This window comes from Hibiscus syriacus, unplaced genomic scaffold, assembly GCF_006381635.1.
Source record: "Hibiscus syriacus cultivar Baekdansim isolate YM2019G1 unplaced genomic scaffold, ASM638163v2 tig00111942_pilon, whole genome shotgun sequence".
Lineage (NCBI taxonomy): Eukaryota > Viridiplantae > Streptophyta > Magnoliopsida > Malvales > Malvaceae > Hibiscus > Hibiscus syriacus.
The window spans coordinates 322,938-467,116 of NW_024063218.1; the positions used below are offsets into that span (position 1 = coordinate 322,938).

Below are 144,179 nucleotides of genomic sequence, written 5' to 3' on the forward strand. Positions count from 1 at the left end.
GTTCCATGTTATTTCAAATTTACAAATCGGTAATCACGTTGATTATATACTTAAGTATTTCTCAATCTCCATTCGGCTTTTTAAACATAATGGAATTCTCATTACAGGATTGATGATTGCCACAAGTTATAATAAAACCAAAAGACACAAGTTAAGGTATCTTTGACATGGAACAACTATACGTACCATTATGCTCTGACAGACACGTATTGGTTTAAAAACTTTGAATTTCAACCGTGGATTGCGGTTTAGAAAACCTTGATCGGACTGTCTAAAAAGGTTCTGTGAAAAAACCCCATCAATATTGTTGCACGTGTCCTGTCTAAATAATCCCATTACACGTGTCCTTATGACGAGCAATTGTAAACATATAGAAAAGAATTTAGTACTGTATAAGCAGAGTGGATTGACTTGTATCTCTTAGATTAGGTAGGTATAGTTGAAGGTGGACCCTTTTCTTCAATGTGTAGCTCAACTCCGGACTTACATTACCTGCACGAGGGCGACACGTGCATGTTTTCTTCTTAATATTAAACTGTAATATACATACTCTATATCATATGTGGACGTGCATGCAAATGACGTGGCCACCGATTCACCAACATGATTTGGTCTGCTAAGATATCCCCCGACAATATTAAAAATTCAACCACGAACAAGGTTCTGCAATTTTGAGAATCCACGTCTACCTAAAAACAATACATGGTTTTGCATGCCAAGGGAACCAATTAAGGTTGGATTTGTTAAGATACCATTTGAATGGGCAATATGATCTATTAGAATGTTGTGATTACTAATCTTCCGGATAAGATGATGTTAATTAAACTACTAAAGAAGTATAAGTATTTGAAGTTTATTAGAGTTGCCTAATTATAGAGTTATGATTAGAGTCGTCGTCATAAATCGTGGATGAACCTATTAATGGATCGAGGTGCTAGTTGATATATACATATTTATTTTATATAAAAATATTAAAAATAAAATAATATTATATTGAAAATAATTAGTCGAATATGGGGAAGGCCGACTATGCACAAAGCCCCAAAGATGTTACTCTAAGGTCAACTATTATAGAGAGATGAGAAGGATATTTGGTGTAAGATGTTGCAAGTTGGGGTGGCGAACAAAGATATGACCCTAAATTATATTAAGGAATCGAAGCTGCCCTACTAGTGGTGGACTAAAAAATTTAGAAATAGTGCTTAAAAATTTTAATACTCGATTTTTCAGTATAATAGGTATACAAAATTTCTTATTTTTTATCTTTTAATATATTAAACTATATTTAAAAATGAGTATGCATTTGATTCATATGACCGATATGCACCCGTCCCTATGCCCCACAACTAGTGGCGTGATGACAGGACATTCGAAAGAGAGAATTTCTTGATCAACACTACCCCCTTTCTGAGTTTCAAGACACATTCATGTGCATAATGAGTAACATGTCTAATCAAGATAAGGGTGGAAATTGGGAGGAGTTTTTAACAGGGTTGAGGGGGGGGGGGGGAATATAGTTTTGCTAGTTTGGTCTTGTAAGTTTCTCTTCAATGGAAGGATTTTGGTTTATAATCATAGTGAGAGAGATTAGCTGGCGGATGAGCTTAGATAGCTGAACTGTTGAATATGATTGGATGGAAGCACAATGTAACCATTTTTTCTACACAAGAAAGGTGGTGGTTGGCTGAATGGAAGATGATTGATTCTGATGTACGGTAATTTAATGTAAATTAAAAATATAATGATTTTAGTATACAATTTAAAATATGATAAAACTCATAATATTTTAAGTTAGACGTTATTTAAAATGTTACTATATTTGTAATATTTTATATTGAATCTAAAATATAACGAAAAAAATAATATTTTTAATTGTCAACAAAAAATATTATAAAAAAGAAAAATTTAGACTATGTCAAACGTAAAATGTTATGATTTTTATCGTTTTTCGACTATGTCCAAGTGTACCCTTTTTAGACTTAAAATTTAAGTTTTCGTCCTTAAACTTCCCTGGAAGATGGGCCATTTTCCCTTCTGTGGCCAAGAACATATTTATATATATATTAACAATTTCAATAATCTATTATATTTTTAATAATATGAGTGATTATAATGTAATACCTGTTTAGAATATTTTTTAATTTTTGACAATTCATACATATTCTGTAGACATAATTATTCGAACTTAATATCTTTAGAAAGAATAATATTTTTATTAATTATTGAAATCATTTGATGCGATAACAATATACTATAATAAATTCTTGAAATTTGACAAATGCTAATATTTAATACATTTTCAAATAAAATATAAATAAATTTTAAAAATTATAATTTTAGTATATACTTTCAGATAATCTTTATAAACTATAAAATTACGATCATTTGTTATTTAGCTTTGGATGAAGTACTCTTACATCTCATCATGACGTTAAATTACCAAAACCGACCTCATCGTTCTAATTGTGTTTACGATCATTTGTGTTTACCGGATATTATTATTATTAGGGTGTAAAAGAGCCAGGTTCGAGTAATATTGAGTTTGATTAGACTCGAAAATTTGAGAGTCTAAAATTTTCAATCTCGAATTGAACTTAAATCATGAACTGAAGCTCGTAAAAGCTCGAAATAAAAAAATCTTTAACTTAACTCGATTGAAACCTCAAACTCGAACTTAAACCTTAAATATATGAAAATTTTATACTGCATTTTTTTTTAAAAATTCAACACATAAATATTATTAATAATTTATTTTTTAAATAATAAAATCTTAATATATTATATTTTCGAGTTGTTTATGAACTTTTGAGTTGAGTATCAAGTAGCTCGTTTCGGCTCGTTAAGAACTCAAGTTGGGCTCAAGCTCAAATTGAGTTCATTTGAGTCAGGTATTTATCAAATTTTGATCGAATCAATTTCGAGTAACTCACAATCTATCTCGTCTCGTATACATCCCTACTCACTATTTTCCAGAGGGTGATTAACTGATCATGTTGATCCATCGGCTACGGTTGAGATCCATCGTGCAATTTAAACGTGTAAAGTTAAAAATATCACTAAATTTTCAGATGTTAATTTTTAAAAATTATAAAATTAATATTACCATTTTATTATAAAATAGATAATATGACGTTATTATCTTCGACGTACAATCAAATGTCACATTATAAATGAGAAAAAAATTGGTCGGTCCTTTTTCCTATTTCCCCGTCCTTGATTAATTATTGATAGTTGATTTTCTTCCTTCTTCCTCTTTTCACTTTTTTAATTTATCATATTTTTATCGAGTTTTTATTTTTACACATTTAAATTATGTTATTCAATTTTCGTATGAAAACAATTGATGACTTTGTCTATTTTATAATACACTCTTTGTCTATTTTTATAGCATATCTTCTTTCAATATATTTTTTAAATAAATAAAAAAAACAATCCAATTCATTTTCTAAAAATATGAAGAAAAAAAATACTATTATCCAGAGATTTTATAGAATACAATGGTTGAGCCACCAACTAAGATTTAATGAAGAATATTTTTGGAGTGAACTAGTTTGGGATAAATAGAAATGACCATCCAGCTCAGAGCACAAGGTTCTTAACTTTGAGGTCGTGGGATCGAGTCCCACGGAGGGCATTTCATAATTCGAAGATCTCTTACGGAAGCTGCTCTCAACCTAGTGTTGGGGGTAGCCTACTATCTTACCCCCCCTTACCTCATACATATGGGAAAAAGGAACAACCATTTATTTTAGTTTGGGATAAATAATCGTAGCCGTCCAAATAAGAAGGAAATTTAGAATGAAGATACCATGTTTGTTTGTTTGTTCACAGAGTTCCAACTTCCAAGTTCCAACCAACAAGATTTGGTCCTCTCTTAAGTCTTAAGGGCTATACTGTATAGTTCAATTACCTGTCCGACCACAATTTCAGTTTTTTCTTCTATATCATTATTATTAGGCAAATTATATAAATAGCACGAACTAATTTATCTCTGTGTTTAAAGAAATCATTGTTGTTCTTAAAGATCATAGGTTTGAGCACTAACGACTGCGGTAGGGTGATTGAGCATTCATTATTAAATGATTAAGAGTATTTTAAACAGATATTACTTTGTAATCACATTATCTTAATATATATATAATTGAATATTGGTTTATATATCGATTTTTTTCATGAAACTATTGTTGGAAAAATTATTGAATGAATTGATGCTATTTATAGCTAATTAATAATAAGTCATGTCGCTTGATGAATGAACTTAATTTTTGGTTTAAAGTCGCATCCATTCAATCATATCTATTCAACAATTCTCTTCGTGAAAAGATTAAATCCTTTCATGAAAATGTTAAGCATTTTTCATCAAAAGGATAAGTCATTTAATTGAAAGATCAAGTCATTTCATCGAAATATCTTAACCCTTCAATTCATCTCATCCTCTCTCTCTATATATATGCTACTTAAGGCACAATTCTAAAACACAACACAACACAAGTTACAAAGACAACTTTGAGACACAATTCACAAAGTTGAATTATGGTAACACTTAGAAAGTTCATTCCAAATTCGTTCTTTCCGGTGATAGAGAAAGGCAAGATTGTGTTCGACTGATCACTACGGTTGTGTTTACTGTTGTGATCGTTTGTTGTTGTATCTTGTGAGACCGACGTCCAACGTTACTCAAAGCACCGAGGAGAATACGAATCTGTCTTAAGGAAACTATTCATACATGCCTCAACAAAAATCATTCTTTGATTTATCATACTCTACGAGTAAACAAATCACGTTCCTCTATTTTAATTCTTATTTATTTTTCTTCGTACGATTATATAATTATATTTATTAATATTATTATTTTATCTCGGATTAACCATTTTTTCTAACAACTATAAATTAATATGATTGTTTCACTAAATTTTAATTTTGCATGTAATTATATTTTTGTTACATCTCCTTTATGCAACATTATTGGTTTAACTCTCATTGTTTGATCGACTCCATTGACCTACGTACATTGTGGTACTAGTTTTCGGCTGCATGAGGGGTTCAGTCCGTGGCTCAATGGCCCACTGGGCCGGTGCTCTATGCATTGAAATTTGTTTTTACTTTTACCTCAATAATTTATCTTTTTTTTGGTTAACCATGATGTCGCTTCAAATTAGTACACAATCACAGTGGTTGCATTCGAAATCTTAGTGATGTGTGCATCAAGAATGGGTCTTTGGCATTGTGGAGTTTAAGTATGTGAGATTAGGATTTACAGCAGATTCTGATTTGGAGACATAATAAAAATTGAAAATTTAGCTTAGATTTTCAAGACTATTTCAAAGAAGCCACTAGATTCTGTCTTGTTTTGTTTTGGTATTTAACGATGTAATGTAGATTGGTCTTAATATTCTTAGTTTGGTCAGACATGATCCTCCATGAATCCTCTCAAATCTACAGTTGCCCTTAAAAAAAGGGCTAAAAGTTAAACCTTGTGCTTCTTCAGTTTTTCAGGTTAAAGCACCTTTTAAGTTTTACCATTGACGGGGACCAAAAAATAGACGAAAATCCAACCACTAGATGAAGAGATAATTTAGTTAATATTTTTAATTTAATATTATAAAATTAGTTTATTAAAAAGAATATATGTACTTTTATATTTATTGAAAAAATAATAAAAATGATATTTATATTTTAATTCCTAGGTGCAATGGTAAACTTCCACCAGGTGCAATGGGGTTCCCACTTGTCGGTGAGACTCTTCGGTTCTTCGCCCCTTACTCGACTTTCGATATCGCTCCCTTCGTCAAAGAGAGGATGAAATGGTAAAAAATAATCAATCGATCTCCATCACTCTTCCATTCTTGTCATGTTAATTGTTGCTGTTACTTGCAGGTATGGGCCGATATTCGAGGCTAGCTTAGTGGGGCGACCGAAACCCCCGTGGAAGCACCTTGAAAATTTTGATCAAAATGAAAATAGCACTTCTGCACTAAATGCCCATATATTTACTACACAACTGGCATTGTGGTTGGTTGTTAAAAACGACAACGAGTCACGGCCACGGCCACGACCACCACCCCGAGAATTATGAAGATCATCATGAGAATCTAAAATAATACGCCCACCATAGCCGTTTCCCATTCGGTTATCATCATGAGAAGCAAAATTAGCTTGAACCAATCCATTATCATTGAAGAACTCTTTATGCCTTGCCTCACAGTCAAGAAGCATATTAGTGAGATTGGACAACGCCACTGTCTCCTTCGAAGAAATGGCAATAATTGATTCAAAATCAACAGGTAACCCAGCCAAAACAACATTGACCTGCTCTTGTTCAGTGAAAACAACTTGTCATAGATGGGCTTGATATTGGCTAGAAATTCACTCACCAAGAGATTCTACTTTTTTTTTAGAATGAAGAGAGTGCCTCAAGGCAGAAAACTTGGAACTTGAATGAGCTCCAAAAAAAGAGACTGCTCTTCCAAATTTCACCAACAGTCCTGAAGACAATCAGATGTAGAAGAACCTGCGACAAAGCAGTTTAGAGACCAGAAAGCAAGAAGCTTATCCTACTTACGATGCACCAAAAACTAAGGATTCTCAACCATCAACCCATCATATGTGGGGAGAAACTGCTCGGGAGGCTGAAGATCATCAGAAACAAACATCAACACGCCATATCTATCCACAATCAATAGCACTTGATGTTTCCAAATAATGAAATTATTTTTTGAAAGTTTCACAATGTCCAACTTAGGAAGATATTGAACAACCACTATGAAGGAAGACGAATCAGCCATGAAAGAGCAAAGAACTGTCACATGAAGCAAAAAAGAATAATTACGCAGTGTGAAACCACAAGGATATGATGGCGAAAGATACCATGATAGAGTAGCAAAAGAGAGGCGGCACTCTCATAGATTTAATTAATAATCCTGGAATATTCTCAAAGAGAATCAGGCCATATCTATAAGAAAGTAAGCTCAGTCATGGATTGATTAACAGAGATCTAACAAACCTAACAACTCTAACCATAACCATATAACAAAACTCATAGGTGCAGCACATAACAACCTAGTTGCACTCAGCTAATTACTCGTGACAGAATAGAACGTATAATCGGATATAATTGAACGTGTCGACCGACCCGGATCTCAATCATTTCGTCTTCCAGCAAGAGGGACAACTGTTTCAGAGTTGGTATCCTGATACATTCACAGAGATCTTTGGACGTCAGAATGTGGGTTCCTTGCATGGTTTCATGTACAAGTACCTTAAGAATAATCTCTTTGGTCCTGAAAGCCTTCAAAAGATGTTACCTGAAGTTGAGAACACGGCTTGCAGAATGTTACAACGCCGGTCAAGCCAAGGATCAGTTGAATTAAAAGAAACAGCTGCTAGTGTAATTCAACATTTATATACCTCATTCATGGTTCATCATCCGTGTAAGTTTCTGGTCGAGTCTAAAACAATAACTCGGTCTTCTTTTGCATATGATATTTGATCTGACTGCCAAAAAGCTTTTAAGTTATGACCGAGACGATTCGTCGGTGAATCTGAGGGGGAATTTTGTTGCATTCATCCAGGGATTAATCTCATTTTCATTGGCTATTCCTGGAACAGCTTATCACAAATGTTTACAGGTACAATACTGGTTTATATATACCAATTTCCTAGCACCAGTTAAGACTTATGGAACTACAGGGAAGGGCAAATGCAATGAAAATGCTGAAGGACTTGCTAAACGAAGGGCGGTCTATGCCCTGTAAGCAGCAAACTGACTTTTTCGATTTCGTCATCGAAGAACTTCAGAAAGAGGGAACGATACTCAACGAGGCGATTGCTCTGGATTTGATGTTCGTGCTTCTATTCGCCAGCTTCGAAACCACGTCCCTAGCTCTAACTTTAGCTGTTAAATTCCTTTCTGATAATCCTTCTGTGCTGAACAAGTTAACAGTATGTGACATCCTTTAAAGCTAAAATCCTTTATCTGAAAAATCCTCTTCCCACCAAACACACACTTAGTATTTCCACATTACAGAATGAGCATGAGGCAGTTCTACGAAACCGGGAAAATACCGAAACCGGGATTAAATGGAGAGAATACAAATCGATGACATATACCTTCCAGGTGAGACAGTTGCAGTTAAAACAAATCTGTCATTTGCAATCAGGCTGTTTTATGTCCATACTGACAAGTACAAGTTGCATGCAGCTCATCAATGAAACAGTTAGACTGGCAAATATAGTTCCGGAAATCTTCAGAAAAACACCAAGGGAAATCCATTTCAAAGGTAGCATTAAAACAAATCACTCTCCAATTTCTAGCCATTCAATTAATACGAAAACTAACACATATCGATAAAAATGCAGGATATACCATTCCGGCAGGTTGGGCGGTAATGGTCTGTCCCCCGGCCACCTCAATCCCGAAAAATACCAAGATCCCCTCATCTTCAATCCATCAAGATGGGAGGTGTGTGAATACTGTAAATTGTGTCTTCCATAACCTGCGAGATCGATCCGAAAAGAAATCTGACATAAAATTTACTTTTGAGCTCAAAAAAGACTGTAACATGTAACTGCAGGGAACAGAAATACACGGAGCCTCAAGGAATTTCATGGCATTTGGTGGTGGCATGAGTTTTTGTGTAGGAACAGACTTCACTAAAGTGCAGATGGCCGTATTTCTTCATTGTCTGATTACAAAATACAGGTAATAGCATGCTGCTACATACTAAAACATGTTCTGTAACTGCTCTGCACTGATCAGTCGATAGAAACTCATCGAGATTCCGAACCCTTTCAGGTGGGATCCGATCGAAGGAGAAAATATAGTCCGAACTCCAGGTTTACAATTTCCGGATGGATTTCACGTTCAGCTCACGGAGAAACTGGAATGGAGTAACTTTACCAAAACAAGGCAGAAAAATGCTTCAACATCTTGTATTATTCTTAAATCTTGTGTTTTCTTTTCATTATCAAATCAATATTTTAAAGAGAAGAGATGCACACATAGTGCATCCATTTAGAAAACTCGGAATGCATTTATAACTAACATTTTTGTGCATAGACTTTTATCAAGTAAATGAGCAAATGTACACAGATTATAAACTTAAAACTATATACCTTGCAACAACAGTGCTACCTCGTTATCATTAGTTAAAGGGAATGTTTGTTATTAATATAGGTTTCAGGCTCGAGTACGAGAGATTGTAAGATATTTGAGCATTATTGTTTAATGGTTGAGAGCACTAATAGATGCATGTACTTATGTCCACTCTGAAATCTGAATTTTTTTATATTAGTTGTACATTTTATTGAAGGTGTCCACCCTGAAATTTGCTTTTTTTTATATTAGTTGTTCATTTTACTAAAGGTGTCTACCCTAAAATTTTATTTGTGTATGCCCCATACGAATTTTTATTATTATTAATATATATGTGCTCACTCTGAAAAAAAATTATGGATCCGTCACTAGTTAAGAATTTTTAATACAGATAATATCACTTATATTCATCCTAGATTAATAAAAAAAAACTATTATACTTTAAAACTAAAATAAAACAAAAACGTATAATACAAATGAGTTTAACGTTGGAGTGGAGTAAAAAGTGAGTAATTATTAAGACAAAACTGAAATATGGCGTGTGTAAGAAGTGCAGCTAACATTATTTGTCGATAAAAACCTCCAAACGGCGGGTCATGAAGTGCACATTCGTAAAATTTTGTCTGAGCTGGTGTCATGGTGAAAAAATGTGGATCATAATCCGCGCCTTCACGTGATTTTATCCGAACTAAAACCACGATGGTAAAACGCGGATCATGAAGTGCGCCTTTGCTTTAAATCTCAACCGTCCCGACTTAAATACCACTCAACTCCCGTCCCCTCACCTACAAATACATCTCATCCAACACTCATACGACACAAAAAACACTCTATTTATTCATTTTATATATCGTTCCATTAAGTTTTAAGTAAGTAAATTATCGTTTTTAGAAGCTAATTTTTTATTATATTATAATCATTTAATAATTTTTTATTATATTATATTTTATTGTATTATTTTTTTATTACTTTCTGCAGTTATAAAATGGTAGGCGAGTTGTTGTGTTTAGATGAAAATCATATATCGAGTCATTTTGCCAATACGATAATAATTTTAAATTCTATTATTTTATTTATTATAAATGTTTTATTCATTTATTTTTTAGTATTAATTTATATTTTAATTTGTATACTATTTAGTTAATTAGGTGAATGACCGTATATTAAATCCATTTATCTAAATTAGAGATATTGAGTCGTGTCTTGCCGTATTTAGTTGAGGCTGGATTCGGTTACATAGCGAAATATGAAGGACACTGTGACCTTGAATCCAACCTTATTTCTGCCTTGATTGAGAGGTGGAGACCAAAGATACACATATTTCATCTTCATTGTCTGGGAGTGCACTATTATGTTGGAGGATGTTTCATTACATTTGGGGCTTTCGATAGATGGATTGTTATTTCTGGTGTGGCGGATGGTGATTGGCATTCCTTGTGCAAGTTGTATCTTGGAGGTATCCCGTCTAATTTCAACGGTTGTCGAATACCGTTATCATGGTTGGCTAGAAATTTTCGACAGTTGAGTGACAACTATTCCGAGGAACATGTTCAAATATTTTCCCAATCTTGCATATTGCAACTCATAGGAGGGATCTTGATGCCCGATAAATCTCGTAACCAAGTTCATTGTTTATGGTTTCGTTATCTCGCAAGTTTTTGAGTTGATGGCTCATTCTGTTGGGGCTCCATGGTTTTGACATCTTTGTATAGAGAAATATGTCGAGTCACTGATTATTGAAAAAATTATCGTCATTGTTGAGGTAATTTCAATACTAAGTTTGTATATAAATAATATTTTGAGTATATAATGATTTTTTACACTAAATAGGTGGTCATCTATAAGGAAAGATCACCGTGATATACCAGATGAATTGGAAGAAAATCGGTTGCTCATTGATCACCGTGATTTACCTTTAATTATCGTTATATAATTAGAATATTGTTTTGATAAAAATTATATATATTTGTTTTAGTTTTAATGAGCTCCTTATTTTATTGAAAAAATGAGGCGTTGCATCCCACCTCACTTGAGTGGCCCATTAGATGTATGGATGGTGGTGGTCCCTCTGATATGTTATGTTATTGTCGAGTGACATCCTATTGATCACGTGCTCCGCCAATTTAGTTTCGTACAATCTATTCATCAAGCATATAGTAATCTCGCCAATATGCATAACATCGATAAACGTGGCAAAAAAGAAGTCAACTAGATGATGAAGCATATCGAGCGGGTAATGATTTTGGAGGATCGTCGTTGACGCATTCCTCATAGGGAACCAATTTACGTGGATTATTATTCGGCTGCGGATGACTATTATCAGTGGTTAAACACGAACGGGAAGTCGTTCCTACTTTCTGAGGAAGCACGAGGTAGGAGCATTCGTCGGCATCGAGAAAACCGTCCACCGTCACAACATTATCGTCCCATGACTCGTGGACGGAGAACAGGAACTTCTGACTTGTCCTCAGCTGCAGCACTGTAACCATTACAACAATCACTGACTTATATTCTACAGCTGTTTCAGATGGTACCACAATTATTTCAAATGACACTGCAACTGTTTTCGATGCCATCACAACCATTTCATATGTCGCCACTACAGGGTTTTATGACTCTTCTTGGCATATATACTCCCACGCTTATAGATCCAGCATAGTCTTCATATACTACTTATTTGGCGGGTTATGCTTCACCAGAGACACAAAAACCTCCGACTCAGTTTTTGTATTCATCGATGTCGATGTTTTTGCAGTTTTCTATGAGCGTTGCTACAGTTTTCTATGAGCGGTGCTACAGTTTTCTATGAGCAGTTAGTCTTACACCTCAAGGTCTTTATTCTATAGAGGTGCTACATCGTTATACGTCCCTCATCAACAAAATATAGCCTGATGATGTTGAGAGTGAGGAAGAAGATCAACTTATACGAAGAAATCCACATCGAAATAGACAACCATTACCCTGTGGAACACATCAAGACACAACCATCGATAAACTTGTTTTTATTTATTTTGTTTCTTAATGTTTTTATTATTTAATTATTTGAATTGTAACGTTTGTATTTAATTATTTTTAGTGTTTTTATTATTTAGTTTGTAATTTTTTTAATTTAATTATCACTTGAATAGCTCATCACTTGAGTAGCACATTAATTAAAAGTAAAGGAAAATGAAATAACACAAACCGATGCTTCATAAACAACGATTACATCGTCACAACATCAACAATTACGTAATGATAAAAGAGATTGACATTTTTTCCTATTATGACCTAGGTTTCTACAATGCCCGCAACTTTTGTTTTTTTTGGACGTCTCTCGAATATCCATATCACAATGAATTCGAGTGGATTTTGAACGAACTGCCACCCTTAATAAGGACGAAACTGGTACAATCGGAAGCCAATTCTGAACCTCATCTGTCTTTCTCATTACCTATGGGGAAACTCAAATTCATATACCTTAAATACTTTTGAAAGTCGGTAAACGAGATCTACAAAATGGTTATAGTTTAGACGAGTATAAGAGTAAGCTATTATGACATGGGAGCATGTATACTTCAGAGCTTGAAAAAACCCAATTCTATAGAGGTGCTACATCGTTATACGTCCCTCATCAGCAAAATGTAGCTACTGATGATGTTGAGAGTGAGGAAGAAGGTAAACTTATACGAAGAAATCCACATCGAAATAGACAACCATCACCCTGTGGAATACATAAAGACACAACCATCGATAAACTTGTTTTTATTTATTTTGTTTCTTAATGTTTTTATTTAATTATGGAATTTTTATTAATTTTGTTTCTTAATGTTTTTATTATTTAATTATTTGAATTGTAACGTTTGTATTTAATTGTTTTTAGTGTTTTTATTATTTAGTTTGTAATTTTTTTAAATTTAATTATCACTTGAGTATCTCATCACTTGAGTAGCACATTAATTAAAAGTAAAGGAAAATGAAATAACACAAACCGATGATTCATAAACAACGATTACATCGTCACAACATCAACAATTATGTGATGATAAAAGAGATTAACATTTTTTCATATTATGACCTATGTTTCTACAATGCCCGCAACTTTTGTTTTTTTGACGTCTCTCGAATATCCATATCACAATGAATTCGAGTGGATTTTGAACAAACTGCCACCCTTAATAAGCATGTCCCCTGAGCTTTGCAAAAAACTCTGCCAAACAAAAATAAGTCATTTTAACCAAAGCTATTACTGGTAAATGGCACGTCCCATTTAAGGTTGAATTTATAGCATCAACCAAGTTGGTTATTATGTGTCCATATCGATATCCACCATCGTATGATTTGTCCACATTTCTTTGTTGATTAGGCTGAAGTAATTGTATCATTTCTCGTTTTTTCCTCGCAAATCTTGAAGCATGAACTCAAACGTCTTGAGATATGATAGCATATTGTTACCGTCTTAGTAAAATGTTTCGAGATATGATATCGCTTTCTATTTTATAACCGTAAAAAATAATACAAAATAATTAATACAATAACATTTAATCAAATAATTAAATACAAAATAAATATAATATAATAAAAAATAATTTTACCTTCTAAAAACTATAACAAAATCTACTTAACTTAATAGAAGGAAGAATGTAAAAATAATTTTGGTGTGATTTGATGTTTGCATTACGGGGTATTTATATGAGAGGGGATGAGTGAATAACCGAGAGAGTTAAGACTAATGTAATAATAGAGTGTGCAATAATTTAAAGCGAATAATGGAAGACACGGCTAATGATTCGCGCCTTCTCTGCACGTGTTAGATTTCTTAGCAAATGTGCTCTTTATGATTCACGCCTTTGCTAAGTGGCACCAATTTGGACAAAACCCCGCAAAAGCGCGCTTCATGATCCGTACTTTTTCACTGTGGTGCCGACTCAGACAAAACCTTACGAAGATGAATCTCATGATCTACGCTTTTTCAAAAAGGATGTTAAATTGATAATATTTAGAGAAAAATATCTGACAGATAATATTTAATTTTTAGAGTGTTATTTAGATAAAATTACCCGTTTCACCATCGTCAATTCTCCATATGTCATCTATCCATCTCCACCATTCCTTAGAACCCTAACTATCTAAATCCCCTTGGGGAAAAAAGAAAAAAACCCCGTAAATCTCTTTTGTTTCTAGATCTAACTGTTTTTTTTGGTTTAATTCTAGGACTTTTTATTTTATTTTGAGAATCACCAAAAATGGGTTCAACGAATCCAACGAACCAATGAACAGAAAATTTTAAATTATTTAAATTAAAATCTTATTTTACAACTCGAATTTGATTTAAAATTTTTTCGACTCGAATTAAATTTATAAAATTCTAATCCAATCAATTTTTGAAGTTTTAATTTAAATTTAATTATAAATATTTATAATTTTATTTCATTCCAATTTAAATAATTTTCTATAACTATATATATATATATATATATATAACACAAATATATTTCTTCATATTTTTTTTATGTGATTTACATATATTATATAAAATCTAAAAACTCAATTTAAACTTAAAAATAAATTCATTAATTACTAAAAATTTCGAGTTATTCAAATTATATTTTACAACTTTATTTAAATTTGATTTTTTTGAGTTAAATTAAATTTATAAAATTACAAATTAAAATAAATTCAAGTCAATACTTTTTAAATCAAATTAAATCAAAATTTTGATTTTTTAAATCGAATCAAATTTTACTCTCTATCTCAATCAATAGGGTTACCATCTTAGATGATGGCCCTCCCTTCTCGTCGCACGACATTGTTGGATCCCATTACATATACGGCTTTTGCTTCACAACATCGCTCTCCTCTAGAACTGGGAGTATCACATTCCAGAACAAACAAATGCTTCCTCACCCCACGTGTCATGTTCCAAACACCTCGAAGAACACTCCCTTAGGACCACGTTCCTCCTCCATCTTCATCCACACCGTCCAATGCTTCAAAATCAAATAGCTTTATATACCGTTGATCCTTTCACAAGCTCCAGCCACGTCGATGCTTTGATCATGACCTTTTCTATCCACGGTTATTCTTTAACCTCATATCCAGGCTCAACATCCTGCTGCCGTACTTGATTTTTATTATGATCCTCATCCTTATTTTATCTCCTCACGCGCTTAGCTCCTATGGAAACTCCGAATAACTTCGGCGTCACATCTTCCGCTGACGCCGTTGCCTCCTCCGGACTACTGTCTTCTGTGTTACTAGCCAATTTTCTCGTTAATAATAGATCTAGCGCCTTCCCTTCTGCCAAATCTGAATGATTCTCAAAGTTACCTGAACCATGGTTGGTCATCAAAGTTAATATATTGTTAATCAACCCCTTCAACCGATTCAACTCATTGCTCAGCTGCATGTTTTCTTTTCTAAGCCTCTCGTTCTCCTCTAAGAGCTCCGGTCTAGTCGTGCACCTCGTGATCCGGTGCACAATGGTAGCTACGGGAGGCGAGTTCGAAGAGATTACCTGCTCATCGACCGAGTTCGAGGGGTATACCTTACAAGGAACGCCCGGAGCGGTCACCGTCGCCGAAGCAGGAGCAAAAGCAGTCGTTATTTTACGGCGCTGAATGTCTCGGAGAAGTTCCTTCTCGCCTCTTCGAAAACAATCGTTAGCGAACTCCCATCGGTCCGGCACTACCTTCCTAAATCCCTAAAATAGTAACGATAATCATAAAATAATTTAATTTCTCACGACGATAAAATTATACTTTTTGATATCATCAATTTTGAAGACTTACATATGTGTTGAGTTGGCGTACGAAGCTGGAGAAGTTGTTATGTTTGAAGTATTTAGGGAGCAAATCACGAGCGAATTCCGCGGACTGCCAAACGATGAAAGCCGATCCATCTTCGTTCCATGAAATCAAGTCATCAACGAAGGGATCGTCGACTAGCTGATAGGTTTTCATAAGGAACGGAGTCGGTAAAGATCGCTGCGAGTCGGCGGCAAAACCGGCTGCGGGTTCGCAGGCCATAAGGTTCGGTCCTCTCGAAAGAGAGAATATTCCTCCGCCTCTCCTTTAGTTCCTGAACTGCTGCTGATAAATAAAAATAACAGCGTACGTTTTAGCCGAGAAAGTTATTGGGAGATAAAATAAATAAATGAACAAAGAAATATCTTGGATGCTTCTAGCTGAAAATATCCACTTTAGTCGTCCAAATCCAACACTAAAATTCATTTATTTATTCAGATTCACAGAAACGGAAACAGTTTCCCGCTGCTGTGATATTTTTATATAGTTGATGAACAAATATTACAACATCAACCCGTTTCTTCCGCCAATCATAAAGAAATACATCAAAAGAAATTGAAATGTTCAAATCTAACAGGGAGAATAAGTGGATGTCAAAATATTTTAATATTCATACCTGGAAAGAAAGCAAAATTTTTCCCATCAACCAAACAAGTAACAAGAAACCTGGCTCGCGCGGTCACACACCGTTGAATCAAAGGTTTTCAACACAATATAGAGTTGAAAGCTGGCATGTTGTGTGAGAGGGGGGAAATGGGAGGCTAGGTTTTGTTATTTCTAGAAGGTTCCGGGTGGAGTAAATGATAAGAGAAGAGAATAATGGAGCAGAATTTGAGAAGGAAAAACGAGATGAGGAAACTTATTAAAACAAAAGAGGGGGAAAAAAAGGAAGAAATTATTATTTTTCAACACCTCTCAACTTCATTTATGTCAATGATTAATTAGAAAACCTAATTTCTTTTTCCATATATCAACTTCATTTATGAGGATCATAATTAATTAAAAAATTACATTATTTATTTTTTATATTTTAAATATATTTAATTAAATATTTTAATGTATAAATCAATTTATTTCAATAATTAAAAGAATTATTTCGGTTTTAACCTAAGGTTTTGAGATGAACTTTTCTTTGATGGGTATATAAAGGATACTTTAGACTTGGAGAGCCCAAAAACAAGGTTAAACGAACCACCTAAGACATAGGTGCCAACTAAATTCTACAGTTGTGAGTAATTTGAGTTCGATTTAATTAAAAAATTTTACATTTGACTTAAATTGATTTGGTTTAAATTTAAATTTGATTCGAGATCTTAAGATTTAAGATGACTCTGTTTTTAATATTTTTAGAATGCTGATTGCTTTACTTTTGAGAATGATTTGTTGTAATATGTTGTTTGGTGTATTTGTGGGTTGTTACTTTAGTTCTAATATATCAATGTATTTATGAATTTTTACCTTAGAATTTAAACTTTGAAATTGCTTCACATATATATTTTTAATTTTTAATTTATTATTTTTTAATTCATGTTTATATTAAATTTTATATATTATTAATAACAAGTTAAAAATTTTAACGAGTTTAACTAGTAACGAATCGAGTATGAGTCTTGCAGTTTTCAAATCGAATTAAACATTGTTTACCTTGTGATCAATTCGATCAATAATCATCCCTAAAATCAACAGTTATTTGAAAGATTTAAGGATTTTTTTTTTAATTTAAAACAGTAGAACAGTTATTGGTTGTCGTAGAATGAAGCAACCATAGAGCAAAATCACCAGCCAATTCTCTTGCAAAGCTTATAGCCAGATAAGACCGCACAGATTGCCATTACTATAAATGTTGCGAAGGACATGGTGGTCGATACTACGGCTCCCTTCCGAAGTGGTGTGCCTCGCTCAACCTGTCGAATGATCGGCACCGCCACTGAAGCCGATGACACGAGAAGGTAACCCACCAACTGTTTACATAGCAACCCCGTAAATTAGCAAGTGAAAATGGTAGAGATATGTGACGGGGGAATGCACTTGCCTGATCAAGGACGAAGCTTACATAATCTGAGGCCTTATCTGAGATCAGAATGCCTCTGTGAGCAATGTCACAAACGCCTTTAAACAGCTGTAAAGCAGCGTATAGTAAAGCTATACTGGCTACGATGAAGCAGTATCTACACCGAGACAAACAAACAACCATCTCCGGTGATCTGAAATACTATGTCGTAATCTTGTGAATAATTAAAGGCAAAATTAGGTTGTGCTTACATTAATTCAGGGTAGTCAGTGAAGCTAAGAGATGGTTGGTGCTTCTTCTTTGTAGAAGGGGCAGCGAGTATGAGAGCCGAGATAAAGGAGAAAAGAAGCACCGAGAACCGAAGGAGGAGAGTCGAGTGATGATTTATGGAAGATCTGGAGCTCCACCCTGTAGAAGCCACGGAGAAAGAGAACGGCGAAGGGGTTGGAAAGGGCTGCCGCTGCTGAGCCTGAGAATTGAATGTCACAGGTGAATCAGCCGGCGTGATCCTACGAGCAATCGCCAAAACATATTCTCTTTTCTTCTTTCACTGCTTCCCCTGTCTTCTCCATTCTTCGGTTGAGATTTGACAAACTTTCTCAAGCCTGATTGTTCTGGGTAATATTGTGGAGACTCTTCGATTTGTTTCTTTGAGTTGGATTTTTGTGAATATGAAGTTGATGTTGACTGAGATTTTTATGGGAAATTTCCTGTTGGTCGTGGTTGGTAGATAGCAGCGCACGCCTAGTGAGACAAACAAGCTTACACAAGCTTGTTAAATAGTTTAATGGCTGAAAGGGATTTGTATTGGTCAATTTAAAACCTTCTGTTTAAATCCAGAAATGATAAAATATCTCACAAAGACTTCTGCATGTAGTCAAGATTTTTATAATTACTATAGATTCAACGCATCATGTTTGGGCTTGTCTCCACATAAAACGGTAAATCGATGTGGGAATTTGATGCGGTTGTTGATGGTACTCTGTCCATGCTATCCGAATGCTGTCAGGTATTGTACTTTTTGATCTCTGATTTTAATTTTAATTTTAAATTGTAATTTGGTTTCAGATTTATTTAAAATAAATGCAATCTCCCTTGCATCGTTAAGATCCGCAATGAGTGCTCCTACACAGTATGGGCGGCAGCCTCTCCCGGCGGTGGTCGTCGCTTAGTTCCGTTCCAAAGTGGGACAATCAACATGCCTGCTGGCACGCCCACGGCTCATATATGGGGTCGAACCAATTGTAATATCGATGGCAGTGGTAGGGGTCGTTGCCAAACCGGCGACTGTGGTGGACTCCTACAGTGCCAAGGCCGGGGTGCTCTACCGAATACCCTGGCCGAAATACGACTTAATCTATATCAAAACTTGGATTTCTACCATATTTCCCTAGTTGATGGTTTCAACATCCCCATGGTGTTTGGTCCGACTAGCGGCGGTTGTCACAATATCCGGGGCATCGCGGACATCGACGGGCAGAGTCCGAGTGTGTTAAGGGCTCCCGGTGGGTGCAACAACCCATGCAGTGTTTAAGACCAACGAATACTGTTGTACTCAAGGGCCCGGAAGCTGTAATGCGACGGATTTCTCGAGGTTTTTCAAGATGCGGAGCCCCGATTCATACAGTTACCCACAGGATGGTCCTTCGAGCACCTTTACTTGCCCTGGATGGTGCCAATTACAGAGTTCTGTTTTTCCCCAGAGGCTTGACTCATCTGGAGATGGTTGGAAGCAAGAGCCGAGAAGAGTAAAGGGATTGTATTTGGCCTTTGATTTCCAAATGATGATCAACCTGTTGTTGTATTTGTACGTACCTTTATGTCGGATGTGTGTTTGCCTGATGCAAAAGCAAAACAAGAAAGCTTATGACGACTCAGAAATCGCCATTGATGCTGTATTAATGTACTACTACTATTTTAGGGTTTCAATGTCACAAGTTATTGCTGCTTTCATAGAAATTTCGAAGTCCTACGTATTTCGTGGCACTTACGCATACTGTATAGGTATATTTATATATATATATATATATATATTATATATATTTATATATATATATATATATTTATTTATTAAAAATATGGTGTTTATATATATTCATTTTGTCTTCGGTCGTCTTTGAGATCTAACCTTACTAAACCCGCTCACGTTATATAAAGTTTGAAGACTTTCTTAAAGTTCATTCTTCACTCGAAAGTAGTGTTTTGAAAATCGGATCGGTCGGTTCAATCGGAAACCTCTGCCTAGTCCGTCCATTTTATCCTGGTTGAACCGGTTCTAGTGAACCGTAAGAAACCGTTCGAATTGGCTTTGAACCGCTCAAACCGGATCAGACCGTGAATCGGTTCAACCTAAATTTTTTGATTTTTTATTAAATGTTTTTGGTATTTTTAATTAATTTTTTAAATAATTATGACATCGTCCGGTTCTTACGACCGGTTAAATTAATGAACCGGTAGCACAACCGATTCGTTGACCGATCCAGTTCTAAAAACCATGTTCGAAAGTGTTCCAGCAAGATACTACTTACTTGTGGTGCAATGTTTCCTTGCACATATTGTCTAGTCAAACTAGCTAGCGTTTATATTTCAATAGTTTATTACACACTATTTAGAGTTATTTTTATCATATACCCTTAAATTCAGATTTATATTCTAATTTGATCCTCAAAGTTTTGAATGTTTTATTTTCATCCTCAAATTATAACCATCACTTTAAATAATTAGTCCATAAACTTTTGAACATTCCAATTTTATCCCCAAACTACCACTCCCATTCTAAATTGGTCTATAATTTAATCCCCAAACTACCACTCCCATTCTAAATTGGTCTATAAACTTTTGAATCTTCCAAATTTATCCCAAAAATCATCCTGACATTTAATTAGTTTCAACATAAGCTTAACATAAATTTTATTTCCTTAAAATGAATTGATCGTTAAAAAATATGGGTACCATTTTAGAATGAGTATCATATTTTGAAGATGAAATTAAAATATTCAAAAGTTTGAGAACTGGTTTAGAATGAACGTTGTAGTTTAAGGATGAAATTATAATATTTAAAAATTTAAGAATCAATTTAAAATAAAAATCATAATTTGAGGACGTATAATACAATTTAATTCATTATTTATAGTGAAGTTGATCGTTTGAAGGGTATAATGGTTTATTTTTAGGTGGTTATTTAATTTTTTTTAAAATATTTTCATTTCTGTAGAATCTAAATTTTTAATTTTAATTAATTTAAATTGAACTAACGAAAAGAATGGTCAGAGTCGTCAAAGTTAATATCAACTATGTTGTCTATTTGTCAATACTAACGTTAATTGTATTATCTTTTTATTTAAAAAAAATGTATTATCTTTTTATTAATATTGACATTAATTATATTATTATTTTTAGATAAAAAATCCATGAATCTTGAGAAAATTAGTCTTTGAACCCACAAAGCATGAAAAAACCTAATCTCTACAACCCACAAATCTTGAAATAAGCTATAGGCTTTAACGCCCTCAAAACCTTAGAAAGGCCCAAGTCCATGCTGTCCACAAACCCTATGCTTTGATATTAAAAACATTAATTTAGTTTTCTAAAACATTACTAGAAACATATTTGTTTAATTATTGATATCAAATTTATTGATCAAATAATTTCGATTAATACTATAAAAGTTACTACAGTAACAACGTTTTTAGTTTAATTTATGACATTCACACTATTAATTTTTTTTCACCAAATCAGAATCATATTTTAATATTTATATTGATTATCTCTCTCTATATATATTTAATTTTTTATATTAATGGAATTATATGATATTATCGAGGGTGATTGAATGTGTTAACCGATTTGTAATGAAGATAGGTAATAATTCCGATTTACTAATCCACTTAGGAGCATCACGGAAATCCAATAAAGACAGTGGAATGGTCCGATTTCTATATCCTATGCAGCAGTGTCCGTGTTTGCGACGGCCGTCTACCTCAGATTCAGAGGCATCCCCACTGCTCATACAGTGGAATGGTCCATGCAGGAGCATATATTCATGAACTGGAGAAGGGAAATTTTTACAGAACTCAAGACCCTGACGAGGCATTGGTTTATTTCCTTCCATTTAGTGTTGTCATGCTGCTTCATTACCTCTATAATCCCGGAAACTTCAAAACCGATGCCATTGGACGGGTTGTCGTGGACTATGTCGATGTCATTGCCAGTAAACATCCTTACTGGAACCGGACTCTCGGTGCGGATCATTTCATGCTCTCCTGCCATGATTGGGTAAGCAATTGTTCCTTTCAAGCCTAGGAAACTCTACATGATTGTTTTTGCTTGATTTTTCCTTTTTTTGGGCAGGGGCCACGAGCATCATCCTATGTGCCACACTTGTTCCATAAATCCATTAGAGTTCTATGTAATGCAAATACTTCCGAAGGATTTAATCCATCTAAAGATACCTCATTCCCAGAAATCAATCTCTTAACAGTTGAAGTGGAAGGGCTATTAGGAGGCCCTTCTCCGTCTTGTCGGTCTATTCTTGCTTTCTTCGTCGGACGTCTCCACGGCTACATCCGGTACCTCCTCCCGAACGAATGGAAAGACTAACGGGACCCTGATGTCCAAGTATTCGACCAACTCCCCACGGGGGTTTCTTACATGTCGAAGCTGAAGGACAGCCGGTTTTGCCTATGTCCGAGAGGATACGAAGTGGCTAGCCCGAGAATCGTGGAAATTTTAAAAATAATAAAAATTGGTTACTAATGTTTTAAAAAAAAATTCGTTTTCTCTATTAAAATTTTAAATATAATAAATTGATCACTAACGTTATTGATTTGTTATAATTAAGGTGGGTGATGGAAAGTTTAACTGGCCTATTAACCTCTCGCTTGAACTGTTGACTATCACGCTCAAGAGTCTACTGAACGAGTTGGCAAACCTCGACTTCATATTTCTTTACCGTCTTTATTGAAAATCTGTCATCTTGAGTGAGGTAAAAGAAGCTTCCACCGCCACAAATAGCTAGCATGCAATCAGAAGGATCCACTTGGACTCCCTCAAATGTCTACAAGAAACCCAAAACGAATCCACTCATCAATTTAACAAAAAGAAATTGAAACAAATACAGAAGGCAAAAAACCATTTAAACATATCAATGAATATTTGTTTGCAGTCGAGTGAGCTCATTCCCAGGAACACCTTTATCCTCAAAATAAACCGACGAGCTTTGATCCTTGAATTGGAAACCTTGTCCAGAATGTTAGGAAAATAAACCGAGTACAAGTAATTTCCCTATAACCAGATTAGTGAGAATGCGAAATAAAAGCGGAAAAATAATACCCGAAAATTGATAACGGAGTTCAGCCAATTGTGCTTACGTCTCCGGACTGCTGCAGTCTTTTACTAAGAGAGAAAATTTACAAGTGTTTACAAAACACTAACTACTCACAAGAAGCTCTTTAGTATAGGAAGAGAAAGAAATGTTTTGGGATGATTTGAAGCTAAATGGGTAAGGGTATTTATAGTAGAAACTTAGGGACTAATCTTTGAAAATACCCTAAAGTGCAATGACTAAATGAATTTACCCATTCCTATTTTCAACAAACACCAAATTTTACCAAACTTTGAAAAACATTTTCAAAGAAACATTACCAAACTTGAAAAAAAACATTTTCAAAGTTGGTTGCCAAACTTGAAACTTTTAACAATCTCCACTTGAAGACTGATTTTAATATGTCTTCACACCTTGATCATGCAGCAGCATGTCTGGTCTTGTTATTCTGCATGCCAACTGAAGTTGAACACAACTTCAGTTTATCCGTAGTCACCGTCTTTGTCACATGTCTGCCGGATTTTGAGCTCCACTAATCTTTTTCAAGTTTCAAAATCCCATCTTCCAGAAGAGACCGGATAAAATGATATCTCAATTGTATGTGCTTTGTCCTGGAATGAAAAGACGGATTCTTTGCTAGATGGATAGCACTTTGACTGTCGCAATACAAGATATTGTTTTCTTGTTTCTTGCCTAACTCTTCCAAGAAACTTTGGAGCCAAACCATCTCCTTGCTGGCTTCCGTAACAGCGACATATTCTGCTTCAGTTGTGGAGAGAGCAACTATCTTCTGTAGTTGAGAAACCCAACTCACTGCAGTTCCTCCTAGAGTATAGACATACCCTGTAGTGCTCCTTCTGATGTCGACATTTCCGGCTAAGTCAGCATCTACATAGCCAACATGCCAGTTAAGATTTCCATCACCCACGGTTATTAACATCGAGTAACTGATAATAAATCGATAACATTAGTGATTAATTTGTTATTTTTGAAATTTTAGTAGGAAAAACAAAATTTTACTCAAATATTGATGAATATTTATGTAATTTACCCAAAATAAATAAAGCGTTAAATTAGATGCCGTTAGAAAGTGAAAGCGAAATTATTCCTATTAAACCATAAATATCTACTTTATAAATTAAATGAAAATTGTGTTATTATTATTAGATGCCGTAGCAACCCATTGTGTTGCTTCATTCATCCTTTCCTTCTGCTGACTATTTAGAGGTTCCAATTGCCCAAAAAAAGTGTTTACCATTAAACTATATAATGGATTAATAATAAAAAAACTATATAAAGGAGTATGGAGTTTTAATAGGTTCAATTAATTAAAAATTAACCTAAAAATTATATATTATATACAACGGGGCAACTTTAGGCTTACAAGTCTAAGGGGAGAGTTAACCCCTAACTAAATGTACAATACAAGGCTTAATTCTTATTTTAACCGAAATTCTGATTTTATATTTATTTAATTAATTTAGTTTCTCTACTTTTAAGGATCTTTGTACATTTTTATAAAAGTTTAAATTTTCAGCTACATTTTTTATTTTTATGTTGTTAATATTTTTATATTATCATGTTATTAAAATATGTTAGTTTTCAAAGAAAAAGTTAAATTCTGATAAAATAGAAACATATCTTGTGAAAATAATAGTAAAATAAAAATGACCAAAATAGTCAATAAGACAGTACACAAGATTAAAGGTGGCCTAATCTTCATCAAGATTTCGAAGTGATCAAGATCAAAGGCCGGCTGTCTATGCTTATATAAACCCTCTTCTCCAATGAACAAATCCCCGACTAAAAGCCAACCATGAGCTACTTAGCCATTTCCCAAATCTCCTCCATCCTCTTCTTCTCCATCCTTTTCGTTTCCGCCCATGCAGCTGTCTTCGAGATCCGCAATGATTGTTCCTACACTGTGTGGGCGGCAGCCTCTCCCGGTGGTGGTCGTCGCCTAAACCCTTCTCAAAGTTGGACCATCAATGTGCCTGCCGGCACTTCCATGGCTCGTATATGGGGTCGAACCAATTGCAATTTCGATGGCAGTGGTAGGGGTCGTTGCCAAACCGGTGACTGTGGTGGACTCCTACAGTGCAAAGGCTGGGGTGCTCCTCCCAACACCCTGGCGGAGTACGCGCTTAACCAATTTGGAAACATGGATTTCTACGACATTTCGCTCGTTGATGGTTTCAACATCCCCATGGTGTTTGGTCCGACTAGCGGCGGTTGTCGGTGGGTGCAATAATCCGTGCACGGTGTTTAAGACCAACGAATATTGTTGCACACAAGGGCAGGGAACCTGCGGTCCAACGCGTTTCTCGAGGTTTTTCAAGCAACGGTGCCCTGATGCGTACAGTTATCCTCAGGATGATCCTACGAGCACCTTTACTTGCCGTGGTGGTGCCAATTACAGGGTTGTGTTTTGCCCCAGAGGCTAGCCTCATCTGTAGATGGTCGGAAGCAAGAGCCAAGAAGAGTGAAGGGTTGCTCCGCGCTTTGGAATAAAACTAAAAAGTTACGATAATGAACCTGTTGTTGTGTTTGTACGCTGGATGTGTTTGTGTTTGCCGTAAGAGCAATAAATAAATAAATAAAAATAAAAATAATCCTTATGTTTTACAATGAATCTGGGTTTCACGAAACAAAATTTTATAAATTGTTACTGTGTCGATGAAAATTTCCACGTAGTTGATGACAGAGTTTGGCAGATCAAAAGTATAATTTATTAATACTAACCAAAATAGTAGAGGATTAGCTATGAATACAATTCAAAACTATTTATTAACTATTAATAAATAGTGGCCAAAATTCTACTCTATAGCACAACCCCTCGAACGCCTTACAATTTACTTCCCCACCCCACCCCACCTCACCCCCCCAAAAAAAAAGAAACAATTTACTACTGCTGATTGGAAAAATGGGGTTACGATGATTGTTGGTAGTTTATTTTTTTAGATTTGGATAGAGAACTGCTGCTAATGATTTTATAAAAAAATAATAAGTTCAAGACAACGAGTAATATCAGGATGAAGGGAATAAGAGAAAGTTTCCGGCCTTTTCTCCCTTCATACATGCTAATGATTAGATGTTGACCCATTGATTATGAGAGTTATAAATGATAATGGTTATTCCTAAGTTAACAGGTTAAAGATTAATAGATACAATTAATCTGATGATTCACTTGGATCTCTCAATAATCATGATATGAGAGAGTAGTAAATCGAAAGATGTGAAAACTTGAAGATTCTGCTCAGCGCCGAAAACTTTGATTGAATTTTTTTCTACTAATTTTATAAATAAAAAATGACAGTAAAAGTATAACTTTTGAAGGAGAGCCGAAGAATATATATAGGGTTGAGATTCAATTATATAGTATAAAACTAAAAAGTTTTATATAATTTTAAGATTATTGGATGAAATGAAATGAAATTTTAAGATTAATAATAAAAAATAAGAAGATATTTATTAAAAAAATACTCTCCGCCTTTAATTTTCCTCGACAGAAAGATGTAATTGTAAAATTAAACACTGGGTGTAAGCAAACCAATTTTTTGATCACGTGCTTCACTGATTTGTAGACTTTTTTACACGTCATTATTCCAAGTCTCCATCTTGTTTCCCTAAAGAAATTGCATCATAACAGTACTTTTGTGGTATATTTCCCCCCCCCAGGGGCAAAATGCCAGAATAATGCATGTGGGGAATATTTTTTCCCCAACTAATGCCCTTTGCCTATTATTTCCCCAAATGGGGTGAAATATACAGTGCTTAATGTGGTTCTTTGGAAAGCTCGGCGTCTTTAGGGTTAATTTTTCCATGATTGTTTTCTCGGCGTCTTTAGGGTTATAAAACTATGGGGAATGCTCGGCGTCTTCAAGCAATTTGCCGTGGGATATCTCGGCGTCTTCTGCATGCTACAAGGAATGCCAAGGTGGATCTCTCGGCGTCTTCACCTGTCGTCTGATGGGAATGCTCGTGCATGCATTCTGGGGCTGAACGTCTTCATCTCTGGATGCATGCAGAGTTGATTTAACAGTTGAATATAATAATAGGAGTGCTCGGCGTCTTTAGTTAATAGGGTTACAGGGGCGTTTGATTTCCCGGCGTCTTAAGCTATACATGGAGAATATTTGGTTGCAGGTGGTCGTGATATCTCGGCTTCTTCTTCTTCCGAGATTCGTTCTGCATGCGCTGTCTTCTTGTGTCCGAAGCGTGAGATTCGTCTGAAACGTGAGATTCGTCTGAAGCAAGTTGGTTTACTCGAAGTCTTCAATTACTTGTTATAAAATAGGGGTGGGTATTGTATTTCATTGCATGCAGTTTGTTGTAACTTACAGAAGCAAGTGAGGGATTTTTTTTTTTGCATTAGATTCAATTGAAGCTGCTGCTTGAAGTGATATTGGAGATTTTTGTTGGTTCGGTAATTTTTCGAGCTTTGGTTTAACGTCGTTCAAAAACACGTAAGTTCTTTCTCGTTTCCCATGCAAACTCTGTTTTTTTCGTGTTGAAAGAATGCTCATATATGTTAGGAGAATGATACATTTAAATTTTGTTCATGAGACCATAATAATGTAATTTAGAGTACTAATGATAATTTAAAATTAGAAAATGTAAGTTTGATGATTAGGTATACAGAAAATTAAGTTTGAGTATTATTGTTAATTTAAATTTTCGTGTAATTTTTAGTTGTATTTTTATATAATAATTATTAGAATTTTTATTTTGATTTAGTGGGAAAAAAAATTCCCATTATGTAATCCTGATATTTTTACCGTAATAATAATGTATTTAAGTATTTTTTATAAAACAATTGTTAACATAATTTATTTTATTATTTATAGTTTTGTAAATAATTAATTTTCATTACATTATTAATGTAATTTATTCTGAATATCTATATTTTTACGTGTAGAGAATGAGCAACAAATTTTTCACGATTGTCCATTACAATGGACATATGATGGAAAATGAGGTCGGAGTTATTTTTCAGTCTGAAACACCTATAAATATGATGTTTTAAAAGGGACATCACATTTGCAGAGATCAAGGAGAGGATAGAAAGAAAAATACGTGCTAAAGTTGATGGTTTGAGGTACAGATTTATGGTATGTCCCAATCCGGTCAGGTATGCTGCAGTACCACTTGAAGAAGACGATGATATTATAACTATGGTTGAATTACATGACTCAACAAATATTCCAATTATTGAGTTATTTGTTGAGTTGTGTAATATATCTAATGTGCCGGGTCATCAATAAATGCGGTTGAAACTTCATCTCAAATGGGTTTCGAGAGTCATTTCGATAACCCAACATATAGGTCGATGAACAGCTTTGCGGCGATGTTGGAAAGCGCAAATGAAGTTGGTGGAACATCTGGAGCCGCAGAGTATGATGCTGAAAACCGCTGGGAAGAAATACTTGAAGATTCCAGTGAAGATGAAGAAACTGAGGAACCTCTTTTGGCTGAGGATGATGCCATTCCATGGTGATGAAGCTATATCAATATTGATGAATATTCGACATCGTATGAACCTACCCCTCACATGTAGGAGATTGATTATGAAGCAATGAGGGCACCTGAATTCCCGGAGATGCCACATTTAACTTCAGGCTATATGATTGAATTGTCCGATAACTCTGGTGAATTAGCAGTTGGGAAGCAATATAGAGGAAAAAAAGAAGCTACACTAGCGATTAAAGAGTATTGCATAAGAGGCCATGTAGATTGCAAGACTGCAGAGTCCAACAGAAAACTTTGTACGCAAAGTGTGTTAAATATGGGCCCGAGTGTAAATGGTGATCAGAGTGTCCAAAATGCAGAGGCAAGATGCTTGGGTCATCACAAGGTACAATGGTCCACACACATGTTTGCAAAACTCTATCGAACAAGACCACCGACTACTGGACTCCGATGTAATTTGTCAATATGTGAAGGTTTTGGTTGAACAAAATCCAAGGATCCCTTGCTCGGTGTTAGCTGCATCTATTCGAGACCAGTTCGGATACAATGTAAATACAAACCCGTGTGGCATGCGAAGGAGAAGGCAAGGAGGTTGATATATGGCGATTGGGATACATCATACAATGAGTTACCTGATTTGTTACGAGCTATGAAACAATTCATACCTGGAACCATCGTGAAGTCTCAGACCATGCCTGCATACGACCGAGAAGATCAACTTGTTCAAGGGAAGAGAATATTCCATATACTCTTTTGGGCATTCAAGTCTTGCATAGAAGGTTTTCCATTTTGCAAACGTATGGTCCAAATAGATGGTACGTGGTTATACGGTCAATACAAACATATATTATTGATAGCAGTTGCGCAGGATGGTCAACGAAATATATCCCAATTGCATTCGCCATCGTTGAAGGAGAGACAACAGAGGCTTGGGACTTCTTTCTCAATAATCTACGTAAGTATGTCGTCCGAGAAGAAGGAGTTTCCTTGATATCCGATTGAGGAACTGGCCTTTTGGCAGCAATTGAACGACCAGGAAGTCGTTGGACACCTCCGCACGCATATCCCGCATATGTATCCGTCATATTGGTAGAATTGTATTGAGAAGTTTCATAACGGCCGTATTCGTAGGGAGATAGTCAGCATGGGTAAGTTTTATTTTCAGCATTTGTACTCATTTATGTGTTTGTTTATAAATTGACTTTAACACAATATCTATTTGAAACAGGATATGAACTACGCCAACCAAATTTTGACAAGAGATTGGAGGATTTGAAGGCCATAGATGAGCGTGTTTGGAAATGGGCGTCGAAAATCGAGCGGGAGAAGTGGTCGCAAGCATACGATTGTGGTCGGAGATACGGACACATGACTACAAACCTTGCTGAGGCCATTAATTCAGTACTAAAAGGTACACGACATCTCCCAATAGCGAGTGTGGTGAAAGAGACATACTTTAGGTTGGCTAAAGTTTGGTCTGATAAAGGGAAAGAGATCGAGTGTCTGATAAATCGAGGTAAAATCTGGGCTCCGGCGGTGGTAGAAGCAATGGAAGCAAATGAGCGTATGGCAACCTCAATGTTTGTTCATGACTTCGATCGAATTGGACATACTTTTTTGTCATCGCATGCATACGTCGCAACGAAGGAGCAGATCGAGAATCATTTACTGTTAATTTCGACAAAGATGGTGTGATTGTGGCCGCTTTCAGGCGTGGAGATATCCGTGTGCTCATGCAGTCGCTGCATGTATGCATACTGGAATCAATTCATACACTTATGTTGATGAGTGCTTTCACCTACAGAGGATATTAAATATATACAACCATGAGTTCAGACCGATCCCAAATGAATCTTATTGGGACAATCGCGATCATGATGAATGGTTGCCAAATCCACTACTTCGTAGAAGTCCAACGGGTCGACCGGAATCTACTCGTATTCATACCAGTATGGATATACATATTAGAGAGAAAGGCCAACCGAAGAGGTGTGGATTGTGTAGAGGTGAAGGGCATTCAAAAAGAAATTGTCCAAACCTTCCACAGTATAGACCTCAGCAGTAATCTTATTATTTATAAATTTTATATTATATGCGATTCAATTACTCGAGTACATATTTAATAATAATTATTTAAATTTAATTATTTAACTTTAATGATTAATAATAATTATTTAACTTTAATGATTTAATAATAATTACTTTAATGATTTAACTTTAATGATTTAATAATAATTATTTTAATGATTTAACTTTAATGATTTAATAATAATTACTTTAATGATTTAATGATTTAATGATTTAATGATTTAATGATTTAATAATAATTACTTTAATGATTTAACTTTAATGATTTAATAATAATTACTTTAATGATTTAATGATTAATGATTTAATGATTTAATGATTTAATGATTAATGATTTAATAATAATTACTTTAATGATTTAATGATTTAATGATTTAATGATTTAATGATTTAATGATTTAATAATAATTACTTAATGATTAATGATTTAATGATTTAATGATTTAATGATTTAATAATAATTACTTTAATGATTTAACTTTAATGATTTAATAATAATTACTTTAATGATTTAATGATTTAATGATTTAATAATAATTATTTTAATGATTTAATGATTTAATGATTTAATGATTTAATAATAATTACTTTAATGATTTAATGATTTAATGATTTAATGATTTAATGATTAATAATTACTTTAATGATTTAATGATTTAATGATTTAATGATTTAATGATTTAATGATTTAATGATTTAATAATAATTACTTTAATGATTTAACTTTAATGATTTAATAATAATTACTTTAATGATTTAATGATTTAATGATTTAATAATAATTATTTTAATGATTTAATGATTTAATGATTTGATGATTTAATAATAATTACTTTAATGATTTAATTTTAATAATTTAATAATAATTACTTAATTTTAATGATTTAATTTTAATGATTTAATAATAATACTTGACTTTAATGATTTATATTTACTGATATAATAATAGTAAATATATTCGATTCAATTACTTTAATTTGATACAAATAATTAAAATAAGGATTACAACTCTTGTCGGTGTCGGGGTGTTGTTGAGTAATAATGTCGAGGCCCACGTCGGTTTCGTTGTTGTCGTTGCACTTGTTCAGGAGTTTGTTCAGCATAACCAACCTGCTCATTCATCGAGGGCATAGGTTCTGGTGTTGTAAATACATGCCCACCACCACTATGCTCTCCCTCTGAGGACAAACACTCGTACTTGTGATCATAGATGTCATCTGATCAAAATCATTTGTTGCCTTAAACATAGGAGGGAACATGAGTGATTGATGAGGAACATGCTGAGGAGTGTAGGGCGTAACACCAGAATCACCAACCATTTGACTAAATGATCTTGTGTGATCAAAAGATTCTGGTGGGATATTATCCATTGTCTCTTGTTCTGCTCCCGGTGAGAAGAACTCCCACTCCCACTCCCAGTCCTTCTTGGTTTCTCGGGTTTACGAATTTTTTGGTATACTCTATAATTGTCGCCTTTCTCTGATCGTTGTCAAGAACGGCTTTCCATGTTCCCAAAAATAATTCAGGTAATCCGAACTCTTGAAGTCAAAGTCATCTGGTTGTATGGGAGTGAGCGTTGGCAAGTATGAACCCCTGTTGTTCCAATGATTGATATGGTTAGCATGCCTCACCGACCAATCCTCACCGATCCTACCCGCCCATCTAATCGATGGAGAGCATCATGATTCTCTGGAATGACTGGAATATGTTGGTGGAAGCCGAACTGCCTCAACACTCTATCGGCAAATTGGAACTCCACAAACATGAAATGGATCAATGGTGTAACAGCACACCAATATTCACAACCCTCCCAGACATGTTGCGGTACGCACGACATAATTTCTTGATCATGGTACGACCTCCAAATAAACTATAAAATAAAATTATATAGTTATTATTTAATTAAATAATTATAAAAATCACAAATTAATAAATAACAATATTATAATATAAACATAATATGTATAAATTCACTTATTAATTTTATATACCTCAACTTTGCATTTGATGTCAATCTTAAACCTAAACTCTTTCACGTTGTTGTGCGCCAACCCCGTTCTTTCTATTTTATGCCTCCATCTGTATACCAATCAAAATAAAATTTTGTAATTATTTTTCATTTACAAAATTTTTTTTATTAATTAAAGATAAAATATTTTAAATCAATAAATTACCTTCCGGCAAGAGGAAAGTCAACTGCAGTTCGGCTAATCGGTGTTAACCATGGAATTCTGTACCACGCCCACGATTGTAATAACATCGTGCATCCGCCGATTTCAGTCGTGTACGCATCATTAACAATTAATGATGCCTTGCACATCTCGCGATACAAGAATGCCAATATTGCTGATCCCCAACTATATTGACGGGTCATAAAGAAGTTCTCCAAAAACGGAAGATATTGTATATGGACAAGATTACTAGATTTATCTGGCATCAAGATTCCGCCGATCAAACGTAATATATATGCTCGAGTTGCATATATAATGTCTCGCTCACTACATTGTGGATCGAGCTTAAACTCATTTGCCAACCAGGATAATCTCAGCCGTGACCCTTTTGCTACATCTTTGTCTGGTACCTTCCCAAGGTAACACTCACATATTGCAAACATGTCAAGATCTGTATTTCCAACCACTGCCATTCCATTTGTAGGAACCCCTAGTTGTAAAGCCACATCCTCCAAAGTGATCGTACATTCACCACATGGAAGATGAAAAGTATGAGTTTCTGGTCTCCACCTTTCAATTAATGCACTTATCAAACCGGGGATCAACCGAAATTCTCTTACAAAAGCAACATCATAAAAACCCACTGTTTTCAAATTATCAACAATACGTTGATCTGGCATCTCACAGTTGATAAGTAGAGGACGAAGGACTCGTTGTTCGTCATCCTGCAATTTAGTAGTCATTGTAATTAGAATTAATACACCGTTCTCAAATAAAAAAAATAAGTCGATCATATTACCAGTTCTCCCAAATTACTCGAATGTGTCGACCATCTAGCCTCAAAGAACATTTTCTTCGGCCATGTTTCAACAAATCTAGACAAAAAAAATTAAATATTACACTCAATTATTACATTGTTTTATTCAAATAATCAATTGCATGTTATCTACTTTAATAAAAATAAACATCAATATAAAATGATCCCTAATTACTATTTGCTTCTCAACATTTTCAAACTTTGCAATTTAATCACTAAATTTATAAATTCTTTCAAATTTAACCAATTAAGCATATTAATACTAAATTCAAGCATAGTATACCAACTTTTTATAATTTACTCTAATTTCTTAAATTCCTCAAATTTTGCAAAACGATCCCTAATTACTATTTGGTTCTCAACATTTTCAAAGTTAGCAATTTAATCCATAAATTTTAAATTCTTTCTAATTTAACCAATTAAGCATACTATACTAAATTCCAGCATAGTATAGCAACTTTTAATAATTTACTCTTTTTCCTTAAATTCCTTAAATTTTACAAAATGATCCCTAAAACTTTACAATGTTCCAAAATGGTCCCAACCTTATTTCAAATTATGTAACACATATAAATTATTATTTCAGAGTGTAACAACATATAATCACAAATTAATAAACTTATGAAACTAAAATTATGAGATCAATATGAAACCATAAACCTTTAAAATAAGAATCAAATGAGATATAGGGCTTGAGTTTAAATTACCTCAGGCTATGCTTTGTGATCTTACTGCTGATCAATCTCCCTCTCAAGCTCTCACTGCTTCTGTAATTGTGAATTGCCTCAGCCCCAAACTCTCACATTGCCTCAGCCTCAGCCCGAGCATCTCTTATAAACACATTCGTAACTCATCCATATTTATTTGTTAAGAAGACGCCGAGCTATCCAGCTTTCCATGCAAAGACGCCGAGAAATCCTTACCTAAATGTAAAGAAGACGCCGAGAAATCCATCAGTTGCATGCCCCCCACATGCAGACGTGCAGGACCCCCACATGCAGACGTGCAGCCTTGCAGGACCCAGGACCCGTGATTTCTCCTTGCAGAACCCGTGCTCTCTCCTTGCAGAACCCGTGATTCTCACGTCCAGTCCCATGCACAGCACTGAAGACGCCGAGAGTTCCTATGAAGAATCCAACTGAAGACGCCGAGAGATCATGCACAGCTCCCACGCTTCCACATCTGCTGAAGACGCCGGGATATCCAAGCTGAAGACGACGACAGCCTAAAGACGCCGAGCTTTCCAAAGAACCACATTAAGCACTGTATATTTCACCCCATTTGGGGAAATAATAGGCAAAGGGCATTAGTTGGGGAAAAAATATTCCCCACATGCATTATTCTGGCATTTTTGCCCCCCCCAATTATATGAAATACATACTTTAATTTATTTCCTTCAATAAGTGAATTTAAATTGCTTGGCATCTTAAGGACAGGATCACATTGCTCAATCAGTCGATTGTATTACAAATTTACAAATAATTTATCATATTTAGAACTGTGTGTATATATATATATATGTTGAGACTTTTCTGTGCACAAATTATATTGCCAACTAGCTAGCATTTAAATTTCAAGAATGTCTAACGCATGATCAATCGTCAATTTGATCATTTGATGATTAAGACAATGACAGCTACCCAATATTCAAAAGTTTTGAAAATTACCATTTTGTTTGTGAATGGTGTTAATTGAGATGTTTATGTTGATAATAATTATTCATTTTCCTTGTAAATAATCTTAAAAAGATAAATGATCAACTATTTTTATTATTTTTCTCTCAATTCGTATTTTTATATAATATGATTATTATAGATACAGATTTATATGGTAAATTATTTCAAAATATATATATACTGCTCTCCTTGGTATGTAGGAAAAAAAGAAAAGAAAAGAAAGAGGAGTGGAACCTCACGAGCCTAACGCACATGGTTGTTAACTATTTTCCTATACATGTAAACAACCACGTCTAATAAATTATTGAATTCACTTGGTCGGTTTATGTCTCATTTTTTTAAATTAATCACTAATATCTAATTTATTGACCGACTGATCCAGATCGGATACTGCAGAGGTAAGGACGACCCTCCCAACCTAGTTTGCTCTATTCGCAAACGCCAAGATTCGAATCATTGACTTTATTTAAGAGACCTAGTGCCTCATCCAACTAGACCAACTGATTGTTGGTATGTCTCATTTTTTTTTAATTAAGTTGATTGAATTTTTTAGAATCTTCCATGTGTTAATATATTCACACATATTTTTATTGTTTAGTAACTAATTCACGCTCTTTGGTTGATTTTAAGAAAAAAGATTGGTTAATGATGAGACAGTAACTTTTTTATGTTCTCTCTATTTATTCAATACAATTATTAGTTAAAAAAGAATTATGATCATTTAACTATAGTAGTAATTAATATATAGTCAAATTGTAATTCAACAGAAATGACTATTCAGTGCAAATGCAAACGTGAGAAGAAAGTCGTACCAGAAGGGAAAAAGACTTGAAAGTTCTTTGTGCATGTACACAGATCGTGAGTGTTTGCATGTGTCGCCGATCCGTATGCAATCTTCATCCTCTACAACCTGCAGTGCTATTTTCTGATTCGAATTACAGGTATATCTTTCAACCCCATTTTTAATGCTGTCTTCCTGAAGAGCGAAGGTGGTCTTTGCAAGCCAATTGATTGGGAGAACTGGTTGGCCAGCTCAACCAGAGTTGTTTTATCCCTCCCAATTTCTCTGATTGAGTTATAATAACCAAGCCAAGAATGATATGCCTCTTCTTTGACACTACCATCAATCTTCGCCATTGAAAACTCCAGCTGCAACAACCATTACAAACTTAAAGCTACTTCTGATAGATGAAGAGTAATACTTTAAAAATTAGATGCAGACCTTTTGTTTGGCATCTGGCTCCATATCCGGTAAAGATAGTTTCTCGAGAGTCAAGTCCTTAATTTCATCCAAGAAATACTCTTCCCATGGTGAAATCAGTAAGATACCTTCTCCATCCTTGCCTTCCCGTCCTGTTCTTCCTAGGCGGTGTATATATTGCTCTCGCTCAGAAGGAATTCCCACCTGGAATACAATATATGTATTTGATAACCAGAAAGTTCCTTAACTTTCGGGAATTAATTAAACCGTGGAAGAAGCTAAAAAGGTGCAAGAGATCTTATCATTTACAGGATTTCTCATCATGATCCAATAATATCATACTTAGAAGGTGAAGCATAAATGTATTTATGCATGTGTTTCAAAAATTTGAACTGCATGATAAGCCAGTCAAATGCTCAAGGTTTAGGTTCAAATGTACCTGAATAACCAAAGTGACATCAGGGTAATCCATTCCTCGCGCCGAAACATCAGATGTAACAAGAATTAATCTCTTAGATTCCCTAAATTCATCAGAGATGCGAGTTCGAGCAAACTGTTTCTGGCCATCACTAGACTGCTCCTCACCTCCAATTACACCAGTAAAGTCATGATCAAAGCGGTGATAACATTTTTGCACCACATGGCCAAACTTACCACACAATTGGCACTGAGGTCTGTTAGAACTCCGTCCTCGGCCTCGACCCCGATAATCGCCACCTTGATAGTCTCGATTTTGACCTGAACATAATTGTGAAGCATCGCTCTCTTTAACTTCCACTTCAACATTATTTACCTCCTTAGGTAAAATGGTCAAGTTAGCCATAGCATCTTCATGTAGGAATACTTTCTGTCGAGCCTCACAATATATTAACATATCAGTCAAAGTTTCTAAAGACAGACTATCACGAGACGCAATAGCGATGATCGACTCAAACTCCATTGAGAGACCAACAAGAACAACACTCACATGTTCTTGCTCAGTAATAATACTGCCAGAAACATTAAGTAAATCACATATTGACTTAATCTTTACAAGACACTCACTAATAGTCAGTCCAGATTTCCTTTGAGTATGTAAGCTATGTCTAAGGGATGAGATCTTGGCAGCAGATCGAGCACCAAACAATCGAGAGATAGCAGACCATATGGAAGAGCTTGTTGTAAGGCCAGTAAGATGAGGCTCTCAAAACCTTGTTAAAGAAGGAAAATCAAGAAGATACATCTCTAGTTACAACACAGCTTATTTATAGCTTTATGAGCTTACTCAACTGAACTGAAACAGAAGCATAACAGCTTAAACAGAAGCATAACAGCTTGAAACAGAAAACTCAACTACCTATCACTAACTAACTCATAACAACTTGTAAGCTCATAGGGAGAGCGTTGGGGATAGAGTTTGAAGGTCCGAATGAGATTTTAGTCCGGGAGATTGTAGCAGCGGAGGAATTGGAAGGCGTATCCCAATCGCTATCTATCACCTTTTAATTGAAATTGGAGGGTGAAGTTTCGGGATGAAGATTTTATCCTGAAATAAAAGAGGTTCGATGGGCTGATTCAAGATTACTAGCATGGCATGTTAGCTTTGTGGCAGCGTTGAGGAGAATTTGGCTGGTCAGAAACGAATTTGTTTTTAGGGAGAAAAGAGTAAAACTTAAAGACGTTGTGTGTACAGTTAAAATGCTAGCTTTGGTTTGGTGTAAGACACTCAAGGAGTTTTATAATCTTGATGAGGAACGGTGGTGGAGTGCTAAGAGCAGAATATGCAGAATATAATTTGGCAGTCTCCGGAAATGGGGCAAATGAAGTTTTAATGTGGACCGGTCTGCTACTAAAGAGGCAACGGGTTGCGGAGGAATGCTAAGAAATTCTGAGGGGCATGTGGTGGCAATGTTTTTCGGACCTGTTTCAGACATTTATACTGAATTTACAGAGTTGGTAGCTATTAAACTTGCATTAGAATTATTTTGCGAATCTAAGTGGCTGAGGGAGGTGAATTTGATTGTTGAATCTGATTCTTCAGTAGTATTAAACTGGATACAATCTTATTCCGGTTGACCTTGGAAGTGGGGAGCAGTTTTTGAAGAAATTGATGGGATGGTTTTGAAGATAAAGGGTGTTAGATTTGAGTTCACACCGTGACTTAGCAACAACATGGCCGATCACCTCGTAAAAATTGGATCGAGAAGAAATGTTTTGTTTAAAGCTTCTTGGTAAGATAGCAGGTTGAATTTAAATGTAAGTCCGTGGTCTGGTCCTGTTTCGCTTGAATGTTAAGCAGGGGTTGTTTTTTTTTACAAAATGGTTAGTTAAGCAGGGTTAGACAGGTTGTTCCTAGGCAGAGCTTTGTAGATTGAATATGTGGAAGTGTTGCTTATTTTGATCCTTGGCTGTTCATGTTTTCTGCAGATCGGTTGTTTTAGTCCCTAACTGTGGAGTACTCTTTTCCCTCAAATAGGTTTAGGGGGGTTTTTAATGAGGCTCTTAGTTGGGGATGTGATTACTATCTCTAAGAGTAATAAAAAATTTTGGTTTTGCTGAGCAAAAAAAAACTTGTAAGCTCATAGGAACCTATTGCAATACGCACTTAATCAAATATTAAAACTTGGATTTCTACGATATTTCCCTAGTTGATGGTTTCAACATCCCCATGGTGTTTGGCTCGAATAGCGGCGGTTGTCACAATATTCGGGGCACCGCGGACATCAACGAGCAGTGTCCGAGTGTGTTAAAAATTTGATCCTAAGAGTTTTGAATGTTTTATTTTTCATCCTCAAATTATAACCATCACTTTAAATAATTAGTCCTTAAACTTTTGAACATTCCAATTTTATCCCAGAACTATCACTCCCATTCTAAATTGATCTATAAACTTTTGAATCTTCCAAATTTATCCCAAAATTCATCCTAACATGTAATTAGTTTCAACATAAGCTTAACATAAATTTTATTTCCTTAAAATGAATTGATCGTTCAAAATTATGGGCACCGATTTAGAATGAGTATCATATTTTGAAGATGAAATTAAAATATTCAAAAGTTTGAGAACTGGTTTAGAATGAACGTTGTAGTTTAAGGATGAAATTATAATATTTAAAAGTTTAAGAATCAATTTAAAATAAAAATCATAATCTGAGGACGTGTAATACAATTTAATTCATTATTTATAGTGAAGTTGATCGTTTGAAGGGTAAGAGAGGGCATAATGGTTTATTTTAGGTGGTTATTTAATTTTTTTTAAATATTTTCATTTCTGTAGAATCTAAATTTTTAATTTTAATTAATTTAAATTGAACTAACGAAAAGAATGGTAAGAGTCGTCAAAGTTAATATCAACTATGTTGTCTTTTTGTCAATACTAACGTTAATTGTATTATCTTTTTCTTTCGAAAATATGTATTATCTTTTTATTAATATTGACATTAATTATTTTATTATTTTTTAGATTAAAAAATCCATGAATCTTGAGAAAATTAATCTTCGAACCTACAAGGCATGAAAAGGCCATAGCTTCTAACGCCAACAAATCTAGAGAAACCCTACAATCTCCAACCCCAAATACCCGAGGAAAGGTTTATTTTGACATTGGGAAAGGCCATGATCTCGAGGTAAAATTGGCCTAAAATTATTTAGATATTTACTATATTTATTATAGTGACTTATAACTCATAACGAGTTTTAATGAAATACATTTTTTATTCAAATTTTAATATTTTTTTATTTTATTGGAATTCGTCACGTTGACATGACAAGTTTAAATAAAAAGATATTATTTAGACAAACTCGTCACATTGCACTATAATTTTTACCGTAGATTGCAAAATAAATTTCGAATTAGTCTATTAAGCCAATTAATTTTTCCGTCTGGCCTAATGGAAAAAAAAAACCTAATCTCTACCCAAAAATCTTGAAATAAGCTATAGGCATTAACGCCCTCTAAACCTAAGAAAGGCTCATTTTCATGTTGTCCACAAACATATTTGTTTAATTATTGATATCGAATTATTGATCAAATAATTTAGATTAATATTATAAAAAGTTACTACAGAAACAACATTTTAATTTAATTTATGACAATCACACTATTAATTTTTTTTCACTGAGTCAGAATCATATTTTAATATTTATATTGATTATCTCTCTCTATATATTTAATTTTTTTTAGATTAATGGAATTATATGATATTATCGAGGGTGATTGAATGTGATAACCGATTTGTAGTGAAGATAGGTAACAATTCCGATTTACCAATCCACTTAGGAGCATCACGGAAATCCAATAAAGACAGAGGAATGGTCCGATTTCTATATCCTATGAAGCTAGTGTCCGTGTTTGCGTCTACCTCAGATTCAGAGGCATCCCTACTGCTCATACAGTGGAATGGTCCATGCAGGAGCATATATTCATCGGAAAGGAGGTTCATTCATGAACTGGATGTCGTAACCGGTTTTCGTCCGGGCACGAAATATTTATTTGGCGAGAAAATTGATGTGAATAAATGGTTTTGAAAATAATTTGGGAGTCGTCATCGGCCTTTTGGATCAGGTAGGTCGAATACCTAAAAAATTATATTTTAAAAGAGTTTTTAAGAAAACATCAGTTAAAAGATAAATTGATCTGCGTTTTAACCAAAAATTCGTTCTTTTTAATAATAAAAAGGGATTCGTGGTCGGTTACGTTTAGGGAAGGATTAGCACCCCTACAATGCCCAAAATTGGTACTTTTTAATTATAAATTGTCTCTATTATTAAAATTTTAAAAATTCAAAAATATATTTAATTTATAATTCTATTATTATAAAAAATATTTATTTATTTAAAAATATCCGAAAAGAACTTCTAGGTGCCTTAAGACAGCTCTTTTCTTTGATATTGATAAATATTAATTTAAATTATATTGTTTACTTTTTAATTTTAAAATATCAGAATAGGACATCCAGTTGTATTAAGACTGTCCTTTTCTTCGATATTAAAAATAAATATTTAAAAATTACTATTTATTATATATTTATGGATATAAAAATATTTAACAATATAATAAAATAAAAATACAAATACTACTAAAACAATATATTTAAAAACAATAAATGAAAACATATAAAATAATTGACTAAATTATAATAAAAATAAAATTAAAAATCTAATTCATAATTAATCAAAATTATAGGGATTTAATATGTTATTTCCTTATTTTATGTATTTGGTGACTAAAATAAAATTATCTAAAATTCGGATATTAGAATCAAATAAATTAAAAATATAAACTAGGGATTAAAATATTATTTATTAAAATTAAGGGATTAAATCTGTAATTTATCCTAAATATATTATTTTAATATGAAGGACTAAAATAAAAGAAATTAAAATTCGAAGACTGAATTAAAAATATTATAAATTTAATTTAGTGACTAAAATGGAATTCTACAAAACCTGAAGGGTCATGGACGGGGTTTACTAAAACGCACAGTTTCACTATAAAACGGCGTCGTTTCATCTCGGGTATAAATACCCTATAACCGGCTTCTCCCTTAAGCCATTTTCTCATTTCTTCATTTCTTTTTCTCTCTCTAATAGAGAGAAAATTTTTCTCTCCTCTCTCTCTTCAAACTCCGCCTGGAGGGAGCCTGATTACAGGCCGGTCGTCGTATCCCGGTGCCGACGACCACGCCGGCCACCGTGAATGGTGGCCGGAATTTGGAAATAGCTTAAGCGAAGCCCTATTTCTCCTTAAGCACAAATCTAACTTCTATTTCTCTAAAATCCCTCTCAATAGCAGTAGATCTAAACAAAACCGAAGGGTTCTACCTTCGCTTAAACGGCGGTTTGGCAACGTTTGGCTTCCGAGGGCAACAAAGGCTTCAAGGGTAAGTCTCCTTCTTCTCTTTTTCTTTGGTTTGCTGCTGTGGTTGCTATTCGTTGTTGTTGTATCTCTCCCTCTGTTTTTTTTTCTTGTTGTTGGCTGTCTGTTTTTGGTTATCTCCGATTCTTCCTCCTTTTCCTTTTTTTTTGTTGCAGGTGTGATCGATGGCTTTTATAGCCATCGATGATGTGGCTCTCGGACTGGTCAGAGGAATGAAGTTTGGTGAGTCACCGAGCTACATGGTGACTCACCATAGAGCTCGACATGTGGAGGGGCAGTTGGCTTCTGGAGGTTTCTGGCGAAGCGGCGACTTCGTGGCGTGGCACTGGCAGCTGGCTGAGACGCCGACGTGGGGCGGCTGGACTGCATCAGGGCCTTTGGATCTACGGCGGCTGGGACTTAGATACAAACCCTAAATGGGTTTAGGGTTACATATTTGGGCTTTTGGGTTGGGCCGGATTTGGCCCGTTTGTAATAATAATTAATAATAATATTAGTAATAAATAATAAAATTAGTAATTATAATATAATAATAATAATTATAATAATAATAATAATAATAATAATAATAATAATAATAATATTTAAATGAAAAATGAGTATCTTCAGCTGCCCCTCTTTGCTCATTCTTGTGTTAACAAGAATAGAGCAAAGACGAAAAGATAATAAGTTTTTCATTTGACTTAACTTGGATCATAATGTAGATATTGAATAAATTCTTCTCTCTCTCCAGATGAGTTCCTCTCATTATGAACTTTCTGCTGGGGATGATGATGACCTCCTTTTTTTCTGTGATAGAGTCATTCAAAGGTTGAATAAGCTCTTGATGAGTTCTTCTCATTATGAACTTCTTCCTCCTTCTTCAGATGACGAGTTCTTCTCATTATGAACTCTACCTGGCAATGTTGATCCATCAAATGATGAATTCAAGCAAAGGTTTGAACAAATTCTTCTCATTATGAATTTCTTCTTCTTTATTCAGATGAGTTCTTCTCATTATGAACCTTCTCTGGCAATGATAATCCATCAAGTGATGAATTCAAACAAAAGGTTGAACAAATTCTTCTCATTATGAATTTCTTCTTCCTTCTTCAGATGAGTTCTTCTCATTATGAACCTTCTCTGGCAATGATAATCCATCAAGTGATGAATTCAAACAAAAGGTTGAACAATTCTTCTCATTATGAATTTCTTCTTCCTTCTTCAGATGAGTTCTTCTCATTATGAACCTTCTCTGGCAATGATAATCCATCAAGTGATGAATTCAAACAAAAGGTTGAACAAATTCTTCTCATTATGAATTTCTTCTTCCTTCTTCAGATGAGTTCTTCTCATTATGAACCTTCTCTGGCAATGATAATCCATCAAGTGATGAATTCAAACAAAAGGTTGAACAAATTCTTCTCATTATGAATTTCTTCTTCCTTCTTCAGATGAGTTCTTCTCATTATGAACCTTCTCTGGCAATGATAATCCATCAAGTGATGAATTCAAACAAAAGGTTGAACAAATTCTTCTCATTATGAATTTCTTCTTCCTTCTTCAGATGAGTTCTTCTCATTATGAACCTTCTCTGGCAATGATAATCCATCAAGTGATGAATTCAAACAAAAGGTTGAACAAATTCTTCTCATTATGAATTTCTTCTTCCTTCTTCAGATGAGTTCTTCTCATTATGAACCTTCTCTGGCAATGATAATCCATCAGATGATGGATTTGAACAAAAGGTTGGTTCTTCTCATTATGAACCTTCTCTGGCAATGATAATCCATCAGATGATGGATTTGAACAAAAGGTTGAACAAATTCTTCTCATTATGAATTTCTTTTTCCTTCTTCAGATGAGTTCTTCTCATTATGAACCTTCTCTGGCAATGATAATCCATCAGGTGATGAATTCAAACAAAAGGTTGAACAAATTCTTCTCATTATGAATTTTTTCTTCCTTCTTCAGATGAGTTCTTCTCATTATGAACCTTCTCTGGCAATGATAATCCATCAGATGATGGATTTGAACAAAAGGTTGGTTCTTCTCATTATGAACCTTCTCTGGCAATGATAATCCATCAGATGATGGATTTGAACAAAAGGTTGAACAAATTATTCTCATTATGAATTTCTTCTTCCTTCTTCAGATGAGTTCTTCTCATTATGAACCTTCTCTGGCAATGATGATCCATCAGATGATGGATTTGAACAAAAGGTTGAACAAATTCTTCTCATTATGAATTTATTCTTCCTTCTTCAGATGAGTTCTTCTCATTATGAACCTTTTCTGGAAAAGCTGATCCATCATATGATGGATTTGAATCTTTGCTAAAATTTTGAAATTCCTGTCAAATATTCAACATGGATAAAATGAATGAAAATGCTCCTATTTTGCAAATGTCTAAATATGATGCATGAATGTTGATGCAATCTTCATTTGACTTCAAAATGGTGAACTCGGTTTTCCTCCAATTCATCATTTATTGCCAGGGTCACCTCTGGATATCAGTGTAGCAACTTATGCTATCAAGCTTGCATTTCTGAAGAACTATCTGATCAACTTGTATCTTTATGTATTCTTTGCTTCATGAAAGTCTCAGAAGAATTGTTTATTTGTGGAACTCTTGTCGTAGTCAGAATTATGACCTTAGTGCCCCATTTTGTCTTGGATAAAACCAACTTTATTTGTTTGGACTTGTGTAGAAATCCCATAAAGTTTTCATCTTTGAAAAGAGAATCTGTCATCTTTAAAAAGAGAATCTACCATCTTTTGAAGAGTGTAGATGTAGATATGCCTGACTCAGCAAGGATTAATTAAGAGAGTAGAGTCTGTTCGATTTGACTCTTGAAACATATCACAAGGAGGATTTATTCCAATTCCTTTCATGTCTCCACATCTAATTGGATCTCGAACAAAGCAACTCAAACCATATCATGTAAAGATGTTTAACAACAACCTATTGTTTGATCTTAGTTGGCTCCAATAGTTTCTTGTTGTTAAAATTTCAGCTCTCCTTCTGTGGAAAGAAATCTTCATCATATCTCAACTTCTAATCTTGGGGTTGAAGAAGACAGACTTCATCTTGGATCAAAAATGGAAACCATATGATCACAACATTGGTTCAACATCAGAATAACTGGTTCGTAAAACATTTGACAACACATGCATCATCTCATGTGGTTTCTACTCAGATGTAAAACATTTGACAACATATTCATCCTTTTCTGTGTATTCTGCTCAGATGTCTCATCATTGAAGCTCTTTGCCTAGTGTTCAAAGTTTTTGTATAATGTCACAAGATCACTTGAGAACAAAACTCAATGGGAATACAAGAGAAATGTTAGTATGACCAAAAAAGTTGGTCAAATTCACAAAATGTTCTGGTGTCGAATTGAATAGGAGATACTAATTGCTCTTGATATTATCTCAGGCAAGGGAAAGTATAATACTGATCACATTTTTTTCCATAATGAGCGTTGTAGGAAGTAGAAACACATCAACTATAGGATCCACGTACAGAAAAAGGTCCAGGGAATTCTTGCTGCTGGGTATGAAACGCGCATGATAAAACCCAATAGATGGAAAATCAGTTCATCTTGGCTGGCAATGATGACCCCAATAACAACGTGAATAACAGTAATGTAAGTGAGTCGAGTATTCCTTTCCAATGTCATCAAGTAAGTAAAACTGATGTGAAAAACAGCTTCATAATCCCAACAGTATGGTTGAAACTAACTGCCAGGAACCTCAAAGAAATATTTTCAATTATCACTGATACAGAGAATGCAAAATTCAACGCTGAGATCTTGAGGAACTGAACCCTGGATCGAGTAGTCTACCTGGGGACCATTTTTATCTCTGTTGGGTAGATATTTGTTCAACAACAGGACCCTGATGTAAGTGTTTGATGAATGAAGAAATTATGTATAGTCAGCTCAACTGTCACTGTTTCATCATTTTCATTCTTCATACCTTTCTGTCTTATTGTAAATATTTGTTCAAGTCAATGATCTTGACATAGGATGATGTGGGCCTTCAGCATGCCCCAATATTTACTGATATGAGCGTTCAAACTACATCAACATTCTTCATTCTGATTGAAAAGGGCTTTCAGCATGCCCCGACATTTGTTTCTTGTTAATCTGAGCCTTCAAAATGCCCCACATGGATCTGTCTGAAGGAACCTTTAAAATGCCTCAACATTGGCTGATACAGATGCTAAAAGTATGCTCAACATTACTTCTTGTTGAGATGGGCCTTCAAAATGGCCAAATATTCATATTGCTGCGAGCCTTCAAAATGCCCCAATATTCTATTTCTGGTTGAAAATGGGCCTTCAAGATATCTCTCTAGATCTGTTTGATTCACTCTCAATGTCTATTTGACTGAAATGTTATGATCCATCACAAGGTTCAATTTTGACAATGCACTGTTGTAGGTACTTGTGGCTTTATTCGTGCCCAAAATCTGTTTATCTTGAATACTCTCATTCTGGCGTCACTAAACAGCAGTGTTGTCAAGTAACTGGAGGAATCCTCTTCACGTTGTCACAGACTTAAGAAACAATCAATCATTTTGACAGAAACGTCTGAGATATGTGCCTCTTTTGAATGAACTGACCATTTTCTGTATATAGAGGGATTTAATCAGACAGAGTATAAAAATAGCTTGGTAATCCGTTCCAGGCTGACACAGTGGCTTATCATCTTCAGTGAAGGCCATATCTTAAATATAATTTTCTGTGGGAGAGAAACCAATTTATGCAAACAGTAATCTGATGCAGTAGCAAGACTACATATTCAATGGTATAAGCTCATCAAAAATCTGCACCCATGCAACATGTTGATTCTGATAACAACTCATCTGATTATGAAGCGATCTTTCAGGATGGTTTCACATATATTGATAGTTCTTCTAATATCGAGGAAATCATGAATTCTGATTCTGATGAGGAGAGTAAACTGTTATACTTGACAAAAATGGGATTCTCAGAGGCTGAAACTTCAATAACCATGGAGAGATGTGGTTCAGATTCATCAATTGCAAAATTGACAGATTTTATATGTGCTGATCAAATGGCTAAGGTTACTGACGTACTTCTTATGGTAGAAGATAGGAAGCCATTATGCAATGATCCCAATTACAAGCAAAGGCAAAACTTGGGCTATGATTTGTGGAAAAGGAAGAAGCAGAGGAAGCTTGAAAAGAAGCTTCTTAATGAAGATGATCATGCAGTTCATATTTCAATTCCAATGATCGGTTCTGGGGTTCCTACCAAATCAGATCAGATAACTCAAAGAACACTTCCAGAAGATGCTATTGAGTCTCCTTATTTCTACTATGAACAAATTCATCTTCCAAATTCAATGATTGGTTCTGTCCAACCAGATTAGATAACTCAAAGAACACTTCCAGAAGATGCTATGAACAAATTCATCTTCTAAATTCAATGATTGGTTTTGCCAAACCAGATCAGATAACTCAAAGAACACTTCCAGAAGATGCTATGAGCACATTCATCTTCCAAATTCAATGATTGGTTTTGCCAAACCAGATCAGATAACTCAAAGAACACTTCCAGAAGATGCTATGAGCACATTCATTGTTCCATTTAATGTTTGGACTGGGATATCACAGTACTTATTCGATGTAAAGCCAGAATTTGTAGATTCGAAGCATTTTCCTGCTGTCACACTGAAAATAGGCTATATTCATAATCTGCCAATTAAGAACAGAATTCCTCTTATTCTGCTTCCTCCATGTGCTGATGCTTTTCCCTTGACAAGGAAATGATGGCCTTCTTGGAATCCAAAAACAAAGTTGAACTGTTTATAAACATGTACAGGAAGTGCCAAATTAACAGAAAGGATCTGTAAGGTTCTTGAAGCTTATGACAATGAGCCACCTTAGAGTGTCCAGAAGTATGTTCTTAATGAGTGCTGAAAATGGAATCTAGTATGGGTTGGAAGGAATAAAGTTGCTCCACTTGAACCTGATGAGGTGGAAATACTTCTAGGTTTCCTTAAAAACCATACATAAAGACTGTTTAGAGACATGTTTCCCAGTGATATCAATGTCTTGTTTCTTTTTGCTGGAATCAGTGCTGCAAAGATCGCCTTCTACTGTCTTAGTATATCTTTGAAAACAGAGGTGCAAGAACTGAATGGTGATTGGTTGGAGCAATTGATGAATAGATTTGGCGGATTCGACCTTGTTGTCGGTAGCATCCCGTGTAACAATCTTACCGGAAGCATAAACATCATCATGATTAACTAGAAGATTTTTGTTGGTGCATTTTCTTGTAATGACTGCTACGACAGCTGTCTCTTCTGCTGCTCCAAAATACACACTGCCATATCTCACTCTTCCTTAACTATGGAAGGTTTAGTTGATGGTAAAACTGGTTATCTCAACTTTTGGAATCCTGTACAGCATACAAGTGTAGAATCTGTTCCAATATCTTATTCTGTGCCCTAAGTCCTCAAATTCAAATTCAGCAATCTTCTGAAGGACATAATGGGTATCATCTTGACAAGAAAGTGATCGGCATAGAAGAAGTAGCAATGATGTATCAAGACTTGAGCCAGCATCACGGTATAACCAGAGTGCAGGTAGTGACTTGCTCATGGTTCTATAATGTAATCTTCTAGAGAACATGAATTGATGGTTGGAGAAAATAATCTGTATGGTGATCCTTATTGCCCTCAGTATGAGATAAACGATCTTTCTTGATGAGATGCTAATAATGTCATAGGAGAGTGTCACAAGTTCAATTCTCCAGACTTTCTGGCTTCTTGGACCACTTGCCTTCAAAAATGTGAAGTGCTTCATTATTCTGGCTTCGTTCATTCTTTTTCTACAACAGAGGTAGAATAAGCAACAGTTGCTTCAAGGATCTTCCTCATTTGAGGCTGTCTTGTTTGAAAATGTTTTTTCTCATTTCTTTAATGAAGAATAAAAGAATTTTGTAAAGTATTACCCCTTTCAGGTTCACAATATAATCAAATCATAAACAATGAGTTTAATGAATATCAAATAAATCAACTATACTTTTAAATCATTCAAAATCATAGTCCTATGGCAAGTGTCAAAATTATTGACTGATTTGAGGTGTAGGTTGATTTTGGTAAAGTAGGTTCTTTCAAGTTGGTTCAGTATGTCGCTTCGGGCTTCCACTAACTTGAAGAAATGGTTGTTATGCTCATCTTGTAGAGATGCTTCTCGTTTCCAGAATCTCAGGAACGTTTTTGAGATGTGGGTGCTTTGTTAAGAGCTAAGATCGTCTCTTACGTCGTTGTTGCACATTCAATATTCGAGCCGCCTTTTCAGGTTTTCAACTCGAATCCTCCTTTGGTTTCAAGATGTTATTTAAAAATTTATATCTTGAACCCACCTTTATCATTTTCATATCATGCATTAAAGATTTTAAAAACTAATTTTTGCAAATAAAATCAATCTTGGAAGGCGGAATGAATTCTAAAGATATCATCTTTTACTTAGAAACCCATGTATGATTAGAATGGACTTTTCAGGTACGTAACGTAGGCCATGGCTTATGGTTACGAAAGAAAGGGATAAAAAGGCCCAAATAAGTGTTTAAGGGTCATCAAACCAAGGATCAATTCATTCTGATGCCGTCAATCTTGTTTTGTTGACTTGGATCTGCCTTGCTGAGGAATTTTCCATCAACTGGATCCCTCTAGAGTGCCAAATTTTGGATTCATTTCCATTTTCATATCTCCAGCATTTCTTGCTCTTCTTGTTTGTACTTGATCACCTTGTAACTTGAGGCTCAATAAATCACCCATCTTTATTCGATTTCCTTTTTTTTTTTTTTTTTCTTCTTCTTCTTTCTTTGCTGGATGAGTATAATACTTCAATTGCTTTGAGCACCTCTTTTTCCTTTTGCATTTTGGAGGTTTTCCATTATTCTTGATTGGATTGATCTTCAAGCACTCTGTATTTGACATACTTTGTAGTTCAAAACTTTTATGACTTCATGGAAACTTGTCTTCGTAATAAAACTGTATTGACAATCTTTATTCTTGTGAGCCAATATCCTTTACCTTGCCCCCTAATGTAGAGGGTGATCCTTGGTTAGGGTTGAATTAGAAGAAACATTATTCAGGCTCAAATGGGGACAACAAAGGATATATATATATATATATATATATATTAAAGGGTAAATGAAACAATGCCGTTCATCATCTCATACACAGAAACCTTTGTAAAAGAGGTATCCACAGGGGATGAATATCAAGATTAACTTTATTTACATGAAAAAATAATTAATGCATGATATATTTATTTCAATCAATCACTTTCCCCTTCTTCTTTGAGTATGCCCTAATCACTCGAAATTATCATCAATGAGTTGGTCCATGATGCCTCATCTAGTCTCTTCTTGCAGTAAAATTCACGGATAATTGAAAGTTTGGTTCTTTTGAGGTCTTTTGGTTTATGATGGTTTTGTGTTCGAAAAGACAAATGTGTGACTTTTGAAGTCATGTATATGGTGGAATGTAATATCATCAATCAACTATACCCGAAAAGGTAAACATCTAGAGTTTGTGTCTCAAAAAACAGGTAGAGACATTTCTTCAGAATCTCAGATAAATGTAGTGTCAGGATTGGTTTTGGTAAAGGTCGAGTAATTGGTGTTGGATGGGATATGGAAGATATAATTTTATCACTTGCCAATAGATCTATAACTCTTGCAAATTTAAAAGAATATTTAATCTATTTGATACTCAATAATCTCAAGATTAAAACTTGATTCTTTGCTCATAACCATAAAAGAACACATATTATTTATTGCACAAAAGGCGGAGAAAGAAACAAAAAACAAGTTCAAACAAGATGCTGAAAATAAAAAAGTACTATAGTGGTAGATAACACTTCCACTTATTTATTTATCATGACTCATCACTCCTCTATTGTTGGGTATGTACTTGGCCCAGGATCTTTATCCTTATTTGCTCCCCATTTCTTGATCGTTTCTTATGTCAAGACTCCCTTGTCAACGAGCGTCTCTATTTCCTTTAACAGTGACCAACAATTCCATGTTGAATGTCCAGATACTCCCAAGTGAAAATTACAGAAGCTATTTTGATCATAGCAATGGGCATAAGGCTTTGGTGACACCTTCACCAATCTTGGTGTAATGTAGTGACCTTTAACCAAATGAGGGTACAGGTCTGAGATAGATTCTTGAAACACCTTCAGAGTTTTTCTCACTCGCGAGGCTATCACTTTCTTTGATCGTTCTGACCGAATGAATGCTCTCATGTTATCGAGGGGGTTCTGAATGCTCATTTCAGCTATAACTGGGGTAGTATTAACCAGACTCCTTAAGTTTCCCCTTGCCTTACTGGTTTTCCATTATTCTTCATAGGATTTGGTTATATTAGTTTCTGTTGAAGAAACAATTTCTGAACATTGAACTTCACCCCTTCTTTTACCTTATATTTTTGAATTGCTTGCTCTAAAGGGTCTTGGAAATTTCTCTTAAGGTTACCAGGAACCTTAACTGAACAATTTGGAATTCCAGTCTGATTTATCCAAGGAACTTCCTTATAGGTCCAATTATCATTTGGAGGCCACTGTGATTGATCAAGTTGTGGAGTAATTGATCTGGCTGAGAGCATTTTTGGATGCAACTTTTCACTCGAACAGTGGAAGGGAGGAAATTGAAATCCCTGCACATTCTTTTTTTTCTTGATCACTCTATAAGATTTGGCACCATGTTTAACTGAATAAGACTTCACTGTATTAACCCCAGCTTCTTTCTTGACTTTAGTATTGTCAGATCCTCTTATCTTGCCATTCTTGATAGCCATTTTGATGATTTCTCCAATTATGATGATGTCAGATAAATTATTAGGGACAACCCCTATCATGTGATTAACATAAGGAAATTTTAATGTGCTGATGAACAAAGTAGTGAACTCTTTTTCAGTCAATGGTGGATGTACTTGAGAAGCAACGTCTTTCCATCGTTGTGAATATTGTCGAAAGCTTTTATTACACTTCATATTCATGCTTTACAACATTGTTCGATCAGGGGCCATATCAGTCATGTGCTTGTATTGGCCCAAAAAAGCTTGAGCTAAATCCCTCCAAGAACGTATTTGAGTACGTTTTAGCTGATTATACCATTTGGATACAGACCCGGATAAACTGTTTTGGAAACAGTGGATCAACAATTTTTCATTCTCTACATAGCCAGTCACACGACGACAGTACATAGTGATATGATATTCAGGATATGTGGTCCCATTATACTTCTCAAAATCTGGAACCTTGAACTTTGGTGGAATAACCAGGCCAGGGGCCAAACTTAGTTGTTTGGCATCAAACCCATAAAATGACTCAACTGTCTCTATAGATTTTATCACCTCTTCTATATTTTCCAGTAGTTGAGTGAATTTTTCCTTCTCAACTGATTTGTTTAGGTCAAGGACCTCATTACTAATACAAAATTCATCAGGCTTCAACTCAGAAGTAGTAGGATAATCAGTGGGGAACGATGCTCCAGCTTGATATGGTGAGTTCTTAACAGCTAAGTAAATCGGTGATTGAATTTCCTGGGGTATAGAGGTGAACTCAGGAATATGAACAGGTGTAACATCCAAAGAATTTCTGGGGTTTTCAACAAGACTCTTTCCAGCGATCTGATGCTTCTCAATCATTTCTTTCATATTGTTCAGTAGATCGATATGAGAATTTGTGATATTAGCTTCAATTTGTGCCAACTTGCTCCTTAATTCCTCTTGTATTTCTTTCTGCTTTATCTCAATTTGGCTAGCCTATCTTCATTTTCTTTAGACATTTTCTTGTATCGTGCTGAGCGTTCTTGCTTCAAGGAAAAACCAAGATCACTTTGTTTGAAATCCTTATTTTAATGAATGAATTAATGTATTATGACATAAAAAAATGCAAAGGTGCCAAATGCAAATGTAAATGTAAATATGTGAATGTAATAATAAGAATACAAATTGTGCAATACAAAAGCAAACATAACAGTATAAATGCAAAATGAAAAATGCAAGGATGTAAAATACAAATGTATGCATGAAAAGGTGTTACTCAGAGTGATCATCTTAGAACAGATTTCATTGAACACAAAAGTTTTGGTACATTAAACAAAACTTTACATATAGGATATATTTTATTCCTATTTCTCCAAAGCCAAATTAGTTTATCAGCTTAAGGGACATATTGTTTGTCTGGACTGCAACTTCTTCCATGACATTCTCCTTAATCTTCTGTGTCACTTCTCGGAGTTGCTCATTTTCCCTTGTAAGAGAACTTTTCTGTCCAAGAAGTTCTTGAACAAGATCTTCATATATGTTGCAGCTCTTTTTCAGCTTGGTGACCCCTGTTATCCACTCTTCTGGGTACTTCCTAGACCAGCATTTTGAAAGGCTTGACTGATCTTCTGAAAATCTTCATGCATGGTTTTCATCTCTGTGCTCAATTTCTTGTTTTGGTCATTCAAGTCCTTCAAATAACATGCTTGAGCTTCATAAAAATCTCCACTACTCTGAATGCACTGACTGATGCTCTTACCATAGATTGCTTTGGTATCAATCTGGTAGGATCTTTGTGTAATACTTTTGGTATTAATATAACCGTTCTCTGTATACAGAACTTCCCTCGATCCTCGGAGTTTCCTCAGGATGTCTTCCTTGGCCGCATCATATTTGTTTGATCATAAAACTTTTTGTCCATTTACGATTTCTTTCCAATATGATGAACAATCTTTCAAGTCAACACCTTTGATTATGCCATGATCATGTATGCAAACAAAAGAAATTAATATGAACAGATTAGAGCATGTAGTATACATGAAAAAAAATAGAATAGTTAGTACCAACTAAAAAAACTGTATATCAATGTATAAATCTTAACCTCATGCTTTCTAGTTCCATGCTTTGTTTGGAAAATTTACTTAACCGCACGATTTCTAGTTCACATCATTTATTCAGGAAAAGAAAAGGAAATAAAATAAATTAAAAGCTAGAGCTTATTTCTCCTTTATGTATACCTATGAACAGAGTTTCAGTATTGTCTTAGATCAAAAGAATTTCTAGGGTTCATTATATGCAGTTTCAGTTCTAGTAGTAAAGGTACTCGAATTGTTCTTGTTGATGCCCCCTTGGGCTGTCAAACCCTCAATCCTAGTCCACTACAGACTTTAGCGGATCGAGTTCAATTCGAGAGGACACATTTCTCTATGCCTGACACGGAGAATAAATTCTCACGAAGACATAGAGCATATGAACCCCGAAGTTACTTGCTAGGTCTAACACGGAGAATAAATTCTCACGAAGACGTCGCTTTCACTCCCACTTAAAAGGGACAAACTCAATTATAGAGCTTTATGTTATGCAAGTGTTGTGTGTGAGGAGAAATGTTCAAACCTCTAACAGATAAATAAAATAATTAATACCTGAATAAAAAAACAATATTATATAAAATAATAAATAATAAAATTTGAAAGAAAAGAATTAAAAATTAAATAAATGAATTTTTAATTTCTAATTAATAGAGACAATTTATAATTAATTTTGAAGTTTGACAGGTCCCCAGCAGAGTCGCCAAGCTGTCGTAACCGGTTTTCGTCCGGGCACGAAATATTTATTTGGCGAGAAAATTGATGTGAATAAATGGTTTTGAAAATAATTTGGGAGTCGCCATCGCCTTTTGGATCAGGTAGGTCGAATACCTAAAAAATTATCTTTTAAAAGAGTTTTTAAGAAACATCAGTTAAAAGATAAATTGATCTGCGTTTTAACCAAAAATTCGTTCTTTTTAATAATAAAAAGGGATTCGTGTCGGTTACGTTTAGGGAAGGATTAGCACCCCTACAACGCCCAAAATTGGTACTTTTTAATTATAATTGTCTCTATTATTAAAATTTTAAAATTCAAAAATATATTTAATTTATAATTCTATTATTATAAAAATATTTATTTATTTAAAAATATCCGAAAAGAACTTCTAGGTGCCTTAAGACAGCTCTTTTCTTTGATATTGATAAATATTAATTTAAATTATATTGTTTACTTTTTAATTTTAAAATATCAGAATAGGACATCCAGTTGTATTAAGACTGTCCTTTTCTTCGATATTAAAATAAATATTTAAAAATTACTATTTATTATATATTTATGGATATAAAATATTTAACAATAAATAAAATAAAATACAAATACTACTAAACAATATATTTAAAAACAATAAATGAAACATATAAATAATTGACTAAATTATAATAAAAATTAAAAATCTAATTCATAATTAATCAAAATTATAGGGATTTAATATGTTATTTCCTTATTTTATGTATTTGGTGACTAAAATAAAATTATCTAAAATTCGGATATTAGAATCAATAAATTAAAAATATAAACTAGGGATTAAAATATTATTTATTAAAATTAAGGGATTAAATCTGTAATTTATCCTAATATATTATTTTAATATGAAGGACTAAAATAAAAGAATTAAAATTCGAAGACTGAATTAAAATATTATAAATTTAATTTAGTGACTAAAATGGAATTCTACAAAACCTGAAGGTCATGGACGGGTTTACTAAAACGCACAGTTTCACTATAAAACGACGTCGTTTCATCTCGGGTATAAATACCCTATAACCGGCTTCTCCCTTAAGCCATTTTCTCATTTCTTCATTTCTTTTTCTCTCTCTAATAGAGAGAAAATTTTTTCTCCTCTCTCTCTTCAAACTCCGCCTGGAGGGAGCCTGATTACAGGCCGGTCGTCGTATCCCGGTGCCGACGACCACCGCCGGCCACCGTGAATGGTGGCCGGAATTTGGAAAATAGCTTAAGCGAAGCCCTATTTCTCCTTAAGCACAAATCTACTTCTATTTCTCTAAAATCCCTCTCAATAGCAGTAGATCTAAACAAAACCGAAGGGTTCTACCTTCGCTTAAACGGCGGTTTGGCAACGTTTGGCTTCCGAGGGCAACAAAGGCTTCAAGGGTAAGTCTCCTTCTTCTCTTTTTCTTTGGTTTGCTGCTGTGGTTGCTATTCGTTGTTGTTGTATCTCTCCCTCTGTTTTTTTTCTTGTTGTTGGCTGTCTGTTTTTGGTTATCTCCGATTCTTCCTCCTTTTCCTTTTTTTTTGTTGCAGTGTGATCGATGGCTTTTATAGCCATCGATGATGTGGCTCTCGGACTGGTCAGAGGAATAAAGTTTGGTGAGTCACCGAGCTACATGGTGACTCACCATAGAGCTCGACATGTGGAGGGGCAGTTGGCTTCTGGAGGTTTCTGGCGAAGCGGCGACTTCGTGGCGTGGCACTGGCAGCTGGCTGAGACGCCGACGTGGGGCGGCTGGACTGCATCAGGGCCTTTGGATCTACGGCGGCTGGGACTTAGATACAAACCCTAAATGGGTTTAGGGTTACATATTTGGGCTTTTGGGTTGGGCCGGATTTGGCCCGTTTGTAATAATAATTAATAATAATATTAGTAATAAATAATAAAATTAGTAATTATAATTATAATAATAATAATTATAATAATAATAATAATAATAATAATAATAATAATATTTAAATGAAAAAATGAGTATCTTCACTAGAGAAGGGAAAATTTTACAGAATTCAAGACCCTGACGAGGCATTGGTTTATTTCTTTACCGTCTTTATCGAAAATCTTTCATCTTGAGTGAGGTAAAAGAAGCTTCCACCGCCAAAATAGCTAGCATGTTATCAGAAGGATCCACTTGCACTCCCTCAAATGTCTAAAAGAAACCCAAAACGAATAAACCCAAAATTCAAATATTATATTCAGTTTCCCAAAAGCTTCCAAAAGTATTCAACTGATACCCATTTGCAAGTTAAGCACAAGTGATTTAAGTCGTAATTCTTGTGGCCTTTGCAAATAGTTTGTCCTGGCTTCTTAATTTCCCCACTAGAACAGCAAGGATTCCTTCTAAATCGTCTAAATCCATCTCTATAAATTATTGAAGCTTATGCAATATCTATTACATCACAAGTAATATCCCCAGCTTCACCATCGCTTTCCCAAATGCAAATACTCGAGAAATTCATGTTCATTTCCCCTAATATACCATTCCATATACGAATGATCTTTACTCGGTATAAGCTCCCCCCTTTTAGAGAATGCTCCTTCCCGTCGTTTGGTCAACCAATAGAAAATGTTAGTAAAAATTTGGTTCCGACATCTATGCTCTCATTTCTCCTTTCCCTTTTTAGTTTTTTCAGTTTCTTCAGTAACCCTAAGAATACAACTCTTGCTCGAGACACCATGAGAAGATCCATCCAAGTTCTTCCAGATTGCAAGAGATGACGGAAAAATAGTGTCCACGTGTCATTGTTGTGAATGATTACATGAGGATAGTGTAGATAGAGGAGCATCAACTGTCGGTGATGATATTTTGCATTGGCGGAGAAGAGATTGAAGCATATCATAGCAAGCGACTCTCCATCGTGTTAGTCTACTGTCCAAGTAAGAGGTTAACAGGCCAGCTAAGATTTCCATCACCCACCTTAACGGTGATTAACATCGAGTGACTGGTAATAAATTGATAACGTTAATGATCAATTTGTTATTTTAAAATATTAACGAGAAAAACAAAATCTTACTCAAATTTTAGTGATTATTTATGTAGTTTATTCAAAATCAATAAAGCTTTAAATTAGATGCCGTTAGAAAGTCGAAAGCCGAAAGCCAAATTATTCCTATTAAACCATAAATATCTACTTTATAAAATAAATGAAAACTGTGTTATTATTATTAGATGCCGTAGCAACCCATTGTGTTGCTTCATTCATCCTTTCCTTCTGCTGACTATTTAGAGGTTCCAATTGCCCAAAAAAAGTGTTTACCATTAAACCATATAATGGATTAATAATAATAAAAAAACTATATAAAGGAGTATGGAGTTTTAATAGGTTCAATTAATTAAAAAATTAACCTAAACATTATATATTATATACAACGGGGCAACTTTAGGCTTACAAGTCTAAGGGGTGAGTTTACCCCTAACTAAATATACAATACAATGAACAAATCCCCGAGCAAAAACCAACCATGAGCTACTTAGCCATTTCCCAAATCTCCTCCATCCTCTTCTTCACCATCCTTTTCGTTTCCGCCCATGCAGCTCTCTTCGAGATCCGCAATGATTGCTCCTACACCGTGTGGGCGGCAGCCTCTCCCGGTGGTGATCGTCGCCTAAACCCTTCTCAAAGTTGGACCATCAATGTGCCTGCCGGCACTTCCATGGCTCGTATCTGGGGTCGAACCAATTGCAATTTTGATGGCAGTGGTAGGGGTCGTTGCCAAACCGGTGACTGTGGTGGACTCTTACAGTGCAAAGGCTGGGGTGCTCCTCCCAACACCCTGGCGGAGTACGCGCTTAACCAATAGGGAAACATGGATTTCTACGACATTTCGCTCGTTGATGGTTTCAACATCCCCATGGTGTTTGGTCCGACTAGCGGCGGTTGTCGTAACATCCGGTGCACCGCCGACATCAACGGGCAGTGTCCGAACGAGTTAAGGGCTCCCGGTGGGTGCAATAATCCGTGCACGGTGTTTAAAACCAACGGATATTGTTGCACACAAGGGCAGGGAACCTGTGGTTCGATGCGTTTCTCGAGGTTTTTCAAGCAACGGTGCCCCGATGCTTACAGTTATCCTCAGGATGATCCTACGAGCACCTTTATTTGCCGTGGTGGTGCCAATTATAGGGTTGTGTTTTGCCCCAGAGGCTAGCCTCATCTGTAGTTGGTCGGAAGCAAGAGCCAAGAAGAGTGTAGGGTTGCTCCGCGCTTTGGAATAAAACTAAAAAGTTACGATAATGAACCTGTTGTTGTGTTTGTACGCTGGATGTGTTTGTGTTTCAAGTAAGAGCAATAAATAAATAAATAAAAATAAAAATAAAAACAATCCTGATGTTTTACAATGAATCTGGGTTTCACGAAACAAAATTTTATAAATTGTTACTGTGTGGATGAAAATTTCCACGTAGTTGATGACATAGAGTTTGGCAGATCAAAAGTATAATTTATTAATACTAACCAAAATAGTAAAGGATTAGCTATGAATACAAGTCTAAACTATTTATTAAATATTAATGGTGGCCAAAATTCTACGCTATAGCACAACCCCTCAAACGCCTTACCTAACAATTTACTTCCCTCCCCCAACAAAAAAAACAATTTACCACTGCTGGTTAGAAAAATGGGGTTACGATGATTGTAGGTAGTTTATTTTTTCAGATTTGGATAGAGAACTGCAGCTAAAGATTTTATAAAAAATAATAAGTTCATGACAACGAGTAATATCAGGATGAAGGGAATAAGAGAGAGTTTCCGGCCTTTTCTCCGTTCATAAATGCTAATCATTAGATATTGACCCACTGATTATGAGAGTTATAAGTGCTAACGGTTATTCATAAGTTAACAGGTTCAAGATTAATAGTTACAATTATTCTGATGATTTACTTAAATCTCTCAATAATCATGATATGAGAGAGTAATAAATTGAATATATGAAAACACGAAGATTCTGCTCAGCGAAAGAGTTCTTCCGAAAACTTTGATTGAATTTTTTCTACTAGTTTTATAAATAAAAAAATGACAGTAAAAGTATAACTTTTGAAGGAGAGCCGAAGAATATATATATATAGGGCTAAATCCAATTACGTAGTGTAAAATTAAATTTTTTTATATTTTTTAGGATCATTGGATGAAGTGAAATCAAATACTGAGATTAATGGTAAAAATTAAGAAACTATTTACTGAAAAAAAGAATACTCTCAACATTTAATTTTTCTTAACATCACGATCTTAAAAATTGTAAAATTAAACGCTGAGCGTAAGCAAACCAAACTTGCACGTACTTGTCTTGGTCTTTGGTCATCTTTGGTGATAAGGGGCCTAACCAAGTTTTTGATCAGTTGCTTCACTGCTTTGTAGACATTTTTACACGTCACTATTCTAAGTCTCCATCTTGTTTCCTTCAAGAAATTGCATCATAACAGTACTTTTGTGGTATATTTTCCCCCAATTATATGAAATAAAAAACTTTAAAATTTATTTCCTCCAATAAGTGAATTTAAATTGCTTGACATCTTAAGGACAGGATCATATTGCTCAATCAGTCGATTGTATTAAAAATTTACAAACAATTTATCATATTTAGAACTGTACACACACAGATATATATATATATATATATATATATATATATATATATATGTTTGGGACTTTTCTGTGCACAAATTATATTGCCAACTAGCTAACATTTAAATTTCAACAATGTCTAACGCATGATCAATCGTCAATTTGATCATTTGATGATTAAGTCAATGACAGCTACCGAATATTCAAAAGTTTTGAAAATTACCATTTTGTTTATGAATGGTGTTAATTGAGATATTTATGTTGATAATAATTATTCATTTTTCCTTGTAAATAATCTTTAAAAGATAAATGATCAACTATTTTTATTATTTTTCTCTCAATTCGTATTTTTATATAATATGGTTATTATAGATACAGATTAATATGGTAAATTATTTCAAAAATATATATATACTACTCTCCTTAGTATGTAGGGGGAAAAAAGAGAGGAGTGGAACCTCATCAGCCTAACGCACATGGTTGCTAACTATTTTCCTATACACGTCAAGTTCTTCTAGATTGCAAGAGATGACTGAAAATAGTGTCTAAGTGTCATTGTTGTGAATGATTACGTGAGGAAATTGTAGAGAGATGACGGAAAATAGTGTCCAAGTATCATAGCAAGTGACTCTGCATCGTGTTAGTCTACGGTCCAAGTAAGATGTTAGCTGTTTCCGTCGCCCACCTTAATGGTTGTTAACATCGAGTGATTGGAAAGAAATCGATAATGTTAGTGATCAATTTGTTATTTTTAAACTTCAATGAAAAAAACGAAATCTTACTCAAATATTAATGATTATTTGTGGAGTTTACATAAAATGAATAAAGCTTTAAATTAGATACAGTTAGAAAGTCGAAAGCCAAATTATTCCTATTAAACCATAAATATCTACTTTATAAAATAAATGAAAACTGTGTTATTATTAGATGCCGTAGCAACCCATTGTGTTGCTTCATTCATCCTTTCCTTCTGCTGACTATTTAGAGGTTCCAATTGCCAAAAAAAAGTGTTTACCATTAAACTATATAATGGATTAATAATAATAAAAACTATATAAAGGAGTATGGAGTTTTAATAGGTTCAATTAATTTAAAAATTAACCTAAACATTATATATTATATACAACCGAGCAACTTTAGGCTTACAAATCTAAGGGTGAGTTGAAGTCCTATTTTATAATTCAACACGGGTAATCAAATCGGAGAAGACTAAACTCACCAAGTCGAGTTGAAGTCCTATTTTATAATTTAACACGGGTAATCAAATCGGAGAAGACTAAACTCACCAAGTCGAGTTGAAGTCCTATTTTATAATTCAACACAGGGGTAGTCAAATGGAGAAGACTAAACTCACTAATTCAACTCGACTAATTTAAAAAGAATTTGTCCGACTCGTCTCGATCAAACACTCGACCTTAATTTTTTTTTTTATTCTTTGGCACAATTAACGTAGCTTTCAATGAATCCCATCAAGGAATTAGTGAGTTTAGTCTTCTCCGATTTGATTACCCTGTGTTGAATTAAGATCACCCCTTTCACACAAGAACTGGTTAACTAGAAAACAACCACCACTTGAACATTTTCCCCTTTCTTTTTCCCAGCCTCAAATTCTATGTTCATCGGCTGCCATGGAATTTTCATGAGGCCAACACATGAAACTCTTGGCTTTGTTCCCAACAATTCTGCCCTATTTCAGACTAAAGGGTAAAGCGGCGCACATAATCTACTCTATTAAGTTTCTATTCACATTTATGATCTTGTTTAGCTTCTTTAAAGCATTTTCTAGAAGAAAAAAAATGAATTAGTGCTCCTTGTTGCTATTAGATGATGTAATTTTATGTATAAAATAACTTAGTGGTGTGGGGGGGGGGGGGAAGAGGGAGGTTTCATGCCTTATTGTTTCCTTTAATTAAAGATGTTCATTTTTACTTTCAATGATTGAAACCCAAGTACTATGAGTTTATCTTTAAGGTTTAGTGTATTTTTAAAAAGCAAGTTTAAAAAGGGATGGATTGAAGGGTGATCGCAACCTTAAAATTTTCAAATTCCCTTAGTTTTTAAAATGGAGTGAACCTCATGAGCCTAACGCACATGGTTGCCAACTATTTTCCTATACGCGTTAACATCCACGTCTAATAAATTATTGAATTCACTTGGTCAGTTTATGTCTCATTTTTTAATTAAGTTGATTGAATTTTTTAGAACCTTTCATGTGTGAATATATTCACACATATTTTTATTGTTCAGTAACTAATTTACGCTCTTTGGTTGATTTTAAGAAAAAAGATTGGTTAATGATGAGACTAACTTTTTTATGTTCTCTCTATTTATTCAATAAAATTATTAGTTAAAAAAAATTATGACCATTTAACTATGGTTGTAATTAATATATAGTCAAATTGTAATTCAATAGAAATGACTATTCAGTGCAAATACAAATGTGAGAAGAAAATCGTACCAAAAGGGAAAAAGACTTGAAAGTTGTTTGTGCAATCTTCATCCTCTACAACCTGCAGTGCTATTTTCTGATTCGAATTCCAGGTATATCTTTCAAACCCATTTTTAATGCCGTCTTCCTGAAGAGCGAAGGAGGTCTTTGCAAGCCAATTGACTGGGAGAACTGGTTGGCCAGCTCAACCAGCGTTGTTTTATCCCTCCCAATTTCTCTGATTGAGTTATAATAACCAAGCCAAGAATGATATGCCGCTTCTTTGACACTACCATCAATCTTCGCCATTGAAAACTCCAGCTGCAACAACCATTACAAACTTAAAGCTACTTCTGATAGATGAAGAGTAATACTTTATAAATTAGATGCAGACCTTTTGTTTGGCATCTGGCTCCATATCCGGTAAAGATAGTTTCTCGAGAGTCAAGTCCTTAATTTCATCCAAGAAATACTCTTCCCATGGTGAAATCAGTAAGATACCTTCTCCATCCTTGCCTTCCCGTCCTGTTCTTCCTAGGCGGTGTATATATTGCTCTCGGTCAGAAGGAATTCCCACCTGGAATACAATATATGTATTTGATAACCAGAAAGTTCCTTAACTTTCGGGAATTAATTAAACCGTGGAAGAAGCTAAAAAGGTGCAAGAGATCTTATCATTTACAGGATTTCTCATCATGATCCAATAATATCATACTTAGAAGGTGAAGCATAAATGTATTTATGCATGTGTTTCAAAAATTTGAACTGCATGATAAGCCAGTCAAATGCTCAAGGTTTAGGTTCAAATGTACCTGAATAACCAAAGTGACATCAGGGTAATCCATTCCTCGCGCCGAAACATCAGATGTAACAAGAATTAATCTCTTAGATTCCCTAAATTCATCAGAGATGCGAGTTCGATAGATTTGAGGTTTTCTGGAGTGGATCTCCCTAACATTCATTTTCATTTCTCGAAGAAGCAAATACATCAGTGATGTTACCATCCCAGTTGTACAAAAAACAATGACCTGAGTGCTATAATAGTTAGATCTCAAAAAAGTCTTCAACTACAAAATTTAGAGGTAAAACATTTTACCTTGTACTCTGGTTCTAGAGATATATGCTTCTTCAAAAGCTGGTGAACAATCTGAAAGTTCAATTCATGTGGTGCAACAAGAAGATATTGCTTAACCTGCAATCAGCAAGGGAAATTCTGCATGTAACATCACTGCTTCCGGTACCTAGAATATTTAAATTCATTGTTTACAAAGAAGCATGAACCTATCACCATTTATACCTTCTCATGAGTTTCTACGCAGCCTAGCCCCACTGTATCAATGAATGCATGTTCCCTTTTCAAAACGAGCTGAGATATTCGACGAACCTGCATAAGCAAGCAAAATTTAGATCTAAGTTGATTCATACAAGGAAATCGGACTTGTCTACAAAAAATATAAGGTCAAAGAACCTCTTTTGGAACTGTTGCAGAAAACAACAATGACTGCCTTTGACGGGGCAAACAATCAACAATTTTCTCAACATCTCTCCGAAACCCTAGGTCTAATAAGTGGTCAGCTTCATCAAGTATAAGCATTTTCAACCCCATCAAACGCACAGACAAGGTAGACTTGTTCTCAACGTGATCCAGCAATCTCCCAGGTGTTGCAACAATTATCTGTGGAAAGTTTCAACCTAGATGATTAGAAAAGGCTAATTGTGTAATATTAGAATGAAGAAGATTCTAAAAACATTTTATAATGCTATAAGAATTGCCAGACCTAAAACATAGGCTAACCTGACATGGTTCTGATTCGAGGCGCTTCTGATCAACTTTGAAGCGTGTACCTCCAACTAGAGTCTGGACACCTATGCCATTATGATACTTCAGCAGAACATTTGCTTCAGCAGCAAGCTGACTTGCAAGCTCTCTTGTGGGGCAAAGAATTAGAATAAATATTGGAGGCACCCGCTGAATGGTATTACTACTAACAGCCTTCAGAACTGTTTCAATTGCCAGAAGCTGTTTGTCTTTAAAAGAAGAATTCGTAGAATAAACAAGCAACTACAAGTTCATTTATAACAACTACGGACTGGAAGTGTACCAGAAAAGCTGCAGTTTTTCCAGTGCCGGTTTTAGCTTTGACCAAAGCATCTTTGCCTGCTCCACATTAGAACAAGGATTGTCATTTAGAATGTTCAACTTTTATCAAATAAATCAGAACATGTTTAAAGGAATATAATGACCAGAAACAGAGTTAAAGAAAATACTGTACTGGAACTATTGGAAAAACCCTAAACACAATTTTTTTATAGTCAAAGGACCATGTGAAACCGAGTGACATCTCATGCAAGGCACATAAGCGACAGTGACAATTTGCAATGTTAATTTTTTGTTTCCCTATATTCAAATTCCTATAGTTTGTATGCCTTCAGCAAATCACCTTTATAAGACTTAATCTTGCATCTTCTACAGATCTACAACCTATAATACCTCATGTCATTGATTGAGCTTCCAAAATCTGGTATGTTCTTGACAATTTCGGAATTTCCACATCAATTTTAACAATCCACTGCATCTAACCATTTGCATTAAGGGCTACCAAGGCACAAAGAATGAACAACTAGCTATAAATATATAACAAATGTAAAATCGAAAAGCAGAGCAATCTTTTAAAACAATTCATGGAATAAGAGAGTAAGTTCCATGAAAATAATAAGAGAGTATGCAATCTTTCAAAACACACACCATCAAGGCAAACCGAAAGAGTTGCCTCCTGTACTCGAGTCATCTGAAAATATCCAGATGCAGAAAGTGCCTTGACTGTCAATGGGGATATACCACATTCATCAAACCTGTAGAAACAAAAAAAACCCAAAGATTCGCCAATTGTCTAATAAACAAAACATACCATAAATACATCTATAACCGAAGCAGTCAAACATCTTAGCTTGCCTTTTTTTACTATAAATCGTTTCTCCTTCCCCCATTTTCTCTTCAATATCAGCCAACTTCTTCTTCTCCAACTCCTTCCTAAGAATCGCCACTTGCTCCGAAAAATCCATCTCCTTCTCAAGTTCCTTCAATGGAACTCTCCTTTTAATCTTCACGTCATACTTCCCCAAAGATGCACTACTGCCCGACTTCTTGACATCCTTCCAGCCCCTAACTCCTTCCACTTCATCTTCCAAATCGGAATCCCACTCATCATCACTCGATGAGCTGTCATCCCTCCTAAACCTCCTCCTCTGTATACCATTCCTACTCTTTATGGACTTCCCAACACTCTGAAAATGCATCTTCTCGCCTTTACCTCCAGGACCAGAACGCTTAAATGAATTATCATTTGACACGGAACAAGAATTATCTTGATTAGAAGAAGTCTCATTCTTCCTAAACCTTATCTGTACTATATTATTATGTCCCAAATGTTTCAAGGAATCATCCTTTGAGTCGATGTATGATTGAATCCCAGCAAAATAAGTCCCGTTCACCTTGAACTTCCCGTCAGCCTGAACTGAATAGCTCCTACTCTTAACAAATTGACTATCGTTTACATCACTTGGTTTCACATTCTCTCTTTGACCATCAGATATAAGTTCCCTTATATTAAGCGGTGAATGGATTAATCCTGACCGTGGATTTCTAGCCGTTGCAACGAACAGTGACCGTTCCTTTTCCTGTTCCTCTGATTTCAACGGACCGTCGTTTTCGTTCCACAAGTCCTCTGCTCCTTCTTTCATGAACCGATCAGCCAGGGCTTTGATGTGGTCGTTGGGGGTCATTGGGTTATAATTTGCAGAATCCGGATTGGGGTCGGGTTTGCCGGCTAGTTTGGATCGTATTTGGGATCGGATTCTGGCTTGGTAAAGTTGCTTCTCTTGGTCGAGGAGTCGTCTCTCTTTCTCCTTGGCTTTCTTCTCGTGGAGACGCTTCCATTGCCACTTGTTGAGGCCGCCGGGGAAGGTCCGTGGACCGCCTCCCATGGCTCGGGTGAAAATATGGGTACGGAGAAGCCGGAGGTTTTTAGAGCGTTGGAGGAGAACCACTGAAAACATGGGTAGGGTTTAGGGTTTAAGAGAAACGAAAAATTGGTGTTCTAAATGAAGGCTAATATCACAGCATTTCCCCTGCGCAATACAATGCCCTTTTGTATTTCCCATTTGTGGCATGCTTCTGTATTATTAGTTAAATAATTAATGTAATAATACATCTAGACCTAAATATTTATTTATTTTATTAATTTGATTTATATTTATTAAAAATACATTTTAATTTTTTGTATTTTCCAATTTGGTACCTGTTATAAGAAAATAATACCAATGCTTTCTCTCATTCCTTTCATTTGTTTCCGTATATTTAGGTGGTGTTTGTTTTTGCAGAGGTAAAAGGTCTGCAGTCTGCGGATCACATCTGTAGGCATCTGCAGCAGAAGAGGTAGACCAAAAGTCTGCAGTATGCAAGAAGAAGACTGTTTGTTTTTTAACATCTGCAAACTGCTAAAATAAACTGAAATATAAATAAACTGATTTTTTAAACTTAAAAGAGTTTTGCAATACTGAGCTTTAAATAATTTTAGTTTTACAATACTGAAATTTAAATAATTTATACAACTACAATAATATTTTTTTAGAAAAACAAACACCACCTTATTAATTCTATTATAAGTCTCACATAATCACATGTATTATTAGTTTTATAAATTTTATAGAATAAAATTTATAAATGATCATTAAATTATATGATTTTTTTAAATATGCAATTATGTAATACTTTTAATTTTTTTAAATATATATTCATAATTTATTTTTATAATTATATGATATTTTTAGAAAATGTTTTTTAATTTATCAAATTATTTTATGATTATTTTTTATTTAATTGTGATTATATTTTAAAATTTTAAAAACATAATTTATAATTTTTTATATTTTAAAATCTTAATTATCAAACAATGAAATCATTTTTTATTAAGCAATGTGGTTTAAATACTTACATTTTGTATAAAAAAAAATTAAATATAATTTAAAAATAACAAATCCAAAAAATATTATATTTAAACTTAAATCAAAATAATTAAAATAAATATAAAATTTTAATAATATATAAATAATTTATATGATATAAAATTAAATATCTATAATATATTAAAAAATAATATTTAATTTATTTAAAAATTAATATTAAAATTAATATCTATAATATAATTAAAAATTAATATTAATTTATTTAAAAAATTAATATTAAAATTAAAATCAATATAATATAATATAATATATATAATATAATATAATATATAATATAATATAATATATATAATATAATATAATATAATATAATATAAAATTAAATTAAATATAAAACCTCTTTGAAGAGGTTAGAAGACGTCTACAGACATAAAACCACGTCTGCGCCGCGCAGAGCACGCGCAGACGTTAGAAGATCTTTTGTCTTCTAAAAAAACGGTCTGCGAAGCCCAATGTCTGCGTGTGGTCTGCGCGGCGCAGACATAAGAGCTTTGCAGACCTTACACAGTAAAAACAAACACCACCTTAGTGTTGGTGGGTGAGTTTTCGGATTTTCTGTATATACAAAGATTCGAACCTAAAACTTTGTTTAAAAAGAATCAAGCGACTTACCACTTGAATCAATTCAAAGTTGATACTAATTTTTAATCCATAATTATAAAAATGATCCTTTGCCACGACATAGGATTTCCTAAGTGACTCTCCCACCATTCATTCTCGAGAAGCTTCTCGTGTGAGGATTATCAAGTTATTTCATTTATTTTTTTTACTATTCTGCATTGCCTTGACATTTTCACATATTTAGACTATAAATATCTCCATTGCCACGACATCACATTTGTTCACTCATTCATATTTCTTCACCATTATTCCACCCTACATTCACGATTCTTTTACCTAGGCATCATCAGTATAAATATCATTACTATACTTAGATAATTTAGTGTATTGTTATGTCCAAACTCATAAACTCCACTAATCCCTAAGGACGATACTCACTCATCATTATATTACTTTTATGATTTTGTATACTTGTACATTAATTGTGTATAATTTTATAATACTCACAACACGCAACATAATTCTATAATTTCAAAGGGTAACAACTGATCAAATGGTTGTATGTATTAATTTCTGAAATAATAATTCAAACGGTCAGTTTTTAATATTAATCTGAGAAATGTTTAGATGAACCTGGACTATTTTGTTGAGTTAATCGATCGACGGAATCAGCCAAGAGGGGGGTGAATTGGCAATAAAAATTTTGGTGGAAGCTTTTTACAGAAAATTGAAAAGATTTGCACAGCGATTTAGAGTGGTTCGACTTTCTCAACCAAAGTCTACGTCCACTACCTTAGCTATCCACACTAAGGATTTTCCAACAAATTCACTAATTTGTTCTTTCTTTTGAGGCCAAAGAGATAACCTTACAACACCCTCAAGAATATACCCCAATTCTTGAGAACACTCTTTCTCAAAGAGAAGATTACAAATTTGCAAACTTACAAGGAAATCCTCACAAGGTAGTTTGTTTGCACAATTCTAGAACAAAGAAAATAACACTCAAAAATGAATACAATTGAGTACAAGTAGTGTTCTTGAAAGCAAAATGAATATTGAATGAAAAATAGGCTTGAAATGCTCAAACTTGAGGTTTGATGCTTTCTCTTTTATTCTCTCTTGATTCTAGTTGCTTGTTGTTTCTTGTTCTTGATCAATGGCTTCTAAGCTTGTTTAAATACACCTTCAAAATGATTCTGAATGTTGGGGATGATTAGTGGAGTCGATGGAGCCGTTTGAGTGTGAAAACAATTAATAAAACAGCTTGGAGCGTGGGGGTATCGGTACCCCTTCATAGGGTATCAGTACCTGTAGTGTAAAATTCAAATATTTCGACCGTTATATGCCTTAGGGTATCGGTACCATCTTAGGGGTATCGATACCATTGCATGGGGGTATCGATACCTATGGGAGGAGTATCGATACCTTTCGAGCATTCTGTTATTTCTCGGAAACAAAGTGTTCACAGGGGTATCGGTACCCTAGAGGGGGTATCGATACCATACTAAATAATTTTTATTTTTGGCTCGAATATGGCTCGAAATACTTTGTAAAAATTGTTTCAAAAATATTTTAAGATTGAAACTTAATTTTACACTTGAGTAAGGATTGAAATAGACTTTTGAAAACTTGGAGTAATAATTTTCGTATTTGAATAATTATATCGAATATACTTAGAAAATCTTAAAATTCATTTATCTTAATTTGTTATATCGAAATATCAAAATGTATTCAACAATCTCCCCCTTTTTGATATAACAAAACATTTTGGTAATTTTAAGATTTTGAAATCAAATTTTGAAATTACTCCCCTTACTCTAACACTATTTCTCTTTAAAACGCTTTTAACATTTCTCCCCCTTTTTGTTAAATCAAAAAGAATCGTAAAAGATTTTAAACAAGGTTTTAAAATCATTTAGCTAATTGATTATATATATATATAGCTTAAGCTGCTAAGATCACAATCAAGAGAAACGTTAGCCATTAGTTTCATAATCAATATTCATAAACAATGTGACATGCCGGTATCCGAAAAGATGAGGGAGGGAAGATTACGGTGGTTTGGACATGTCCTTAGGCGACAACCGTCGGATACGGTCAGAGGGTAGAGTCGATTACAGTTGACGGTGCCAGAAGGAGAGGACGACCAAGGAGGAAGTGGGAAGACTGCTTGAGATATGATTTGAAAGATTTAGCCATTACCGAGGACATGACCTCTGATAGGAAAGTATGGAGACTTAAGACTAGGGTAGCCGAGTAGTACGGGTCACAAACATAGGGTGTAACATCTCTGTCTTCCTTTTAATGCCTTTGTAATAATTTCCAATGACTCTTACTTTATATGCGTTTCTGTCATTAGAATTTTTGAAGGCTTAGAACTAGGGTAGCGGAGTAGTGTTGCCTTAGTTTAGGTTTTAACCCATTTGACTTAATTCCTTCTTGTAGCTTGCTATCGTTGATTATTTGTATCCTTCTCTTCAGGTTTCATCTTTTAAAATTTAGTCGGGTCTTACGTTTCTATCTATATGCAGAGATTTTCACGCAGAGATTTATTTGCAGGGATTACTTCCCATTAAAGACGCGCATACGTGGACTGCATATGATGCATGTTTCAGCTATGTATTTATTCTATTTATTTATACATGCATTGCATTTTATCTTTCTTTTTAATTTTCTGACTGCTGGAGGTCTTACACGGAAGTTGCTCTCAAACCTGGCGTTTGGGGGCAGTTTACTACCCTACCTCCCCCTTACCCCATTGCATATGGGAATAGGGTATTGTTGTTGTTGTTGTTGTTGTTGATACAATAATAAATAAATTAACCACACCAAATATATAGAAATATAAGTTCAAACATTCATAATCCATCAAACAAATTCAAACATCCAACAAACAAAGTTAAACAATCCAAAAGCATTCAAAAATGTTGAAGACAATAAGTTTGAAGTTTTTATCCAATAAAGCTAAGCAAGAACAGGGCCTAATCGTCCATTGGCACATCAGGAGGAGATATGTAACACCCATAACCCGTATAATTATACCTATACAGATTATAGATGTCACCGTATTTTTTTTAAAACCATTTCATAATTTGAGAGCGATTTAAAATTTATTTTCTTAAATTAGTAAATGATATTATAAAAATATCATATCATATAAAATTACGTTTCGTTGTAACCAATTTAATTCGAAAGATTTTTTTTATGAATAGTGATAGTAACGATGAACAGTGAACAGTGGGGAATCGATTCCCTGTAGCAGGGGAATCGGTACCCCTTTACAATCTGGAAAATTTTGCTTAAAATCGTAGTTACTGTTCATGCTACAGTAACTTCCGAAAATTTACATATAAATTCATAAAAATTCACCTTTCATCACTATAAAAATTTCCAAAATTAATTAAACAAATAAATTGAATATTTTCAAATTACATGCCACTATCCAAAATCAAATTTCACAATAGGATGTCTTACTGATATTGAAATATACCTCTCGATGCTTGATGTCGTTCTGAACTCTTTATTCTTATTCTTTGCTTTTTACCTACGCGTGAAAATCATCACACGCTAAGTATAAACTTAGTGAGGCAATTAAAACATTTAACAGTGCAATACAATTCATGCATGATTTTCAATGTCAAAAATTGAGTTTCCATAAAATCATTTTACTAACATATCCAATATTTTACCATGATCAAAATAATATAAAATCTCTTACCATTTATCCATAAGCTCGTAAGCTTATTTTACCAAAATACTTACCGTTTAAAATTTCATAAGCTGTAAGCTTATATTTTTTTTCCAATATACTTACCATTTAAATTCTATAAGCTCATAAGCTTATTTTACCCATATACTTGCCATTATTCCAAAAGCTCGTAAGCTTATTTGTATGCTTACCATTTATTAAGCAATAAACCATAAACCATAGCCTATAGCCCAATATACAACCCTGAGAACCCTGGGTATTCGAGTAATATTTGCACCGTAGTGCTACACATAAGGTCGTGCCCACCATATACACCAAAGTGTATTACACATAAGGTCGTGCCCACCATATACAGCGAAGTGTATTACACATAAGGTCGTGCCCACCATATACACCGAAGTGTATTACACATAAGGTCGTGCCCACCATATACACCGAAGTGTATTATAAACCTGCAGCAGCTATACTCTATGGCATGCCAACTATACCTGTCCCTCAATGACTTACTTGGGCATATAGTCTATTTTATTCGATCCATCCATGGCAAAGTATATTATCAAATTTAACATTGGGCAGTTCATACCCGAAAACATTAATGGTAAAATATCACATTTTTTTCATGATCAATACATTTTAATTTCATACTCTGACATCTCAATGTCAATTTATAAAAATGATATAAAATCATGCCGATATAAACAAGGTCGACTTATCGCAAGTCTTCCTTATGATGTATAGAACATCCATGTATAATTTCATGCATGTATTGCACTCACCTTGACACTTTATGTCTTTCAAAATATATGAGCCTCACTATTGTCCATAATATACCCTTTTTATACTTGGCTTGCTTCAATTGCAAATCAACCATGATCTGTATAAATCACAAATTTATAACAATACATATGTTAGTATTGTACTAACATAACCATATTCCAAAATAATTCCATAGCATACTTCAAGCTCATTTCCACCAAATAATTCAGTACTTATTAATTCCTTTAAATTGGAACCCACTTTTCCAATTTACTCAAAATGGTCCTTCACCATTTTATCACCTAGATTCTTAATACCAAAAATTCCAGTATTGAAATTATTTCACATCTAACATTCATTTCAATTCCTGAACAACAATTTCAGCATAGTACATCAATTATACAACACTTATACAATAACCCATCAATTTTCCAGAATTCAGACAATTCGTACTACCCTTAAAGAATCATTATTCTGTATTGATATAAACACTAGAATTCAATTCCGTTTCTTCCGTTAAAAACTATACTCGAATATGAATCTATCCATATAAATAACTCCTTCTAATTCATTCTGTACAATTTATGGTGAATTTTCAAATTTCACCAACAGAATCTGTTTTGTACAGAATTCTGCTGTTCGATTTTTCTGACCTTTCCTTGGTTAAAAATCATATCTTTTTGTATACAACTTAAAATTGATCCCCGTTTATTTTAAACCAAACTAGATCCATATATGAACACAATATATAAAAATAACCTCCAAATTATTTTTATATATTTTTTGGTGAATTTTCGAACCCACTGTAATTCCCAAAATCTAAACTGTTTTTCTTTAACCCCATCCTTATGTTCTTCATCAATTCATACAACCTCAAAATCATCAATAATCATCATCAATTTCAAAAACCATTGTATAAACCCAAATTTCCAGATTTGGGAATATTTGAATCAAGCAAGATTATCATGCAATATTGGTACCAAATGATAGCTTTTTTCCCATATAACAATTTTTCTATCTTCATCATACTCATAATCCTAAAGAAATTGCTTGAAAAATTGAGTTAAAGCTTGCTCTTACCTTAGGAGAAGACCACGTCTGTTTTGGAGAAGAAGAGAGCAAATTTGGATGAAATTTAGGAAACATTTCATCTCAATTTAGATTATATCTAACTTTAAATGAATATAAAATTCATTTAATTGGAATAAGACTAAATCACCCTTAATGAATCTTCTTATTTACCAAAAAAAAACCAAGCCATCTGATTATTACAAAGTCAAAATAATTTAAATTGACTTTGACCTACGAAAATGCCCTGAAATTTTCAAAACTTGCGATTTAGTCACTAAATTCCACTATTTCGGTTAAATCTGAAAATTTGCACACTTCCAGACCAAATTTCTCTGATCCAAAATATTAAAATAATATTTCCAACCATTTTATAACATCCTTCAAATTTTTGTAGAATTCCAATTCGATAGGAATTTACCGATTCCTTACCGGCTTTAACCCTTTCTTTACTAAATTCCAAATCCAACCATATGATTTCCATAAAACTCCAATCTCAAGAGTAAACCATATATTTATGGAATAAAATTCTTTTTAGGAAATTATCACTTAATTCCCTAAACGTTTTCCAATTTTCTACTTTGACCATCAAACTTTCCAAATTCTCATTTTGGTCATTGTTTGAATTTTTGAGGTATTACAATTCTCTCCTCCTTAAGAAAATTCGTCCTCGAATTTTAAAACTTTCTATGAAAATCGTAACTCCCCTTTATAAGGATTGCACTTTCCATTGAAATTTCGTAGCCCTAATTTAGGGTTGCACGAACTGGTAAGACATACTCTCGTCTTATGCAAAAACCTCTTCTATCAACTTCTTGAATTCCGATTTTTCCTCTTTACTTTGAGAATTTTGTAAAGATCTTGCAAATCATTATATTTGGAAACTATTTAATCCAAATCTTCAACTTGATATGAAAATATCTACACATTTCATATTATCCTTTCTTTCTCAAGTAATGTCCTCGACATTATGATTTTGCTAATTTACTTTGACTAGAGAAATCATCTTATTACGCATTTCTTTGATGAAATGACATATGAAATATCCAATCGATACTTTCTAAGCATCAACACATGAAAAATATTGTACACTTTGTCCAACTCTGGTTTCCAAATACCTCCAGAGTTAATGTTAACTGATAATCCATCAGTCCAATTCTTTTTAATATCTCATACATTCCAATGAATTTAAGACTTAGTTTTTCTTTGCGTTTTGGGCGCAAAATATTTTTCCAAGATGATACCTTGAGAAATACTTTATCACCTTCATAAAATTCATCTCTTTTAACTTCAAGTCTGCATAAGACTTTTGCCGATTAAATATCATCTTGAGATTTTCTTGAATTATCTGTACTTTATCATAAACCTCTTTCAATAAATCTGGGCCAACAAAATTTCTATCTTTTAACTCGAACCCATTCAATGGTGTTCGACATTTTCTCTCATATAAAACTTTATATGGAGCCATATTGTTACTCAATTGATAACTATTATTGTAGGAAAATTCTACTAAAATTAAATATTTTTCCTTTCCCATGATTCCTTGGAATCAATCACACATGCACTCAGCATATCTTCAAATATATGAATAATATTTCTGACTTACCATCCATCTGTGGATGAAAGATCGTACTGAAATTTAAATCGAGTACCCAAAACTTTATGCAATTATTTCCAAAATCTTAAATTGAATCTTTGATCCATGTCCAATATGATGGATACAGACACTCTATGTAGCCAAACCATCTCTTTGATATATAACTCTGTATATTTATCCAATGCATAGTCCATTTGCATCGAAATTAAATATACCGATTTAATTAATCGGTCACTATCACCCAAATGGAATCTTTTTTTTATTTGATTTCAAAGATAGTCCAATAACAAAATCCATAGGGACTTTTTACTATTTCCACTTTGGAATGGAAATCAGTTGCAACAATTATGAAAGCACTTTATGCTCAGCTTTTACTTGTTGACATGTCAAACATGAAGCACAAACTCAGTAATATTTCTTTTCACACGTGGCCACCAAAATGACTCTGTACATCCTGATACATTTTTTCCCACCTGAATGCATAGTCAAAAGACTATAATTTGCTTCAGAAAGAATATCTTTCTTTAATTCCTCTTTATGAGATGTATCACTATACACCACATACTTTTTATTCAATTTGGGTTGTACCAACACAGGTGCTTTTGTTAAAATATTCTTTAAAGCTTTAAAACTCTCTTGACATTTCTTAGTCCAAGCAAATGAACCATCCTTTCTCAAGAGCTTGGTCAAAGAGAACAACCATCTAAAAGTTTTTTTCCACAAACCTTCGATAATAACCAACAAGTCCCAAAAACTTCGGACCTCTGAACATTCTTTGGAGGTTTCCACTCCAATATTGCTTGAATTTTTTATACCTTATGTCGAGACAACATAACCAAGAAGAGCAACTTCTGATAGCCAAAATTCACACTTTGACATTTTGGCATATAACTTTTTATTCTTAATTAACTCGAGCACAATACAATATGAACATCATGCTCTATCGTTGTATTCGAATATACCCGAATGTCATTAATGTATACCACCTCAAACTAATCCAAGTAAAATTGAAATACTTGATTCATCAAATCCATAAATGTTGTTAAAGCATTTTTCAAACCAAACAACATTACTACAAACTTGTAATGTCAATACCATTTCCTGAAAACTATCTTTGGAACATCTTTCTCTTTAAAATTTAACTGGTGATATCCCATTCGAATATCAATTTTTGAAAACATTGCTGCTCCTTTTTAAGCTGATAAAACAAATCATCAATCCTCAAAATAGGATATTTGTTCTTGATAGTTACTCTATTTAACTATCGATAATTTATGCATAATCGCACATATCCATTTTTTTATAAATAACACCAATTCACTCCAATGTGAACTACTCGGTCTATTACACCCTCAATATATCAACTCTTGCAATTGGTTCTTAATTCTCTTAACTCAATCGCAACCATTCAATATGAACCCATAAATACAGGATCAATGCCTTAATAACCATCAATATTGAATTCCACCTCTCAATCTGGAGGTAACCCAAATAATAAATCTAGAAAGACATATGGAAATTCCCGAGTTATGAAAATATCATATGATCTTACTTCAGATACTTGAGTATCTACCACCTTAGCTAGAAAAACTATGCATCCTTTTTACATCATCTTAATCGTAACCATTGCTGATATCACTTATTGATGATTTCACTTTTTCATCAATCATTAAAATTTTTAATTTCTCTGCATTTTTCTAAATTAATCGCTTCTTGCGACCATTAACCCAACCTTATTATAGAGACAACCAAATCATGATCAAAATGATCTTAAACTCGTTAATGATAATCCCATCAGATTCATCAATAACAAAACTCTTAAATCTTTATCGGACATTTACCAATTGTCCGTCTAACACTTGTATCATGACCGTGACCGTGACCCATAGGTCTTCCACAATAATATCACTCGGTATCAAGTAGAATTGAATATTTCTACTTCATAATTCCTTATTTCATTTTTAAGGAAATATTTATAACTTTTCCAGATCCAAAAATAATATTTTTGAACAGTTGAAACATTTTCAATCTCAAATGAAAGTCTCAATTTTCACATCATTCAATAAGAAAACTTGATAAATTTATAGCAATAACTTCATAGTTGTTAATGCTAAAATCACACTAGTAAACAAATTTACTCTTTTTCTTATCAATACAAACTTGACACTTTTCAAGTTCTTGAGAATCAATCTCGATCTATACAATAATTCATTTCAGCATGGAAGGTTAAACAATCCATTTCCTTATTTTTACCTTCACAAGGTAACTCTATCAAATTTTATGGACTTGATATTTATTCTCAATCCAACTCATAACCATTTGATTCCCTAATAATTTAACTTTCTTTAAACTTTTAGCGGAAATCATATTTACCGCTTACTCAATTTCACTTACTCAAATCATCAATGATTTAAATAATTTAATGCTTAGCTTAAATATTTCTCAATTATTTAAGCTTACCTGGATAAACCTCAGAATCATCACAGATTCAAAAATATCCTTTGGATCCTCATCCGATTCGGCTTTTCTTGTAAGCCTTTCAAACTTTTAAATCAATTCTTGCACAAAATGGAGAAAAGTCCCTTACAACAATCCACCATTCTAAGGTGTTTTATATAAGTCATATATGTTCCCTTTTTGTCGATTTCAATCTCGACTTTCTTTTACACAATTTCGACTTTCTTACTTTTATCTTTCATTTCCAACATCTGAACATAGTCAGAATCATCATACTTTAGTATAGAGTAACTTTACTCCCTATAAACATCATCACAGTATATATACAAATATCAGTAACTTTTGACATCCTAGTGGCATGTATACACTTTTTAACTCAAAATAGCATTGGTTTAGTCCTAGAATCGGCTAAACTGTAGCTTTGATACCAATAAATGTAACACCCATAACCCGTATAATTATACCTATACAGATTATAGATGTCACCCGTATTTTTTTTTAAAACCATTTCATAATTTGAGAGCGATTTAAAATTTATTTTCTTAAATTAGTAAATGATATTATAAAAATATCATATCATATAAAATTACGTTTCGTTGTAACCAATTTAATTCGAAAGACTTTTTTTTATGAATAGTGAATAGTGACGATGAACAGTGAACAGTGGGGGAATCGATTCCCTGTAGCAGGAGAATCGGTACCCCTTTTACAATCTGGAAAATTTTGCTTAAAACCATGGTCACTGTTCATGCTACTGTAACTTCCGAAAATTTACATATAAATTCATAAAAATTCACCTTTCATCACTATAAAAATTTCCAAAATTAATTAAACAAATAAATTGAATATTTTCAAATTACATGCCACTATCCAAAATCAAATTTCACAATAGGATGTCTTACTGATATTGAAATATACCTCTCGATGCTTGATGTCGTTTTAAACTCTTTATTCTTATTCTTTTCTTTTTACCTACACGTGAAAATCATCACACGCTAAGTATAAACTTAGTGAGGCAATTAAAACATTTAACAGTGCAATACAATTCATGCATGATTTTCAATGTCAAAAATTGAGTTTCCATAAAATCATTTTACTAACATATCCAATATTTTACCATGATCAAAATAATATAAAATCTCTTATCATTTATCCCATAAGCTCGTAAGCTTATTTTACCAAAATACTTACCGTTTAAAATTCCATAAGCTCGTAAGCTTATATTTTTTCCAATATACTTACCATTTAAATTCCATAAGCTTATAAGCTTATTTTACCCATATACTTGCCATTATTCCGAAAGCTCGTAAGCTTATTTGTATGCTTACCATTTATTAAGCAATAAACCATAAACCATAGCCTATAACCCAATATACAACCCTGAGGACCCTGGGTATTGGAGTAATATTTGCACCGTAGTGCTACACATAAGGTCGTGCCCACCATATACACCGAAGTGTATTACACATAAGGTCGTGCCCACCATATGCACCGAAGTCTATTATAAACCTGCATCTGCTATACTCTATGGCATGCCAACTATACCCTGTCCCTCAATGACTTACTTGGGCATATAGTCTATTTTATTCGATCCATCCATGGCAAAGTATATTATCAAATTTAACATTGGGCGGTTCATACCCGAAAACATTCATGGTAAAATATCACATTTGTTTTCATGATCAATGCATTTTAATTTCATACTCTGACATCTCAATGTCAATTTATAAAAATGATATAAAATCATGCCGATATAAACAAGGTCGACTTATCGCAAGTCTTCCTTATGATGTATAGAACATCATATAATTTCATGCATGTATTGCACTCACCTTGACACTTTATGTCTTTCAAAATATATGAGTCTCACTATTGTCCATAATATACCCTTTTTATACTTGACTTGCTTCAATTGCAAATCAACCATGATCTGTATAAATCACAAATTTATAACAATACATATGTTAGTATTGTACTAAATAACCATATTCCAAAATAATTCCATAGCATACTTCAAACTCATTTCCACCAAATAATTCAGTACTTATTAATTCCTTTAACATTGGACCCACTTTTCCAATTTACTCAAAATGGTCCTTCACCATTTTATCACCTAGATTCTTAATACCAAAAATTCCAGTATTGAAATTATTTCACATCTAACATTCATTTCAATTCCTGAACAACAATTTCCAGCATAGTACATCAATTATACAACACTTATACAATAACCCATCAATTTTCCAGAATTCAGACAATTCGTACTACCCTTAAAGAATCATTATTATGTATTGATATAAACATTGGAATTCAATTCCGTTTCTTCCGTTAAAAACTAGACTCGAATACCAATCTATCCATATAAATAACTCCTTCTAATTCATTCTGTACAATTTATGGTGAATTTTCAAAGTTCACCAACAGAATTTGTTTTGTACAGAATTCTGCTGTCCGATTTTTCTGACATTTCCTTGGTTAAAAATTCATATCTTTTTGTATATAACTTAAAATTGATCCCCGTTTATTTTAAACCAAACTAGATCCATATATGAACACAATATATAAAAATAACCTCCAAATTATTTTTATATATATTCTGGTGAATTTTCGAACCCACTGTAATTCCCAAAATCTAAACTGTTTTTCTTTAACCCCATCCTTATGTTCTTCATCAATTCATACAACCTCAAAATCATCAATAATCATCATCAATTTCAAAAATCATTGTATAAACCCAAATTTCTAGATTTGGGAATATTTGAATCAAGCAAGATTATCATGCAATATTGGTACCAAATGATAGCCTTTTCCCATATAACAATTTTTCTATCTTCATCATACTCATAATCATAAAGAAATTGCTTGAAAATTGAGTTAAAGCTTGCTCTTACCTTAGGAGAAGACCACATCTGTTTTGGAGAAGAAGAGAGCAAATTTGGATGAAATTTAGGAAACATTTCATCTCAATTTAGATTATATCTAACTTTAAATGAATATAAAATTCATTTAATTGGAATAAGACTAAATCACCTTAATGAATCTTCTTATTTACCAAAAAAAAACCAAGCCATCTGATTATTACAAAGTCAAAATAATTTAAATTGACTTTGACCTACGAAAATGCCCTGAAATTTTCAAAACTTGCGATTTAGTCACTAAATTCAACTGTTTCGGTTAAATCTGAAAATTTGCACACTTCCAGACCAAATTTCTCTGATCCAAAATATTAAAATAATATTTCTAGCCATTTTATAACATCCTTCAAATTTTTGTAGAATTCCAATTCGATCGGAATTTACCGATTCCTTACCGGCTTTAACCCTTTCTTTACTAAATTCCAAATCCAACCATATGATTTCCATAAAACTCCAATCTCAAAAGTAAACCATATATTTATGGAATAAAATTCTTTTTAGGAAATTATCACTTATTCCCTAAACGTTTTCCCAATTTTCTACTTTGACCATCAAACTTTCCAAATTCTCATTTTGGTCATTGTTTGAATTTTTGGGGTATTACAAGATAAATGTGTCCAAATATTGGACACATCTCGTGAAAGTGCATCGACTTTTTCGTCCAACAAATCGAAACGACGATTCATCGTTTCAGTGGTAGCAGTCAGATTTGAATCGATGGATGCAAGCCTTATATCAATGTTCTCCATAAATGATCAGAAATATAGAGGCATGTGATCTTCTTGAGGTGTTGGTTCTTCATCGTCAGCTTCGTCAATATCTTGCATTAGTTTTTGAAGCTTGGATCGTCGTCTGCTCCTGGTGAAGCTTGTGAAGAACTAGCTCCCGGAGTTTCCTCAGAGGTTCGAATCCATTCACCAGTATCCTTATTCTTTGTCCATCCCGATTTCGAAGGAAAGAAGATTAATTTGGTTTTTGAGGGGAATGGCTACATCAAGTTGTACCTTAAGCTTGGCTTTCTTAAACAAGTTACTCAGTAGACAACCGTAAACTAGACTTGGACAGGTTTTCTTATTAGGAACGAGATTAACGATGACAACGAGAACAGAAAAGATGATATGAGGAAGATTAATTTTCATATTATTCTGGATACAATGTATCCACCATAAATCTAAGGCTCTAAGAGTGGAGTATTTTCCTCCAGATGGTCTAAACCACCAAGAGATCATAAGATGAAGTAATCGATCGTGATGATCTAAGACACTCGCACTCGATCTAACCTTATAACGGGAACCGACAATTTGTTTTTCATTGCATAATCCATTATCATCTAAGCCAAGAGCATTAGCTATATACTGAGAATCAATGTGAATGAATTGACCTAGAAGATAGGATCGGATCCCTATGGTTGCTTTTTGTGCTTGATTTTGAATGCAAACGGCATTGGAATAGAAAATTCGAACGAGTTGTTGGTAACAATTGTTCGAGTTGACAGAGTTTATCAAATTTCCAATCTAATAATAGGTAGATATCTAAAGTTCATATCTACCATAGCTTGAAGGGACAGAATGCGTTCTTCACGAATTTTATATGACTCAAATTAATGAGAATACATATAGTAGAGATCTTGCCTACGTCCAGGTTCATTAAAGCACGAATTACTTATAGTTATAATAGGATCAGGAACTTGAGGAGGATTTGGAGGATTTGGGTTTGGAGGAGGGTTTTGAGGTCGGTTTGATCGACTAGAGGATGACCTAGGTTGTTTGTGAGACATGTCTTATGAAATCGGAATAGAATAGGTAACCTGCAATTTTGAAAACACATGTATGCAAATATATATCAATCCCAAAACTCAAATGAGTCCTCAATATTTCAAGGTTCTCTAAAACAATCCTAATGGGCAAAGTTTTGAAAACTATTTTGAAAATAACGTTTGAGAAACATAATATGTATGATTTTCATAAAGACAACATAATTGAATCAAAAACATCAATTAAACTCATGTTTTTCGAAATAATAAGAAAATTTTATATTTCGAAATTTTGAAAGATTTTGAACAATATTGTGTTTTTGATGAAATTAGTTGTAGAATATAGTTTAGAAACATCATATGATCAATGCCCGATAATTATTTCAACCTAGAACTAATTCAAACTAGTCCTAAGTTCAAAATTTGATAAGATAAAAGTTTTTGAAAAATACCTTAAAAATTTCGGATTGAGTGGAATTTGATGTTGTTTGCACAAATAAATGATTGAAGCATGATTGGATGATGTATGCAACCCAATTTCAACTAAAATTTGATGTTTTGAAGCAATGTGGTGATTAAGGAAGAATGAGAGAGGAAACGGCGGCAAAGCTTTAGAGAAGAGAGGGAATGAAAGAATGAGGTTTTTGGGTTGTTATTAAACAGACCCCGATAAGGGTATCGATACCATCAGGGGGTATCGATACCCATTCAAGGATGGTATCGATACCTATTGAAGGGGTATCGATACCTATTCAAAGGGGGTATCGATACTAGTGCTAGGGGTATCGATACCTATTCAAAGGGGGTATCGATACCAGTGCTAGGGGTATCGATACCTAATGCACAAAAATGTCAAAAATCCGTGTTAAAACACTCAAAATGCTATTGGAAACTCATATTTTGAAAATTAATCATGTTCAATCAATCAAATTAATCTTTAAGCTACATTTGAACATAAATTTAATTTTCATCAAGCAACATAAACTCCCCCTAACTAATAGCAATGAATGCAATCAAAAATTACCATTATAAGCATTTTTCATTTATTCTTAAAAGTGCTAAAAACTATTTTAAACACTAAGTGAAGATAGGTCAATTAAACCTAATTCTCTCCTAAGTGTCCAAAATCTTTCCTTGTCTAAAGGTTTTGTAAAGATATCCGCTAATTGGTGCAAAGTATCAACAAATTCTAGAACTACATCTTCCTTAGCGACATTGTCTCTAATGAAGTGATGTTTAATTTCAATATGCTTAGTTCTAGAGTGTTGGATGGGATTTTTAGTGAGACAAATAGCATTAGTATTGTCATACTTGATAGGAATGGTACCTACTTCAATTCCATAATCAAAAAGTTGTTGTTTCATCCATAAAACTTGTGCACAACAACTACCGGCTGAAATGTATTCTGCTTCAGTGGTAGATAATACAACACAATTTTGTTTCTTTGAAAACCAGGAAATCAGCATATCTCCAAGGAATTGGCAAGTACCGGAGGTGCTTTTCCTATCTAATTTGCATCCTCCATAATCCGCATCGGAGAAGGCATACAAGCTAAAGCTAAGTCTCTAGGATACCAAAGTCCTAAACTAGGAGTTTCCTTAAGGTATCTAAAGATCCTCTTAACAGCTAGTAAATGTGATTCCTTAGGGCATGATTGAAATCTAGCACATAAGCAAACACTAAACATAATGTCCGGTCTACTTGCAGTTAGATAGAGCAAAGAACCAATCATTGACCTATATAATTTAACGTCCACACATTTACCACATTAATCTATGTCAAGCTTTGTTGATGAGCTCATTGGAGTGTCATGAGGTTTTCCATTTTCCAGTCCAAATTTCTTGAGCATATCTTTTACATACTTAGCTTGATTGATGAAGATGTCATCTTTTCTTTGCTTGATTTGGAGTCCCGAGAAAAATGAGAGCTCCCCCATCATGCTCATCTCGAATTCACTTTGCATTAGCTTAGAAAATTCTTGGCAAAGAACGTCATTAGTAGAACCAAATATTATATCATCAACATAAATTTGAACTACTAATAAATATTTACCTTTATGCTTTAAAAACAATGTAGTGTCAACCTTCCCTTTTGAAAAACCTTTTTCAATTAAAAAATTTGACAATCTTTCATACCAAGCTCTTGAGCTTGTTTTAAACCATAAAGAGCTTTTGTCAATTTAAGGACATGATCAAAATTTTGAATCTTCAAAACCTAGAGGTTGTTCCACATACACTTCTTCTTTTATAAAACCATTTAAAAATGCACTTTTAACATCCATTTGATATAATTTAAATTCATGAAAACATGCAAATGCTAATAACATTCTAATTGCTTCCATTCTAGCTATGGGAGCGTATGTTTCATCATAGTTTATGCCCTCTTCTTGAGTATACCCTTGAGCAACAAGTCTAGCCTTGTTTCTCACTATATTACCACTTTCATCAAGCTTATTCCTAAATACTCATCTAGTACCTACAGTAGATTTATTACTAGGCCTTTCAACTAATGTCCATACTTTACTTCTCTCAAATTGATTTAACTCTTCTTGCATAGCCATAATCCAATGTTCATCTTTTAATGCTTCTTTAATATTCTTAAGCTCTATGCATGAGATAAATGCAACATAATTACAAATATTTCTAAGAGAAGATCAAGTTGTTACCCCTTTGGATGGATCACCTATAATTTCACCATCCTTGACATAGTTGTACTCTCTTGGATAAGATACTTCCCTTTCTTCAATGGTTGGATTCTCGAGAGGATCATGAGTTTCCTCATTTTTCGTTTCTTCTTTTGATGATGGTTCTCCAACGTCATGTCTAACTTCATTTGTATTTATAATACCTACATCATCATTCACACAAGAATCCTTCCTCGGAAGGAGGTTATCATCGAAAACAACATGTATAGACTCTTCTACAACTAAAGTTCTTTTATTAAAACTAAAGTTCTTTTATTAAATAATCGATAAGCTTTAGAATTTAAGGAATAACCTAGAAAAATTCCTTCATCACTTTTAGCATCAAATTTGCCAAGATTGTCTTTACCGTTGTTTAAAACAAAACATTTACATCCAAAAGGATGAAAATAACTAATGTTAGGCTTTTTATTTTTGAAAAGTTCATATGGAGTTTTCTTTAAAATGGGCTAATCATTACTCGATTAATAACATAACAAGTGGTACTTGTGGCTTCCGCCCAAAAATATTTTGCAAATTGTTTTCACAAAACATGGTTCTAGCCATTTCTTCTAAAGTTCGATTTTTCCTCTCAACAACTTCATTTTGTTGAGGGGTTCTAGGTGCTGAAAAATTATGGCTAATACCATTAGAATTACAAAAATCAGTAAATCCAAGATTTTCAAATTCAGTTCCATGATCACTCCTAACACTAGTTATAGAGTAACCTTTTTCATTTTGGATTACTTTTGAAAACGTGATGAATTTTTCTAATGCTTCATCTTTAGTACTTAAAAATAGAACCCAAGTATATCTAGAATAGTCATCTACCAAGACAAATGCATATTGTTTCACACCCAAGCTAGTAGTTCTAGATGGCCCAAAAAGATCTAAATGGATCAGTTGTAATACTCTACTAGTTGATACGTCATTAATGGATTTAAAAGAAACTCGCTTTTGTTTTCCTTTAGCACAAGCATCACAGATTTTATCATTATCAAATTTCAGTTTAGGCAGCCCTCTTACTAAGTCTCCTTGAATTAACCGTTGCAAAACACTCATGCTAGCATGTCCTAGTCTCCTATGCCATAACCAACTATCTTGCTCATCTTTTGCAAATAGGCATAAATTAGTCACATTAATAGAATCTAAATGCACCATGTAAATGTTTCCTATTTTATGACCAACAAGCATAATCCGATTAGATGCAATGTCAATAACTTTACAACCATTAGTTTCAAACATGACATTGAATCCTTTATCACAAAATTGAATAATACTCAAAATATTATGCTTTAATCCATTCACATATAAAATATTCTTAATTTGTATGGAAGAGGTATTACCTATAGTACATATACCTTCAATGTGACCTTTTGAATTATCACCAAAAGTAACTTCTCCTCCATTTTTGGCGTTAAGCTCTATGAACCGGCTTTTGTCTCCGGTCATGTGTCTTGAGCATCCACTATCAAGGTACCATGAATTTGAATTTGTTTCCCGTGCCTTGTAGCAATACTCCTTTCCCTACAAACAAAGATTGATTTTTTATTTTTGGTACCCAAATTCTTTTGGGTCCATATTCATTAGTTTCCAAAATCCTAGTCCCCTTAGGTATCCATTTGTGTAGGATATCTTTATCTTTAGTAGTAATGAGTTCTTTAAGAACCCACATACTTCTAACGATTTTTCCATTAGAGGTTCTTCGGGGACCTCTATGATTGTAATTTTTAAAACTTTTTCTAACAAGTTGGATTTTGAATTTTCTCCTTTTTCAAAACGTTTTGTTCCAACTTTATCAAAAGAAGCTTTAAGATCATCAATTTTCTTTTGATGATCATCATTGACCTTTGAAAGTAAATTTTGCAAATCCGAATTTTTCTTTTCAAACTCTTCTAGTTTGATTTGCAAATCTTTGATTTTACTTTCAAGATCGTTGTTGGTTTTGGATATGAGTTTATATTCATTTTTCAATTTTGAAATATCATTTTTATAATTTAAAAACAATTTCTCATAATCCGAAGCTAACCCATTATATTCCTCTAATAGCTCATCATAAGATAAATCATCAAAATCAGATGAGTTAGAGGTTACCTTAGAATCTTTCCCAAATGCCATCAAGCACAAGTTTGCTACTTCTTGTTCCTCTTCATCGGAACCTTCTTCATCACTCCATGTAGCCACATGAGCCTTGTGCTTATTCTTTGATTGACTCTTTCTCTTCAATTGTGGGCAATCATATTTGACATGCCCCAGTTTTTTGCATTCATAGCAAATGATCGGGTCCTTCTCTTTTGGTTCGTTTTTGAGGCCTTCATTTCGTTTGAATTTTCTTCATCGGTAATGTCTCATCATTTTTCTGAACCGTTTGGAAAACAATGTCATTTCCTCGTCATCCGAATCACTCTCATCTTTTGTGGATTTGAGAGCAACTCCAATGTTTTTCTTCTTCTCCTTCTCCTTTGATGTCTCTTCAATCTTATTGAGATCCACCTCATCTTCAAGCATCATTTCATGAGTGAGGAGAGAACAGATTAGCTCTTCAAGCGTTAAGGACTTTAGGTTCTTAGCCTCGATGATTGTCGTCTTCTTAGATTACCATGATTTTGGAAGTGAGTAAACTAACTTCCTCACAAGATTCTCGTTAGGAATGATCTCTCCATATGATTTGAGACAATTGACAATAGTTGAGAATCTATCCGTCATAGCTTTGATATATTCATTTGGTTTTATCCTGAAATTTTCATAGCTATGTGTTAGAAGACTAATTTTAGATTCTTTTACCTCATCGGTGTCTTCATGAGTGACTTGTAGTTTATCCCATATTTCTTTGGCGGTTGTACAAGATGAAACTCTTCCATATTCATCTGGTCCAAGAGCACAAAATATGATATGGATAGCTTTGGAGTTGAGCTGGAACATTCTTGTCTCTCCTTCACTCCACAATCTTGTATGAGTGAGAGGTTTGATATATCCATCTTCTACAACATTCCATGCTCCCATGTCACTGGCTTGAATGAAATACATCATCCTATTCTTCCAATAGGCATAGTTAGCTCCATTGAAGAAATGAGGCTTATTGACGGGCATCGAATTGAGACCGGAGTCGACGTTTGAAGTGGTGGCCATTGATGACTTTGATTATCGATGTAACTCTTCCCGGATCTACTCAAGAGGCGGTTAAACCTTCAAATGAGTCAAGCTCTGATACCAATTGTTGAGTTAATCGATCGACGGAATCGGCCAAGAGGGGGTGAATTGGCAATAAAAATTTTGGTGGAAGCTTTTGCAGAAAATTGAAAAGATTTGCACAGCGATTTAGAGTGGTTCGACTTTCTCAACCAAAGTCTACGTCCACTACCTTAGTTTATCCACACTAAGGATTTTCCAAAAAAATCACTAATTTGTTCTTTCTTTTGAGGCCAAAGAGATAACCTTACAACACCCTCAAGAATATACCCAATTCTTGAGAACACTCTTTCTCAAAGAGAAGATTACAAATTTGCAAACTTACAAGGAAATCCTCACAAGGTAGTTTGTTTGCACAATTCTAGAACAAAGAAAAGAACACTCAAAAATGAATACAATTGAGTACAAGTAGTGTTCTTGAAAGCAAAATGAATATTGAATGAAAAATAGGCTTGAAATGCTCAAAATTGAGGTTTGATGCTTTCTCTTTTATTCTCTCTTGATTCTTTGCTTGTTGTTTCTTGTTCTTGATCAATGGCTTCTAAGCTTGTTTAAATACACCTTCAAATGATTCTGAACGTTGGGGATGAGTAGTGGAGTCAATGGAGCCGTTTGAGTGTGAAAACAATTAATAAAACAGCTTGGAGCGTGGGGGCTATCGGTACCCCTTCATAGGGTATCGGTACCTGTAGTGTAAAATTCAAATATTTCGACTGTTATATGCCTTAGGGTATCGGTACCATCTTAGGGGTATCGATACCATTGCATGGGGGTATCGATACCTATGGGAGGGGTATCGATACCTTTCGAGCGTTCTGTTATTTCTCAGAAACAAAGTGTTCACAGGGGTATCGGTACCCTATAGGGGGTACGATACCATACTAAATAATTTTTATTTTTGGCTCGAATATGGCTCGAAATACTTTGTAAAAATTGTTTCAAATATATTTTAAGATTGAAACTTAATTTTACACTTGAGTAAGGATTGAAATGGACTTTTGAAAACTTGGAGTAATAATTTTCGTATTCGAATAATTATATCGAATATGCTTAGAAAATCTTAAAATTCATTTATCTTAATTTGTTATATCGAAATATCAAAATGTATTCAACATATTTCACATCCTTGTTCAAGATAAAGAACAAGTTGTTAATGGGCCGGTTACAAGATTTACGGAAATTTATTTATGGAGCTACAAATGGGTTGATTTTACATAATGAATCAGGTTCATTGTGTTATTTCAGTAGTTTCATATGATTAAAATCATGAGTTACAAAGATTTAAATTTCTGGAATTAAATTAGAATTTTAATTCTAATATTTTTAGACGTTTTTACCTTGGTCGCATCCTATAAGTAGAGAGCTCATTTCACTCTCAACTCATCCATAATTTACTCAAACATTTCTCAATTCTCTAAAATCTTTCTAAGCTTCTAAGTCTTTCCGACGATCAGAGGAGCAGTACTACCAGTAGTTCACTCCAATTTCGGATGTATGAAATTTGAAGCGACTGTGCTAACCTCTGGGGACGATACGCCTATTGGAGTGGTTACACACATCGGGCTGAGTTCATTTCCAGGCAATGATTTTACCACAACACGGATTCGATTGATTCAAATTATTTATTTATTTATTTTCTAGTTAGTGCTAACGGAGTGATTTTGCAGTCAATATTACCAACATATATATCTATATATTTAAGGAAATATTGAAACATCATACAGCTACTCACCTCTAACATTTCTCTTTTTCTCTATTAACTCTTCCGTTTCTTTTGGCCTCAGAGAAACTACAAGTTCTCTGAACTTTCTGTCAGCCATTAGCACATTTACTTTGACTTTCTGTAAATATCAAGTACATTTAATATACAATATGGAAATCAATAACACAATTTAATATATATATTGGAGAGAATGACAGGTAGGATCAACTGACACAGCGTAAAACCTAAGTTTTACATATTTTTTGGGTTGTTGGATGAGAGAAAATGGATGGATGAGGTTAATAGTAGAAAAATGAGTAGATTTTTATAAGAAAAATAGATAATCTTCCATTTAAAAGTTTTAATCTCAGCTATTAAACTCGGTTAATTAAACGATCCAAAAAACTTGTTTCACTGCGTGTGTATATATTTATATATATTCATACCTGACCGACAAATGAGGACAGGAATTTAAGCTTATCTTGATCATAAATCCTCAAAAGATCTTCAAATTTCATGTGGTGAAAACTTTCCCTCAAATTTTGTTGTTTTCCGAATCTGAGATTGAATCCAGAGAAGAGTTCTTGTTCATTAGATCAGAAATTCCAATGACTCCTAAGTGCTGCTTATAATCAGATGGGTCTAGGCCCTTCTGTCTCAACCATGATTCAAACGCTAAGAACTTCTGTTTAGGAGCCAGGTTGCGGTAAGGCAGAAACCCAATTAAAGAACCAAAAGATACCTATGATGAAGCAGTAAAATCGAGTCATGAAAATGTATACATATGCAACTAGGCATAATAGAAGAGTTTCACTAACGACAAAACCTCTCGTGCTAGAGCATGTCCAGTCTTAAGCAGATCTTCTGCCCTGGTCCAGTCACTATCCTATAATTGTATGAGACGCCAAGATGATCAGACATCACAAGTCATGTTCCAAAAATGAGCAGTAATAACTTAAGGAGAAAAAAGCTACACTAAACTGACCTCTTGAGGTGATACAGAAGGGAGATCACCATAATCTTCAGGATTGGTGGGAACAGTTTCTGCTTTAACGGAGTTCGATGTTTCTTTCAAAGATTGATCACCATAATGCTTCCTCGACACTACCCTTTGTTGCATTACCCAGCGTATTAGCTTCTATCTCTGCCTCAACCCTTTCCCCATCAGCTTCTAAATCTTCAAATTGCCTTACTTTCTCACTGATCTCTGTGCAGTCACTTACCTGTTCAGGCCTTTTCAATAACGTAAAATCACCTACTCTATCATCCACTTCTTTCTCTTGCTCCGACACAACAATATCGTCGAGGCTTGTTGAACATAGCTTGAACTACGGAATGAAGCAAGAAGAAGATATGAGTGACATAATCTATTCTTCAGGCCTCAGGGTAACACTCGCATGGCAGTTCAACTTGGCATCCGCTGATGTTTCGCCACGTGGAATCAGCTGTGCTGGAGTTTTGTTAGGGAAAAGGTTCTAAAGGTGTCATGTGTGGATGCCATGTAACTTTTTCTGCAAAATTCCATTTTAATTTGGAGGCTTCAACTCAATGGGGGGCAACCCAACACGGCTTCGGGGCCTTCCATGGATGGTAACAAATAAGCCTAGACTTTATAGTAGGGCCTTAGAATTAGGCTTATCTAATTCCTTTACCTTTCTATGTGCTACACTAAAAAAAATGGGAATAAACGATATTATCAAAAAAGGAGTTATCGGAATAAACTTCATTGAAAGAGAGATTATCGAAAGAATAGTTACCAAAAGAGACATTATCAAAAGAAACGTTACAGGAAACAATCTACAACTTCATTGTTCTAAGAATAGGGCCACATTTTATGTTGAATGATAGAGATGCACACACTCCCTGACCAAGTTTTCCAAGGATGATCCATATATTAAATATTACTTTTCAATCTACATGTTCACGCACAGAGAAAATGATGATCACCAATAGTAGAATGTCCGACTTACAAGCCAACATAAGCAAAGAAAAACCAAATTCCAGGAAAAAAATTCTCCTACTAAATATCAGTTGAAGATGTCAACTGCTGATACATGCAAGATATTTCTTCGGTATATATCCAGTTGAACGATATTTAGCTGCTGTCTCCTCTATCTTGAGAAACTCTTCGCCTTTCTCGGCTTCGACCATCGCTCTTTTCTCTTCTGCTTCCTTACGGAGTTCAGCCGCTTTGCTCTTCATTCTCTCAGCATAGTCTGCCTTCTTCTTTTCCAGTTTTTCCTATAAAAAAACGAAGCCCTTGGTCAAATTCAGTAATCTAAAGCTAGTTCAAATTGTTCAGTGGTTACCTCGAAGCTCCTTAGCTGTGCTTCTACATCAGCTTTCTGGTATTCTCCCATGATCCAATAGCAGATATCTTCTTATGTGCCCTGATTCAACATTTCCCAGAATTCTAAATTGCTTAAAATAAGGATTTTGTACAGAATTTAGAGATGATTGTGGCTTACTTATTGTCTACTTTTGCCTTTTCATTTTCCTCCCACGCTTTGACTAAAGCTAGTCTTTTTTCAGCCTCAACTCTTGCAAGCGAAGAATCTGGAAACAATAACCTGATAATCTCATAAATCACTGGAACAATTCAAAGTGCTTATAAACAGAGAGAAATCATACTTTCATGGATATGGGGTGATGGTCCATGATCCTCCTCCATGTCTTGTTTAACAGGTTGTTGCATCTCCTTGGGTTCAGTGGCTTCCTCCTCTCCCATAACGTATTCTTTTAACTAAACCACAATAATCCACCACCGATAATAACACCAGAAATATCTCAAAATCTGGGTAAAATTCTACACAAATTTTAAGAAACAGAAAAAAAACATCAACAGATAAACAGATGGAGAAGAAAGGAACGCTCTGGAAATGTCAGCTCGAAACTACTATGGTTGTGGTAGGTTACATATAGAAGTTGGGTATCTTCTTTATAAACTCTATATATACCATATAAAAGTAGCTTTCTTAAAGCAAAGATATCACACACGACAGTTTAGGATTTTTTTTTTCAGATTTAATTAACGTGTCACGTTAATAAATAATTAGAAATAATTATCACCTTGATTTTCATTTTTAAAATGATACATTCAGATAACAAAATCCCATTTTGTACAATAGTGGCGTATGTTAAAACAACAGCAACAATTTAAAATGACAGTATTTGAATGAAACGACGGCCGAGTTTCTGTAAAGTAAATTTCCTTGAACCTTCGTCGGGAAAAAATTATCTCAAAATTTGCTTTGATTATAATTACATTTAAATTTAATTAAAATTAATTTTTCGAGCGCGAGATTTATTTCCCTGATAAATTGCAAAATAAGTTGATCATTTTTATGGATGTGGATTTGCTTCTATAAACATGTATGTATTAACAATCAATTGGTCTAGTAGGATGAGGAATTAGATTTTAACTTAAGCAAGGTCAATGATTCGAATTTTGACGATTGCAAATGGAATAAACTCAGTTAAGAGGGTCGATCTTGCCTTTGTAGTATCTAATCCGAATTAATCGATCAATAAATAGATACCGATGATTATACTTGCTAACTTCCTGTATGTGTCTGTCCCCATTTTCTACAACTCTCCATGTTTGGTCCAATGGATTAATTGTTTAGAAAAAGATAGAAATCCAAAACCTTAAACCTAATTTTGCCTAAAATCTTTCATTATTTTGAAATATGAAACATACATTAACTCGAAACAAGTGGCGCACGTGCAAATTTAATCGATAGTCAGATTATTATCAATGCCCTAATTGAACACAATTAATTATGATCTAACCTCCTCAATCTTTCCCATCTTATCTTCTATTCATCCTCGAAATAGGGACAAACAAATTTCGATCCACTCGAAATAAATTTGATAATTTTAAATTATTTGTGTCAACTTAATTTTTTTATTTGAATTTTAAATTCTTGGAATTTGAACTTTTAAAGTAAAATTAACCGAAAAAACCACAAATTATATCGAAGTTGTAATCTTTAACTAAGTAATTTAATAGTTTTGTGAATTGATCTCTAACCTTTTTTTTCAATTCTCCATTCGTTTTAAGTATATTTTTTACCAATTCAAACAAATGTTCTTCAACCACTTTAGAATATATATGTAACTTCAAATTCTCGAGTTGACAATAAATTTATACTCTTTTCAATTTAGTCATTCTATCTTGTGTTTTATTCAATTCGGTCCTATGATTGCAACTCTTTTCAATTTCTTCTTCCAATTAGTACTCTCATCAATATTTTGTCCTCAAAACCTACTTGTTTTTTTTAAAAAAAGTAATAGTATAAATATATTATATAATTTTAAATGATATTTTATTTATTAAATAACATTATAAATCTTATTTGCACACATAAAAAATGAATATAAAAAATATATGCATATCATATGTGGTTAAATAGAATCATTTAAAATGAAACACTTAGTATCGTAATATTATAAATAATTATAATTAAATTTAAATAAATATATTTGATTTAACTTAAATTTCATAAACTTGACTTGTAACGTCTCGAACCTCGAGTTAGTAGTTTTGGGTTAACCCGAGGTTCATAAACGAGCCCAATAGACTTATAGAATAGTTTGGACCAAATTAAGTTTGGAAGTGGGCTTGAGTTTGGCCCAATTGATAGAATGAAGATCATTTTATTATCCAAGTGAGAGTTGAAGGAATAAAAGGGGAATTAAGTCATTCTTGAAAACAGTTGTTGAATTGTTTTAATTTGGGTGATGTATTATGCTTTAACCACTCCCCCTATTTCCCTCATTTTCATAATTTTCTTGTCCTCTATCTTCTTTTTCTGCTCCATCTTTTCTCTTTCAAGAAAACTAATAAAGGTAGAAACTTGACTACCCTCCTAGCTCTTTGAGAAAATTCTAAGGTAAGAATCATAACATACTCACCCCAAGTTTTCATTTGAGCCCCTAATCCCATAGTTTGGTCATAATGACCATAGTTGAGAGTTTAGTGAGGGTTTAGGGAACTAAGGATTTCTAGCTCGTTTTTAGTATATTTGAGTTTAGGAAAATGTTCTTAAACTTATATTAGTCTCATAAATAAATTAGTAATGTGTTCTCCATGTTACATTAGTGAGAGAAGTTGGAGAAGGTTCCAAGGCTAGAGGAAATAAGAAGTTAGCTCTTGGGTGATTTAGAACGTTTTTCAACTACCAAGACTCTAAGGTAACACACTTCTAACCCTTTTATACCATTTCTAGGCCTTCTCGTGCATTTACTTAGCTTGCATTAAATTTGAAGCATATGAGCATGTTCATGGCAAATCTTAGATTTATGTATTTTTAAGCTTGTAAATTGACTCTTCATGACCCTAATAAACTCATGGGGTAGCAGTATCGGTACTCATACGTTGAGTATTGATACCGAGGGTCCAGTCTCGATACTAGTATGAGGGGTTTCGAGATCAAAATTCTACTGTCCATTTTTGGTATCGATACTTATGGGATATCGATACCAAGGGTAGAGTATCGATACTCCCCATAGGAGTACCGATACCTAGGTAATTTTCTAAATATCGAAACCCAATTTAGTATTGATACCCCGGTTGATATCGATACTCTAGCTGGAGAGTATCGATACTCACTTAAAAGTATCGATATTATCCCTTCATCTTAACCTTCAATTTCATGTACAGTATCGATACCGAGTATGAGTATCGACACTCGTGGGCCAATACTGATAACGAGAGGCTCAATATCAATGCCATCACACATTTTGGTTCAAGATAATAAGGGGAATTAAAGATATAATTGAAGGACCTAAGAACACCCCAATTACCTCCAATAAAATATCAAGGGAAAATTGTATTAATAAGTGAAATTTACACTTAGAAACCCTATAACTTAGAGAATTATAAGATTGGCCTTGTATGATGCTTGGGAAATGAATCAGACACTCGAGTTGCTCTAGTTATAGGATAAACGTTTGCATGTTAGAATGTCTGGACAAAACTAATCTAGTGCACAAGGTACTTATCTATCGACCGAGAGTAGATGCCCCACGTACTCTCAAGGAGTTGGTTAGTTGGGTGAATGTTCCGATGTAGACATTTAGACCTCACTCTAGGTAGGCAAGAGGGGTGTGCGTCTCTGAGATGTAGCAAAACCCTCCGACCACACCATGATGTCTACCTCTGTGTGTATATTTAGCTTAGCATATTTGAATACTAATAGTTATGTTTACTATCATGTGCATGCAGATGATGCATGTATATAGTTTGGTTATTAGTGTGGCACTGAGCTTGTTAGCTTAGTGTTCGAAATTTGTTTCCACGTGCAATCCATGGGAGGAGCATTTGAGGAGCCATCACAATTACCACCTTCCAGACCAGCACTAACTTCTTGAGTACGTCTTGAGTATATTTGTAGTGGGTATGTAATGTATATGAACCCTTTTATATTCGAGTCGTAACTATATTTTGGGACTTTTGTAAACTTGCTTTGAATTTATTTTTGGGCTCTTGCTTTTTGTGTAAATAAAATATTAAGCATTTATTTTTTTATTAACGTTTTGGATGAATTTTAAATGAATTCTTAAGTTGTTTTAAAAGAAAATTTTGTGTTTGCCACTTCAGTGATTTTGTGTGACACCTTGGTCCGTCGATCTTCGGGTCGTACTGGATTAGGATGTTAACGACTCGATCAATAATAAATCATAATTATTAGCTAAAAAACTTTTATTTTTATCCATCTATTTTTTGTGGGTTTTGTCTACGAATTTGTTCTTTTAACTGTTGAAATAGTTATTATTCTAAAGAAATGAAAGGAACCGACCACGGAATGCGTCTGACTAATAGCTTGGATATAAATGTATTAGAATCAGATCTCACCCATTTAACCATAAAGATATGTATATTTTGTCAAATATCATAATCCTGATTAAGAATGATTAATAAATAAATCAACTAGGGTGTAGGAACACAGCCATTTGTCACCTTTACCTTCGTTGGTCAAACCAAATCTCAATCAAACACCTAAATAAAGGAACACAACAATATAAAATTTAATTAAAGCCATACATGATTAAACTTGAACATTATTTTTAAAAAACTGGTCATTGTATTTAGACAACTATAAGGTGCATCAGATGTGAAAGGAAACAGTGAGTTGTTGGTCCCCTGTGAGATTAGTTAAACCGTTGTTTTCAGTTGCTTATCAGCCATAGTTTAGTGCCCAAATTAAGATAAAACGTATGATGAAGTTGTTTATGGTACTTGCCCGTACTTTTTTAGGGCGTTGTAACTTGTCATGGATCACCACCCTCTCCTAGAAAACATAATGTATAATACCGCCCATTTTAATTTTCAGAATTTCTGTTTTTCTTTTTGATGTAAGATTAATGTACATCACCTTTTCAATTCATGACATTTTCTTTATGTAATACCCGATTTCTGGGTCAGTAGTTTCAGTCAACCCGAAACTAGATATTAGAGTCCATTAAATTAAATAGAGCCATTCTAGACCAATTACAAAGGGTATTGGGCCTAAGGTAGTCCAAGAGTTAATTTTAGTGATAGTTTTAAATTAAATAAGAAAGGAGAGAACTCATATAACAATTTACCCCTAGCCTATTTTAAGGTTATAAACCTTCACATTCTCCATAAAACTCCACACAAAAGTCTCCTCTTTCATTTTCTCTTCCATTTTCTTCTCTTGTTTCCTTCTCATTAGCTTACCAAGGTGAGATTTCAAGCTAGATTGAAGAAACCAAGGTAATTTTCTTATTCACTATTCCCTTAGCATCAATTAGAGCCATTAATTTCTAGTTTTGGTTAAGTTTTTAGAAATGGTTTTCATGAGTTTTTAGAAATCAAGTGTTTTAAGTTATTTTAGGAGTGATTGAGTTGTAGGGAGTGTATCTAAGCTTTATCCAGCACCTAGTTAAGTAAGTAATTCATTTTTATACCTTGATTAGTTAAAGAGGTTGAAGAGAGAGTTCAAGCCAAGGGAAAAGGAAGAGTGGATCCCTAGTTGATTCAAGAAGTGTTCTAGCATCCAAAGAATCCAGGTAACACACTATTAGTTTTTCCATACTAGTTGTAGGATGTAACACCCTAGACTAGTACGACACACAGTCGACCGATGTAGGACGCCACACGGAACCACTGAAGTGGATAACCAACTTTAAACTTATTTTCTCATGCTTTAAAACTACCATAAAATAAATTGAAATACAATAAAAATCTTTTCTAAAGGGGAGCTCCAAAATAAAATATTTACACTTCAAAATTATTACAGACCAATTTGACTGAATCTACGAATCAAGTGGGCAATAATGTTTACAAATATACATGCCCAAATAAAAACGCTGAGACGTACATCTGATTTGCACTGGACTAGTTTGGACCTTGGTCTATCTACTGCTTCCCACTTGCTTGATCTATTAACCTGCCCACGGAAACATTCAAACGGCTAAAATATACTAACTGTAATTCAGTGAAAAGCTGAAGCTATCAAGTTTACTGGTATAAAGTCTACCACTATATGTTATACTAGCCCACTCATTGAGTGTTGGACCTTGCACTTAAGTAGCCTGCTTTAAAATCGCCTTAGTGAGTATTCTCGACTCACTCTCTATGCTATGGTAGACATCATGGTGCGGCTGAGGGTTCTACATCTCGGAGGTCACACACCCCTATAGTCTACCCTAGATATGGCCCCCAAAATTCTCTGCATCGAAAACTATACCCTTAACTAACCCACCATTTCTTCTAAAGAGTGCTAAAGCCTCAACAAACATAGCTAGTCAGAAGGTCATCGGTCTTACCTAAGGATACCCAGACAGAATCTATACTATCAACTCTACTAGCTTTTCTAAAGGAACTCGGGTGTCCTGGTTGTTTTCCCGAGCATTCAAACAAGGCTAGTTTTATTTCTCCTAACTTTAACTTGTTTCTACATTGAAATTAACATTAACATTCTCACTTGTAGTCTTATCTAAAAAATTACTAAAGTGTTGGGGTAACTCGAGTCTAAAACACTCAAAAACTGCATTTACTGCACAAAACAGACTGAAAGTATCAATACTATCCCTGGAGTATCGATACTCTCGCTAAAGTTTCGATACTTTATATAAGTATCAATATTTTTAAACATTCTGTTCTGCCCATTTTGAAACTTTCTGAGAGTTTTGAAACTATTACCTAAAGTTCCGATACTCTTGAAAGAGTATCGATACTCTTGCCAGAAACTCACAAATCTGCCCAAAACGAAGAACAAATATCGATACTCTACCTACAAAAATCATAAAACAAGTACTAAAAACTCTATTTCTCAATCCCAAAGACCTTAATGAGGTCCCCCAAACATGCTTAAAGTTTTATTTAATTACGATGAGCATAACTAAGAGTTTATATCATGTTTATAACATAAAATAAATAATCTACCATGGAAATTGCTAACCGTGCTTTAAACTTAACTTTCTAACACATCTTAACTTTTCATGATCTACACTTGGTATGAGAAAGCTATAAGTGTGTTACCTTATTGCATTGGCTTCTAAAACACCTATTGAATCAACTAGGATTCACCTTACCTTCAAGAAAAACCATTTTGAAAACTAATTCTAAAACTTACAAAATGGAGCTTAAAACAAAGCTTAAAGGATCGAGAGAAACATTCTTACATTGGCTACAACAAACTAAGCTTGAATCCTTAAATCTTTGCATTAAAGAAAGGAAGAAGAAAAGAGAAAATAATGAAGAATGAGAGATGAGTGTTTGGTGAGAAAATGTGGGGTAGTTCACATATAAGATATAAAAAGTGGAGGATTTTCAGCTTTTAGTTTTAGTTATGGGCAAACTACATTATTAGTCCCACCAACTTCTAAATCATAAAACTCTAATCACTTAACCACAATTCCCTTGGGCCTCAACTCAAGTCCACTAACACTAAACTTGGTTCAACTAATTTATAAAGTCTTTTGGGTTAACTTTTGGTCTCGGGTTGACCTGAACTACTAACCCGAGATTTGGGATGTTACACAGGATCATTAGAAAGAAGTTTATCTTGAAAGTTGAGTATGAGCAGGTTTATTAGCCTTCAATGGTAGATTTTATATTTAATGTTTTAGCATGTTTCTTAGCCTTATTTATGCTCCTCTTTAATCACATAAAACTTTAAGAATGTTTGGGGACCTCACTAAGGTCTTTGGGTTAGATGAATAGGAGATTTAAAAGTGAAAATGTTTTATGCAGGTGAAGTATCGATACTATAGGATATTATCGTTACTTGTTCATCATTCCAACCAAAATGTGTGTATTCTAGGTAGGAGTATCGATACTCTTGTAAGAGTATCAATACTTTAGTAATAGTTTCGAAACTCCCAGGCAAGTATCGAAACTGTTGAACTAAGTTTTGATATAACAATTATGGAAAAATATTTTTGGACTTGAATTGAATTTATTCAAAGTTTTCAAAAGGTTTCAAAAATAATTCAAATTCCATTAAATTCGAATTTGAGCAAAAATGCAAATGAGTACCGATACCCCTTCAAAGGGTATATATACCCTAGGTACCGATACCCCTGTTGGGTATCAATACCCCTATGACTGCTCAAACATCGAATGCAAAAAGGGTATCCATACCCGGGTACTGATACCCCTATGGGTATCAATACCCCTGGCTCCAACGACTAGTTAAATTTGACTTTAACAAAGGTAGTCTTGATACCCCTTGAAGGGGTACCGATACCCCCCATTATGGGTAGCCTATTTTTACAGAAAAATCCCCGAACGGCTCCAAAATATCCCCAACGGCTAGATACGACTTCAACACATTCCAAGCTATAAATACAAGCTGATGACACTTGAAGAAGTAATAGAACAGCTATCCAAGCAATCAAACACAATAGAAGAGTTTTTCATTCTTATTTTATCTTTATCTTGTAAATATTTCTTTTCTTGTGAGCTTAATTCTTGTAAACACCTACCTTTGAGAGGTTTATTTGTTTACTTCTTTTATCCTTTGTAAAGGGGAAAGGTTCTAGCTAAGCCCGTGTAAAAGCTAGGAAAGGTTCTAGTTTATCCCGTGAAAAACTAGGGTTGTAAAGGTTATCTCTTTGTCCTTGAAAAAGAAAGAACAAATTAGTGAATTTATTGGAAAATCCTTGGTGATGAGCTAAGGTAGTGGATGTAGACTTGGTTGAGAAGTTGAACCACTATAAATCACTGTGCAATTTTCTATCTTTAATCTCCTTACTCCCTAAACACAAAAATCGTTCCAACCTCTCTTTGTAAACCATTTCGGTTGTCGATTTGAGCTTCCGTAAAACCTAACAATTGGCATCAGAGCCTAACTCGTTAGAAGGTTTAACTACATTGAGATGATCCTAGAAGTAGCTCTATCAATTTCCAAAGCAACCGACAAGAAATGACTTTTTCCTCCGGTGCTTATTATACTGAAGATTCACCTATTATGGATTCACAACCGGTCAACAAGCCACCCTCCTTCAATGGAGCAAATTATGCCCATTGGAAGAATAAGATGATGTTCTCTATTCAAGCCTACGATCTCTTGGAAATCAATTATGAATGGTTACTCCACTCCACCTGGTGAATACGACAATTGAAGTAATGAAGAGAAGAAAAAGTTACAGCTTAATTCTAAGGCTATACATATTCTCTTTCGTGCTTTAGGCCCAAATGAATATGGAAGAATCTCATCTTGTTCCAGTGTCAAAGAGATTTGGGATAAGCTCCAAGTCACTCATGAAGGAACCGACGAAGTGACGGAATCAAAGAAAAGTCTTCTTAACCATAGCTACGAGAACTTCAAGATGAAACCCGATGAAGACATCAAAGCTATGATGGATAGATTTTTCCTGATTGTCAACGGTCTTAGTGGATTTGGAGAAGTAATCCCTAATGAGAAGCTTGTAAGGAAGATGATCTACTCTCTTCCAAGTTCGTGGCAATCGAAAAGACCGCCATTATCGAAGCTAGAGACCTAAAGTCTCTCACTCTCGATGAATTGATCGGTTCTCTTCTCACTCATAAGATGATGTTGAAGGAAGAGGAAGAAGGTGAAAATAAGAAAAATAAGAAAAAGAATGAGGTAGGCATTGCCTTCAAATCCACCAATGAAAGCAATCAAGATTCAAGTGATGAAGTGGATGAAGATGATGATGAACAAGAAGATGATATGAGATGATCAAGCTCTTAAAAGAGTTAAAGAGATTCATGACTTCCAAGGAAGTAAAACATGAATCAACTAAAAAGAAAAGTCCCCCAGTGTGCTTCAATTGTCAAAGAATGGGGTATGTCAAGTATGATTGACCCCTTCTAAGAAATAAGGGATCTTCCAAGAAGAAGTCATATGTGGCAGCTTGGAGTGATGAAGATGAATCCAATGATGAAGATGAAGTAGTCAACCTATGCCTCATGGTCATTCAAGAAGAATTCAAGGTATCTTCTACCTCAAATGAATTTAATTCATTTACTTTTGATGAGTTACAAGATGCTTATAATAGGTTGTATTTGGGATTTGAGACCATGAATTCCAAATATACGAAATTAATTTCAAAACTCAAAATTGAAAATTAATCGATTTTGAAAGCAATAGTTGATTTTGAAAATCAAAATGAAATTTTGAAAAATGATTTAGAGCTTTCAAAAATCAAAATAAATGATTTAGAAAAAGAAATTTTTGATTTAAAAGTTAAGCTTGAAAACTTAACAAAAGAAAAAGAATTAATTTCTAAAAACAACCCATTATGTTTAAAAATGACAAAATGCTCACATTGTCATTATCATGGTCATAAGGAACATACTTGTCCTTTGAAGAAAGGAAAACGTTTTAAAATTAGACAAGTATGGGTTTCGAAAGGAACAAGGGGCATTGAAACTAACGTTCAAGGATCCAAAGCAATTTGGATACCAAAATCTACTTAAATGTCTCTTGAAGGTGTGTGGGAGCAATGGTGATGAAGATAACGAAATCAAGATGCTCTAGCCACACATGAAAAAGGAATGGGTAACCTCTAAGCTTAATGCTTTTGATTTTGATTATTTGGTTGCTCATTTTGGTTTAAGCATGCATGAGTTTTGATTTTAAAAATTATGTATTATTTTTAATCTCATATATGTTGAAAACAATAGGTATAATGAACATTTTAAAGTTTAAATGATTTTTCATAATTTTTAGTTCATCATAAGGAATTTTGGTCAAAATTGGTTTTAAATGCAAATGATATATCTCTAACAATTTATATCAACTTTTTAAATACTTTGATTTTACAAATTTGAAATTTTTGACCTAAATTTAAATGTTTATGCATATGATTTAAAAAGTAAATGATATATCTCTAACAATTGGTATCAATTTTTTCAAATGCATAACATTTTTAGAAAACTTTATGCATATGCACTTAATTTCAACAATTATATTGCATAAAGAATTTTAGACTTGGATATATTGAATTTCATATGCTACTAACATGTTTATTATTCTTTGTTGAAATTCAATTTTGTTTAAGTGTCAAGTTTTAAAAAGCTAAATTTTGTTTGGAATGCACTTATTGAGGGGGAGCTTTGATTTTTCAAATAAATTTTAAATGTCAAATTTATCACTTATTCTCCAATGTTATTTTAGAACTTCAAAGATTGAATTATTTTTGATATAACAAAAAGGGGGAGAAGTTTGGTTTGAAAAATTCAATTTCTTAATGAAAAATGAGAGCTTAACATTTTCATATATTTTCCAACAATTGGTATCTTTTTAACAATTTGATATTTTCATTAAACATTTTATTAAGGGTGAGTTTTGCCAAAAACAATTTTTTCAAATGATTTGTTATATCAAAAAGGGGGAGATTGGTGAACTAAGTTTTGATATAACAATTATGGCAAAATGTTTTTGGACTTGAATTGAATTTATTCAAAGTTTTCAAAAGATTTCAAAAATAATTCAAAGTCCATTAAATTCGAATTTGAGCAAAAATGCAAATAGGTACCGATACCCCTTCAAAGGGTATCCATACCCTGGGTACCGATACCCATGCCTGGGTGTCAATACCCATATGATTGCTCAAACATCGAATGCAAAAAGGGTATCGATACCCCTATGGGTATCTATACCCGGGTATTGATACCCCTGCCTGGGTATCAATACCCCCTGGCTCCAACGGCTAGTTAAATTTGAATTTAACAAATGTAGTACCCCTGTTATGGGAAGCCTATTTTTGCAAAAAAATATCCCCAAATGGCTCCAAAACATCCCCAACAGCTAGATACGACTTCAAACACATTCCAAGCTATAAATACAATTTGAGGACACTTGAAGAAGTAATAGAACAACTATTCAAGCAATCAAACACAATAAAAAGTTTTTCATTCTTATTTTATCTTTCTCTTGTAAATATTTTTGTTCTTGTGAGCTTAATTCTTGTAAACACCTACCTTTGAGAGGTTTATTTGTGTATTTCTTTTATCCTTTGTAAAGGGGAATGGTTCTAGCTAAGCCCGTGTAAAAGATAGGGAAAGGTTCTAGTTTATCCCATGAAAAACTAGGGAGTTGTAAAGGTTATCTCTTTGTCCTTGAAAAAGAAAGAACAAATTAGTGAATTTGTTGGAAAATCCTCGGTGAGGAGCTAAGGTAGTGGATGTAGACTTGGTTGAGAAGTTGAACCACTATAAATCACTGTGCAATTTTTATCTTTCAATCTCCTTACTCCCTAAACACAAAAACCGTTTCGGTTGTCGATTCGAGCTTCTGCAAAACCCAACAAAAACTTTAGCATGAGTATCGATACTTTAGGGATAATATCGATACTTTCAATCAGTTTTGGGCAAAAAGGTCAGTTTTTTAGGGATTTAGACACGAGGTATCCCAACACTTCTTTATCTCATCAAATAAGACTACAAGTGGAACATTATTAATGTTAATTCAAACATAGAAACCAAATAATTAGGGATAAATAATACTACCCTTGTTTGATGCTTGGGAAATAATTCGGACACTCGAGTTCCTTTAGAAAAGCTAGTGGAGTCGAAAGTATAGATGCAGTCTAAATATATCCTTAGGTAGGGTGCAAGACCCTTAAAACCAACTAACTAAGGTCGAGGCCTGACACTCGCAAAGGGTGGGTTAGTCAGGGGTATGGTGTCTGATGCAGAATTTTGGGGGTTATATCTCAGTAGACTAGAGGGATGCGTGAACTCCGAGATGCAGTAATCCCTCAGCCGCACCATGATGTCTACAGTAGCGTAGAGAGTGAGCATCGCAAGGATATTCACTAAGCATGTCATATCAGTAGGCTCGATAGCTAGCCTTTCAATGATATGCAATTAGTATGTTTCAGCTATTAGTGTGTCGTTGAGCTAGTTAGCTCAACCTTCGGATTGTTTCCATGGGCAGGTCAGTAGATCTAGTAGGTGAGGAGCAGTAGATAGACCAAAACCCAGTTCAGACCAGTGCAATTCAGAGTATGTCTCAGCATTTTTGAAAGGGCATGCATATTTGTAAACTTTTTGTCCAGTTGAGTTGTAGTTTCAGTAGAACGATCTGTATTATTTTTGTAAAGAGTAAATATTTTAATTTGGAGCTTCTGAGTGTAAAATTTTTATTTATTCTTCAGTTTATTTTACAGTTAGGGATGGCAACAGGCCGGGTTCGGGCCGGGTATTGGTCCCCCGTCCCCGTCCCGTTTAAAAAACCAGTACCCGTCCCCGTTTAAAAAACCGTGGGGATTTAAACGGGGATCCCCATCGGGTAATCGGGGAAAACCACGGGGAAACGAGTATCCCCGTTTAGCATAAACGGTTATTTAAACGGGTATTGGGTCGGGTATTGGGCCGAGAATCGGGTCGGGTATATATATATATATATTTAAATTAAATATATAAATATATATTTTTTATTTAAATTAAATTTATTAATATTATATATATATATATATAATAATTATTTTTAATATTTATCGGGTCGGGTATCGGGGCGGGGATTACCAAACCCGTCCCCGTCCCCATCCCCATTTAAAATAAATAGGTTTTCCCCGTCCCCGTCCCCGTTTATCATCCCCGAACCCGACCCGTTTAATTCGGTTTTCGGTTTTCTCCGTCGGGTTCGGGTTTTTTTGCCATCCCTATTTACAGTTGTTTTATATTTAAAGAAATAAAAAATTGGTTAACCACTTCGGTGGTTTCGTGTAACACCTTAAATCGGTCGACTATGTGTCGTACTGGTCTAGGGTGTTACACTCTATTCATTGAGACGTTCAACATGAAATCCGATAATTAGAGGATCGCTATAATATCACATTACGAGATCATTATTATTATTTTTAATTGAAGAGTAACTAGAACATAAAGTCTAAAACAGGGTTACAGCTTCTAACTGCATTGTGGCAGTGTCTTGATGGAGAAGATCCACAACTTGACTTCCATAGGGGTGAGAGCATATTGCACCATGCCGAAATGTTGAAACAGAGCAAGTTTGGAGATCCTGTCAGCCGTTCTATTACAAGATCTTTGAATCCATTGGAACTGCACTTCCAACCGTAATTACACAAGCCTGCTATCGCTTAAACGAGTGGGAGCTGGCAATGGGGGCAGGGTTCTCTTTTCTAGATCATAGTTATACAAGCCTGCTATTACTAGATTATTATCCTCTTTTAAAAAAAATATTTCTGATAAGATATATAACATCATTGCTTTTAAATTTAATGATATTTCTTCTTCTTTTCTATATAAAATTAGGGTAAATTACACTTTTAATATCTAAATTCTACTAGTTTTGGTCTGTTTTAGTACCTACATTTTTTATAAAAAAAATCAAATGATACGTAAAGTATAGTTTTTGTTTCATTTTAGTATTCCGTAGTTAAAAACTTTAATTTTTGTTTTATTTCAGCATCCCGTTCAAAATCTAATATTAACTTTCGAAAAAAATTGAAAGTTTAAGTACTAAAATGGACCATAATTGATAGTTTAGGTAGTAAACGCGTTAAGTTTTTAATGACGGGTACTAAAATGAAATGAAAATTAAATGTTAGATATGATTTTGAAAAAATTAAAATTTAAGTACTAAATCAAATCAAAACTAATAGTTTAAGTATAGAATACGTAGCTTACCCATAAAATTAATATCTCTAATCTTTTAAAACGTGATAAACTACCCAATCTACATGATTGGAGATGTATAACGAGTGTTGTGGTTGAGAATAGCCTTCTACTAGGATTCTTTAGAGTCTTGTTTAGGATTCCTTATTAGGCCCATCGTTTCCCCTACTTATGTTTTGTTGGGTTTTTTTTTTTATGTCTTCCATTCTACCTTAAAAATCATTATTTAAAATCATAGAGTTTGTTGGTCTATAGATAAACCACGTCGCAAATAAGCTTCTATATGATGATGCAAATGGACCAACACTAGCCATATGGTCCAAAGAAGCATCGATCACCTTCACGTGAGTGACCACCTTCCGTGGTCTCTCATGTGTGCACTTACTACGCTCATTATGATCTCACCCTTTTATTCTAAATAAAAAGCAAAAGCCAAATCACCTACGAGAAAGAGAGAGATTCACGTGAATAAAAGGGGAAAGGAACTATGACAAATATCTATGTTTTTTTTCTTCTAAAAGATTATCTAAAATAACTAATAGATAGACTTTGGTTTCATAGGTACACCATGTGCCCTAAAGTTTAAGCTTAGTTTAGAAGCTTCATCATTCACTTTCTGATTACCCCAGAATCAAAATTAATGGGTTTAGAGTTCCATTTTTGATTTGATTGATATGTTTTCTCGACTTCAATAAGTGTAACAAAAAAGGTTGTAATGTCTCTATCTTTCTTGTGAGACACCATTGATGATAGCTTCATTATAAGCATCCGAAAGTATCTGACCCTTTGATTACTGCCGACAGGGGCGACATTGCAACTTAATTATGATTTCACTGCAAAGCTAAGTAATAATGAAACCAAACCATATTAAGTGGATTAAGGGTCCCTAAACCTAGTTAGAAAGGTACGACTACACTGTCTTTGCTGATAATAATCCTCATCTTTATGATTCTCTCTTCCAAATTCCAATGCATATATATATTAGTAGAATGGAAGTTATTATCTCTAATTTTATTCTATTAGGTCTATCAGAGGTCTTGCCTACACCACTATGATTGATTGATGGAGTGTTGACGATTTTCAAAGTGTTTAGTTTGGCGGAGGCTGGGAGGCTTCTGAAGACCTATCTCTGAAGGTACAACAGAAATTAATATACGTAAACAATTAATCAATGACTAATCGTAAGAGTGTTTATTCAGTTAAATCGAATTAAAAATAATTAATTCATCGAACCGATAAGTTTTATTTAAAAAGATTTCGAATCCAACTTATAACCCTCAACATACGTAAACATCTGCAAAAGGAAGAGGAACGAAAGGATACGTAAGAGTAGGAGGAAGTGGCAGAAGTCGATATACGTAAACATAGTAATCGAATGGTTGCGTATTTTAAATCGACGTGGCACTTAGTGTTGTTTAAGGAGGGAGACTTCGGGTTTATTGGGTTTGGGGTTGTGGTTGGGGAGTGTACATTTAGTTCATTTCACGCCCAACACATGACATGAGCAGCTTTAAAGCAAAGTAATAAAAAGAAAGAAGAGATGCAAAGCAATACAGGATTCCTTGCTTATATATGTTGTGGAAAAATAATTTTCACATTCACCATATTATTTTTTGAATTAGGGTTTTTTATTGATCTGAAGACGTCATGCAGTTCTAAGATCTTCTTCATTTTCCTAAAGACGTTATGCAGTCGTGAAGTCTTCATATTTAGCTTAAAGATGCGTGAATCATCTGGCGTCTTTAAGTTAGTATTATTCAATTCACCCTATATGGGAAATAATCCTCGGAGTATACTATATTAAGAATTAAAAAATATCACTTACATTATCTCACCCATTTTGCCAAGCAATATATATACCCATATTTGGGTTTTTCCTCGGCTGATAAGCTTTCATTTCTGAGAAATGATCACGTGCGACAACCTTAATATATGGTTAAAAAAAGACGCTACCAGTTTTGTTATTATTTAAATAAAAAACCGGTAAAAAATTACCGGAAACATTATTATTTCTACCGGTTTTGTTATTATTGGTGCTTTATCGGGTTTGGTAATATATCCGGTAGAAAAATAATGTTTTAGGTAACGTTTTACCGGATATATTATCAAGTTCGGTAAAGCACCCAATAATAACAAAATCGGTAAAATAATAATGTTTCCGGTAATTTTTACCGATTTTTTTATTTAATTAATAACAAAACCGATAAAAAAATTTTAACCGTATATTAAAAGTGTTGTACTGTAGAATTTGCCTTCATTTCTCTGTCTCCACGTAGCAACTTAAGGCCATGATTCTAGTTTAATTCTCCACCTAAAACCTTCTTTCCCCTTTTTTATTTTGCTTTATATTTAGAATTAAGAGAAGTTTATTATAAAGAATAATAATAATAATCAATGTCTAATAATCCCAATTAAAATTTACGATTTGATTGAAGTGAGTAAAAAAAATGAACTTAACCGAAATTTAAGAGTTTTATATTATCAATAAAATTTAATTTATTAAAAAAAATAAATTCAACAAAATAAAATTTGAATTGAATCACATAATTTTATTTGAATAAAATTATGACATTACCTTATGGTGATATATCAATTTCGGTTACCCGTTATTAAAAAAATAAATAGAATTGATGAGGTGATATTTTTTTCAACGATGATACAATATTACTTTATGGTGACACATAAATATTACCTTTAATTTTTTAACTGTAGGTGATCAAAACGAAATTAAAATATAATATTAGGTATGATTTTAAAATAATAACAATAAGATGACTAAAACAGAACCATAATAATATGTTGGTGATTATATACTTAATTTACCCTAATTTTTTATGAAATATTTTATCATTTAAAATGATTCATAATAATTAGAAAAAGAAAAAAAGTGATAGATTGATGTAGACTGCAAAATACTTTTATTTAAGCTTACGAGTCTAAAGCATAATTTTGTTTTTGTTAAAATGTCATTTTCTAGTGATTAGCATTCATTAAAACAATAAATTATTTTTAGTCGGAACTGACCGTTGGCTTTCGCGTTTGCTGTTTTTGTGACAAACTCATGTAAATGTCACTAAATTTTAGGCTTTGTATTAATTTTACTGCTGAATTTTAATTTTTTAAATTTTAGTATTGACTTCAATGTAAGCACCGAGTCGTTAGATTGTTAACTGTGTGATGTGTCTGTTTTCTTTCTCGTGAACTTTAGTTGTTTATTGATGAAATCTTGAGACTCTGATACAATGACCGAACATTGTTGAATGACAATACTTAATAAAGAAGTGAAAGACAATCGATGATAACAAGTAAATGGAAGAATATTAGGTTTCTTTATCAACAGTAGAAAATGAATTACAAATAGATCTTGCTTTAGCCGTTACAATAGGAGGCTTATATAGCCCATTAAGCCTTGATAACAAGCTAACCAAAGTGTAGCTACATAATAACAAAATAACAAATATTAACTAATTCTATTAACATTTAATATTCACCTACTTCTTCAACCTTCAGAAGTAAAGATAGCACTTGAGCTGGTTCTTGATTAAGAAATATGCTTTCTCTTCATTCATCATTTTGTCATCGAGAATCGAAAGTGTTATGCCTCTTTTCGTTCTACTTGAACCGAAAGTGCGATGCTTCATTCCGTTCTACTTTAGACGAGATAGATGAGAATGGAAGCAACTAGTAGCAGAAGCAACAGGAAAATGAAACAAAACTGGAGATCGGAAAAATCTACAAACTTTGCAGTAGCAATGGTGTGAAGTAAAGGCACTCAATTGTCGGCGCAACGAAAGAGAAAACGATGTCAGGATCTTTTAATGAATGACCCATGATGAAATCTTGAGACTCCGACACAATGGTCGGACATTGCTAAACGGCAATACTTAATAGAGAAATGAAAGACAAACGTGATAACAAGTAAATGGAAGATATTAGGTTTTTTATCAACCGTAGAAAATGAATTACAAATATCTTGCTTTAGCCATTACAATAGGAGGTTTATATAGCCCATTAAGCCTTGGTAACAAGCTAACCAAAGTGTAACTACCTAATAACAAAATAACAAATATTAACTAATTCTATTAACATTCTAATATTTATCAATTTATCATTAAACTTTAAAATACTTTATTTTTAAGCATTGAACTTTAATTTGCGTCTCATTTCAATTTATACAAACAATTATTAATTTTTATTGTTGTTATGTTCATCACCAATCATCATTCACGAAAAGATTAATACAAAAACATTATATCTTACACATCTTTCTTCTTCTTTGATCGGTTTTTTATGAAACTCGCTCAAAACTACACAAATATATTTAAAATTTGAAGTTCTAATACTTCGATTCCATCCAAAAACAATATGATGACGCTATTTTTGAGATATGTTACATGTCTTCTTGAAGAATGCTTCTCACCATTTGAATTTTTGAACAAATCCCTTCAATTCGAAACCTAAAACGATAAATTTTGGTGTGCTAATTTCATGAGTTTAAAGAAATTCTGGAAAAATCAAAAGCGATACAAAACAATGAGACAAGTTCATCGGTGTTTAGGTGGTCGCAAAAGACGTACGATAATGACAGTTTCTAACGACATATAAAGGGTGAAAACCATAACTTGATGATGATAATGAGACTAAATATTTTTTCACTTATATATATGAAGCCTAAATTAAAGTTTGATGTTACAATCAGATCAATTCAAAATTCAATGATAAAATTGATATTATGTCTAAAATTAAGTCGTATTAGTGTAATTTATCCATCCTTTATCTTTGGATTTGGCCTTCCGAGCTGTGCGTCGGCACTCGGCAGCAAACGACTACTAACAACTACTAGCAAGTAACAAAGTTGTAATCAGAGGTTACCAATACACCCTTTGGAAAACTAACGTTGAAGACTTTGCAACTTTTTTTTATTAGTTTAGATGTCGGTAATTACAAGTGATAGTATCTGTTCTAAAGAGCTTGATCATTCGATAATAACCGTTTAAATATTTGTAGTCGCTTATACTCAAAATTACTAATATACCTTTCATATTTTCCAAATTGCCTACCATACCCCCGGACCCAAAACTTTATGGCTGCACCAAATATTAAGGGGTAATATTTACAATAATGATAAATGCCAACAAACTTTGATGAAAATGTAATACCTAAAATTAATTGTTTCTATAACTACTTTTGTAGCTTAAAGACAAAAGAGGGAAATTCATGGACCATACCAAAAAAGGGTAACATTTATCTAGTTTAGTCTTTATTTAATTTTTTTCGTTCAATTTACTCCCTCTCTATTTCTTCTCAAATTCTTGGACTTTTCAAGCTTTTTTTAAATATATTTTAAGGCAATCTTACTAAAATTAAGGATGACTTTTATTATCACTGTATGATTATTTTAAATCCTTAAATAATTTAAAAAACAATTTTGATTTTGATTTTTTATAATATTTCACTAAATTAGCCAACAAAATAATCTCGTAGCCTTTTGGATTTCCACCATTTAGTTTCGATTCATCGATCAGTTACCGTATTTATTTGCAATTTAACCGTATTCCAACTTTATTGCCTACGAATCACCTGAGAATCAATTAATATTTTTTTGTTCTTTTCATACAATTGAATGAATTAATTATTCAATTTAATATTCTCCTACTTTACCTTCTACTTCATCATTTATGTTTAATTTGTATTTTAAAGTTTTTCCTTTTTAAAATTAGGGCAAAGTACACTAATGGTCTCCCGATTATAGGATGATACTTTGTTGAGTCCTCTTATTTTTAAAAGTTACAAAATAGTCCTTCAACTATAGGGTATTACTTTTATAAGTCTCTCGATTATTAAAAGTTATAAAATGGTCACCCAACTATTCATATGCTTTAAACTTCTCCTTTTTCGTCAAAAAATTGACTGTAGTCTGAGTTTGACGTTAACTTATTGACAGTGATATGATAAAATGTAATCTTAGAATCTCAAAAGATTATCATATCATATTTAATATGTTAACGTCTAGCTCATATGACCATTACTTTTTTAACAGAAAATGATAAATTTGGAATATATGAATAGTTTAATAAGCAATTACTAAATTTGCTAGCTATGTTTTTCAAGGCTTAAACTTAAAAAAAATATTTAAACTACGCCATTTATTTCTTTAGGTACCTAAATTATTTTTTGGTTAAATCAGTTACTTAAACTATTATATGTAAATATTTTAAGTATTTCAATTATTTTTTATTCAAATAAGTCTTTAAACTATACCTTTTTTCACTTGAAGTCCCTAAAATATTTTTTAGTCAAAACAAATACATAATTTTATATAAGGTGTCAACATTTTATTGGTCGCAAAATAATTTTTTAACTGAAAATATATTAGAACTAAAAATATTTAAATATAATAATTTAAATATTTAAAATATTTAAATATTACAACTTAACACCTAAGACTATTATATCATACTCTTAACATTAAGTACATAATTTGATCAAAAAAATAATTTAAATACCTAAAGCAAAAAATATATAATTTAGGTAATTATTTTTACTTAAAGTATTTTTGAATTATTTATTAATTATTCAATTTTCTTTAATTAAATGTGCAATCTCTTTACACCAAACACTGTTAGAACTTAGAAATAGAAAGTGAAAAGAGAGAGAAAAAAGAAATGAAAGAGCTCTTCTACTTTAGATCTTCTCTCTTTCAATGCTTCCTTGTTCCTGAGTTTTGGACTCGGTATCGGACTCATCTTGCCATTACCAGCTCGTTTCTGTTAGCTGAGCTCAGCGTGTAGACCGGTACAATAGGCTTTGTTTTCCTGTTCGTCTGACCACATTTTGATTATTTTTGAGCATTTGATAGAGGGGTCGAACATATGGCATGTTTCCGGCAAATTATGCTGGAGCTCCGGTAAGATTGTGATCTGAGATTTTTCCGGAAGAGATGTTTAAGTCGGCGAGATGGAGGAGCGACAAAAACAAGATAAAGACCGTCTTCAAGTTGCAGTTCCATGCAACTCAAGTACTCTCATTCTTTCATTAAAAAAAATCCACTAGTTGAATATTTTTTGGAATTTTCATTTAGTTATCTTTATTTGTTAGCTCCATTTCTCAGCATATGTAGTTCAAACAGCGAACAGAGTCTGATTGGACTGTTTCCGAAGCTGAGCTAGTTTGCTTGGTTAAAGATGTTGATCTTTTGAGAGTTTTTTAATGGTTAATAATTAATTTGTTTTGTAACGCGATTGCATAAATTTGAGCAATATTGAAATATTAATTAATTTCTGTATAATTTAGGTGGCGCAGTTAGATGTGCAAACATTGATGATATCCGTGGTTCCTGGCGATGGGGGAAAATCGACTACAAAATTAGAGAAGGCGACGGTTCTGGACGATAATTGTCGATGGGAAAAACCAGTTTACGAGTCCGTTAAATTTGTTCGAGAGCCAAAAACTGGGAAAATCAACGAAAAAATCTATCATTTTATTGTTTCATCTGTAAGATTCTTTTGATGAAATTGTGCTTTTGATGTATTTTTGTTTTCTTTAATTGTGATACGAGTAATATTTTATATGATCGTCGTAGGCGTCGGGAAAAGGAAATTTGGTTGGGGAGGCTTCAATTGATTTTTCTGCTTATGCTGAGGCAATTAAAACTTCTAAAGTTTCTCTTCCATTAAAGAATTCGAATTCAAAAGCAGTTTTGAATGTTAGTGTACTCTCATCACTCTCTCTGTTTCTCTCTCATAGTTATATGTGTCACGTATTGCTTCCTCTGGTAGCCTTTTTCTTTAAATCTTTCCTCATAAATATGTTGATTTTGAATTCAAGCTGTTGGTTTTGAACAGGTTTCAATACACAGGCTGCAGGAAAATGGCGATCGAAGGTAATTGTCACTTTTTTGTTGAATCCTTATTGCGATTTGAGTTCGTTTCTGGAATATTGGAGTGGTGCCTTTGTTTGAGAGTTTGAGTTTGTGTTGATGGTTTTTTTCAGAGAGGTGGAAGAAATTGAAGATGCAAGTGTTAAATCACAAGATCGAAGCTTGAAGGCCCACTTGAGCAATGGTGATTCAGATGAAAGCATTAAGAACGATACTGTTGAAGTAAGGTTCCTATGCCCTATCTCATTTAGTGAATGTGTTCATTTTGGGTTTTCTTGTTGCTGTTGTCACTCGGGCCATTTCCTTCTTCTCTAGTCTTTTTTGTCTCTTAATACGTGCTTAATATAGATGGTGATTGAGAATGGATTTGCACGTTTTACTTATTAATTTGATCATTATCTGTCTGATAGGATGCGCCTTTCAGCAAAAACCCCCACAATGCTGAATTGCATGAGAACCATAGAGAATCAAATGGATCTGATATTACAAGTTCAAGTTCTGATTGTAGCTCACTTGATACTCCAAGGGAACTTAGAAATGGAATGAGGAATGGCAGCATCGATCAGGACCCTCCTACTTATCTGTCATCAATGAATAACACCTCAGCTACTCCTAAACCGATACCGGTTGCCTCGACAACAATCTACGAGGAGTGGTCGGCAGGTTTGGATCAGGGAATGAGTACTGATGACTCTAATAGTTCTCAGGATACCTTTCCAAGAGAAAACTCCCAACTTGGTTCGGATAATGAGATCGATAAGCTCAAGAATGAGGTCATTGCTTTGTCCAGACAAGTTGATGTGTCAGATATGGAATTGCAGACTCTCAGAAAGCAAATTGTGAAGGAGTGCAAAAGGGGGCAAGATCTCTCACGGGAAGTTGTTACTCTGAAAGAAGAGAGAGATGCTCTCAAATTAGAGTGTGAGAAACCCGAGTCTTTTCAGAAGCGAATGGATGAAGCGAAAGTAAAAAACAGGATCCAGTTTGAGAGTGGAGACCCCTGGATTCTTGTTGAAGAAATGAGACAAGAGCTGAATTATGAGAAAGAGATGAACTCCAATCTTCGGTTACAACTGCAGAAGACACAGGAATCAAATGCTGATTTAATACTTGCCGTGCAAGAACTAGAGGAGATTTTGGAGTCGAAGAATGTGGAAATTCCCAATCCTTCCAACAATTCTGGATCCCATGGAAATGCGGAGGAAGTGGGAGCAGTCGACTCAAGAAACGACTCGGATGAGGATGAAGAGCAGAGGGTATTGGAACAGCTTGTTAAAGAACACAAAGGCCCCAAGGAAACCTCTCTCCTGGAACAAAAGATCGTTGACCTCTGCAGTGAGATAGAGATCTACAAGAGGGATAAAGACGAGCGTGAGGCACAAATGGAGCAACTAGCACTTGACTATGAGATACTGAAGCAGGAAAATCACGACATCTCATACAAATTAGAGCAAAGCCAGCTGCAAGAACAACTGAAGTTGCAGTATGAGTGCTCGTCATCTTTTGCTAATATAAATGAACTTGAGACCCAAATTGAATTCTTGGAAAGTGAACTCAATAAGCAGTCAGAAGAATTCTCCGATTCTTTAGCCACTATAAATGAACTAGAAACCCACATCAAAAGCTTGGAGGAAGAGTTAGAGAAACAGACACAGAGATTTGAAACGGATCTAGAATCTATCACACAAGCCAAAGTTGAGCAGGAGCGAAGAGCTATCCAAGCTGAGGAAGCCCTGCGAATGACAAGATGGAAGAATGTAAATACAGCTGAAAGGCTGCAGGAGGAATTTAAAAGACTCTCCATCCAGATGGCTTCTACATTTGATGCAAATGAGAAGGTGGTTACAAAGGCTCTGACTGAATCTAGTGAACTACGCTCACAAAAAATTCAGCTGGAAGAACAGCTCGAAAAAGCTAAAGAAGAGTTCCAATCATTTAGGGAGGATTATGAGGCAAAACTCTCTAACCTTTCCAGTCAAGTCAGTCTAAAATCAAATCAAATAGAACAGTTGTTGGAGGAAATTGATGATAAGTCTTATAAGCTTGAACAACAAAAGAAGCACGCGGAAGAAGCTAGTGCGGATTTTACCGAGGAGATCTGCAACCTAAAAGCTGAGATTGAAAAGCTGACAATAGAAAAGAATTGCCTCCTTGAACAAGCTGAAAACTTGAGACTTGAGTTGGAACACACAAAAGCATTAGCTAAAGAAACTGAAGTCCAGATGCAAAGAGGATTTCTAGAAAGAAATGAACTGGTGAGCGCAGTTGCTTTGATGAATAAAGAAGCTGCTAAATCACTGGAAGAATTGCAAAGCATGAAGAACCTGAAGGATGAGAAAGAAGCAGAAGTTGAATCTCTACAATCAGAGCTGAATATCCTCAAAACTCAGTGCAATAAATTGAAACATTCTCTGTCAGGAGATGAAGCAGAGAAAGAAAAACTCAAAAACCACGTAGCTCAACTAAAGGGTGACCTTAAGAAGGAAAATGCATTTACTGGCATGGAAAAGAAGCTGAAAGAGAGCAATGGAAGAGCAGCGGTTTCTCATGGAACAAGAACACCATTAAGAAACAATAGATCTCCCATGGGTCCTGGCAGTTCTAAAGAGGTTGCAAACCTGAGGGAGAAAATAAAGTTGCTTGAGGTAAATTTATTCATCCAAGTTCTGTATAAAATTAACTTCCAGTTTGGAACTTTGCTGCAAATGGTTTAACATCGTTTTGGGGATTCATGATTAAGCCACAATGTTTATCATAATATTCCTCTTTCCCTTACTGAAATCAACTTTTCCCTTATAGTTTGTTTCTTCCTCAATGTTGTGCAGTTAAGGAACTGTAATATTCATAATGAGTACTTTTTTTCATGGCAGGGACAAATAAAGTTAAAGGAAACTGCTTTAGAAACGTCCACAATCTTTTTCCTGGAAAAGGAAAAGGATCTTCAGAAGAAAATTGAAGACTTAGAAAGCCGAGTAGAAGAACTCAACAAGCACAGTGCCAGCTTCTACGAGTGCGAACTTCAGAAGGTCAGAAACATTGTACCATGATTGAGAAGAAAAAGGAAATAAGTAAACATTTTGGAAGTGTCATTACTGAACTTATGTTCTCGCCATAACATTAACTTGACGATGACATTCTTGGACCCTAGCGTTTGTTCATTATGACAATATTCTGAAGTGTATTGCTTGTTTCGACTAATATTTTGTTTCGAAATGGTAAAAATACAGGTAGTTAAAGATACTAAGGAAGCAATTGTATCAAATGGTGGCGTTGTATCAGATGGCAACATAAAGGAAAGGTAAGATTTGAAGACAAAGAACTAAACTTCTGTGTCGGTTTTTACTTTCAGGAACAAAATAAAAGGTTGAGTACGTGACACCTGCTTTCATTGATTTCTTATCTTCAGAAACGACGATGACAGTTTGCCTGTGAAAGAGCAAAAAGCCTGCATTGTGGATCGAGACAGTAGCCAGGATGAATTGATGGAGGAACTAGCAGCATTGAAGGAAAGAAACAAATCCATGGAAAGCGAGTTGAGGGATATGCAAGAGCGATATTCCGAGATGAGCCTGAAATTCGCAGAGGTTGAAGGTGAACGACAACGACTTGTGATGACGGTGCGTAAAATCAAGAATGCCAAGAAGAGCTAAAAGTAATCGATTTCTTCGCCTACAAGGTACTGCAATGTATAGTTGAAGTAGCAGCAGGATTTTACCCACACGGAAATTGCTGGTGAGACGGTTCCTTTTCTTATAGTGAAAATAAATTAAGTTGTACAAAAATCAAATACGCATTGACCACACCTAGTAGTTTCCATGCCATACATAGGTAATTTTATTTCTCCATTTTTCCCCTTTCATGTTTGATTCTTATTCTCATAATTTCATTTGAAAACTTTCATAAACATCTCCATAAATATAATTATTTCATTTTCTGATTAGCTCTTCTTTTACTCTTTTGGGGTGATACATTCAAGTAATCTTACATTACAAGGGTAGTCAAGATTTTTGGATTTCTACAATTATCTTGAATTAGTAATCTTACATCCTGAATAATACTAAGATTATGAACTATAATAATAATATCAACCCACTTTTTTATTTGATAATTTTAAATTTGAAACAAAATTGTTTAATTTAGGACAATTTTTCCTTCTTTTGTAGTATAATTTTAGTTTCGAGAAATTTTGTTCTAAGAAAATATAATTCTGATTAAAAAGAAAGCTTCGGAATGAAATTCATTAATTCGAGTGACAAATGATGTCTATATTATTTCATTTTGTATGAGTTAGAATCTCTATGGTTACCTTAAAATATAATTTCTCCGTGTATAAAGATGCCCTCTTTTTTTTCTTTGATTTAATAACCGGTATCTGATCTATTGACCGACTAATCCAGATCAGATACTGCAGATGCAAGGGCGACCCTCCCAACCCAGTTTGCTTTATTCGTAATCGCCAGTATTTGAACCCGTAATCTTACTTAAGAAATCTAGTCTCATCCTACTAGATCAACTGGTTGTTAGTACAAAGATGCCCTCTTTAATTAATGACATACTAGCTCATTTCAATTTTCAACTAAGGAATAAAATGGAAAATTATCTTCCTATAAAAAATCAATAAAGATCATGGAAATTTTACACTCATATTTACAATATATCAACTTTCTGCATTTTTAATTAATAGTTGCTAGTTTTATTAAATAAATATGAAATATAATAAAATGATAATATGTTGACAAATTAATTTTATTACAATTCAATTGTAATTGTGATTTATTCATATCCAATTTCACACAAATAGATTTAATATTTGTAACTTTTTTATTTGTTCTCTTCTTGAAAAAATATATATTTTTCTCGTTAGTGTGTTGCTCATCTCTTTTTTTTTATCTTTGTTGATCGACGATGATACTAATTTTAATATTAATTGTCGATCGTCGGTATTATTTATTGTCCTTTTCTTTTATTATATCATATCTCTAGTTTCTTTTATTTTTTTATTTTCAAAAAGTTTGCATGTATAATATGTACGTTTTTTCTGTCTTTTAGCATATTTTTCAATTGTTTAGTCGTTTTTATTTATCTTTTCTAAGGGTTGATTTGACATCGTCATGACTGATCAAGATTGATGATATCTTGTTGATCTCCCCTGCTTTAGACCCTCATATTGGATTGGATACGCAATTTGCGTTCGTGGATAGATTTTCATGTTGCTCGAGTTTGATTTATGGTTTGTCGATGATATTTCAATAGTTTGATCTCCTTTTGTTGTTCGTTTGTCGATGCAATCAGATCTATTTGTATCTATCTTTGTTAGGGTTTCTTGGTTAGATTTTTAATCTTTCCTTGTTTGGTCCTTATATAATCTTAAGTTGCTAGTTTTGTTTCAATGATTATATAATTTTTTTTAATTATGTGTTTAATTTACGATTGTGATTATAAATCTTTATTGTAATTTGAGATATTTTCTATTTCGAATAAAATTAGTTATTTCTATAAAAAAATTGTGATTTATTCTTTTATTATGAATAATTGTTATTATAAAAATAGTACAATACTTTAAAATTAGAATAGATCAATAAAAATAACTAGAAAAATCAAAATAAAGAAACCACATCAAATCATTGTTGTTGACTATATTCAGCTCAAATAGTTGACACGTCACCATCTAGTTGGACTAAAAATTATTAAATAAATTTAAATTATAAAAACCCTTTAATAAAATAGTGACATGTGTCATAATTTAATTAGATGATTAAATTTATTGAATTAAATTAAATTAAGATCAAATTAAATTATGTAAGCACTTCAGTTAAAAATTAAGGGTAAGTGACTTGATTGATAATAATTAAATAATTAAGTGGTCTGATTGATAAAATTAAAAGATCGATTATAAAATTAAAAGAGCTAAATAAATAAGTGATCAATGGTATAGTTTACCCTTATTTTAACACTACATTGGTATCTCCTAAGACAAAAGCCTATTGGTAAGATTTACTTTAACTTTCAAATACATTACGCAAATTCACAATGGTATTTCAGTAAAATGGTCCATCCCCTCTACTCCACCATTGAACTTACCCAAATGACCGTACTAACGACGTGGAGCTCCTAATTTCATTTAAAAAAGATTCCTTGGTTAAAGCTTTTATATAAAGCCAACGGCTAGATCATCGTCCCCCCCTTCCCTCTCCCTTCATCGTCGACGATCTTATTTTGGCCAAAAGATCGTGCAGATCACAACAGAAACGGAAAGAACCGCCAAATTCGGTGGAGTAGTTTGGATCGCCAAAGCCACGGCTTTTTTTAAAATTTAAAAAGCTCCCTCTTTTTAACATTTGATTTCGATTTTTTTCCCTTTTGTTAAAGAATCTATCCCTCGTCCTGAGATTTGTACCCGTTTTTCACCTTCACGTAAGTAAATTATTACAGCTATGGTCCGATCTCCCTGACGCCCATTTCAGGGGTTGCTTGTTTTTGTTTGGGTCTTTTCGATTCTTCAATTCCTCACGAAACGTGAAGAGAGAACATTTTGCGAACAATATCAGTCGTCAGCGTTGCCTGGAGTCCGGTTCGTCCAGACCCGGTTCACTCCCTCGGTTATTGCGATAACCAAGCGGGTGAGTTGATCTTCTTTTACCTCTCCGTTTCCGGTTCGGTGATGCCGATGCGGGTTTTGGAGTCGGAGTCCATAGCCTCCGTCAAGCTTAGATCCAGACAAGCGAAGGGTTGCGGTGAAGAACCAGAAGCTGTTTGCGGAGGCAGAGAGTTAACTCGCAATGACTCGCTTCTCAAGGATTACGGGATAAAAGGAGGGAATGTGTTGCATTTAGTTTTAAAGCTTTCCGATCTCTTACTCGTAACTGTGCGGACAAGTTGCGGGAAAGAACTCGAATTGCGTGTTAATAGGAATAGAAATATTGGGTATTTGGAACGAAGGATAGCTAGAAAAGGAAAGGTCCTTGTGGCTGTCGATGAACAAGAGATATTCTTTAATGGGGAAAAAATCGACGATCAAAGACTAATTGATGATCTATGTAAATACAACGATGTTATGATTCATTTGGTGGTTCAGAAATCAGCCAAAGTTCATGCTAAGCACGTTGAGAAAGATTTGGAACTTTCGGTTGTTGCCGAGAGCGAGTTAGATGAGAGTAGTAGTAGTGTAGAGGGAGAAGAAAATCAATCGATGAGCATCAGATTGTGAAAAACGAGCCAATTGTTGGAGACTTTTTGTTGGAACCTGTTTTTGTTAATCCCAGGGTGAAATTGCCTTCTTTTATGAGGGGATATGATCCATTCGACATTCGGTGGATTGGAGGCAGGGAACCAGCCGATTAGGTCATCGGAAGGGACGGGAGGGACTTCATGCAAGATAAATCGAGGCTCGACTGTGTTTCGATTTTTAAGCCGATAGACGAGGAGCCAATGGCATTGAACAATCCGCGGGGGCTACCTCCATCTATGAATGGCGAAGGGCTGAAAAGGGGTATAAGGGTAGGAGAAGGAGCAGTTCAAGAAGTGGCTGCTTATATATCGGATCATCATAAGATGGGACCTCGATCTTCATCGGGCGATGAACTGATGGGGTTTGCCGGTGTGCCCCCTACCTGTATGGTTCAGTGCTTGCACAAAGGATTTAGCCATCCTGATGGATTTGAATCTGCACCTGAGAATGTTAAGGTGTTTGACATAAGAATGGCTAATGCTGATCGGCATGCTGGGAATATCTTGTTTCGAAAAGGAGAAGACTGTCGGATCGTGCTTATTCCTATCGATCACTGCTATTGTCTGCCCGAGAATTTAAGAATGGCAAATGCTGTTAGACATGCTGATAGATAACTTGAATGTTTGAACTGATCTCCTTTTGCTTTGTTTAGAGTTTGAGGATTGCACCTTCGAATGGATTTACTGGCCACAATCACGGAAGCCGTACTTTGTGGACACCATTAACTACATAAAGTCGATAGATGCCGGAGGGGATATCGAACTTCTGAAATATTATGGATGGGATGGTCCTATTGAATGTGCCAACACGTTGCGTATATCCACAATGCTTTTGAATAAAGGTGCTGAGCGAGGCCTCACGCCTTTCACCATTGGAAGCATCATGTGCAGAGAAACCGTGAACAAGGAATCCATGATCAAGCAGATCGTCCGCGAAGCTCGGGGTTCCTTACTCCCGGGCATGAGCGAAACAACGTTTATGGAAAGTATTTCTCAAGTCATGGAATCTAGACTTGACAAGCTCAAAAACTGATGCATCACTTTGAATGAATATTGTATGTATTCACCGAACGACGAGTCCATTTCCATATGAACATCGAATTACTCGAACGTTGACGGCTTATCTTCTTTTACACGAGCCTGAAGCTTTTTGCGTTTGTTTTTTTTCCTCCTCCCTTTCGCTCTGTCAAGTGTCTGTATAGCAACAGAGCAGAAGATAATAAAAATGTATGCCAAGATTCTGTATATATAGATTGCTGCAGGATCATAGCTCAAAAAGAGAAACAGAACTTGTACATATGCTGAAATTCTGTAAACATTGTTCAAAATTTATTCAGGGAATATTATAAGGTTATCGTCATTTGCAAATGGAAGAAGCAAAGCAAATGTAATACATGTATATGCGGAACCTATTTTGTGTGTGTAATATATATAAATAAATGTCGGATGTATTAACTAAAGAATCTAAGCAAGAACTGAGTTTTCTTTTGTGTGTGTGGAAAAAGGGTACAAATTTGTTTCTTTCCTACCAATTTGCATGTTGACAAATAGAAACGGTGACCAGGTGGAGAAAAGGAATCTAAAGATTTTCTTCGACTAGCATGGCCCTATAATTCCAACAAAAGTCTCAACTTTTTACTGTTTTACACTTAAATCATTTTCCTTCCCAACTTTCCCTCTATAAGTACACTTTCCTCGTATCCAAACACCCCTTCACTCCAGGAATCTTTTTTTTTTCATCCTTGATTTGCTTTCATCCATTTCTTAAAGAAGAAATGGTGAAGCCTCAAAAGCCCCCATCCGGCCGTACAAATCTTGCTTCGTGTATTGTAGCAACGATTTTCTTGATCTTCGTTGTAATAATAGGTCTCATCGTTTACTTCACCGTTTTTAAACCCAAGAATCCGAAGATCTCCTTCAACTCCGTCCAGCTTCCGTCATTCTCAGTCGGTAACAACTCCGTCAGCTTCACTTTCTCCCAATACGTTTCCGTTAAAAACCCTAACCGAGCCGCTTTCTCTCACTACGACAACTCTATCCAGCTCATTTACTCGGGTTCTCAAGTAGGATTCATGTTCATACCCGCAGGGAAGATCGAAGCGGGTCGGACCCAGCTCATGGCCGCAACTTTCGCCGTTGAGCCTTTTCCTCTGGCTGCACCGAATGAGGCGTTGGACGCGACGATTCTATAGCTCCAACGACGGGGCCCATCGCTGTGATGGGGCTTGGGCGGTTCAGGGAATATTAAGGTTATCGTCATTTGCAAATGGAAGAAGCAAAGCAAATGTAATACATGTATATGCGGAACCTGTTTTGTGTGTGTATATATATATAGAAATAAATGTCGGATGATTTATTAACTAAAGAATCTAAGCAAGAACTGAGTTTTCCTTTTTTTGTGTGTGGAAAAAGGGTACAAATTTGTTTTATTTCCTACCAATTTTGCAATGTTGACAAATAGGAACGGTGACCATGTGGAGAAAAGGAATCTAAAGATTTCTTTCGACTAGCATGGCCCTAGTAATTCCAACAAAAGTCTCCACTTTTTACTGTTTTACACTTAAATCATTTTCCTTCCCAACTTTCCCTCGATAAATACACTTTCCTCGCATCCAAACACCCCTTCACTCCAGGAATCTTTTTTTTTTTCATCCTTGATTTGCTTTCATCCTTGATTTGCTTTCATCCATTTCTTAAAGAAGAAATGGTAAAGCCTCAAAAGCCCCCATCCGGCCGTACAAATCTTGCTTCGTGTATTGTAGCAACGATTTTCTTGATCTTCGTTGTAATAATAGGTCTCATAGTTTACTTCACCGTTTTTAAACCCAAGGATCCGAAGATCTCCTTCAACTCCGTCCAGCTTCCGTCATTCTCAGTCGGTAACAACTCCGTCAGCTTCACTTTCTCCCAATACGTTTCCGTTAAAAACCCTAACCGAGCCGCTTTCTCTCACTACGACAACTCTATCCAGCTCATTTACTCGGGTTCTCAAGTAGGATTCATGTTCATACCCGCAGGGAAGATCGAAGCGGGTCGGACCCAGTTCATGGCCGCAACTTTCGCCGTTGAGCCTTTTCCTCTGGCTGCACCGAATGAGGCGTTGGACGCGACGATTCCTATAGCTCCACGACGGGGCCTCGGTGTGATTGGTGGCTTTGGCGGGAATAACAATGGGTATCGAGTCGGACCCACGATGGAGATTGAGTCTCGGATGGAGATGGCGGGTCGGACTCGGGTTCTGAATTTCTTCACATATCATGTGGATGCTAAATCTGAGTGCACAGTTACCATCGCGGTGAGTGATGGTTCTGTTTTAGGTTTCCACTGCTGATTTTTTGTCCTTTTTAGTTTCGTTCATGTAACTTAAGGGACTACTTAGCCGCCTTCTTTTAAGATTTTCAGGTTTGTTGAAAGAAGTGTACAAATAGTGTGTTCAAGTATTTTAGGAAAACGAAGCTTTTGTGCTTAAATCTACCCTTCTATTTAGGGTCGAGAGGGTGGTTAAGTAAGGCGTTCTTGGAATCCGGTGGAAGAGTTCGGGCGAATTAATTGGCACTCGAGTGTAGAGCTGTGAATAAGTTTAGTCGAATTGAATATATATTTAATTCGAGTTTAAGAAAATTTCAATTTAAATTTTCTTCAGATTAAATTGATTGGAACTCAAACGAATTTTAATTCGATTAAACTTGAAATGGTGGGTAACAGATGGGTAAGAAAAAAAATTCCAAGTCGAACTAAAATAATTGTTAGTGGGTGAGAAATGGTGGAGTTGTTAAAGGCAGGCGGGGCCACAGGCAAACATTGAAATCATGATTCATCATCTAGTTTCCACTAACCTCGAGATTCAAGTCCGTCTTATTCCAAAAATCACCCTAAAAACAAATATCTTTTGGCCCCCTTCTTTAAATATTATCGAATTAACATCTTTTTAAATATTATCGAATTAACATCATTTTAACAAAACGTGGATCATGAAGCACGCCTTCGAGGGATTCTGTCCGAGTTGATGCCACGATGGAAAAGCATGCTTTCGCGGAGTTTTGTCCGAGCTGACGCCACGTTAGAAAGCGTGGATCATGAAATGTGCATTCGTGAAGAAATATGACACATACAGAAGGCACGTAACATGAGTCTCGCGCCTTCCATTATTTACATTGAATTATTGCACACTCCATTATTAACTGAGCCTTAAATCTCGACTATTCACACATCCTCATCCCTATAAATACCCCTGAATGCACAAATAGAACCACACCAAAATTACTTTCACACTTTTCCTTCTATCAATTCCTTCTATCAAGCTAAGTAGATTTTGTTATAGTTTTAGAAGATAAAATTATTTTCTTATTATATATATTTATTTTATATTTAATATTTGACTAAATTTTATTGTACTAATTATTTTCTATTATTTTTACGTTTGTAAAATGGAAGACGGAATCACGGCAACTGCTCTTATACCCTTCAAGACTATAACGTTTTTTGGATCCCATATACTGACTTTCAGAAGTATTAAGATATATGAATTTGAGTTCCCCATAGGTAATGAGAAAGACTCAGATGAGGTTCAGAGTTGGCTTCCGATTATACCAGATTCGTCCTTATTAAAGGAGGCAAATCCTCCAAAATCCACTCGAATTCATTGACTTTTAGAAGTATTTAAGATATATTCGAATAAAACAAAAGATGTGGGCATTGTAGAAACTTAGGCCACAATTGAAAAAAAGTGTTCATCTTTTTTATCATCACGTAACCGTTGATGTTGTGACGATGCAATTGTTGTTTATTAAGCATCAGTTTGTGTTATTTCATTTTTATTTACTTTTAATTTATGTGATACTCAAGTGATGGGCTACTCGAATGAAAATTAAATAAAAACATTACAAACTAAATAAGAAAAACAATAAAATCAATTAAATAAAAACATTAACTATAAACGTTACAATCAAATAATTAAATAATAAAAATATTAAGAACAAAATAAATAAAAAGTCCATAATTAAATAAAAAGTCTATAATTAAATAAAAACATTAAGAAACAAGATAAATAAAAACAAGTTTATCGATGTCTGTGTCTTTAATGTGTTCCACAGGGCATATGTTGTCTATTTCGATGAGGATTTCTTCGTATAAATTGTTCTCATCCTCACACTATTATCATCATCAGTAGCAGCAGTAGCAATAATAACTACATTTTGTTGATGAGAGACATATGACAATGTAGCACCTCCATAGAATAAGGACTCTAGAGGTGTATGACTAACTATCCCACCGCTCATAGAAAAATGTGAAAACTGCGAAAACATCAACTTTGATGAATGTGAAAACTGAGTCGGAGGTGTCTGTGTCTCTAGTGAAGCATCACCAATCAAATAAGCAGTATATAAAGACAAGCTGGATCTATAAGCATGAGAGTATATCCGCCAGGAGGTGTCATAAAACCCTGTGGTGGTGGCATCTGAAATGGCTTTGGTGGCATCGAAAACGACTGCAGTGCCATCTGAAATGGCTGCGGTGGCATCTAAAATGGTTGTGGAATATAAATCGATTTAGAAGGTTGTTACTGTGATGGTTTCGGTGCTGCAGCTAAGGACGAGCCGAAAACACCTACACTTCATCCACGAGTCGGGGGACGATGATGTGTGACGGTGGACGTTTTCTCGACGTCGATGAATGCTCTTTCTCGTGCTTCTTCGGAAAGTATCTTCATGTTCGTGTTGAATCATTGATAATAGTCATCCGCAACTGAAATGATCGACATAATTCGGCTCCATACGGGGAATGCGTCCACGTCGATCCTCCCATATCATTACCACTCGTTGTGCTTCATCAGTCAGTTGACATCTTTTTGCCTCGTCGATCGACATTATGCATATTTCGAGATTTTTAGGTGCTTCAGGAATAGATTGTACAAAACCAAATTGGCGGAGCACGCAATCAGTAGGATACCACTCGACAATAGCATAACATATCAGAGGGACCGCCGCCATCCATACATCTAATGGTCACTCAAGTGAGGTGGGATGTAATGCCTCATTTGTTCAGTACAATAAAGAGCTCATTGAAGCTAAAACAAATATATATAATTCTTATCAAAAATAATATTCTATATATAACGATAATTAAAGGTAAATAATACAATTTAAATATATATCTTTGTACCAACCTTTTGATCAATGAGTAGCCGAATTTCTTCCAAATCGTTTGGTATATCACGATGATTTTTCCTTATACATGACCATATATTCAGTGTAAAAAATCATATACTTAAAAAATTTATATACAAACTTAGTATTGAAATTACCTCAACAATAACGGGAAAACTAATTGGTTTTTCACGACCGGACATAAAAAGGGCACGCGATACCATGCTCAGGACTGCAGAAGCAAAAGACATCTTCGATAGTATTTTTCGATAATCAGTTGCCGACACATTTATCTATACAGAGATGCCAAAACCAAGGAGCCCCAACTGAATGAGCCGATAACTCGAAAATATGCGAGGTGACGTAACCATATACAATGAACTTGGTTGCGAGATTTTTGGGCATCAAGATCCCTTCTATGAGTTGTAATATGCAAGCCCGTTCAATATTTTAGCCTGTTCCTCGGAACAATCTTCGCTCAACCGTCGAAAATTTGTAGACAACCATGATTACTATATTCGACCACCTTTGAAATTAGACGGGATACCTCCAAGATACTCCTCGCACAAGGAATGTCAATCACCATCCGCGCATCAGAAATAACATCATCATCTACCGGAAGTCTCAAATGTATGAAAACATCCTCTAACGTAATAGTGCACTCCCCACATGGAAGATTGAATGCATGTCTCTGGTCTCCATCTCTCAATCAGTGCAGAAATAAGGTTGAGTTCAATATTACAATATCCTTCATATTTCACTATGTCACCGAATCCAGTCGTTACTAAATACGACCAGACACAACTCAGTATCTCTAACTTAACGTTACGAATAAATAGATATAATACAATCATTCACCTAATTAAATATAATATACAAATTAAAATATAAATTAATACTAAAAAATAACTAAATAAAACATTCATAATAAATAAAATAACATAATTTAAAATTATTATCGTATCGACAAAATGACTCGAAATATGATTCTCATCTAAACGCAGCAACTCACCTGTCATTTTATAACTGTAAAAAAATAATAAATTAGTATAATAAAATATAATAAATTATTAAATGTTTAAATGTTTAAATGATTATAATATAATAAAAAATTAGCTTTTAATAATGATAAATATACCTTCTTAAACGTGATAGAAGGATAGATAGAAGAAAAAAATAATATTTTTATTTGTGGTGTGAGTGTCGAAAGAGAGAGGGTATTTATAAGAGAGGGAGAAGGGGAGAAGGAGGGAACGGATGGTTGGACGGTATTTATGGAGGACGGTTAGACGGTATTTATGGAGGACGATTATATTTAAATGATATGTGCCTTTTACCGGCTGAGATAGAACCTCGGGAAGAGCGTTTTATGATTCGGCTATATTTGGATAAAAACGCCGTTTTTTTCGTTGTTCTTTCCAACAGAATAGTTGTAAAATTTCTGACAGAATTATAGTAGCAAAAGCCTGTGCAGAAGTCTAATTCTTTTAATCCAGCAAAATAGTAGTAAATATGAGAGGCAAATTCAATCATGAGAGATGCGAGGAATTATAGGCAAATTTAACCATTAAATAATTTGACGGATGTGATGAGAAACGTTTTTAGAAGGGCAAAAACAAAGGGATATGAAAGAAGAAGAAAACAAAATAAATTGAAATCATAAGTTCCTTTGAATAAGGAGAAAATTAATAATTACTAGCTGGCAGTAAGGTGCCTAAAGAGTCTAAAAAGTTCGATTATTTCGGTCAGTTAATAGAATTAATTGATTTTTTTTATAATTTTTATAATTAGATTAATTTAAATATATATATGTATACTTGTTATTTGAGTTACAAATAATTAGGTATTGATAATTTAATGAATTTAGTGTGATTAAAAAATAATCGGGTATTAATTTTAATGAGATTGAGGTTAAAATAAGTTTATAATATATAAAATATTTAATAATTCGGTTAATTCGGTTAGTTAATTGATTTCGAACCGAATTAACCGTTAATCGAATATTGAAAAAACATTAAAATTCTTCGACATAACTAATTTGATGTTGACCGAATCAACCCAACTAATCAATTCGATTGATTAATTCACTTAAAACAGAATAGTGAACACCTATAAAAGTACATTTTTTTAATGTTTTGAAGGTCAACCAGAAAAGGTTAAAAAATGAAGACCTGAGTCGAAGCTGGAACGCATGGCATAGAAACAGACAAAGCCAAGTCAGCAGTGTTACGATCAAGAGCGGCGTTTATAATCAGACGACAGTCAGAAACACAACGCTGCCGTTTAGTTGACCGCTGCTTTCACTCTGGTTCTGAGCGATCATTTGGAGTCCTTCGGAATCTTTAGTAGCCGAGACGCCGCTCAGTAACGTCTCGTCTAAAACGGAGGTTTCATGACGACGCCGTTTGATTGGTTTCTTCACGGAAGCTATGGGTTTGAAAGGTTTATAGAGTTTGAGAGAAGAAATGGGATTGGAGCGTAAAACGAGAGACGGGAGAGTGGAGGTGTTGTTTTCAGAAAAGTCGAGTTGCTTAGTGTTTGGAGGGGATAAGCGTGAGAGCCATGGTGAAGAAGAAGCTAAGCTCAGACTCATTATCGAATTCTTCGCCCTCTGTAGACCGGAGAAATACAGTATTTATGTTTGCTTATTTAGTTTAAAGGGATTTAAAACCTTCTTTTTTGGGCATCACTTTGAAGGATGGAGATGAGGAGGAATGTGAGGTTCAGACTGCAAATGGGATGGGGAAGGATTCTTTCGTTTGTACCGTTAATGTCTTTGATAGATTTCCAGCCGTTGATACGGTATTAGTAGAAGGAACCGCCATGGTCATTCACGATGATCATAAGAAAGATATGGAGGATCTTGATGGAAAAAGAAACTGGAAGTCCCGTGCCTCTCGCATGCGAAGCGAGCGATATCTATACCACATGAGCTACTCCCACAAATCGATTTTAAATTAAAAGAAAACAGTAATATAGTAGACAGCCTTTTTTTCTTCTTTCGGGAGATCATTAGATCATGTATATAAAAGGGTACCCACGATCCATACCATTTGGACGTTATGAAAGCACGAGATGTAATTGGAACTTTTTAGGTGCATTTGATATAAAATATTTAATGCAAGTAACTTCAGTTTATGGAATGTTTATACCACTGCACTAGCTTAATAACCTTCTTTTTTCTATCTCCAGGGATGTTAAATAGCTTATTCTAGCTAGCTAGGAATTTCAGCTAACCGTATGGTTCTCTTAAATCATTATCCAATTATCATAGTTAATCTGAATCACACCACTATGTCGACTATGTCGATGATAGAGATCATACATACATGTCCGTTCATTGTTACATTTGTTACTTCTACTCGAGCCTCCCAATTGCACTATCAATTTTTACCTAGAATTGTGGATTTATAAAATTAGATTATAAAATAAATATTTGACAATAAGATATTAATAGTTGTTCAAATTTTATTTTAAAATAATACAAAAACTTTCAATATATTAAATGTTTGACCAGAAAAGAAAAGAGAGCGGTAGTTTAATGATAACAAATATCAGAGCAGTTTCACCTCCATAAAGAGCTCTTATTCTAAAAACTCTGCCTCTACCCCACACATGATGTGGGACTAAATCTTCCTCAACTACTGATTATAAGATGCCTGCCTTATCAGTTCTCTCCATACAACCATTTCTCTGAGTTGGTTGTATAGCTAACCAATTCTTGTGGCTTGAACCACAAGTTGATTTCATCCTTGGCAGTCTCAGGACCATCACTCCCATGAATTATATTTCTGCGCACCAAAAGAAGAGCCGAATTAAGATACGTGATGAAGAAGTTAGCATATGTAAAAACGATATTAAAAACGGATGCTTATACCTTCCCACAACCACTGCTAGATCACTCTGATGGTGCCAGGCTCTGATTTCTGAGGATCTGTTGCTCCGATGAGTTTCCGGCCATATTGATCACTCCCTCTCCTTCCCAGACCTGAGTGTGGATGAAGTTGACTTAGCTTAGTTCGGTTTGAAGCAAATACGACACGAAGGTGAGATATCTAGTTTCTATTTACCATGGCAAGAACAGGGCCAGAGCTGAGGAATTCGCACAGGCCATTGAAGAAGGGTCTTTCCTTCAAGTCATCATAATGTTTCTGGGCAAACTCCTTGATGGAACCACTAGCTGATGGCACAAGCTTGAACCCTTGCGCTCAAAACGAGATATGATTTCCGAAATCTGGAAAAGAATAAGATGATGAAAGACTCTTAAGTGGTGATAAAGATTTGATGAATCCCATTCTCACCAGCCCTCTTTGTACTCCATCTGGCTTGATTGCAATGAAGGTGCGTTCCATCTGAATGAACAAAAGTGGCAAATTATACAGAGAACAGAATGGGAAAAAAATGAACAGCCTACACAATTGAAATAGAGTTTTAGTACATAATAGAATTGTGATTGATTACCTCTGCAGCATGAACCTCCTGCTCCTGAAGCATGTAAGCTACGAAGATGATGAAAACCAAACATTCAGGGGTTGGGTTAAGGGGGGAAAGAGTGTGGAATTCATCCACAAGATTACAATCAGTAAGCCAAGCATCTACTGCTAATACTCTTCATTCTGTTTTAGAATTAATTCCAAAAGTAAAAGTAGGTAGAAACTTGATTTAACAAATAAAGTGATTCATCGTCTCATCATAACCAATCAAAATCCATTCCAAGGAAGTACGTAGCACAATAAACTAATTATGGGGAACCAACAGTGAAGCCATGCAGTAGATGGACACGGAATAGAGAGAGTGCATAGGCAAGAATAAGAAAAGGCGGCATTCAAATTAGATCAATGCAGCAAATACATGATGATAGTCGGAACATTCATTATTCGGGGACTTGGGCACAATGTTGGGAGAAATTTATGGAAGAAGGCAAGTCTAAAATGCTTCACAATAAAGCATTTCCTCCCTACTGTGCCAATGCAAAGTATAATTTTGTTGGAGAGGTCCAGGACGCCACAATGCTAAAACTTGGGCAAGGGGCTAGGCTCTCTTCTTTCACCATATCAATTTTGTGTTACAGACATGATCCAAATAACAGAAAGTACTACTCCAAATGAAAATAGAGGCATGCATCCGAATCAGATCACATAATTAACAAAACAGAGAACCGAGAAAAAAGTTAAAAGTCATCCAAACCTGCCATTGGAAGAGCAAGAACTCCTGAAAGCCATGCTCTTGATGCATTAGCAGATGCAGTACTTGCATGGCCGAAGCTAAAAAGAGGAACTTTACTGCTAAGTGAAACTGCAGCAGCAGCAGCTACAGCTCGCCCTTCTACTGACCATAACGATAGTTAAATTAAATAGCTTAAAACAGAAGATCACACATTCCTATGCAACATTCACATGTAATGCAATAGAATTATCAGCACATGAATGCACTTTTTTTAGTTTACAAACATAATAGTTCAGTAACGCACGCCCACTTAAGTTCGTGTAGGTCCAAGCACATTACGAACACCCCAACCTTATTATATTGCAACTCAAGTACAAAATCGTTAATTAGAGAGAAAAAGAATGTGTCCCCCTCTGGGTGGATGAAATAATTAAAAGCAAGAAATAACACAGCACAAACAGAGTTGAAACCAAGACAGACCACGCGTGTAGCATCAGCATGGGGGCATAAAGATTTGGAATAAATATTTTTCTTTCGCTTTTCCTCTTTAATAGTGGATGCAAAGCAAATCATTATGGGGGCAATAAAACGAGAATTGATTCTGCAACTAAAAATAATGAAAAGTAACGTACTCTTCTAATCTTTTCCCTTTTGAGAGTCTACGTCAACAACAGAACTAAGAGTAAGGTACAACTTTTTACAGCTAAAGGAAAAAGTATAGCACCATTAATAACAATTAAAAACTAAAATTAAAGTTTTCTTTGAAAACAGTGATTTTCCAAAAGGATTACTCACACTCCACTAATACAGTTGAGCACCATTAATACAATAAATTAATAATACTCAAATATAATTATAAATTAATTAAAATTTTAAAAGTAAATTATTTAAAATAAAATTTTAATTATAAAATTTTAATAATTTATAATTATATTTGAGTAATTTAAAATTTTATTCCCCTGGCTAATGGTGCTAAGCGGGGTCTAAAATTATAATAACGCAACTAGGAACTAGGAAGACTTCCATCCAAACAAAATCGAATAATAATAATAATAATAACGCATTTCAAAATTAGCAAAACATAATGCAAAGTATTCATATAAACGTATCAATTTTGATACCTAATTGAGAAAGTAAATCCCGAAAGCTAGTTAAAATTCAGAGTTGAAAATGATTCATGGGACCGATCTAAAACTAGGGGATAATAATCAAACACTGAATACCAGTGAAATGAAAATCAAGCACTTCCTTTTTTCATTTTGGTATATTTAAAAAAAAAAAACACTTCCAAATAATTATTCCACGTTTGATGAAATGTTTCCTTAAGAACAAAACAAGGTTGCATTATCAGGAAATATTCATCGTGAAATAATCACCCGACGGATCAGCCGTCAAAAAGAACAGAGTAAACAGAGCAAAGACGTGATTACCAGAGTAAAAGCGAGAGGACTTGGAAGATGAAGGAGAGACCTGGCAGCTCTAGAAGCAGATCTGAAAATCTGAGAGCTCATTTTTGTTTGTTTTTATTTTTGCGGATTTGATTGCTTAGATTATAAGCCGAGAGCAACGGATGTGAAGTGATAGGAGAGAGATAAGCAGGGAAGATAAGAGGCATTTATTTATACTAGTACTAGGTTTTTGCTCTTGGTCGTTCACGTTGTGTGACTAAAATATTATTAAAAATAGATTATTATTCTTTAAAAAATTAAACATGTTAAATATGATTTCATATGATGACATCATTAATTTTTAAAATTTATAAGTTTTATCATTTTAGTTTTAATTTAAAAGACTTATTCAATTATCTTTTATATCTAAAATTCTATTAATTTAATTATTTTCATTGATATAATTAAATCAAAGTGATATAAACATTTTAAGAGAATAAAAAAATTAAATTAATATAATTTTCAAATGTTAATAATTAAATTCTAAAATTGTTCTGAACTAGGATCATATTGATAGAATGTATAAGTTTGAAGGACTAATTTTTTATTATCTTAGATCAATATATCATGCTTTCATCTAATATCTAACTTGTTAGTAATTGTTTGTACTCATTTTAAATGATTAAATTATAACTTATAGAAATAAAATAACTCTTTTGTAATCAAATTAATAATTGAGTATAATATGTATTTTATCCTATAAAAATATACTATTATTGTGTTGTTTCTGTTGATGTGAGGCTGAGATTCGATTGGACTGGGCTGACATCACTTTTCTTTTGTTTCGCGGTTGGGTTGGGTTCGGCCAATAAAAGATCTACCCCAACTTGTAGGTGAAAAATGCCAAACCACGTGTCTCAAATCTGAACCTCAGATATCGCCAATGTTTAGGGCTTTTTGGACTTGGTCACTTTCCCTGTCTTCAAATTATATTCTTAAGAAATTAAATGAATATAATTTAAATTAAAATTATTTGATGAAAAGTATACTTTATTTAGTAAACTAAATCCATTACTTGCTATAATATTAAAATATTAGATAAATATACTCGATCACTTAATTACATTAGATTCAAATTTGACTATCAATATTTTAATTTTATCAATCAAATTTGACTATCAAATCAATTAATTAATATTAAATTGAATTACTAATTTAAATTAAAATATTATTTGATGAAAAGTATATTATATTTAGTAAAATAAAATCTATTACTTGCTATAATATTAAAAAATTAAAAAATTATACTCATGCCCATTATTACATGAGAGATTCAAATTGACTATCAATCTTTTAATTTTATCAATTAATCACTTAATTATTTAAATGATATCAATCAAGTATTTGGTGAGATTTCTAATCCCCAAAGAACCAGGTTTTGATTCCCTGAAAACCATATTTCTTTATTTTATCTTCCTTCAATCAATAAATAGCATTGTCACCATATTAAGAAAAAATCAATTAAATAAATTAAATAAAAAGACTTCTAATCAATGGTAAATATGTCATGATGACACATAATCATCATATGATTGTAATATTAATTATTACATTTAAGTAAAATATATAAATTATCACTCATTGTATTTTATTAAATCATTTAATAATTTAATTAATAAAATCAAGATTAATAGTTATATTATAACCCAATAATTAAGTTGTGTAGAATATAATTTACCCAAAAAAATACAAAATGAGTGGGAACATTCCATAATCACTCGCAATACTTTGCAGTGATGAATGTCTTCTTCTTCATCAAAAGCCTTAGCCGTCTGGGGAAACTAAAACAATGAAAAGTATAATGATAAAGCATATCTACTCACTCTTTTGTCAATATTTATTTCCCAAATCACCTGCTGCACAATCTTCTTTATATATTATATTATTATATATTATATATATATATTATATTATATATTGGAGATATTCCCGTTATAAGGGGTTTTTTCTTGGCAAAATTCTTCACGTAATGTTTTGAAAAAATAAAATTTTTTACATGTTACATTTGATCAATTATTTGTTGAAATAGTGTGATTTCTACAGTAACAGGGTTGGTCGACAGGTGTTCCGGGCGACTTATGCATGTCGCCATGTCGTCTGAGCGTTGTGCCGTCGTGCTTATTTGCTGAAATGGGTTCAAGCGTTGGGATGCAACAAATATTGATATCATTCTGGTTTAGCTGCTGCTGCCATTCTGGTTTACCATGCAGCAAGAGAGCAGAGGCTGGGGAATCACGGGCCAACCTTAGATTGCTTGACGACCTATCTCCAAGGGCGTTGAAATGCAGTAGTTATCTGCATCGCCCATGCACGTGAAGATTGAACGCTGCATGGATTGCTTGGCGACCTTTCTTGGACGAGCTCGGACGACATGGCGACCTGCACAGGTCGCCCAGAACACCTAGCGACCAACCCTGTTACTGTAGAAATCACGTTATTTCAGCAAATAATTAATCAAATGCAATATGTGAAGATTTGTTTTTTTTCAAAGCATTACGTGAAGAAATTTGCCGGTCTTGGGTCTTTTGATCTGCACTGTCTGTTCATTTAAGGGCCTAATCGCAAGAAAAGAATTTTGGAGAGTTACCTTCTCACAGGGCAAAAGCAGTCAATAAAGCTCGTTTGGGTTGCGAAAAAATCATTATAAAGAGGAATGATTTTTTTGGAATTATATTTATATGTTTGGTTAACGGAAAATATTATTATCAGACAATTATTGTCAATAGTAATAATTTTTTTTAAAACGGTGGGAATGTTATCATCTCCAAATTGTTAGATAATAAATAATTCTCACCACTTTAGACACAAATACCCCTGAAATAATAAATGTTTTCATTTGGATTCTTCTCAATTCTTATTATTTGTATTTTACTCAAAATTTAAAACTTAATAAAATAATATACAAAGAGTTTAATTTAATAAAATATTAATAAAATTTGAGTAGTTAAAATTATTTTATATTTTTAATATTTAATATATCAACTATCTTATAATTTTATGAGATGAAATATTATTATTGTAAAAGTGTAATTATTTAAAATATTTAATTTTGAGTTATTAAATAGATCTTATACATTAAAAATAATATATTTGTCCACTCGAGATCAAATATTATTTTCATATTACATATTTTATATAAATAAATATGGTACTTATGAAAATTATTTAAAATTTTAAGTTTGATATATTAATTATGTTAATTATATGTTTTTAAATTTTTTTATTCAAATGTTTATAATTTAATATTAAAGGTTTATTTGTTAAAAAAATATCTCACAAAGATAATTTGATAAAATATGCATGTCTAATTAATCTTATATTCCTCCAACCAAACACTATAATCTTACATTCCAGCAAAATAAACCAAACAAGGTAATACAACGTTCACAGAGTAATGTTAAATTTCGATAATCTTATTCTCAAAGATAATAATCTTACATTCTGTGAACCAAACGTACCCTAAAAGTACTCCGTTTGGAATAGTTTTCGAACATACAACACCTTCCTTGCATGCAAAGCTAGTTTATTACAATAAACCCAGGAATCAAACCTGTAATGAATACCAACGTGCTGCTTTATTGGAAATGCCAATCATATGTACATCAACAAAACAACTGTTAGTGGGATCCCAGTCCCAGAAGAATTCAATGTAAGCTGAGTTGAATATGCTACATCTAATCTATGTTTACCCGAACTAGGGACGAGTATCGAATATGTACTACTCCATATATTTGGAGGATCATTTCCCGTACACGATTGAATCGGACATAGATACTTCAAGGAAAACAAGGAATCTGGGTAACATAATTTCTGTTTGAACTCTATCCCAAGTTGCCATTACAAGAGAACCCATAAACAATACTAGGAACCATTTGGGACTTTAACATCAGAACCCAACATTCTGTCTGCAAAGCCGATAACCAGGTGTCCACCTAGGAAAAGAGAAACAATTATATGAATGTATTGAAGTTCTATTGTAGGTTGTCCAGAATTCAACCAAGCTCCAAGGAGTTTCTTTGATCCTACTTAAAGCCAGTGAAAAATTTTTGGAAGGGTTCTCACAAATCACAATCTTCACAACCATCTATACTATCCACACTGTGAACAATCATGATACGAATCTAATGGCAACTCGTAAATTTATTTGCTTGCATGAACATATGTTCAATTCTAAAGAAACGAGAACATTTGGCATCGGATCAAAATCAAAATTCATATATTTTACTAGCTTAAGTGCCAAAGACTGTCGTGCAGGTTTTTCTGGTTTCCTCCAATAATTTCTTAGCATATCTTCCAACAACTAAGAATAAGTAGAATGGCACAAATAAATGTAAAAGCTGATTAGTATGGAAATAAACATTGTACTCTTTTGTGTGTGTGTGTGTGTGTGTTACGTAAGCAAAAACAAGGTATACCTGTACTTTAGAAACATGTGAACACTCGTAACGCAGTCCTTGACAAGTTAAGATATAAAAGGCATATTGTGTCGCTTCATCTTCTCTTACAAAGTTTGGCAGAGAACCTACTTCAACAACATCAGAAAGAAGTGTGGAATCTTGAGGGCTCAAATCTGCAAAGTAAGAAGTTGATCAGCAAGTAATGTTCATAATACACCAGCCTGTGCTATGTTTACATTGGACCAGCAGATATTCGCAGAATCCTTTCATTGTTAGTGGTGATGCTTGGCCAAGTTGAACTAAGAGAATCTTAAGACATTATTTGAAACTATGCTCATCAAAGCAGAACAATTAAAAACTTGATCATCTTGAATTTGAAATTTCATCTACTACTGAAAGATTTTTTTTTTGGTCACTTCCATATTACACCAACCATGTACCATCATGCATCACTGAATCCAGATGCAATTCATAATAGTAAAAGAAGAAAAAAGGAGAATACACCAAAGGCTAATTACCTGTGAGGATAAACAGAGAATATGCATTGGCCATGAAAACAACGAAATTAGGACCAGTCATCAAAATCAATATCATCAAGAGGAGCAGGTTCTCCAGGTAAAGCTGTCCACCTCTGCGAATGAAAGATTCATAGAAAAATCATTACCCATAACAGTAGCTGCGCATGCGGAGAGGATGCCCAAAACAAAATATGAAGTAAGATAGCAAGAGCGTATTCATACTGTTCGGATGTACAAATAGCCAGAAAGACTTGCAGACCGCAAAATTTCATCGATATGTTCCAACCTTCATAAAGCAGAAACATCAATAAAAGAAATGTAGAAATATTGTGTCTGAATCTCAATAGTACACCAATGCTTCTAGGTATGGTGGACATACTCTCAGGAAAGGGAAAAAAAAAAAGAAACCCATAAGTAAACATAGAAAAACCAATGGTTCAGAGACCATTATTTGCTAGGAGACATCACATAACTTCCAGTTAAGAACACAATTTTTTGAAAATTCTAGAATCAAGTACAACTCTTTCTTATACTGAATCATTATGGAGAGACATATATAGCTCATGGATTAAAAGTCAAGATTCAGCTCTTCCTTACTGAGCTTTTAAGTAACCTTCTCTCTCTTCTATATCGGCCAGTTCTGATCTTAGTGATTCTAACTCTGCAGCAGCCAACTGAATCTGTATATCAAAATAAAAATTCAGGTGAGCAATGTCGACTATTAATAAGACCAAATGGCAAGATTCAAAGAACATATGAACCTTTTCCTGACCATCAGCATCACTCCATGGCAAGCCACGCAAACTGAACAGATTCAACATGGATGCAGCCTTTCTAATTTTCTCCGAGACATAAACTGCTACGGGACCTATCTAAAGCAAACCAAAAGACATTGAGATAAGATGAACTAGAAATCCTCAGTCTCTTCTCTTTTTACCTTCAGAAAAGAGTTGAACTTCTGTTTTGAAGAGAGTCACCCCTGGGAGGAGTTGAGACTGAAAATGATCTGGAATCACCTTTATACTCCCAAAACCGTCATCCATAAAGTTACATTCACTGTAGGATGATATACAAACCTATTATCAGTAAAAACAAAATAGCAGCGACTAATAACGTAACGTAACTTAAGATGTTAGAACAAGCTTCCAAGTTTCAAGAAAGGGAAAAGAGTATGTGCTTTAATCACTGGCTTATTCAGAAAGCTTTACAACCAAGGGCAATATTCTAGAGAAGCAGATATGAGAAGAATGAGTTCAAATGGTAAGAAAATTAATTTCCAACCCGGAATTTGAGTTCTTTCAGAAGAATTACCAAGCGTAGCTCCTTAAAAACGATGAAAACTATAAGAACTCAGGTTCATATGGAACTATACAACTAGCTAATCTCTGGAATACTACAAGGTGTTTACATATATATTAAAATTCAAGACATTTAGGGAATATATCAGCCCCAATTACGCCCCAGAAGCACCACAGAAAAAAAAAACAGACTAAAAATCAAAATAATAGTCATCAGTTAGACTTCAATATAACTAAAATTGCTCATAGTCATAGCTCTATTGTTTCCTAAGTCCTAACGAGAAATTAATCAGCCAATATATAATTAACAGGTAGAAGGTTTCGTCAACAGGAAATAGTCAAACCATTGTATTGAACTATGTTTTGATATAACAATTTAAGGCAAAATGATTTTTGGACTTGAATTGAATTTACAAAATGTATTTGGACTTAATTGAATTTATTCAAAATTTACAAAAATAATTCAAAGTTCTTTTAATTTAAAATTGAGCACAAAAATGTTTTTATGAATAGTAATTTACTATTTGAACAGTAACCCGAGGCTCAAAAATTCCCTATGAAGGGGTACCGATTCCCCCCATTCTGGGCAGCCTATTTTTGCAGAAAAATCATTCCCAAACGGCTCCTAAACATCCCCAACGGCTAGATATGACTTCAAACACACTCCAAGCTATAAATACAAGCTAAGGACACTTGAAGAAAAAAGAGAACAACTATCCAAGTAATCAAACACAAGAGAAGAGTTTTTCATTCTTATTTCATCTTTCTCTTGTAAATATTTTGTTCTTGTGAGCTTAATTCTTGTAAACACCTACCTTAGAGAGGTTTTATTGTTTACATCTTTTATCCTTTTGTAAAGGGGAAATGTTCTAGCTTAGCCTGTGTAAAAGCTAGGGAAAGGTTCTAGTTTAGCCCGGAAAAACTAGGGAGTTGTAAGGTTATCTCTTTGTCCTCAAAAGAAAGAACAAATTAGTGAATTTGTTGGAAAATCCTTGGTGAGGAGCTAAGGTAGTGGACGTAGACTTTGATTGAGAAAGTCAAACCACTATAAATCGCTGTGCAATTCTCTATCTTTCAATCTCCTTACTCCCTAAACACAAAATCGTTTCGACCCCTCTTTGCAAATTGTTCCGGTTGTCGTTTCGAGCTTCCGAAAATCCTAACACATTGAATTTCCATTAATTCTATACATAAATACCAAAATTGGATCCATTAAACCATAACTAACTGCTCAAACAACTAGAAGAAATATGATTCCTGTAATATCCCAAAATCAGGGTTAGTGACTAAAATAAAATTTTTGAAACTGTGAGGAATGATTTTTAAAGATTGAAAGGTTTAAGGACTAAATTGGAAAATATTTTGTGAATGATTTAATAGTAAAATTGAAAAGTAATAAGGGTATTATAGTCTTTTTTGAGAAAATATTTTTATTTTCTCTTTTTAAGGAGAGGAAAAACGTGGAATGGGAGAGGGAATAAGGAAAAGTTTGGAGTTGAGAGCTTCTTCTTCCTCCTCTCCACCATGAGCTCATTTCTAAAGGTGAGAATGCTTTCAGTTGGTTAATTCTTATAAGTTTTGAATTAGTTTTATTCTTGGGATGTTAAGAAAGATTAAGGAAAGTTTTAGGTGGCTTAAAACTCAAAGATTAACAAGTTATGAGAAATTAAAAAAAATGAGTTTTTAAGTGAATTATTGAAATAGAAGGAGTGAATAGATTTTGAAGTTGAATTTGACTTGTCAATGGGTGAATTAAAAAATATGAAGTGTTAGAATTGGAATTTGAACATGTTGCAAAGTTGGTGTAATTTTTTAATTACATATGGAGGATAGAATTTTGAAGTTAAAGATGTATTGAATGTGTATAAATGGGCTTAAGTAGGTCTATTTGAATTTAGTATATAAAAGGGGATGAAAAATGAAGAGTGGAAGTTGAAAAGAATGAATTTTCGTGCTTAAAATTGATTTCTGGACAAGGGTGTATCGATACCCATTCAACAGGTACCGATACACTAAGACCAATTTTGAAGAACATTTTCATAGTGTATCGATACATTAATGAGTGTATCGATACCCCCTTGAAACGAGAAATTTCGAATGTAATTTGGGTATCAATACACATGCAGTGTACCGATACCTCAGTTGAGGGATGTATCAATACCCTATAGTGTGTATCAATACACTTCAAAGGGAAAATGGAAATAGATCTTTCTTTTAGTTTAAGAAATGAAAATTAGAGTATGCCATGTGGAATGATGATATGTATATTATATGTATGATTGTATAGATATCAATTGAGAGTAATGTACGAACAAGGTGTCAAGTAATCGTCATCAAGAATAGATAAGGAATTGGTATTGACTAGTGAGGCAGGTGAGTGCACATTATTTAGTATATGATGTTTAATGAGAATAAGACTTGCGACAAGTCTATTCTAATAGTTAAATACATGAATTCATAGATAGAAGTATATGTTTGTGATAATTTATATGTGTGCATGAATATA

General features: G+C 34.0%; 8 protein-coding genes, 1 long non-coding RNA gene and 8 pseudogenes across 9 annotated transcripts; 9 read left to right on the forward strand and 8 right to left on the reverse strand.

Annotated features, from left to right (window-relative positions):
• Positions 1 to 1,013: 1,013 nt before the first annotated feature.
• LOC120173230 lies at positions 1,014 to 11,027 on the forward strand (annotated as a pseudogene).
• Positions 11,028 to 14,805: 3,778 nt separating this feature from the next.
• On the reverse strand, positions 14,806 to 16,722 carry LOC120173214 (heat stress transcription factor B-2b-like). The gene is made up of 3 exons (XM_039180448.1): positions 16,496 to 16,722; positions 15,865 to 16,164; positions 14,806 to 15,776 (listed from the first exon to the last, which is right to left on the reverse strand). Exons 2-3 carry the CDS (start codon positions 16,099 to 16,101, stop codon positions 15,228 to 15,230), a joined length of 786 nt encoding a protein of 261 aa, XP_039036379.1. The 5' UTR covers positions 16,102 to 16,164; positions 16,496 to 16,722; the 3' UTR covers positions 14,806 to 15,227.
• Positions 16,723 to 17,563: 841 nt separating this feature from the next.
• LOC120173231 (CASP-like protein 4A4) lies at positions 17,564 to 18,437 on the reverse strand (the record flags this gene model as incomplete). Its single annotated transcript, XM_039180457.1, has 3 exons — positions 17,564 to 17,840; positions 17,912 to 18,047; positions 18,142 to 18,437. Coding segments are annotated over 3 exons (618 nt in total), but the record flags the coding sequence as incomplete, so codon positions are not given.
• Positions 18,438 to 18,828: 391 nt separating this feature from the next.
• LOC120173257 lies at positions 18,829 to 19,811 on the forward strand (annotated as a pseudogene).
• Positions 19,717 to 22,853, forward strand: LOC120173232 (annotated as a pseudogene).
• Positions 22,854 to 25,001: 2,148 nt separating this feature from the next.
• LOC120173260 lies at positions 25,002 to 25,679 on the forward strand (annotated as a pseudogene).
• A 10,644-nt stretch (positions 25,680 to 36,323) lies between these two features.
• On the reverse strand, positions 36,324 to 37,178 carry LOC120173261 (probable DEAD-box ATP-dependent RNA helicase 48). Its single transcript, XM_039180474.1, has 3 exons — positions 37,075 to 37,178; positions 36,657 to 36,839; positions 36,324 to 36,583 (listed from the first exon to the last, which is right to left on the reverse strand). The coding sequence occupies exons 1-3, from the start codon at positions 37,105 to 37,107 to the stop codon at positions 36,353 to 36,355; spliced, it is 447 nt and encodes a 148-aa protein (XP_039036405.1). The 5' UTR covers positions 37,108 to 37,178; the 3' UTR covers positions 36,324 to 36,352.
• Positions 37,179 to 58,536: 21,358 nt separating this feature from the next.
• LOC120173292 lies at positions 58,537 to 59,271 on the forward strand (annotated as a pseudogene).
• A 3,867-nt stretch (positions 59,272 to 63,138) lies between these two features.
• LOC120173291 (probable DEAD-box ATP-dependent RNA helicase 48) lies at positions 63,139 to 67,176 on the reverse strand. The gene is made up of 10 exons (XM_039180496.1): positions 66,050 to 67,176; positions 65,843 to 65,949; positions 65,199 to 65,254; positions 64,892 to 65,116; positions 64,565 to 64,771; positions 64,394 to 64,480; positions 64,193 to 64,288; positions 63,909 to 64,124; positions 63,491 to 63,673; positions 63,139 to 63,417 (listed from the first exon to the last, which is right to left on the reverse strand). Exons 1-10 carry the CDS (start codon positions 67,150 to 67,152, stop codon positions 63,187 to 63,189), a joined length of 2,511 nt encoding a protein of 836 aa, XP_039036427.1. The 5' UTR covers positions 67,153 to 67,176; the 3' UTR covers positions 63,139 to 63,186.
• Positions 67,177 to 91,235: 24,059 nt separating this feature from the next.
• On the reverse strand, positions 91,236 to 91,604 carry LOC120173251. The gene is made up of 3 exons (XR_005521041.1): positions 91,494 to 91,604; positions 91,327 to 91,394; positions 91,236 to 91,250 (listed from the first exon to the last, which is right to left on the reverse strand). It is a non-coding gene; the product is annotated as an uncharacterized LOC120173251 (long non-coding RNA).
• Positions 91,605 to 92,541: 937 nt separating this feature from the next.
• LOC120173250 lies at positions 92,542 to 93,388 on the reverse strand (annotated as a pseudogene).
• Positions 93,389 to 114,244: 20,856 nt separating this feature from the next.
• LOC120173311 (myosin-11-like) lies at positions 114,245 to 119,290 on the forward strand. Its single transcript, XM_039180513.1, has 9 exons — positions 114,245 to 114,612; positions 114,888 to 115,088; positions 115,177 to 115,299; positions 115,439 to 115,476; positions 115,587 to 115,695; positions 115,884 to 118,118; positions 118,344 to 118,499; positions 118,701 to 118,771; positions 118,880 to 119,290. The coding sequence occupies exons 1-9, from the start codon at positions 114,535 to 114,537 to the stop codon at positions 119,121 to 119,123; spliced, it is 3,255 nt and encodes a 1,084-aa protein (XP_039036444.1). The 5' UTR covers positions 114,245 to 114,534; the 3' UTR covers positions 119,124 to 119,290.
• Positions 119,291 to 121,503: 2,213 nt separating this feature from the next.
• Positions 121,504 to 123,748, forward strand: LOC120173233 (annotated as a pseudogene).
• A 628-nt stretch (positions 123,749 to 124,376) lies between these two features.
• LOC120173268 lies at positions 124,377 to 124,914 on the forward strand. Its single transcript, XM_039180479.1, has one exon. The coding sequence runs from the start codon at positions 124,476 to 124,478 to the stop codon at positions 124,890 to 124,892; it is 417 nt and encodes a 138-aa protein (XP_039036410.1). The 5' UTR covers positions 124,377 to 124,475; the 3' UTR covers positions 124,893 to 124,914.
• A 461-nt stretch (positions 124,915 to 125,375) lies between these two features.
• On the forward strand, positions 125,376 to 126,259 carry LOC120173254. Its single transcript, XM_039180471.1, has one exon. The coding sequence runs from the start codon at positions 125,405 to 125,407 to the stop codon at positions 126,029 to 126,031; it is 627 nt and encodes a 208-aa protein (XP_039036402.1). The 5' UTR covers positions 125,376 to 125,404; the 3' UTR covers positions 126,032 to 126,259.
• Positions 126,260 to 132,374: 6,115 nt separating this feature from the next.
• Positions 132,375 to 135,604, reverse strand: LOC120173269 (annotated as a pseudogene).
• A 4,818-nt stretch (positions 135,605 to 140,422) lies between these two features.
• On the reverse strand, positions 140,423 to 141,208 carry LOC120173235. The gene is made up of 4 exons (XM_039180458.1): positions 141,137 to 141,208; positions 140,973 to 141,055; positions 140,598 to 140,661; positions 140,423 to 140,488 (listed from the first exon to the last, which is right to left on the reverse strand). Exons 1-4 carry the CDS (start codon positions 141,194 to 141,196, stop codon positions 140,423 to 140,425), a joined length of 273 nt encoding a protein of 90 aa, XP_039036389.1. The 5' UTR covers positions 141,197 to 141,208.
• Positions 141,209 to 144,179: the final 2,971 nt, after the last annotated feature.

Bases quoted from the DNA above. Each gene is read 5' to 3' on its own strand.
- LOC120173214 (XM_039180448.1), bottom strand. From the start codon at position 16,101: ATGGCCTGCGAACCCGCAGCCGGTTTTGCCGCCGACTCGCAGCGATCT. The intron at 15,777-15,864 runs GTAAGTCTTCAA...TTACTATTTTAG, and splicing joins TACGCCAACTCAACACATAT to GGATTTAGGAAGGTAGTGCC.
- LOC120173261 (XM_039180474.1), bottom strand. From the start codon at position 37,107: ATGGATTACCCTGATGTCACTTTGGTTATTCAG. The intron at 36,840-37,074 runs GTACATTTGAAC...ATTGTATTCCAG, and splicing joins ATGTCACTTTGGTTATTCAG to GTGGGAATTCCTTCTGAGCG. The intron at 36,584-36,656 runs GTCTGCATCTAA...TGGTTGTTGCAG, and splicing joins AGCCAGATGCCAAACAAAAG to CTGGAGTTTTCAATGGCGAA.
- LOC120173291 (XM_039180496.1), bottom strand. From the start codon at position 67,152: ATGTTTTCAGTGGTTCTCCTCCAACGCTCTAAAAACCTCCGGCTTCTC. The intron at 64,125-64,192 runs GTAAAATGTTTT...TATAGCACTCAG, and splicing joins CTCTAGAACCAGAGTACAAG to GTCATTGTTTTTTGTACAAC. The intron at 63,418-63,490 runs GTCTGCATCTAA...TGGTTGTTGCAG, and splicing joins AGCCAGATGCCAAACAAAAG to CTGGAGTTTTCAATGGCGAA.
- LOC120173311 (XM_039180513.1), top strand. From the start codon at position 114,535: ATGTTTAAGTCGGCGAGATGGAGGAGCGACAAAAACAAGATAAAGACC. The intron at 118,119-118,343 runs GTAAATTTATTC...TTTTCATGGCAG, and splicing joins AGAAAATAAAGTTGCTTGAG to GGACAAATAAAGTTAAAGGA. The intron at 118,500-118,700 runs GTCAGAAACATT...GTAAAAATACAG, and splicing joins ACGAGTGCGAACTTCAGAAG to GTAGTTAAAGATACTAAGGA.
- LOC120173268 (XM_039180479.1), top strand. From the start codon at position 124,476: ATGGTGAAGCCTCAAAAGCCCCCATCCGGCCGTACAAATCTTGCTTCG.
- LOC120173254 (XM_039180471.1), top strand. From the start codon at position 125,405: ATGGTAAAGCCTCAAAAGCCCCCATCCGGCCGTACAAATCTTGCTTCG.
- LOC120173235 (XM_039180458.1), bottom strand. From the start codon at position 141,196: ATGTTGAATCTGTTCAGTTTGCGTGGCTTGCCATGGAGTGATGCTGAT. The intron at 140,662-140,972 runs GTAAGGAAGAGC...TGCTTTATGAAG, and splicing joins GAAGGTTACTTAAAAGCTCA to GTTGGAACATATCGATGAAA. The intron at 140,489-140,597 runs GTATGAATACGC...TTTCATTCGCAG, and splicing joins GCTATTTGTACATCCGAACA to AGGTGGACAGCTTTACCTGG.